This window comes from Ochlerotatus camptorhynchus, unplaced genomic scaffold, assembly GCF_037179485.1.
Source record: "Ochlerotatus camptorhynchus isolate MF236.1 unplaced genomic scaffold, CSIRO-AGI_Acam_v1.1 ptg000171l, whole genome shotgun sequence".
Classification (NCBI taxonomy): domain Eukaryota; kingdom Metazoa; phylum Arthropoda; class Insecta; order Diptera; family Culicidae; genus Ochlerotatus; species Ochlerotatus camptorhynchus.
The window spans coordinates 168145-290040 of record NW_027040661.1 but is presented as its reverse complement, the minus strand read 5'-3'; the positions used below and the strand labels follow the sequence as shown (position 1 = coordinate 290040).

Here is a 121896-nt window from a genome sequence, read left to right as displayed (position 1 = left end):
AATGGGCCTTATTTGGGAATTGATCTCGGACTGTTGAGATGTGCTGCTGCAGTTGTCTTCGTTCGATCTCACTGGGCCACGGTTGCTCTCATATATGAGGGTGGTTGATAAGAGTGAAGTCACAACTCATGTTTTCGGTGTTTACCTTCAAAACAAGCAATTCACCATTGAAATGCAAAATACTCCAAATCCAACTGATTTGAACAGAAGTGTGATTCAATGTGCAATACACTTGAATTGGTAGAGAAAGTTATCAACATTTCAAAGTTTGAAACACTAGTAATCATCGTGTATAACACATTGAAACATAATGAAATACATTTAAATTAAATGTGATTGTGCATATGAAAAATCCGGTGTTTTAAACACTTCGATCAGACGTGTGGATTTTTTCAGTGTGTATTATTCGTGTTCGGTAGAGAAAATCTCAATGCAATAAAACGATTGTGTAGGTTGCAAAAACAATTTTGATTTTTGATAAGTTATATTTGTATAAAGGTTAAATTGATATTCTTTGCTCTGTGAATATAACTCCAAGACACCGATTATAGAACCATAATTAAATATCGGAATGCATGTGCTCAAAAAGTTTACTCTGAAAACTGACTAAGAATCATACATATCGAATACAAAGTTTTATGAATCTGGAAAAAAAAGGATGTGCGCTTAAAACTGATATTAAACCATCGTTTCCAAACTTACAGTCAGATAAGCGGACATGTTCAGTGGTATGAAGATTGCCGTTAAAGTAGCTGGAGCTTGAGCAGCATTTAGAAACAGAAGATATGATTTCTGATTTTTCACGGACAGTTTATACCAATCGAAAAACCATACTTCAATCAATAGCTCATCATTCTAGAAGAACAGATGATAAAATGAGATTTGAAAAATGGATGTCTTATATCATACCTTAATCTGCCAGAAGGTGCCGAGAAAACATACGTAAAACAGTTGAATTGTTGAAAACAGTACGACTACTACTCCCATGAACCAGTTGATCTGTAATGAAAGGAACATTATTACTGGTATTGAATTCATATAAACTTTGGTTCACCAAAATGACAGCGGTTGCAGAAATGATCATATTAAGAGAAAGACATCCCAGTGTTACTAAGAAATATCCTTTGAAAGTCTTTTCAACACTTGCCATGTACCACTTCAAATGCTGGTTAAGTTTTATGATTTTTGTAAGCTGTTCTGTAGTTCCATGTTCGCTCACATTTCTTTCAATCATGACATTCAGATCTTGAAACATAGCGATGAGTGTGTCTACTTTACCACAACCTGTCAATAAGTAGAGAATGAATGTTGCGTCCGTCGAAACTGTAGCTAGCGCAACATAGGATGTAGTGATACACTGAAAAGGATAGTTAATAAAGTAGGCAGTCCATGTATTGGAGTGGACCCATTCAAAACCATAGGGCAATAGCTTATCTGAGGTAATTATGCTATATAAAACTGGAGCAAATGCCAATATAACGCACAACATGACTGTACTCATTGCAGTCAACTTCAGTACTACATTGGTGAGCATGGCATTCTTGACCAAAGCATTCTTGACGTTGCTAGAGTTGGAACAGTTATCTTCAAAAAATATTAGGTTTAACTCATGTATTTCTGTAATCCTCTTTTGACATATAACGAACAAGTAAATTTTTGCAGACATCTAAAATAGTTGGAAATAGAAATAAAATATGTCATATATTCACAAAATCAAAATAATACTGAAGCTACCTGTATCGAGAATCCGAAAGTAGTGATATTATGCAAAATTTTCTCAATATCATGACGATAATAATATGTTGATGTGGTGAAAAGATAGAAATAGATGACTAAGATCATCATAGTTACCAAGAAAAATAGATTTATTAAATACATGTTCCTGCTAAAACTGTTAAATCCTAAAATTTTGTACATTTTTGCACAGCGTTCTATCATTTCCTGATAGAACTGACCTGCTGATCGAATCTCACGCTGAAAAATGCGATGATTGCCAAGTTTTCTAATAAAATCCATGTTTAAAACTGACTAAATATATGATTGCACTGTAAGTATTTATAACAAAGAATAGTTATGTTATTCCACTGAAGATGTTACATTTTCTAGAATTGAGTTTAAATTATTAAAGTAACGGAACAATTATTTCCGCAGATGCAACAATCTCACACCGTTAGAAGCAGATAATCAATTATCAACCACGAGTAGATAATTGCATAGAACTTCGTGCACATGTCTTATTCACACGATCAAACCACCTACGTAAAGGCATCTAAATCTTAATAATTAAATTCGACCTTTGGCAGTGTCAGAGTTAATAGCGATTACGAGCAGGATTCCCAACTAAAGCATCCCTACACTGCATTAAGAATCGATGATAATTGACCAAGGGAGCGTTGGTAACGGATGATTGATCTGATTAATTCAAAGTCAAAAGGCATCGTTGCATGTGAATGATAGATCTGGTGAGGAGGATGACAATAATTCTCTTGGCAAAAAAAAAATCATAATAAAATTGAACACACCTTTTGTAAGTATTCTGGCACAACCAATCCTGATAAGTAGATATTGTATTTAACGTAGCATTCGTAACTAAATAGCTTCAATGGTCTCCCTTAATGCCGACCCTTCCAAATCCATTTACTTTAAAATATTGCTTAAGAGTTTGAAAGAAAATGTGGTTTGAATTTAATTCTTTGATTCAAATCTTTAAAAGCCTCATATAGGGAGCCTTAAAACTTTGTCAGGCAGAACAGTTGGCCTTATACGATGATTAAGTTGGGTCAACATCCAACAACTGTGCCAAATTTTAACGAATTTGTTTATTAATTTATTATTATTATTATAGTCCATCTGACTTGATAGTCTCAATGAAACACTTAAATCTAAATGTAGGCACTCATAAAAAATTAAAAATCGGCCGACAGCAAACGATGACGAAACCTGGGAGGCATTGATGTCAAAGTCAAATAGGCTTCGTTGAATTGATGAATCATGGCGACAAAGGAACTGTTTGCAACATAGTTGATTGCATGTACTACTTCATGTAGCAAGGTTCTCAGACAGAGTGTTCGGGCAGGAGCATACAGATTAATTTTGACCAGTAACTCAGAAACATCATATTCTGCGAGCAAAACTTTAGCAACGAAGACGACCCTGCGATATGTTTCTTCGCTTAGCAAGAGTATCTAAACCCAGTAAACGACAGCGGTCAGCATACGGTGGTAAATTCAGTGGGTCACTCCATGGAAGATAGTGCAGTGCGTATCTGACGAATTTGCGTTGAACAGCTTCGAATCGTTCTCTCCATACTGCTTGGTAGGGATTCCAGACAACAAACGCGAATTCCAGTAGTGAGCGTACCAATGAACAGTAAAGGGCTTTAAAACACAGAGGATCACGAAATTCCTTAGATATCTTGAACATGAATCCAAGCTGACGATTAGCTTTGTCGATCATGGTTGAGAAGAGGCGAGTGTATGTGAGCTTTTCATTCAACATGACACCGAAGTCTTCAACGTGATTGACACGTTGAGCTGCAGTCCCAGCAACGTTATAATCAAACAAAACGCCAGTTCTAGTTCGACGGAAACTAATTACGCAGCACTTTGAGACGCACAGGACCATAAAATTACGTTCACACCAATCGTTACAGATTTCAAGAAGGTTTTGTAGTTCTAAACAGTCGGCATAGCCTCGAACGACTAGATAAATCTTCAAGTCATCAGCAAAAAACAATTTACCTCCACGTAGTACAATAAACGTTACATCGTTCACAAATAAAGAGAAGAGCAGTGGTCCCAAAGTGCTACCCTGTGGAATTTATGATCTGTTCGAGAAACAGTACGATGAGTAGTTTCCAATGCATACAGTAACTTCACGTTGCACGAGGTACGATTTAAGCCAGCTGCAGTAGGAAACAGAACATCCAATTTTTTCTAGCTTTGATAGCAGAGCGTCGTGCACAACTCTATCAATCGCAGCTTTAAGATCAGTGTAGATGGCATCCACTTGAAGTTTCTTTCATACATTTTCCATACAGAACGACGTAAAGCTGACGAGATTAGTTTCCACGGAGCGGCCAGGAAAGAAACCATGTTGACATGTACTTATGTATTGCTTGTAGGAAGCAAACAATCTGTCACTTATCAGCGACTCAAACAACTTAGATTCAACCCCAAGCTAGGTAATCCCACAGAAGTTTTCCACATTGCATTTGTCTTCTTTCTTGAAAACAGGTAACATAGTAGAGAGTTTCCATAGTGCGGGAAATGTCTGTTGACAGGTTGAAGAGCAAGGACAACGGAGCAGCTAAGATATCGGAGCATTTTTTTTAGGACAGCAGATGGAATAACACTCGGACCTGGTGAAAATGATGATTTAGTTTTACTCATCACAGAGAGAACCATTTGTACATCTACGGCAAAAACATCCATGTTTACGTCGTCGGTTGGCACATCACGGACGGCTCGCTCAATTTCTGCTTGCGATGGGGAGTCATTCGACAAGACGCTTAAGAAGTGCCTAGCAAATAGGCTGCATTTGTCCTCAGTTGTCAAGGCTACGTCATTACCGAGAAACATTTTTGACGGCAGCCCAGCTTTCTTCCTCTTCGTATTCACAAACGACCAGAATCCCTTGGGGTGGCATTGCAGATTATGTTGAGTACGAATTACATATCTCTTGTAAAGAAGCTTGTTGTAGTGACGATAATCATTGCTGGCAATTGAAAAAATTCGCTTGGTAAGAGTACATCGTCGATGAGTGAGAGCACGGAGTGCTCTAGATCGCACGCGTTTCAGGTTGCGGAGAGTAGCGTTAGACCAAGGCAGTTTTCTTGGAGGTATGCACTTCGGTACTGAAGCACAAACACAGTCGCGCAAAAGGCTATTATAGCGACCGGCTGCTGTATCGATATCAAAGTCATTCAACACGTTCCAGTTGATCCGGGACAAGGAACGCCTCAGCAAACGGAAATCGGTCTTCCGGAAATTGAGCCGAGTGGCAGTCATGGTTTCATCAAAACGAATTTGAGATCCATTCGCGATAGATCTATCCAAAGCAGGGAGGAAATTGTCAAGAAGAACGATTACGTCAGGCGCTTCAGCGACGACACAGTCCAGAAGTGCACTTTCGCTAACAAAAACCAAGTCAAGAAAACGAGACTGGAAATTGGGAATAAGGTTTATCTGGCTCAGTTCAACAAGAAAGCGGCTGGCAGGAGTAGTTGAAGATGCAATCGGATCTGGAAACTCATAACCCTGGGCTGACGGTGACCAGCTAAGCTCAGGCTGATTAAAATCACCAAGCAGAAGAAGCACATCCGTTATATCAGCCATGGACGATGCAAATTCTGTAGTATCCAGATGAAGCTGCATTGTGCTGCAGTCATGTCGACGTTCAGGGGGAATATAAACCGCTCCAATGAGGATGTTCCGCGAAATGAGGCTGACCTTAACCCAAACCGCTTCAATTGTAGTAAATAGTTCGTTGGAGATTACGCAGGAGGCGAATGCGTTAGAAACAGCGATGAGGACACCACCACCGCGAGTACGAATGCTGTTGGATGAATTACGGTCTAATCTGTAGACAGTAAAAGAGTCACCAAACAGTTGCACTGAATTGATCCTCCCATCTAGCCAAGTTTCCGTGTATTCATATTCCCCTATGATCTGGATTTGCGGTAAGATCTAAAGAGCAGTGTGGAGCAAAAGGTTGTGATCTGCCATTCAAACTTGAACCACCCTAATTCTCATGCTGGTGACCACATGATGAATATGAACGACGTTAGAAAAAAGCGATAGGGTAAGTGGTGGGTACGGCAAAATCTATGTTCTCACCTTGCATCGAAATAAATTTGATAAGAATGAATATAATGTAAAATAAAGGAGGGCCCATTAGAAGACCAATAGGACAAAAAAACTGGCTCACTTACCCTAGTTCACATTGCCAGATCTGTTTTCCATGATATATGTATAAAATGAATTCACGATTTGATAAAAAAAATGGGTTTACATTTCTTCGTATCCACAGGACACTACCCATTCCGCCGAAACCTGGAAAATATAGGATCAAAATATGGGTTTGTTTGTCAATTCAAGGATATATACTAAACTTGCAAGTATATAGGGCAAGGTGAATTAAATACCCGAAAAAATCAAGCTATGCGGGTGGTTACTGATCTCGTCTCTCCATATTTGCATGAATGGAGAGAGGTATCAGCAGATAATTTTTTCTCATCCATAGACCTCGTAAACTACCTGTGGCATAACAGCACTTTTTATACAGAAAAAGGTGAGATCAAACAAACCCTTCATTCCACCAGAATTTCATATATCAAAAGGACGACAAGCTAATTCAACCATCCAAAGATTTAGCGGATTTATTACCTTGACGTCATATTTTGAACGCAAGTGCAAGAAGCCCATCGTATTCTTTACTTCAAAGAGGATCCAGGAAACAGATCCTCGAATTGCAAAACCGGATGTTGTGCAATATTACAACCATACCAAGGGTGGTGTCGATGCAAGAGATCAAAGAACGAGAAATAAAACCGTTGCAAGGAGAAGTCCATTGTGGAGAAAACAAATTTTCATTGAAATTATGAACGCATATACCTATATGATTTTTATTGAGCTGAATCCAAATTGGGAAAACTCGAATCTTAGCCGACATTCCGAATTTTTGCGAATTCTTTCAGAAAAACTGTCGATGGAACAAATGGAGAACCGATTGGCAGCTGGTCACCTTCCACAAGACGTTAGTGATGGAATTCGGAATCTTCTATTGAAATTCACACATTGCATAGCATGTGGAATAACAGCAATGATAAAATACCAATGAGGACAAAATCAATGTGCTGTTCTTGCCTGTCCTTTGTTTGTCAAAACTGCTCAGTTGAAAAAACCTTTACAGTGTGCATTTCTTGCATGAAAAATTGATTTATTGGAATAATATTTTGTAGTTTAATGAATAATAAAATAGTTAAATAGTTAAAGTAGTGAACAATAAAGATAATGTGTACGAGCCTGCGTGCTGATTCCCGGTACAAACGTGTCTCAAGTGCCTGAAAAGAGAAGAATGAACAAAAAAAGAACTTACCTGCGATAAGCGTTTCCGTTGTGATCTTTAGTGCTCTTAAAAGAAGAAATTTGAGCACAGAAAAGCTGTTCTCTGAAGATCTATCGAACATTTGGTCCATCGAGCCGGATTAGTCGTCGAAACTCCAACCGTTCTGGAAACTTCCCGTGGTGGAACGAATCGCCATTGCAGCTGCAGCTGCAGATCAAATTCTTCAATGTCGACCGAGCACCGCATCAAGTCGCTGAAACTGCGACTTAAAAGTTTGGTGACGTCGCTTAACTTAATCAAGGCGTTCGTAGACGCCTATGATGATGAGATACAGGCTGACGAAGTGCCTGTCCGCCTCGAAAGTCTGATCAGACTGTGGACGGACTACAATACCGTCCAGAGCGAGCTGGAGACGCTCGATGAAGCTGCCATCGAGACCCACCTGAAGGAGCGGACGTCGCATGAGTCTGCCTACTATTATGTAAAGGGCTTTCTACTGGCCTGAAATAAAAACCCAATTACGCCAACCCACACTAATAGAATTGCACACATTTTCAGTCATGAATTTTCATGTGAAACTCCACATGATTGTCATGTGACCGCTCATAAACAGAATCTACCCAGAAGCACACATGAAATTTATGAGTTAAATTAATAGTATGTGTGGTTACAAATGACTTTTATGTGTACACATAAAAACAATATTTGAAATTTTATTAGTGCACTATTCTTCCAATCAATCAGAGATGCAATTCCCTCTGTCGACATCGCAGGTGCGGTTGCCCGACGTTAAACTCCCCGTCTTCGATGGAAAACTAGATAATTGATTAAAGTTCCACGTTTTTTTTTGTGGTCCACTCGTCGATTGGTCTCGAATTTTTCGAAGCTTTTGGTGGAAGAAAAGGAGAAGGAAGTCTGTCGTCATCAACTTTGCCGGAAGTGCCTGCGAAAAGGCCATCTCTCGAGGGATTGTTCGTCGTCCACTAATTGCCGCAAGTGTCGTGGACGTCATCATACCCTGCCCTGCTCGAACCATTCTTCTTCGTCGTGGAATTTGAAACCTATTAGCTCCCAGCAACCGAAATCTGTTACACCTGCTCCAGCAACCGATCCTCCGACCACGTCAGCATCTGCTACGGTCGTCGAGTCGATCAGTTGTGTTTCCGCTGGCCACAAGCGGAAGGCAATCCTTCTAGCAACTGCGGTCATCATCTTGATCGACGACGAAGGAGTCCAACACGTCGCTCGCGCTCTCCTGGACTCAGGTAGCGAATGCTGCTTTATAACATAACGCTTTTCACAACGCATCAAGGCTCAAAGGAAGAAGATTTACCTGTCGATCACCGGAATCGGTCAAGCATTCACTCAAGCTAAGCTGAAGTTTACGTCCACTATCCGTTCTCGAGTTGGTGAGTACTCCACCAACGTCGAATTCCTCGTTCTGCCGAAGGTGACCGTCGATCTACCAGCTACATCCGTCGAAACTTTGACATGGGACATGCCACCTAGCATTCAGCTTGCAGATCCGTCGTTTGACAGCACCAATCCGATCGACATCATTATTGGAGCCGAAAATTTTTTTGTTCTGGTCAACGAATTCCTCTCGGCGACTATCTTCCAGTGCTGGTCAACTCCGTCTTTGGTTGGGTAGTAGCTGGGAAGTCCACGATCAATCCGTCTACCGCTCTCGTCGTTGCTAACGTCGCTACAGTTTCAGATATTCATCAGCTAATGGAAAAGTTCTGGACGATCGAGAAAGACAGCACATCGACAGCGTACTCCGTCGAAGAAACCACTTGCGAAGAACACTTTCGACGCGCGGTCAGGCGCAATTCTGAAGGAAGGTACATCGTTCGCTTGCCACTGAAGGATGACGTCATAAAGCAACTTGGCGACAACCGTCGCACTACTGGTCGTCGTTTTCGAATGCTGGAAGGTCGTCTTGGTCGTAGCGCAGACCTTGCCAAGCAATATCGTGATTTCATGGATAAGTATCTGACTTTGAGCCACATGAAGCAAGTGTTTGACTACCAAGCGTCTCCATCTCCATGTTATCACATGCCCAGGCTTCCAAAAAGTACAGCCTCCTCGCGACAGTTGGTTTATACCTGAATTGACTGTTGCTTTGTGTGCTTTACTACCGCTTGCTACCGTACGTTCAGATCTGAATTCGAAGTGTATTGGCAACAGCGCACGCACCAACGAATGAAAGCTGTATTAGAACAGTCGCATCTATACCCGCTTTGCTAAAATCATCGTGCTTGGAACGTAGTGAACCGAATGGGCTGTATTTATACATTTCTTTATTACCAGGTTCTCAATGTTTCTGTCGTCATAACAGCCTTCACAAACCGACGACATCCCTCAGCTTACCCAAGTGGCTGTCACGAAAAGGCTGTCACGAGACATTATATACAATTAATATACGGCAGTAGAGTATGGAAGAAACCCAGAAGAATGATCCCGAACAGATATGTCGGCCCGATGTCGGATCAATGTAAGGTCAATTTACGGTCGACGTCGGCCAAATGTCGGGTCGATGTCGGGTCAATTATGTGTTTATGTCGGGTCAATGTCGGGCCAACATCGGGTTGGGGTTTGATAGAAGTCAGGTTGGTGTCGGGTAGGCTTATATTTTTCGTCGGAGACCGTGCGTTTTTAAAAAAAAATCGGATGAAAATTTTGCAATGGGCAGCACGAACGTGATATCAACCGAACGAGCTCCGGCGCCACACTGGTAGTGTAGTAGCAGTCTTACGACACACAAACAAAATTTCAAAGCCAGCAGCAACGAATCGGCAGTTTGACGGACTGCTTGTTGTATGTACGAGGAACGTAACGAATGACCATCCGAGGCTGTCATAGCCGAACGAACAAAATACATGACTAAGAACGAGCTGTCGTGTACTGCACAAGACGGCAACGTTGCATGTCGTATAACAGCCTCACTGTGGGCTGTCGCTTATAGCTCAATCTCAAGGCTGTCGTAGGAAAAAGAAAGCGACAGCCGTTGGAATACTGTCATGAGGCGGTACTTTTTGTATGCCTGCACATGCCTCACCGCGCCACGCCTGTGGTTCGAGAAGAGAGCACTACCACGAAGCTGCGAGTGGTATTCGATGCGTCATGCAAGACTTCGGAAGGACCATCACTCAACGACGCACTCATGGTAGGTACAACCGTTCAGCAAGACATCCCTTCAATTATCATGCGCTCCAGATTCCGTCGAGTCATGATAATCGCTGACGCAAAGCAAATGTATCGGCAACTTCTCGTAGATGAGCGCCCGCGCTTCTACGAATCGTTTGGACGCCATCGCCGGACCTACCATTAGGTCCCTACGAGCTCCTAACAGTCACATACGGCACTGCAAGCGCACCTCGCTACTCAAGTTCTCCTGCAACTGGCAGATGACGAGCAAGAGAGTTTCCCTGAAGCAGTTGAGATTCTACGTAAGGACTTCTACGTAAACGACCTTTTCTCGGGAGCAAAAAGCGTCGAAGAAGCAATCGAACTCCGTCAGCAACTGGAAGCACTCCTTGCTAAGGGCAGATTCCAACTTCGTAAGTGGGCATCCAACCAAGAAACTGTTCTGGATGGCCTCGCACCAGAAAATCGAGCACTCAAAGCCTGCATTGACCTGGATCGTGACTGCATCAAGTCTTTGGGTCTTCATTGGAAACCCGCATCAGATCTGCTAAAATACCGCATCGAGCTTCTGGCAGACTCGTCTGATTCTCCTCTCACCAAGCGAATCACGTTGTCGCAAATTTCTCGTCTCTTCGACCACTTGAGATCTACTGGGTCCGGTTGTAATCTCTGCCAAACTCTTCATGCAAGCACTCTGGACGTTGAAGGACGATGACGGCAAGGTTTGGAACTGGGACCAAGAACTTTCGATGCCACTAAGGGAACGTTGGAATATCTACCGTTCTCAGCTACCTCTTCTCAACAGCCTTCGTAACGAGCGGTACATTCTTTCTTCGACTCCCTCAAGCGTTCAGTACCACTTCTTCTTAGACGCTTCTCAGCACGAATACGGCGCGTGCTGCTACATTCGATCGGCAGACTCTTTTGGAGCAGTAAAAGTAGCCCTGCTGACCGCTAGATCCAAGGTAGCATCCTTAAAACAGCAGAGCATTCCTCGTCTAGAACTTCTCGCCACCGAACTCTACCAAAAGGTGAATCTGAACAACTCCCATCGCAAATTTGAAAGCAATGGTGATTAAATTTCGCCCATCACCATGAAGATGTATTCTAAACACACCTGGGATCCCTGCTTACAGGTAACAAATCCTGATAAGGAGCCAAAGGAACAGGGTGATACTTTTTAGTACTTTCCTCGAGCTAGGGACACTTACACCCAGGGGGCCTCATGGAACACAAATATGGTCTTTTCTCTCTCGTGGAATCTTGTGTAGCAACAAAATTATCTGTCTTAGAGACTTGTGTTTGCACTCCAGTGTAATTAGCATATAAAGTTGAACAGATTTGTGAACTAATTGATTGGATTTCGGATCTTTACGTTAGCTACTTATCATTTTCATTTTCGTGAGTAATCAAAATATGTACCGGAAAAGTTTGTAAGCCATTCTAACTTTTCGTGATCTTTTCCATTACTGTGTTGCATTTTTGATTAGGTATCTTTGTTTTCACTCATCTCGAACAGTGAGCAGCATGGTAAAGATGCTGTAAATGGTTTTGTAGACTTGAAGAAATGTAGGCATGTTTAAAGGGGCGAAAATAAGGGTTAAACAAACAGGTTCCTGAGCGGCTTTTAATAGAAACCGAAGCGATTTTTGGTTCACTATCGACAGTCTGTACCATGGGATGTTGTAAATTTCACGCTGAAACTGTTCGTTCTGAGGGACGAAAATAATGGGTTTATGATTATAAATTCATTATTTCTAATAAGCCACTATTACCTTAATTGCAAGAAATGTACCAAGAAAGCATCCGAAAAACAGTTGATAGCTTACGAATAAAATAAACACAATTCCTTGATACCATGAAAGCTGTGAAATATTTGTTTTAAGTATGGTTCGAATTCTTTCAATAACAAATATGTTACCGTAACTACTGCAAATAGAGAAAGCACCAAAACCGATGACAAACTGACAAAAGTCACGAGAAAATTAACACGGAAAACTGTTTCAACCTGTCGTAAATAGCTGCAAAAGTATTCAAAATTATTATTTCCTACATAAATATAGATAAAATTCTGCTCACTGTAAATGCTCCTGATGTCGTTTAATAATGTGTTCAAAACAGGTATCTACTTCAATGTCATTGGCTTCAATGCGCCGGCTCAGTTCCTTTAGAGATTCCATAATCAAATCGATTTGTGTGAAAGAATTCATCGAAAGTAGCATATAAATACAGTCAGGACCCATGTCGCATGACGAGACGAAGACAGTCAAAACGATCTGCACCAAATAGTTGATCGTGTATCCAGACAATGAAAAGCGATCAATAAATGGGACGTGGAATCCAAATGGTAGCATTTTTTCACCCGTAAAAGCGAGTATCAACAAAGGAGCAAAATCTAATGAAAAACTCGTGAAAGCATAACAGACCAGCATAGCCTTTAAAATAACACTCAGTAGAAATACGTTTTTTGATAACAGAACTCTTGTACGTGAATTGCATTCCTCCCTGTAGAGCATCTCGGTGTACTGATGGAGCCAAACAAGCTTCTTCCGGAATATCGCAAAGGTGATGATTTTTGAGGCGCCTTGAATTGCGATACCAATAGTTATCCAACAATTGATTAGATCTTCCGTACTATGACGCAATTCGTATGCCGATGTTGTATTGATACAAAAATAAACTGTCATGTAGATTATTGACATGATAACACACACATTGGGTATCTTGTAGTTTGCACTAAATACATCCATTCCAGAAAATTTCGAAACTAGATTCGGAACTTTGATTTGGTGGGAATAGAATTCAGCTGGTTCTTTGTAGGAATACTGAAAGAACCTAAATCTTTTCAATGTTTCTATGAAATTCATTGCACGAGGTTGATTCGCTAAATGGCACAAAAGCTAATGTTAATCCAAACACCGCAAGCGCCAATATATATGAAATGATTTATCCGTGGGGAAAAAAACACCATGCAGTTGGAGTTATTGATGCAAGCCTACAATTTTCAAAATGTAGAAAATTACGCCCACAAAATCACCGTACGTTACTGTAAACAACCATTTATTTTCTCTGTTATAAGTGCTGGGTAAAATATTTCATTTGAAGCTTGTAAAAGATGATTCATTCTGACCGACACTCACTTATTTTTGCATGGAATTTTCAAGCTCTTCGACTCAAGGCCAGGTCGAAAGGGGCATTGATGGGTAAGGAAGGGGTGTCCACCAGGATGGTCAGTTTTGCAAGTGTCTTCGTCGGATAAATCCGTTTTAGTATCGGTCACTGACGGGTGGCGAGGCAAAGTGATTAGCAAGGACATCTGTTATGGTTGAGGGATCGCGCGTGAATCACTTGTAAGGCGAGTTTCATCATCAAGTGGTTCCTTACCAAGAGCTCCAGGTCCCCGAGGATATTTTAGAAACCATTAATGTTCCACTGGATGTCGAAGGTTATTGTGTGAATAATTCATTTAAATTTCTACGATATACATATAGCACACGCTAGATTTGGCGTAATTTTACAGTTTGCTTCATGTAAATTTAAGCGCAATACCGCACAAATATGTAATTTTGTATACAAGCTTGTAAGTAATTTCGATGTTTAGGCTCAAAATTAAATACGAGGAAATTTTAAGCTACAGTTAAAAATCAGATTTATTTTTCTATATGGAGACATTCCGCTTACCGGATTAAGGTTTCGGGGAGGGATCTACCGACACACAGTGGGGCAGCGAAGCCATTCGCGTGGCCAACACCTCTAGCGCTGTTGGTTTACTCACTACAGTTTTACAATGTTCTACAAAGTTGCTCAGTATTAAAAGTGACATCTTTTGACAGTTTCTGATTAGTTCATGTTTACCATTTCATGTACGCTAATCCAATATATACCCATTATTTATATCATGATTTATTTAAACATAAATGTCTCAAAAATGTTATGTATAAATAGGTCAATTAAAAATATTGCCAAAAGTAGCAGCCAACTTTTTACAGTGATTAGTGTAGAACTTGTTGGGTAAATAACGACCACAGTTCAACAGGCAACTGCAGGCATTTTCATATAACACCATTTAAATATTGCATACGGTAGATTCTTTTACATTTGTTGATAAATTTATGTGTGTGTAAAACATGACAAGATGTTATTGATCTGAATAGATTACAAACAATCAGAAACACAAATTATAATCCAACTCACTGAGCATTTTGACTACTTTAAAATTGCTAAGTTGTATGATTTTTGATCTAATTTCCGTCTTACTAAGCACACCCCGCGCTTTATCTCTCTTTTTTGAACGGGTTTCAACAAAAAAAATAATATTTCTATCAAAGATGACTTCTAAATTTATTCACCTTTCCATACGTACCGTTGGATTTGATCAAGATTCACAAACTGTTGAGATATTGTTCAAAATCTAATACTGCTGCTTGATTCTAAATTCGTCCTACGAGTTTCAATTCCGTCCTAACACATTGAAACGCAATTAGATTTTCTTCGTCCTACGGATAAACGTAGAAAAAGAGGATTCGCTAGGAGCGCTTCGTTTGTTTTTTTCGCGTACATATTCATACAATGCGCTCTAATATGATTTATGTTGTAGCTAATGAACTAATCGCCCATTTCCGTTCTATCGAGCAGAAATCATCAATAATATCAATGATTTCACCATGCACAAAACATTCATACGTTTGATCCGACCCGTTAGTTTATAAGCCACAACACAAAGCATATTACAACGCATTGTATGAATACCTATTTACACTCATTGTTCTCAAAACAAAAGAAGCGCTCCTAGCGAATCCACTTTTTCTACCATCATCCTTAGGACGAAGAAAATCTAATGGCGTTTCAATGCTTTAGGATGGAATCGAAACTCGTAGGACGAATTTAGAATGAAGAAGCAGTGTTAGATTTTTAATAATATCTTAACATTGATTGACTCTTTATCAAATCCAACGGTTCGTATGGAAAGGTGAATAAATTTAGAAGTTATCTTTGATGAAAACATTCCATGTTTTGGTCAAACCCTTTCAAAAAAGAGAGGTAAAGTGCGAGATGTGCTTAGTAGGACGGAAATTAGATCAAAACCCTCACTTCGCCAGTTGCCAACTGTACTAGCAATGCCAACAGTCTTCTCTGACGTTTGTAAATTGCACAAGTTTAGTGCAGAACTTTGGGAAAATTCAAAGGTTTTCTTGTACTAACACTAATTTATTTATTTATTTATTTATTTCGTCAACCAACGTAGACTAATCCATATTCGAATACAGTTTTGTTTTTTTGAATTTATTTATTTATTTCTTCAACTTTGGACAAAAGGTTAAAATTATAATTTTGTCTTTAATAAAAATTAAGCAGTGTCAGATTTCCTATTTTTTATGAGTTATATTGCCTTATGGAGTAAAAATATTGTTTTAGTTTATGCCGAGACATTGTAAAGTCAATGGTTTCGCAGTATTGATTGTAAGAGGTCATCATGCGGTTTAATGGCCCATATTTTGCATAATTTGTGCGATGATGTTTTATGGCAAATAAATTTCGATTTCGGAGTTGCCGAGTAGGTGCATGGAAATTGAATTTTGATAAAAGTTCTGTGGAGTCAATGCGCTGCGAAACGATATCGTTTACAAATGAAACCATTGCATATTCACGACGCTCTTTAAATTTTTGTATGTTTATAAGCATGCAGCGTGCTTCATATGATGGAAGAGGAAATGATGTCCAACCTTATTTACGAAGAGCGTATAATAGAAATTGTTTTTGTACGGATTCTAATCTTTCTTCGTGCGTGATTGAAAAAGGAGACCATACAATGCTGCAATATTCCAGTATTGACCTCACATAGGCAATATATACCTAGTGTTTTAATTGTGTATGGGTCCTGAAAGTTATAGCAAAAGCGCTTGATAAAGCCTAGCATGTTATTTGCTCTGTGAATAATTGTGTTGTAATGATCTATGAAAGTTAGTTTAGAGTCTAAGATAATTTCTAAATCCCTCACTCTTTCACATTTTTCTACATTTTGATTTCCTAGTGCAATTGAAATATTTGAAGTTGTTCTTTTCCTGCTAAATGATATTAAGTTGTATTTATTTACATTCAATTCTAGTAAACTTTTTTTGCACCATATGTAGAATATGCGTATTTCATTCCGGGATATATTGATGTCTTTTTCATTTCTTATTTCCAAAAAGAGCTTCATGTCGTCGGCATAAATAAGCAATTTAAGTTTTTTGAGAATGAAAGAAATGTCGTTTACGTATAGAATAAAAAGAAGAGGTCCCAAATGAGAGCCTTGGGGGACGCCTGAAGTGACTTGAATTGGACTCGATTTCTTTCCGTTGAATTTAATTATTTGTTGGCGGTTAGTTAAATATGATTCACCCCGAGTTCTGCACTAATATTCGTGCATATCACAAACGTCAGAAAGGTCTATATAACGAAAAAAAAAACAGAAGTTTTAAATGTCAATAATGCAGATTTTTTAGTTACTTAACCAAAACAAAAATTTGCCCGTGGGACGTTCGTCACAATCACGTTTTTAAAAATAGTGCTGGTGTGCTTCGTAGTGTGAGAATATACGTAAAAAAACGCTGTGCTCTGATACGAAAACGTTGGAATGCATGTAATCGTATTGAAAAAAGATTTAAGACCGTAAATGAACGATGGGTTACAGAAGAAGTTCCATTTGGAGAAAACATTCCAACACTTGCAGGTATGTAAATTAAAACAACCAACTAAGGGACCATCCACAAATGACGCAGCATTTTAGGAGGGAGGGGATATGACGCTAACAATGATTGATGGCAAGGTGTGTAATGCACTTACTAAAACTAAGTCTGCACAGAGGTGTTATGTCTCTGGTGCTCTGCCGAAAGACATGAATGATTTGGATAACGTTATGCACAGACAAGTCGATGAACGTTGCTTAGAATTTGAAATGGACTCTGCATGCTTATATAAGATTATTTAAGTGGTAGTTTCATCAGCAGGGCAAACTTTTAAACGCACAGTTTCATGGATTGCCACATGCTAACATTTATTTGATTGCCACATGCATTTAGTTTATTTGACATTATTGTTTATAACGAAATACAATTTTACTTACAGCTTCGATGTTTTCTGGTTATGGAAAAGCAATCGTTCCATTTAAAATTCAAGCATTTTCAGTCTACCTGTGCTGTCTATTGTTTTCACTGTTCCTATGTGATAAGCCAGTTGACAGTACTAGTAAACAACAGAAAACACCGAAACATACATTTAAACTCCGAAACGTAGTCAAGGGGTACATCGATTGGCTTCTTACGCAACACTCCCCCAGGTGCGCAATTTTTGAATTGATAAAGCGAAAAACCATCCTCACTGCGTCCTAGCAAGAAGTACGGTCGACTTGTTTCGCGCTCCGTTGTTTTGGAAGTTTTCTCGGTATTCGCTTGATATAAATTATCAGTTTTTTCTCACTAAGTGACTCCTGGCATAGTTCCCGGTAAATTGATCGAAAAGTGAGTTTTTTTGTAGTAGAAAGTGTCATTTTCGGAACGATTAATCCGTGCTATTGGTAATTCGCAAACCAATTTGGGCATCATCGTTGCGTGGTCACGCATACGCGCTCACGCATACCCGCTTACGTATCATCATCATCGAGTGTGAGCACCCGTTTCTACATCTACATCGTTCATCAATCATCGTGCGCCTGTGTGTGCTGAGTACCGAGCCTCGATCAAGTGCACCACAACGAAGGTCATCCACGCAGCGCGTCTCTTCCAGCCATCTGTGTAAACGCCTACACATATAACGCTCGGTGGTAGAAGTATAGAATTATCAGATAAGTTTTTGTTTTTTTTTTGTTTCTTTTCCTCCTCCATTAGTTAAATTTTCATTTTGTATTTCTGTGTTTGTAGTGTTTTCTATGTATTGTGTCTGTGCGTTCAGTGGGAGAGCGTTTTGCGCTCCCACTAGTTGAACAAAATGGATGTTTTGTCAGAAGACGACATGGATGACCATTCATCTCAGAATAATGATGATGTCATCCCTGGTTCGTCGTCTCAGTCTGTCAATGGGCAGGATGAGAAAAGCACCAGATTGCGGGCCTACCCGAATGACTCGACGAAACAAACCCTTGAATGTTGTTCAGATATCTGATGATTCTCTGCCGTGACCGAAATAACGAAGGTTAGGCACAACAAACTTCGTGTGACCGTCGCTAACCTGAAACAGGCCAATGAAATTGCTGTTTCCCAGTTTTTCACACTGGAATATAGGGTGTACATTCCAGCTTCTGATGTGGAGATCGAAGGCGTGGTCACTGAGGCGAGCCTGAACCCCGAGATACTGGAGAAGCAAGCGGTTGGCCGATTCAAGAACCCCTTGCTTCCTCCGGTAAAGATACTGGCCGTTCATAGAATGAAGTCAGTATCGCTCAGCGAGGGTAAAAAGAGTTTTACCCCCACAGACTCGTTTCGGGTGACCTTTTCTGGATCTGCCCTTCCTCAATACATCGAGCTGGGAAAACTTCGTCTTCCTGTGCGGTTGTTTGTACCTCGGGTCATGAACTGCCAGAATTGTAAGCGGTTGGGACATACGGCCTCCCACTGCGGCAACAAGGCACGCTGCTCCACATGCGGGGAGAAGCATGAGGATGGCGCCTGCGCAGCTACTGCACCAAAATGCGTGTACTGCAATGGAACTCCTCCTCATGCTCTCTCGTCGTGCCCGGCGTACAAACAGCTCGGGGACAAAATGAAACGCTCCCTTAAGGAACGTTTAAGGCGGTCTTTTGCAGAAATGCTTAAGACAGCCAAGCCATCGACCAACGAAACAAATCCCTTCGCTCTTTTGTCAGATGACGAGACTGACTCTGATTTGGCTGAGGAGGGAACTTCTTTCAGTTTTCCGGAAGGTTCTGCACGGAAACGAAAGCGCATCCGTTCGCGGATTGTTGCAAATAAAGGACCCCAAATCAGCTTGCCCAAATCAAGGAGTGGTGGAAAAAAGGAGACTTCTACTCCTCCTTGATTCCGCAGAACTGATTATACCCAGGATTTTCCACCTCTTCCGGGGACATCCAAAACCCCTGATGCCCCAATTTTAAGAACAGAAACCCCTTCTTCATCTGGGCTGTTCTCATTTGATGACATTGTGGACGGTATTCTCAAATACCTCAACGTTTCTGATCCTCTGAAAAGCATTGTCCTCACATTGCTTCCGACTGTGAAATCCTTCTTGAAGCAATTGACTTCAAAATGGCCCCTTCTTGCAGCTATCATCTCCTTCGATGGATAATTTTCCAAACGAGGTCGGGGATTTGATCACTGTTCTACAGTGGAATTGTCGAAGTCTTATTCCGAAATTAGATTCGTTCAAGTATTTAGTCCATAACAATAATTGCGATGCATTTGCCCTCTGTGAAACATGGCTCTCTTCAGAAATTGATCTCCCTTTTTTTGATTTTAACATTATTCGATTGGATCGTGAGGATTCACGTGGAGGAGGGGTACTTTTGGGGATCAAAAAGTGCCATTCCTTCTATAGAGTGAATCTTCCCGAATTCCCCGGTATTGAAGTTGTCGCATGTCAGGCTACCATTAAAGGTAAGAGCCTTTGTATTGCTTCTGTATATATTGCTCCTAGAGTCTCTGTTAATCGCAAAATACTTTTCGACATATGTGCGGTACTTCCCGCTCCATGGTTGATCATGGGAGATTTTAACTCCCACGGTACAAGCTGGGGGGAGCTGTACGATGATAACCGTTCTACTTTGATTTATGATCTCTGCGACAACTTCAACATGACAATCCTTAACAATGGAGAAGTAACACGTTTGGCTGGTCCATCCTCGAATGGTAGCAGATTAGACCTCACCTGTTGCTCCAATTCACTATCGTTGGATTGCACTTGGCATGTAATCCAGGATCCGCACGGTAGTGATCATCTGCCGATCAAAATTTCGATTGACAGTGGGTTCAACTCGTCAGAATCCGTTAACGTCGCGTATGATCTAACCCGTAACATCGATTGGACTAAGTTCCAATCCGCGATAGACGATACAGCATCGTCAGTGGAAGAGCTTCCGCCGTTGGAGGAATATAATTTCCTCTCTAATCTCATCGTCGACAGCGCACTTCAAGCTCAAACACGACCGGTGCCGCGATCGTCTATTCGTAAGAAAACACCATCGCTCTGGTGGGATCAACAATGCACGGAGGTTTACCGTAAAAAGTCCGACGCGTTTAAACTTTTTCGGAAACGCGGAACACGCGAGCATTTCGACGCATACACATCTCTTGAACGCGAACTCAAGAGCCTCATCAAGGCCAAAAAACGGGGTTACTGGCGGCAGTTTGTAGACGGATTGTCGCGCGAAACGTCTATAAATACGCTTTGGAGTACGGCGCGAAGAATGCGTAACCGGTCTACTAACAACGAAAGCGAGGAATGCTCGGATCAATGGATTCTTAAATTCGCGCGAAAAGTGTGTCCGGATTCCGTGCCGTCGCAGTTGATTCCTCGCGAAACCGCAAATTCGGTAGACGAAATCAGTCAGCCTTTTTCAATGGTGGAACTTTCACTCGCTCTCCTTTCGTGTGGCAATTCTGCCCCGGGATCTGATAGAATCAAGTTCAACTTGCTGAAAAACCTCCCAGACGTCGCTAAGAGGCGCATGTTGAACTTGTACAATCAGTTCTTGGAGCTCAATATTGTTCCCGACGATTGGAGACGAGTAAGAGTGATAGTCATTAAAAAGCCTGATAAACCCGCGTCGGATCACAATTCGTATCGGCCCATCGCGATGCTGTCGTGTATTCGGAAATTGATGGAGAAAATGATCCTTTTTCGCCTCGACAAATGGGTTGAGACGAACCACCTTCTTTCAGATACTCAATTTGGTTTCCGTAGGGGTAAGGGAACGAACGACTGTCTCGCGTTGCTTTCCTCGGAAATTCAGTTGGCTTTTGTTAAGAAAGAGCAAATGGCTTCTGTGTTCTTGGATATCAAGGGGGCTTTTGATTCAGTATCCGTTGAAGTTCTTTCAGAGAAACTCCACGCTTGTGGATTGTCTCCATTAATGAATAATTTTTTGTACAATTTGCTGTCAGAAAAACATATGAGCTTTTCTCATGGAAACTCTACAGCTTTTCGATTTAGCTACATGGGTCTCCCCCAAGGCTCATGTTTAAGCCCCCTTTTGTACAATTTCTACGTTAGAGAAATTGATGTCTGTCTTAGTGACAATTGCACGTTGAGACAACTTGCAGATGACGGCGTAGTGTCTATCACAGGGCCAAAAGAGGTTGACCTGCAAGGACCCTTACAGGATACCTTGGACAATTTGTCTACTTGGGCTATTCAGCTAGGTATCGAATTCTCCACGGAGAAAACTGAGTTGGTCGTTTTTTCTAGGAAGCATAGCCCAGCACAACCAAAGCTTCAACTTTTGGGTAAACCGATCACTCATTCCATGTCTTTTAAATATCTCGGGGTCTGGTTCGATTCCAAATGCACCTGGAGATCCCACATTGAGTATCTGAGACGAAAATGCCAACTAAGGATCAATTTCCTTCGATCAATTACCGGAACGTGGTGGGAGCCCATCCACAAGATCTTCTGACGTTGTACCGGACAACGATTTTATCGGTTTTAGAGTACGGTAGTTTTTGCTTCCAGTCGGCAGCTAAAACGCACATCATCAAGCTGGAACGGATCCAGTATCGTTGTCTTCGTATCGCGTTAGGATGCATGCACTCGACTCATACTATGAGTCTCGAAGTGCTGGCGGGCATGTTGCCACTATCCGTCCGTTTTTCAGAGTTATCTCTGAGGCTCCTCACCCGTTGCGAAGTAATGAACCCACTGGTGATTGCAAATTTTGAGAAGCTTCTGGAGCTAAATCCTCAAACATGTTTTATGACTTTGTACTACCTATATTTAACACAGGATGTCAGCCCTTCAAGAAATATTCCCAATCGTGTAATCTTCTCCGATTTCGGCAATTCAGTGAATTTTGATTTATCTATGACGCAGGAAATCCGCGGAATTCCAGAGCATCATCGTCCTATGATTGCTCCGTCATTATACGCTGCAAAGTTTGGCCATGTTGATTCTGCAAGAACGTTTTTCACAGATGGATCTCTAATAGAGGAGTCCGCTGGTTTTGGTGTATTTAATGAATTTCATAGCGCCTCTCGAAAACTTGAAGCTCCTTGTTCTGTGTATGTGGCTGAACTGGCAGCAATTCACTACACTTTGGAAACTATTGCTTCACTTCTTCCAGACCACTACTTTATTTTTACGGATAGTATCAGTTCTGTCGAGGCTATCCGTTCCATTAGGCCGGTAAAGCACTTCTCGTATTTTCTCTTGAAAATACGAGAACTGCTTAGTGCTTTATCCGTGCGCTCTTTCATCATCACCTTCGCGTGGGTCCCTTCGCATTGCTCAATTTTGGGCAATGAGAAGGCGGATTCACTTGCGAAGGTGGGCGCTATGGAAGGCGACATTTATGATCGACAGATCGCCTATAGTGAATTTTTCTCTATTTATCGTCAGCAGTCGCTCGTTAGCTGGCAACATCAATGGAGTGAAGGGAGCTTGGGACGATGGCTACATTCAATTATCCCTAAGGTGTCGAAGTTTGCATGGTTCAAAGGGTTGGACTTGAGTCGAGACTTCATACGCGTGATGTCTCGTCTCATGTCCAATCACTATTGTCTAAACGCTCACTTGTTCCGTGTGGGGTTGGGAGACAGCAATCTCTGTGAATGTGGACAAGGTTACCAGGACGCTGATCACATCCTTTGGTCTTGTGCGGAGTATCGTGGAGTCAGATCACATTTTTATGATTCCCTCCGGGCTCGAGGTAGACAACCTAATGTTCCAGTTCGAGATATTTTGGCTAGACGCGATCTGGAGTTTATGAAACTCATATATGTTTACTTTAAGGATATTAACCTTAGATTGTAAGTTTGATTAACCTTGTGCTTAGTTTGTATTTTGTACGTGTGGGTTTTTTTTTTCAATGTTTGTTTTCAAGATGAATAGAAATAATTTCATGCTTTAGGATTAATTAAATAGTTGTATCGTAAACCACATTTCAAACCTCCTTCTTCCCTTTTCCCATCCAAAAAATTGTAAATCTCCACTAACCTCGAGACAACCGCGAGTACTCGGTCCAGTTCCTTTAACTTTAAATTTAAGACAGTAATAATGTATAACGCAAAGGATAACTCGGCTCTGTAAAGTTTATTCGATTGAGCCTGTACAAATAAAGTAATTATGAAAGAAAAAAAAGCGAAAAACATATTAAAAATGATCCATAAAACGATAAACAATGAACTTTATGCTAACGAAATTGTTCTTTAGAAAATTACGTAAAAAATAAAAGAATAGTCCTCAAATTAGACACATACTTTTCGTGTTTTGGACACTAAATTATCAATTTTGATCCATAAATATATAACAATGCCCCAGTGCTGACCAATGGAATTAATCATTAACCCGACTTTGTTACATGCGGCATATAATATGTGACATGACAAGTGACAATTGAACAAAAATCACGATGAGTTTTCAGGTTCAAAAGTTCATTGATTTCTATTGTGATGTAATTCATTGTTGTTAGTGTTGTTTTTGTATCAGTGGATAGGAAACTAAGAAAACCTGCATAAGCATGATATCAGTTGACGTTTGAGCGGTTTTCATAAGTTTTAAACTGGAATGAATTAATGGCGTTGTGAGTGTGAATTCATGAAAATGCATAAGAATCTCAAGCGTGAGATTTGCTTGCCAGATTTGCATGCGAGTTTATTTTTTTCGGGGGAGGAAAATAAATTAGATTGAAGCAAGATTTACCGAAAACTGCATATAACATGTGACATGTAACATCTCAAGTAACATTGTATATTTTTATTTTTAAGCATTCTACAAGTCTAAAATCATGATCTACAGAACCCTCATGAAACGATTTTTACTCTTGGAATGTGAGATGGGGGCTGTGTCATTTCGCCTGCGTGCAGAATTGCCATCATTTGTCGAGCCAGTATTTCCATGGTGCACGTCAATAATTAATCCAGTATCCTAATAGTAAGTAAATCCACGCTTTATTTCAGCTTCTCTCATTTCAATGTGTGCCTTCACAGCTTTTGTTTTATGCCAGCATTTGGCTTCCAAGCAAAAGCTTACATGTACTGCAGAATGATCAGTGCTCTTTGTTGTTGTTGTTGTTGTTGTTGTTTTCAACATTTATGTTCATGAGTAAGGAATAATGAACATAAAATGTTCGTTTTGATTCAACCAGGCCCTGTCGAATTTTCGCCTGTGCCTGAACTCAAATTCCTCGGTGCACTCGTCCATAGGTCTTGTCCATCTGAACAAGTTTATTGAAAATAGAAATCATTTATGCAACATTGCATTCCAACAGTTTCTGTTTTCAGAAGTCTTTAAAAGCTCATACACGTGGTTTTAACCAGCACGTGTTTTTATAAGTCACACGTGTCGTGGTCAAAAACAATCGCCAACTATCGCTTTCTTCAATTTTATGCCGCAAAGATCAAAGGAATACAATCTCGACTTTTGCTATGTTTTTCAAGCCACCATTGAAGCCAAGAGGTGGTCAGCAGGGGTTCACTGTATAGAGGCTGCAGTTCTTTATAAGTGTGCTAAACAACACGAATCGAACTTAATAATTTAATATTTTCGTAATTTAGATTGCACGACACGTGCATTCCAACTTACCTTAGAAAGATTCTATATAAAAAAAAGGTCTTCATGGATCAACTTGTTTGAACGAGTATATAACTTGTAGCACTTGTAATTCAGATCATCAGTTAACGTTTTGAAACGTAATCTAAAACAATCAAAATGAATTTTATTGAAAAACTACAAAAGTATCGTGGTTTTCGACTTGACTACCCGGGCGCAGATATTGCCTATCGAAATACGGTCGAACGCATTGATTATCTCAGTGATTTTATGGGAATTAATTTATCTCGACGAAACTATCATGTTTTCAATTCAATATTTCTCTGGGGTGTTTGCTCGCTATTCATTTATGTTTATCTGGTGTTTGAATCTACTTATTATTACCGAAATGATATCGAACAGGCATTGTCGTGTATAACTACGTTTGGATTCTCGACTCAGGTAAATTAAAAATTATTTAATGTATTTCGAAATAATAAAACACTTTTAATCAGATGGCATCCAAAGTTTACTCATTTATCGGAAAACGAGCAAGGATAATTGAAATCCATGAAATGAATGTGAAATTTTTCAGTATGGATATAATACAAGACAACACCGTGAAGCAAGCGTTCAAACCAAGTGTCATGTTGAATAATGTGCTTCTCACACTCACCATTTACGGATACTGCGTGCTCGTTGGTATCATTGGACTCGCACCCATGGTTTATGGATTGATAACATCCAAGCAAGTTCTCTCGTTCGGTTTTGAGGCAATTCATTCCGATGCATGGTCAGCGTACATGGTCAATGGTTTATTCCAAGCCAACTGTGCTTATTATGTGGCAATACTTACAACCGTCACCGATGGGACATTTATCTCATACATTCTCACTGCCACTGGACAGATCGATGCTATCATAGGACTTCTGAATGAACTGGACGGTATGATGATGCTGAAGCCTGACGAGCAAGAAATCGACAATCAATTGCAGAAAATAATCAAGTTTCATCAACACCATCAACTCTTCATGAGACAAGTGGAAAATGAACTAAATTTATACTTTTTGATCTCAATAGCATCACTTTGTTTCAACATGTCGATTTCGTTGGCTGCTTTCGTATTGGTAAGTTATCAAAATGCCAATTTTGATGATGTTTTAAAGTGTGAATTACCATGAATATTTCAAGCGTAACTATTTAAATCAACGTATCTGCTTTTGTAATCAGTCACTTCAATCGACAATTTGTCTTTAACTGATAACTCACCTACGCAAACAAACACCATCATCAGGTAGGGGAGTTTTTCTACTACTAGTTGGTTTTGTTAGTTTCTGTGAGTGAGCTAGCAGTTGCCAAAACCATCGATTGAAGTGTTTGTTTACAAAACAGATACGTCGATTTGAATAGTTGCGCTTGATTTGTTTCATTGTTCACCATGGGCAATCATTAGAATTTGTGCTGAATGCGATAATTTTGATTCACAACTAATGGCTTATGCATTTCTCAGTATTTTCTTAATCTCAGTATTTGCGTGACTGCCCTGCTGACAGCATTCCAGGTGCCCTATTCTCGATATATTTCATCGACGGCATCTACCGCGTTAACGGTAGTCATCTCCCTTCGCATTGCTTCTAATCTAGTACATTCAAAGACCACGTGCTCCGATGATTCCTCCAAATTTCCATATTTCGGACAGAGGGGTGACCTTGCGTTTCCGAACCGATGTAGATACTGCCTTAAGGAACCGTGACCAGATATGAATTGCTTTAGGTGGAAGTTTACCTCTCCATGCTTTCTGTTTGACCAGCTCGAGATATTCGGTATCAGCATGTGAGTCCATCTACCGTTCTCCTCCGTGTCCCATTCATGATGCCACCTGGTCATCGACTCTACCATTTTCCGTATTCCTCTGATTTGCTTCAGCTTGTAGCACTCATTGTCGCAAGCGAAGCTAATAGGGATCATTTCGACGGTAACACATACGGCTTCCGACGAGATGCATCTGTACACGCTCACGACTTGCTTGGCTTTGAGCTTGGACGTACTGTTCAACTTCGCTGATGCCACGTCCAAGCCCAGATGAAGCGCCCATATTGATTTTGGCCAGTCGAAATTTTGGCCTTCCAACACTTGAAAATAGTGGTTTAGTTTCCGCTGTCACCAGATGAAGCGCCCAAAGTAGAGCTACTTTGTTGAAGATGCTAATTTCAAAAAAACAGACTAAAGTGGTAATTTTTATACGATAGATGGAGGAGATGGTAGGGGTAAAAATAGCTGCAATTTCCAAACCTACGACTGGATGCCTTCCTTCAAATAACAACTGAAGTGCGGTAAAAATTGGTACTTGAGCGGTCGGCGTTCATCTCTTTTTGCCAGTTGTGGCGGGGGGACACCCCTCACCATCCCTCTTCAAAGGGGGAGTTTGGTAAAGAGAGATGAAAAAACCGATTTGTACCTTGCTTAAAAGTTGTCCTAGCTCGCTATCTACTTATCTATATGCAATTTTCCCACTGCCATACTCTAACAAACTATCAACTCTATACTTTCATCTCCTCCATCTATCGTATAAAAATTACCACTTCAGTCTGTTATTTGAAATTAGCATCTTCAGCTACTTTGTTTTACTCGCGTGGTCTTTCTTTTTTCGTAAAATAATAGAAAGTAGTTCCGATGATTATTTATCCTGAGGTTGGAACTGCGCTCGTCCGCACCGAGCAAACCTCGAATAAAGTAACTCATCAGAACAACTGCCCGATTCTTTATTCTTCGAAACCTTTTATACATGAATTTTCTACTTAAACAATAGTTATTCTCCAGTATTTACATATAAAGCGAGACAGATAGATTTTCTCATGGAAAGTCGGTGTCTGCTTGTTTACAAGAATTGATGCTCCCGCGGTAGTAACGGTTATGTAAGATGTTTAATGTTTAATGTTTACTTTGAGCTTTCGCGAAGCACCGAGTTAAGCCAGCGCGCATCGCGAAAGACGCGGTAGCAACTGTTTATAAAACACTGACCCTGAAATGTGTGGTTTGTCACTGCTGCTGTTAAGTTGTGTATTTCCTCCGACCGTTGCGTTATTTTTGAAAGCATCCATCCAAAACTCACTCTTTTACAAAGGCTTTAAGCTGAACAACTCTTTACCTAGAGACTTAAGAGAAAAAATAGTGTAACCGTCTTTATAAGAAAATGTTTGTCATTTATGAAGGATAATATCATGTAGTGGAGCGTTGTAATAAGTGTAAATGTGACATTTTTAAGTCACTGGTGATGATGAAACCAAATGAAACAAACGTCTCGGGTCACATATGACATTGTATTACAGAAGCAACCGCGATCTGGGGCGCGGTAAAACCTTATATTTGACTTATATTTTTGGGGATAGGATCTATTCCAAAAGTAGTCCCAGTACCCAGATGGATCCTTGTTTTCAAAACTGGCAGCTGTAATTACATAGAGAATAAATAGACGATGCTTGGGACTAGCAGTCTTGTTTTTGATTAGACAAGTCGTTATTGTGCTATAATTTATTAAAAAAAATGTCTTAAACGCCATTTCAAAAAAGAGCCTTGGGTCAAAATTTTCAATTTCCAGCCCTAATTTGAATGATTTTGCACACCGAAAAATCATGCAGAATGTAATCAAAATCGGTGAGGGTTAAGTCTGATCGATTCGCCAGGTATTGTTTTTGAGAAGCTAACTAAAAATTCAACGTTCACAGTATAATTATGTAAGCATGATTATTCTTCGTCCTCAGATTGATTGGTACCTCGGCATCGTGGTTTTCTGCTTTGCGTCATCCCAGATATTCTACATGTGTTTCCTTGGGACTTACTATGATACAAAGGTAGGTACAATGTTTATTTTTATTGTAAAAATATAAATCATAAAAAGTCTGAAAATTGCAGAGTGAGATTCTCATAACGGAAATCGGACAACTCGATTGGTACAAGCTGTCACTGAAGAATCAAAAATCAATTAAATTCCTTCTTACTGTAACTCAAACCCCGATCACCTTGACGGCCATTTTGGAAGATCTGAATGTAGCTGCGTATTTGAAGGTAGGTAGCAGGAGTGCCCAGCTTAACGTGGACAAATATAAAAGTTTCTTTATATAGCGTCTACCTCATTATTTCGACATGACGTATGAATTATATGATGGCAATGCATTTTTTTTTTTTTCATTATGTTGAGATAGAGGGTGTTAACTGGTTAAGATGTACCAAATATGTACGCAAAATATTGTTTCAAAAAGCTTTGTCCAACTCACCAAAATTGTTTAATATCTTAAAATTAATAAAGCTTCGTTTGGGAAAAGGATTAAACCGTTGAAATCCCAATATGAAACATATTTTCAATTAGGTAACTGAATAAAGGAAATATTTCCGCACACTTCATTGGGCGCATGCTATGGTAGCACTTGTTTTGGGCCTATTCTACCCTATTGTTGTGAGCCTATAAATAAAACAGTCAGTTAATAGCAGTTGGGTTCTCACCCAATTACATTAGATGAACTTAGCGTTATTTGCTTTTCATAAGGAAAACTGGCTGAAGTAGACAATGTCAATGCTAGAGTTATTCAAGATTGCTTTCATGTCATTGACCACATCTTCCTGGACCTTATTAATGTATCATTGCGGACTGGACATGTCCCACACATTTGGAAGGAATCCTTAGTGATTGTAATAGTTTGTTGATACCAGAACAATCGAAATATGGGGAAAGTCATTCTTGTGAAACCACGTTGAATTTGGTATTAGTGAAGTGGAAAGATAACCTGTTGTTGTTGTGTTGAAATTGGCGTAATAAAAATAGGCTTTTTGACAATTTACATAGCAACATTTTTTTTTCAACATTTAGACAAGTAGAAGCAAAGTTAGAGTGATATAAGAGAATATTTAAATTCTTCCAAAATTTTAAATCATTGATGCGACCTCTGTTCATCAATTTTTTCACAGTTTAATATTTTGGCGTTATGAATCGAACTCAAGGGTTGCTTATCAGCAATTCATCATTTTTTTTTTCAAAATGCTGCACCCTAATGGGACAACCTAGTTTTGGCACTTTTCACAATATTTTCTAACCAAAACAAGTAACTTTTAGTGCACAGTGTAAAATGTCAATAGTTAACAATCTATTCTTATGGATATAAGTCATTTCTGACAAACATCCATTCGGGACTATTATGCGCATATGGGCAGTTCCTGCAAAGTTGCTTGAAATATAAAATGTAACTAACATCTTCAAAGTTTCTAAACTCTAAACATAAACTCTAAGCATAATCGCTTGCTGGGGAGTTGTACTCATAACAAATATCCATGTTTTTACTCTATTTCACGAATCAATCAATAAAAAATCTATTTAACCGTATTTATGATCAATGACATATATAGTTTTCATGAGCAAAAAATTTATTTATAATTATGTTTTGTGTAATTCTTTTGAAAATATTTTAATATACCGAAAACATTTATTTTAAATAACTATTGTTGCGCGACGAAAAAGCAGCCAAATAATGATTTTTTTTTGTTTTAGATACACAAAACTGTCTATTCAGGATTGATGTTGTTGTTGCGCGTTAAGGATTGAGATGGCTCATCATTTTGTAAACCCTTTCACAAGTGAAGCGTTCAACGATTAGATTTTTAGCAGTAAAGGTATATGGAATACCGTTTTAAGTGCCCTTAGAGTGGGTTGTGTCATTTCCCTTTAATTCGGTAATAATAGTTTATCTTTTGACAGTTACGCGTATTTCGTCAGTGGTTAAGTACACAAGTGTTGCCTGTGGCACTGATGCAGTGTAGGTTTTAATATTTTGCCCTAAAGTAGACTCCTAAGCTAAAAATAATCCCTCAGAATTGTTTACGCTTAAGCCGGTAAAAATAAAATTTTGTGTAATATTGGCATACTAGTGGTGATTGAATTTTGAAAAATATATTTTTATTTTTGTTTCTAGCCTGAGCTAAATAAAAATTAAGGTATTATTTCTACCACAAGCTTTGTGAGAAATGCGCAAAAATAATGTAAGCATTAATTTAAGTGAAATCAAATATACTATTTTAACAATATAGCCAACAAGCAAGCCTTTGTATCAGAAAAGACAACAAATATATTCTGTAAAGATTACGAGGGATGCTTCAAAGCTTCAACAGAGATTTAAATCAAAACTTGATCAAACAAATATTTTTGAGTTCCCATAAGTACCTACATGCACAAGCAATGTGCACAATTTTTTTCTTGATTGTATTCATTGTAATTAAATTATATTTCTCATGCGTAATTATTGCAACTCACCCTGACTGTAATCAAATGCATATTGGTTGTATTTTTTGATGTTAGGTGGTGTGTCGACAAAGAAGTTTCTGTCCCCTGTGTGATGTATGGAATATCGAAAAGTGAACCATATTGTTAATATTGTCGGTCAAGCCGGAAAACCCCACACACGACTTTCGTTTTACTCTCGTTCTGTACGTTAAACTTAACGTCGAACATAGTGCTAATTAAAGCGCATCATTGTACGAATACAGCGCACTATGTCCAACACTATGTTTAACGTATCTACAGAACAAGAGTAAAATCGATTATCGCATGTGGGGTTTTCCGGTTTCCGATAATAATATTATATTTGGTGAAATAATGATGGGCAATCCAAGTAATTAGTGAAAGCATTCTACTATGCATGATTGACAGCTGCCATATGTCTAGAATCAATAATAAAAATACAATTCTAAAAAGCTTCCTTACACATTTATTTTTTTCTACCGAGCTCGACCAAAGTGACATTTGTTTGCCGAGTCTCGGATAATGCTGAAATGTGCTGAAATGAAATGTTTGCTGAGATCTCAGTAAAACTGTTTTTTGCCGAGATTTGCACAGCGGTAGACAAAAACTAATGTCGTTTTTGGTTTTTAACCTGGGTCAGAGGCAATCCTGACTCTCAATAAACGAACGAAAATGGATCCGAGTTGGATCTGAAGTCGGGTCAGTATGAACACCGTCAGTGCAATCGTTCGAACTGTCAAAGTCAGACTAAAAAAATAGACGAAATCATAACAGCCCAGTTTTGTGCAGCACTTCAGAAGTTCAGTGTTTTTTTTTTTAATTATAAAATGATAGAAGCGGAAATCAATTTTCAGTGTTCACTCGGCTGTCGACAGAAGCAGACCACTCTCAATGTGTGTCACGCGATCGTCTGTTTACTCGGTAGCAACCTTTGTGTGGTCCTTCTCATTGTTCTTCATCAGCGGTTCTTTCAGCCGATGCGTCGTCGACTTTGCAAAGCAACCGTTTCGTGATGAATGTGTGAGTGCTGACCACGTTTTGCGTCCATTGCTACAATGGAAGCGCTCTGACCCTCGTTGGTGAATCTGCCATACAAGTAAACCACTGGAAGCGGCTCCCGTTTTGGTAGAGAAGACTTATTGGATAGCGGAAGAAAAATTGTTTATTGTTTTGTACCTTTTCACTATAGTTTTAAGATGTATAGTATAGTGCACAAGAACCCTCGGTTCTGTAAAGTTAATTCGGTTGAGCCTTATCAAATAAACTAATAATAGTAATAATAAGAAATCGATTTGGTGAACTATCCGCTTGTTCTGAATGAGGAAGGGAATGTGATACAACAAGATGGACTTGTATCTCTCAGATACATTGCAGGGAAATATTTGTTTCATATCGTTCTAATTGAAAAACACTGAAGCAGAAAATCCCCGATGTGAACGGTGGCGTGATTTTTTCAATGCTTTTCAAACAATAAAGCTGGTTTATTAACTGTGCGTAGTTTCAATCAATTATTACTATATAAAAACATGAAATTAATCCGAACGATTAGTCAGCGGGTCAATTGCGTTAGGCCCGATGCATACAAGCGGCAAATCATTGCATTTGAATACGAGTATTTCTAAACCGCAGCGGGACCGCTGCATGATTTTCCGCACGTGTGCATAGGGTCTTAGATGGACACCTTACTATTCGAGAGTTCTGCAATCTTATCTTTTCCAAAACAAAATTCATCCCGCTTTTTAAAAATAAGAAAAGCCTTTCCCCGTGTCTCGAAAGAATTATCCTAGAATTTATAATTAGTTTTTTTTTCAGATGGTAGTATCGTCGGAGTAAACTACACTGATGCTTCCGAATATGAAACTAAACAACAACTTGCAACTCCAAGAACAGAGGGTGACCTGGACAGATGAGCAAACTAAGTTTATGCTCGCTATGTACAAGAAGAACATGGACAAGGGTGGACCATTAAAGAAATTCAAAAATAAAAAACAACTGTGGTGCAAAATTAGCCAGAAGATTGAAGAGGCGCTGGGTGTCGAGTTCACTCCATTAAAGGTGGAGAACCGATGGAAAAATGTTCTGAAGCGGACGAGAATTTGCAGCCAAGAATAATAAGACGTCCGGGAGCACCATTATGCGGACAGCATTTGATGCTGAGATGGCGCAAATCACTGCGTTGGATAACTCGATTGAACCAGAAGGTCTAATGGCCCCAACAACTATCAAACGTAAAGCTCCAGTTCCAACCTGCTCTTCATCACACCCCAGCATACTTGCTAAACGCAGATTGGTTGTCCGGGAAAACACCAGTGATGAACATCAGCCTTCAACATCCTCAACATCAACAAGCTCCGAGCAAAACACCGACAATCCAGATTATCCTTCCGGACCAGACCGGAAAGTCGCCGTAATGTTCAGACAAAGTTTTTGGACGTATACCTTATGGAGTGCGAAAACCGTCAAACTCGCGCGGAAAAGCAGAAACGACATGCTGAGAAAATTGACAAGCTTGAGAAACTAACTGACATTTTCACAATCATCGCTAACAACTTGACCACCCGCTGATGATTAATGTCATTTTAATTTGTTACCTGTTCTGAATAAACATGTTTTAAAAAACCTAATGAAATAATAAGGGGAATTATCTTACACTTTGAGATAATGTTAACGCTTCAATAGTGGTCGTACCGTACATCCGAGGCTGTCATAGCCGAACGAACAAAATACATGAGTAAGAAAGAGCTGTCGTGTACTGCACAAGACGGCAACGTTGCATGTCGTATAACAACCTCACTGTGGGCTGTCGCTTATAGCTCAATCTCAAGGCTGTCGTAGGAAAAAGAAAGTGACAGCCGTTGGAATACTGTCATGAGGCGGTATTTTTGGTATGCCTGGTCGTTAGACTGATGCAAAATTTCGCTCCACAGTGCTTAAACGGTTCCAAATTGGGTCCTGATTAGCCTCCCTATATTTGAACTACCGTGCCGATTCAAATTTCGGACACTTAAACTCGAATTTCGGACACTTTTAAAAGTTGATTATCTCGGTCGAATATGATCCACATGTCTTGTAAATTTTAATTTTTTTTGACTAGTGCCCTCCACGATCATCTAACATTATTACTTTGTTTCTAACTGGATGTAATATTTAATTAAAAATGAAAGTGTCCGAAATTTGAATCGTCCGAAATTTGAATCGGAACGGTACTTTAGTAAGAAACTGACTTGGCACAAACCATTTCAAGTTTATATGGAAATTACTATGAGAAAACTTATGTTTTTGTTCATATCTATCTAACAATTCATTACTTCAGTTTACTTTTAAAAACGATAGCAGTGATTGTAGCTAATTTTCTCAGCTACAACTTTGTTGAAAACCACTTTTCAATCAAATGTAAGGAACAAAAGTTATTAATGATACAAGTCACTGATGTCTTATGATTATGCTCATTCAACTGTTCAGCAGGCAACATTGGTGTTTCTTGTGCGAAGAATAGATCACAAATATCATGGCTACTATGTCACATTGCAGAATACAGTGTTGCCCACAGAACAGCTGCTTGATCATGCCATAAGAATAGTTTGTGCCAAGTCAATTTCTTACCAAATGAGTTTAAATTTTGGGAGGCTAATCAGAACCTGATTTGAAACCGTTCGAGCACTGTGGAGCGAAAATGTCAAATTTTGCATCAGTCTACTGGTCGTACGTTAGAGCCGTTTGTTGCTTTAGAGGACTATGGTAGTCTCCGTAGGCTTCCCACCAAAGCCAAACTAATTTTACACATACCAATTAGTTTTTTCTACCGAGCTCGGCTGTGCAAATCTCGGCAAAAAAAGTTTAACTGAGATTTCAGCAAACGTTTCATTTGTTTGCTAAGATTAAGCTAAGCATTATCAAATGTAAATTTTGCTGAGATCTCAGTGAAACTTATTTTTGCCGAGATTTGCAGAGCAGAGCTCGGTATAAAAAACTAAGTGTGTATAATGTAAAGCTAATCCCCTGCTAATCGCTGTAATTATTCACAAAATCTTCAACGAAATTGTGAATCCTTATTTTCTTCATTTGTGGGTCATTTGACGAATCAAGATTGCTCAACAAAATTTTGGTGTCGGAGTCATCATCAGACAAATTAGAAGAAGATGATAACAGCATTTCAATAAATTTCATGTACTGTAACAAAAACGTACGAATTAAGTATAGCTATACAATCTTATCACAGCACTTACCTCAATTTTTCTATGTACTATTTCGATTTTCAATCCGATTAATATTCGATTACATTCGCGAATGGTGAACAATGCAAACAACATTTGATTTTGACAGCCACAGTTTGTGTGTATTGGTGAACCCAGGTTGGATCTCAAAAAATCGACAGAGCGAACCTCTTCGAGTTTAGTCAGACGCAGGGCGGATCTGGATCCAACCCACTCAGCCCAGTGGCAGGCGCGTAGGCAACATGTTACACTGTGACAGCGGGCCCAGAACAGCAAAATAAACGATTTGAGCCCGGGACATGCTGCTTACTGTCAAACGCTGCTGTTAGTATAGGTCTTGTCACTGGCCTGAACCCACTCGAATAAGAAACGTTTTGACAGCTGTTAAGGCAGATCTAGGGCGGAACTAGTTTCGCACTAGAAATAACCGAAAACGACATAAGTGTGTACGATGTCATTTTTTGGCTCATTACGGGGATGCATAATAACGGTGATAGAACTAGCCTGACTCGGTAGATCTAATCTGATGCATTAATTGGGAGTTTACATATACGCAGCACCGGCGGAGGCGTACGTGGAATTTACATGGACGTAAAAAAAGAGATTCCCAACAGTGCATTTCCTCAATCGGAAGGGAAACATATTCTGCCAAGGGAACATACACACTTAGAAATTATTAATTTTTCACGTGCCGGAATCGATCTTAGACATAAAAGATGAGACGTAAACAAACATGTCGACACGAAAGAGAGAAAAGTAGAAGGGCACCGAGCACATAAGCCCATGAGAGACAAAAACGAGAGCCTAGGGGCACGAACGGAAGCTTGACGTAGGACAGCTAGTGGACGGAACAAATGTGAACATTTAGTTCTTTTACTTGATCAATCATCAATTATCTTAACTCTTACCGGTTTTTATTTGTAAGCGTATCAAATTTGTAGTATTTATTTCAAAGAGAAAGTTGATTAAGAGAATCCAAGGGACTGTCAACTTGAGTATTTTCGATTCATCTACCCGACTTTAAAAGGTGTATTTTGAATTTTTTGTTATGTATGAACTTTTAAGTTTTGTGCGGGGGAGAGGTAGCTCATCGATTCTTCCGGTTCGCCTCCTAGCATCGTGCTATAAGGTACCAGGTGATAACCAGGGTAGTTGATCGATAGCTCGATGACGTCATTTCGTTGGCGTCTGCAATGGGAAATTATCATAGCAGGCGTTGACGATGGGACGTTGTCGAGTTGTTGAATAGCAACTATCGTGGTAACTCACCGATTACCTGTCGATCTGCCAAATTTGGAAAGACGTCTGCATTGAATTGTCCCATATAATAATATTCCGCCCACTATATCACAAGAAATTGCGAGTAGCTGAGTGGAATGGAGATATGTTAAGGATTGAGTACAGGACAAAGTCTCCCCTGGGTGGTGCCAAAAGATGAGCGCAATAGAATCATCAAGTTGCCATAAGCCACGGAATGAGACTATTGCATGGCTGGGTAGTCAAAGTCTTCCATTCGTTAGTCATTTCAGGTGGATTAGAACAGGTTTAGGTGGGCGTTGGCCAGATTTGGATTTTTCAGATGTAATCCTGGATAGGACCCTGTCAGTGAACGTCGCGTGAAAGTGGAACTTAATGAAGGCCTAAGTACTTTTTCGTAGTTTTTAGTTTTCGGATTTGAAAGATCGTCGGTTACAGTGGCCTGCTTACTGAGCAGAAAAACGCGGTCCCAGGTCCTTACATATCAAAGAGATTTATGGTAAAATCGCTTGTGTATCGTGTATTTTGCGAAACTCGTTGTTGTCGTTGGTTCCGGGTTTGAATGGATACACAAATTTGAGTAACGGTATTATGTGATATGAGGGGCTCGGTGGCCTCAGATCAACCGTTTTTTGCTTACTGAGCAGAACATCATGAGTCTAATCTCAGGCCCCTCCACATTCAAGATTCGTCAATCGTTTTATTTGTTAATATGACTACATGGTAATAACAGCAACTCGGTGATTAAAAAGGCGCTCGTCTGCCTAGTGGCAAACGTTTTTGCTTACTGAGCAGAAGACCGTGGGTTTAGTCCCAAGCTCCTTCGCGTTATATGATCGTTAGGACATCAATTCAGCTTATCGTTTACCAAAACGAACCCTGCTGCAAACCCAACCCTCTTATCCAACATCCCAGTGATTCCTCGTGGAAGTGCAGAGGTGTTCTCGGCTTCCATCAGAGCGAGTGTCATGTCAACACAATCCTTCCCATTCCTTTCTTGACCTGTGTTCGGGCGCGGCCGGCGCTGGTAATGCCTAATTTAAGATCACCAGTTTTTACACATTGAGGATGATTGCTAGTCCCAAGCATCGTCTATTGGTTCTCTGTGTAATTACAGCTGATCTGGCAGTAACAGAGTAGCAACCGTGGGCGGTCAATCAAGCTCAAGCTCAAGCTGAATGAATTTTTAAGTTTTGTGCATTTTGGTATTAAAGTGTATTCAATTCACCCCTCACAGGATTTCCTTCCAAATTATATAAATGGGACGGGGCATAAAGTATCGTTTGTACAGAATATGTAAAAAAGGAGGGACTTCGAGAGATTGAACTCGTGAGAGCTAATTTTCTCACAAATTTGATTTTATTGGTTTTCGGGGGACTGAATATACACCCAAAGCGAATTATTCCCACTTCTCTCAAATTCTATATGGATTTTTAACACTTCCTACCAGCGTGTTCTGGAAAATGGTCATACGATGATTAATCTCACCAATACAATTGTGCCTACAATTCCACACCTTCTATAGACAGGTTGAGCCTTGATAGCTAGCTGCTTGCAGGAACTGATGACCTTGACAAATGCCCAAATAATACTCTTAACGAATGTATGGTGGTCCTGAAAAGGACCGTTTTGTAGTGATGGTTGAGTAATGCTGAGCTGAGCACGACGAGCTACTGATTCCGATCCTAGCCTAGCGGTGGGACTTCTTCCTTCTTCACCATGGTTCCTCATATGAGCTCTGCAGCTCGCTGATTTCAGGCAGCCTTTCATTGTTGTTGTTGTTGAAAGCACTCCTGCTACTGCTGCTGCTGCTGCTACTGTTGCTGCTGGACTGGACACCACCACTTACGGTGATTGAATGAGCACCGTTCAGTGGGACCGCATCGAATTCGATTTTTAAGTCTGTGTTAGGGAATGCGCTGTTTTCAGACATTCGGTGATAATTTTGATCACTATTGAAAATTAACTAAGTGTTCATTTTAGCAGATTGGTAGATAAATTTCCAATCGTTTGGCTTGTTTAGAATTAAAATCTATCTGCTATTGGTCGAAACCTGACCTCTTTTTGTAATGCTGTGCATTTTGGTTTTTTGAAATTGCGTGGATTCTGTAGATCCTGTGGAGATCTATCTAGCTCTGATGTATGTGTTGGTAGAGGGAAAAATGTAAACTTTGCGTGAGACGATGTCTTAACACTCGAAAGCAATTTTGTGAAATATGAAGTAAAGCTAATCCTAGCTAGTTCTGCATGATGTTTTGTTTGATTTTATTTAATTTTAAAGTCGCCGGGAAATACCAGCTGGCGATTTGTTTTTTATGATAACTCCTTACTTGAAAACAGGCAAAACCTCACAAACAGGCTGCCTTTTCATGGTATACAGCGTGATAATTCAGGAATCAATAAATTATCTCAACATTTAGTGGCAAACCATTCATAAATTTTGGTAACATACAAAAAATGGTATAATCCACATTAAATTTCATATGTAAGCGCCGATTGAAACAATCTTTTCAACGTCACTACAAGGGTGATTGATTAAACGAAAGAAACGAATCGTGCGGAATGAAAACCGAGGAAAAACTAATTGCACCAATATATTCAGGCCTACAATTCCACAACTTCTATAAACAGGTTGAGCCTTGATAGCTAGCTGCTTGCGGGAACTGATGACCTTGACCTATGTCCAAATAATACTCTTTGACAAATTTTTGGTGGCCCTGAAAAGGACCGTTTTGTAGTGATGGTTGAGTAATTCTTATCTGGGTGTTCAACACCGATGAGGCTGTCGAGCTGTATGTCGTTTGGAGCGAGGTTGACACGCTTGGCATAGATGACCGACCCGCAGCGACTCACGAAGAGCTACTGATTCCGATCCATAGCATAGCGGTGCAGCTTCTTCCTCCTTTGATGGTTGCTTATGTGGGCTCTGCAGCTCGCTGCTTGCAGGCAGCCTTTCATTGTTACTGCAGAACAATTTTCAACGCCACACGCCTAAAGCACTGCTACTGCTGCTACTGCTGCTACTAATTTCGACGACCGAACACCACCACACAGTGCACACTGGGGACAAAATCGAAACAATGTGTTAAAATTCAATAACTTCGGTGCTCGCTGGAACAAGAGGCTAAAAAATAGTCATTCTTATAGAAAAAAGTCTCAGGAACCGATTGGTGTGGATTTCATCTTGGGCACGATAGGGTAAGTTGGGGTTTTTCACAGTTTTGCCCTAAAATCTCCTATTTTGCATGATTTGAATGCTGTATCTCAAGATACCGATGATATAGACGGATGATTTCTTCGGCAAAGTTGATCAGGAGGTCAAGGACTGTTGGATGATAGACAGAACAATTCGGAATTCTTCCGCTAGGCGGCGTTTGTGAGCATTCGAAGTGTATATGTTTGTGCTGCTGTATCTCAAGATCCTGACTATTTAGACGGATGATTTCTTGGGCAAAGTTGATCAGGAGGTCAAGGACTGTTGGATGATGGACAGAACAATTCGGAATTCCTCCGCTAGGTGGTGCCAGTTAGCATTCGAAGTAAATATGTATCTCAAGATCCTGACTATTTAGACGGATGATTTCTTCGGCAAAGTTGAACAGGGGGTCAAGGATTGTTGGATGATGGACAGAACAATTCGGAATTCCTCCGCTAGGTAGCGCTAGTGATTATTGAAAGTGAATATATTTGTGCTGCTGTATCTCAAGATCCTGACTATTTAGACGGATGATTTCTTCGGCAAAGTTGATCAGGAGGTCAAGGACTGTTGGATTATGGACAGAACAATTCGGAATTCTTCCGCTAGGCGACACTAGTGTGCATTCGAAGTGAATATGTTTGCGCTGCTGTATCTCAAGATCCTGACTATTTAGACGGATGATTTCTTCGGCAAAGTTGATCAGGGGGTCAAGGATTGTTGGATGATGGACAGAACAATTCGGAATTCCTCCGCTAGGTGGCGCTAGTGATTATTGAAAGTGAATATATTTGTGCTGCTGTATCTCAAGATCCTGACTATTTACACGAATGATTTCTTCGGCAAAGCTGATCAGCGGTCAAGGAATGTTGGATGATGGACAGAAAAATTCGGAATTCCTCCGCTAGTTAGAGCTATCTATGATCTTCTCTGGCTATTACGTCCCAACTGTAACTTAACGCCTGCTCTCAACTTAGTGCTCTAGATGCACTTCCACAGTTGTTAATTGAAAGCTTTCCAAGCCTGTTCGATTTTAACATGTGTATATTGTGTGGCAAGTACAATAATATACTATGCCCTGGGAAGTCGAGAAATTTTCCAATCTGAAATACTAGACCAACCGGGATTCGAACCCAGCCACCTACAGCATGGTTTGCTTTATAATAGCAGACTCTACCGACCGAGCTTATGGAGGCCCCCTGATCTATGAATTTAATCAAACTAAAATGCAAGATGGTAGCCTAATTAACAAGTTTTGAGGACAATTTGGTGAACCTAGAACGTCTTAAACATATCGAATTCAAACGTAAATAATGTGCATGATATGTTTAACCCTGTTTGGAGATGCTTTAATACAAAGGGCTTTGAATCTGTGAACCTGGATGAGAATTTGATCTGAACTCAAGGACAATTTAGAGAACCGTTTACTTGACTTTGTGTCTAGGGCACTGTCGAAAGCACCTGCGGCTGTTGCGCAAGGTGTTAAAAACTGGATTGGTCAATTTAATCGGTGATGGTCACAAACCCACAGTAAGGATCGATTCTTTAAGAAGAATGCAGAGTGGCTTGAAAGCATATTCGAGGTAAGAATCCCTGGGCGTGCTTAATTTTAGAGAGTAGCATAAATTAACGAGTAAACGTTTTTAATACGATACCGTCGAACATTAAAAAAATTAACAGGTCGGAAAAAAATTGTACCTGTTGAGCGAAGTAAAAACGTGGAAATGTGTTAATGTAAAGCAAGACATACTACTGATGAAATCTGTTTTTGTTCATGTTACTAAATAATCAATAGCATCAACCGCGATTAAAAGAAGATTTGATATTTGTATGAATATTTTATAAAAAATCCTAAACAAAAACTACCGACTCCAAATTTTACGAAAAAATGCTTGAATATAATTCATCATCAATTATTTTATCAGGTCGAAGACCAACCCTCAGGATCCAGGCCTTCGAAAAATACGCGGGTTCATTCAAGGAAACCCAAAGATCCCTCGTCATAATCATCTCCTATTTCACCTCCTTTTGCCACTCCGGATTTGGATACCAGTTCCAACAGTCAGCGAAGACCGTCAACCCTAAAGCCTCGAGGTCGAAAGCGCAAGGAGAAGTTGACAAGATTTTCGAAATAAAGACGCAGTATCCGACTTTTCAAAGAACAAGTTCTTGATAACTTGCAGTATTCAGCCAAAATTGCTGCCATAAAGGCTGCTAATCCAGCAACTGCTCAAATCTTACAGCACTTGTTGAGCGGCGGTGAGGTTTGGGCAAAAGAGACCATCGAATCCGTTGACTCTGTTCGTGGAACATCTCTGTGTTCGGAGGAGTCATCTTTGGTGATAAAATCAAAACTTGGGTTAAGTAAAACCAAATATGGAGAGCTGGCTCGATTCACTAAGAAGCATCTAGGAATGACAGTTTAATTAACGTATATATAAAAAAAAAACTTAGTAGAACAATTTTTTGTTGAAAATAGGTCAAGTTTCTAAATCTTTGATCAATTTTAGAGATGTGCATTGTTATAAGTCCCTTCATATTGTCCCATTTAGGTATTGCAATTTTGCAGCCCTGGAAAAAAGTAGCTGAATTTAGAAACGCCATAATTCCACCGTTCTCAACTCCAAACCGAGAAAAAGAATACTTATCATCAAGCGTTTCAATCCGTGATATGGTTATATGCGATTTGCAACGGATTCTACAACTGGATGATGTAGCAGACAGGATTTCAAAGTTAAACCAGAAAGTGTTGACTTGTAAATTGCATGTCACGGCTGGTCCGGACTCTGCTACAGATTTTACGCACTACAACCAGACTAGCTTTTTAAAAGAGGATGATTCTCTTCTCTCCGAGCATTTTATGAGAGGATATTTGGCGGAACCCGAAACCCCAGTCAGATTCGTTCTGCAGAATACGCTCATTAATTGGACTAAAGAGACCAACTCGCCAAGTCCATGTTTGAGCAGTTTTTTGCAGAGGTTGATTCCTTGAATCTGGATCACAAACATATTCATTTCAAATGCTCACTAGCGCCAGCTAGCGAGAGAATTCCGGATTGTTCCGTGACCTCCTTATCAACTTTGCCGAAGAAATCATCCGTCTAAAAAGTAAGGATCTTGAGAAACAGCAGTACCAACATATTCACTTCAAATGCTCACTAGCGTCACCTAGCGGGGGAATTCCGAATTGTTCGGTCCATCATCCAATAGTCATGGACCTCCTGATCAACTTTGCCGAAGAAATCATCCGTCTAAATAGTCAGGATCTTAAGATACAGCAGCGCAAACATATTCACTTCCAATGCTCACTAGTGTCGCCTAGCGGAAGAATTCTGAATTGTTCTGTCCATCATCCAACAGTCCTTGACCTCCTGATCAACTTTGCCGAAGAAATCATCCGTCTAAATAGTCAGGATCTTGAGATACAGCAGCACAAATATATTCACTTTCAATAATCACTAGCGCCACCTAGCGGAGGAATTCCGAATTGTTCTGTCCATCATCCAACAATCCTTGACCCCCTGTTCAACTTTGCCGAAGAAATCATCCGTCTAAATAGTCAGGATCTTGAGATACAGCAGCACAAATATATTCACTTTCAATAATCACTAGCGCCGCCTAGCGGAAGAATTCCGAATTGTTCTGTCCATCATTCAACAGTCCTTGATCTCCTGATCAACTTTGCCCAAGAAATCATCCGTCTATATCATCGGTATCTTGAGATACAGCATTCAAATCATGTAAAATAGGAGATTTTAGGGCAAAACTGTGAAAAACCCCAACTTACCCTATCGTGCCCAAGATGAAACCCACTCCAATCGATTTCTGAGACTTTTTTCTATAAGAATGACTATTTTTTAGTCTCTTGTTCCAGCGAGCACCGAAGTTATTGAATTTTAACACATTGTTTCGATTTTGTCCCCAGTGTGCAGTGGTGTGGTCGTTGGGAGCGTGTGGTTCTGAGTATGGCGATGAGTGTGCAAAATATTACGCAATTCCATCCTCCCTATTCGCACGCGCCCGAGGATCGGAGGCGAATGCCACTTCGACTTGTTTCGTCTACTTACTAGTCTCTGATGACTGTGCTGGGAAAGCAGCATATGCATGTAGGTAATTGGTGGATTTGTTAGTTAATTCGACGCTTTTGGACAATAGGACAATTCAATAGTTTCTTGTTGAAAATCAACATTCGGAAGCATTGTTATCGATGCGTAGCCATATTTCTGATCGATTGGTGATAAAATTAATGAAATTGGACCAAGGGTAGCTGAGTTATTGACTTTCAAAACCTTTCTTAGCTTGTTACATGTTCCATTTTCGGTTTTCACAAAGTGTACCCCCATGTAGAAATCAAAGACGTAGTCAAAGGTAAAACAATACAAGTTCTCTCTATCATGCCAACGTATATTTTGCCCGCTCCGCTAATGTACGGTCGGGTATCCAACTATTCTGATAATAATAGGAGAGCTGTATTAATCTACGCGGATCCTCTAAAAGCTCGTTCTCGATAAAAAATGATTCACATGGCGTCTTGTTAAACTTGTGCTTATAGAAACTGACACAACCCATATTTGTATCGAAATTAATAATTAATTATTCTCATAACTTACAAAGCACTAACAGAACTTGAAACGATATTAATGTGAAATTTGCAAGGTAATTCTTGTGAAATTGTTCTTTGATGTGTTTTGCTCAGGCAATATGGTAAAGCCATCGCAGAATTGTGAAATCATGTTCATCATAGTCACCTCCTTTGAACGAGTATAAAAATTGTTGCACTTGTAATTCAAACCATCAGTTCATATTTTGAAACGGAACCTAAATCAATGAAAATGGATTTCATTCAAAAACTTCAGAATTATAACGTTTTTCAACTTGACTACTCAGGTGCAGATATTGCCTATCGCAATACGGTCGAACGCATAGATTATTTCAGTGATTTTATGGGAATCAATTTGTTTCGTCGCAAGTTACAAATTTGTAATTTCAAGTTTCTCTGGGGCGTTAGCACGCTGTTCATTAATGTTTATCTGGTAGTTACTTCCACTTATTATTACCGAAATGATATCGGAAAATCTTTGTCATGTATAACTACGTTTGGATTCTCTACTCAGGTAAAAGACAGCTTAATTAGCGTGACGAAAATAATGTTTTTTTTTTTTTTTTTATTTAGGCTGCGTCCAAAATTTACTCATTTATCTTAAGACGAGCCAAGATAATTGAAATCCATGAAATGAATGTGAAATTTTTCAGTTTGGATATAATACAAGATAAAACAGTGAAGAAAGCGTTGAAACCAAGCGCCATGTTGAATAATGTTCTACTCACGCTCACCATTTACGGATACTGCGTGCTCGTTGGTATCATTGGGCTAGCGCCAATGGTTTATGGATTGATAACATCCAAGCAAGTTCTCTCATTTGGTTTCGAGGCAATTCATTCCGATGCATGGTCAGCGTACGCGGTGAACAGTTTATTCCAAGCCAATTGTGCTTACTATGTGGCATTCCTTACAATTGTTACCGATGGGACATTTATTTTATATCTTCTCACTGCCACTGGACAAATCGATGCTATCATAGGACTTCTGAAACAGTTGGATGCTATGATGATGCTAGAGCTTGAAGGACAAATAATCGACAATCAATTGCAGAAAATAATCAAGTTTCATCAACACCATCAACTCTTCATGAGACAAGTGGAAAATGAACTAAATTTATACTTTTTGATCTCAATAGCTTCACTTTGTTTCAACATGTCAATCTCGTTGGCTGCTTTCGTATTGGTGAGTTATGAAAATGCATAATATGTAGCAGGTTTCTAGAGTGGGCTCAACTCCATACAAACTGATTCTTAGGAGAGTCAATAAACACGAGTCGTGGATAGAACCATTCCTAAAATTTTATATTGAAATATAACTCGAAGTAAAGATTAACGTTTATAGTGCAATTATGTAAAAATCATTCTTCTTTGTCCTCAGATTGATTGGTACCTCGGCATAGTGGTTTTCTGCTTTGCCTCATCCCAGATATTTTACATGTGTTTTCTTGGATCTTATTATGAAACGAAGGTAGGTCGAGTGAAAATTTTGATGATTTGTATTTCATAACAATACTGACAATTGCAGAGTGATATTCTTATAACAGAAATTGGCTCGTTCGATTGGTATAAGTTGTCGTTGAAGAATAAAAAATCAGTCAAATTCCTGCTAGCTGCAACCCAAGCCCCCATCATCTTGACTGCCATTTTGGAAAATCTGAATGTGGCTGCATATTTGAAGGTAGGTAGTCCAGGCACCCAAAAATAAAAGTTACCAGATCCCCGCTTATGTGAAAAAGTTCATATTTGAATAGCTTAGTATACGAGCTTACGGAACTATGTCCTAGTTTCAAAGAAGGTCTCCCTATGAACTGCAAAATTTACCACATTTAAAATGTCTGATCGCAGTGCTGCTCAACCATCCTGTACCATCTGTATCATAATCCGAATAATGAGGCGTTGCAATTTGTAACTTTTAGCATGCCTAGTCCAAATTGGATGAGTACACAGTTTTTTAAGAAAATTTAATCCAATAAAGGATATGCATTTAATTTCGATACAACTGCAACGAACACTGGATGACTGACGTTGAAAATCCAGTATTTTTTATACCATATCTAATAAATACTATCTATTGTTTCAGATACATAAAACTGTTTATTCCGCATTGATGCTGTTGCTACGCGTCAAAGATTAAAATGGATCAACGCTTTATGTAAACGAGGATCATATCAAAACTTGGATTCACAATGAAGCATTCCTCGAGTAAATTAATTAAAAAATATCACATATCAATTCATCATTCCACCAAAGGAACAATAGTTACATTCAGTCGCAACTAGGCCAAAGAAGAGGAAAATTATGAGTTTTTAGTGCGTCTTTATTAAACTGGTTAAAAATTCAATTTGGTCCCAACAAACTTTGAATACTGAATATGAGCTTAAACAAGCCAAAATATGCTTCTTCAGCTAAAACTTCATTTTTTCAGCTTTTAAACAGCTGTTTAAAATCGTTTGTTGGGGTATTATCACTCAATCGTCGCTAATTTTCGACGAATATCTTAATCCGTTTCGGTTGCCTATTAACTGTACAAAGGTTCATTGGCTGCTCTTCTAGAATCTAACTATGGTAGTTCAGAACCTTACCAAGGTAGTAGAGAACACCCACACTGTACTTTTAGTATTTAGAAATTAAGGATATGTACTTCATAATTCACTTTTAGAACAAAATTATCAACAGTAATATGCTAAACAACGAATCGTGACTATTAATTTCTCGTTTGCTTATCTTTCCCCTTTGATTAGCCTTTGCCTATAACTGATAGATAGTCTATAGTCCCAATCGGATTTCTTATAGACTTCTTTGACATTTGCCATATAAATGTATGCCATACAATGTACAAACCTGAAAACTGCAACTATATTAGATAATCTTAGCTTAGCTTAGACGGACTGCACATATCAATGGTTGCTACTCCGTGTTTGACCAGAATCCAGAAGAAATCCGCGACTTCAAATACTAACCCGCGACAAAAAAAAAATGTTTTCATTACCTAAAAATACCATTTGTATACTTCTACATGTTATTTCAAGCTTAGTGCTTATAACATATTAGATTTTTGCCTACTCTCATCTAAGTGTTCTTTGAAGTACTTTCACATTTAAATTGAGAACTTTCTATGCCTGTACCAACCTATTATTTAGTTATCAGTTTTAATCAATTTTGTTATCAGTTGTTATCATATATTCACTATATATTTATTAACGATGCAACGTTAGTTCAAAACTTTAAATATTATTCACATTGAAAAAATAAAACATAATTAAACACATTTACATTATGAGACTCTATTGAATAATACCGCCCTTGATTTAATGAAACATTATTTAAAAAAAAAATTAATGCATTTTCATTTGAAATGCACATTTTCTTGAAAATTAACCTTTGCGTCTGTGACGTATTTTGCCGTCCTAAATGTTGTAGTCAATTTGGCTCTAGTTTTCTCATTTTTTTACCGATTCAAACCAAACACCCCCACATAATCGAGAAATTACCAGAGTTTCATAAGTCACACTTGTTGGTCACGTCGCGTTTCTGTATTTACACAGATATTCCATGGGGGTTTGTTAAATGGTGAGACATTTTCATGATATTTTTTTATTCTAATATGAACCTAGCACTTTTTCGTTGCCAAATCATAACCGAATCGTATATATGTGACTTTGTGTATCATTAGCATGAGCATGAGCATTAATGACCACCCACGGTTGCTACTCTGTTATTGCCAGGTCAGCCGTAATTACACAGAGAACCAATAGACGATGCTTGGGACTAGCAATCATCCTCAATGTGTAAAAACTGGTGATCTCAAACTAGGCCATACCAGCGTCGGCCGCGCTCGAACGCAAGTCAAAAAAGGAATGGGTAGGAATGTGTTGACGTGACACTCGCTTTGATGGAATCCGAGAAATCAGGGGCTACTGTATAAATAAATAAAAAGGAATGATCTCACCCAAATAACCAAGTGGAGCTGCACCAACAGCAACAAGCCTCCTCGTAGACTTTCTTCAATCCATCGCAGGTTTCTCCTTCCTCCTTACGTGATAATTGTATAATTGTAGACGGTCTGCTTGACATCAATACGAACCTGTCAGAGCTTTGGTAGAAGCTGCATGAAATATGGGCATGAGCATGATTGACCGCCCGCGTCTGCTACTCCGTTACTGTCAGATTTGCTGTAATTGCACAGGGAACCAACAGATGATGGTTGGGACTAGCATTCACCTTCAATGTGTAAAAACGGGTGACCCCATACCTTTAAAAGGCAATACCAGCGCCGGCCGCGTCACAATGCAGGTCAATTGAGGAATGGGTAGGTATATGTTGACGTGAAAACTCGTGTTGTACTAAGCATAGAAATCCTCTACTCTTCCACGAGAAATCACTGGGATGTTGGATATAAGGGTTGGGTTCGTTTTGGTAGACGATACTCTGCAATAAAGAGAATTTGTTCATGTTAAGTATATGTGGCTTTGTGTATCATGCACGACTTATTACTATGTATACCGGAAATTAAAGGTTTTTCAAACCGTCCAGGACATCAGTTGATTCGTTCTACTAGATCAACTAAGACTGCAATAATGTCTGTAGTATCGAAAAATGTCCAAACAGATTCATAGTGTCTATATGGATTATGTTTAATTATTTCTACGTATACCAGACGGTCTAGGTTCTCCAAATCGTCCTGCAGTTTAGATGATCTGTTTAACTAGATCAAAAAAGACTTGGATAATAACCTTCCATTCATTTTGCCTAATAAAATGTTTTATGAAATTATGGAATAATAAGATATTATGATGATATTTTGAATGTGTAAGTAACAAGAAAAGATTGTAAAGTTTGTGTTTGGCACATAAAACCTGAAATTTAGCTTTGACAGAGTCACAATGAGCGATTTTCTGATCACCTCTTCGAGAAAAGTGAAAAGCGAATAGTGGATGAGATAAATGACAAAATCGCTTATTGCGATTCTCATGTAGCAAGATTGGCTGGTATTATGTGTCAAACACAAACTTCACAATATTTTTTTGATGTTTACACAAACAAAATATTATCATAATATCTCATTGTTCCACAATTTCATTAAACATTTTTTAGCCAGAACTAATGGAATTTAGATCATTTCTCGATTATTTGCAAGGTGTTTGGTTTGAACGGGTAAAAATTGAGAGCCAAATGAACAACAAAATTGATGACAGCAAAATAATCCGGAATGGAAAGGTTACAATGAATTCCACAATGTTTGTGACAGCACATCAGTCCCTTCGCGATTTTCGCGACATCATTTAATGTTTCCGCGATTTTCGCGACTTAAAGTTCAAATCCGCGACAAATCCGTGAAAATCGTGAAATCCGCGCCTGTTGTAACAGCCCTGAGAATCAGTGAAACTGTACAATGAATCAACTGAACGGAGCTGGGAGTGACCGTTCAATATCAATTGTCAGTGTTCGGAAAATCATTTTCAAATCTCATTCATTGAGCTCTCCCGAGAGAATAAACTCGCATGCGAATCTGCAAAGCCATTCTCACGCTTGAGATTCTCATGCATTTTTACGCACTCACGCTCACAACGCCAAAAACTCATTACAGCTTAAATCTCATAAAAACCGCTCAAACGTTAATTGATGACATGCTTATGCAAGTTTTGTATGTTTTCCATCCATTGATACAAAATCAACACTAAAACAATGAATAACGCAAAAATATATAGCAATTGATGTTTTAATTTGAAAAATCATTGATGATTTTTGTTTGGCAAAACTCGATGGTGAATAATCTGAGATTTGAGATTTTCCAAACTCCTTGTACAAGTTTCAGTGACTTCATATTTTCGTTGTTGAATAAATTCAAGCGTTAACGAATATTAGACTGAACTTTGTTGTTTTGGGGACCTTGTGTGATGCGATCATAATTTAGATATAATGTATTGTTTTCCGAAATTGACGCGAATAATACTTTTGATCTTTTGATAGCTGCACACTTAGAAATACCTAATTTTAAACGTGACAGAATCCATCTTTGATATAAAGAATGCGACGTAAACAAACAAGTCATGTAAAATTAAGTGCACCGAGACTGAAAAGTTCGTTACTCGACGAAAAGCATGTTTGATTGAGCTATTTGACGCTCGTATAAGTCAGTCTCAGAGCACCTAAATTTACATGAATTTTTCTAAGAGTGTGGTAGGCAAATGATGCGATCTGAGTTGAAATAATGTAAAAGGGACCTGTGATAAAAAACAAAGGTCTTCTATTTAGTAAGTAAAAATGACTGCCACAAAATGAATGACATCATCGCAATTATGATATTAAGAAAACCACAGCAGCGAAGGCATACACAAAAAAATGATTTTAGATTTCCTTTACAATTCGTAGGAGTGGCGTGACTATGTGCTACTATTCAGCATCACAACCATCGATGCATCTGTATCACGCAACATCATGTAGGTCTAAAACCTTTGCACATATCTGCACCAGACGGCACAAAAGCGTGCCCCTTTCTCAATCGACTCTTACCGTAATATTTCACGAACACTTAAGCGAGCTGCTGGTCGAAAACCAACGAACACGACCCACCCTAACAACGGGCAGTTTTCCACCAAGGCCCTTATGATCGTTTTAGGGAGGACGCGTACGCACAGGACAACACTTCAAAATTTAATCGTGTATGTGGCGAGCCTGCACGCTCAATCGCGATCACGTCATTGAGTTCCCCCTTAAATTAATCATGTTTGAACACGAACAAAATCATAACTCATCACGCGTACCTTCGTGATCGAGGTCATCCCACAGGGTAACAAACGTGAATCAATAATAATGAAAACAAATACATAAGACAATGTTCCTATTGGAATCAAAATGGATCCAGATTTACTCTATAAATATTTGATCTACAAATGAACTTTGCAGAAGATGCTTTCGGGAATCCCGAATTATGTTTCGAAATGAGCAAAAACTAAACTCACCGAACAATAAATCACGTGCGATCGAGGCCATCTCTTTGGGAACAAATGCAAACTAAGAACAATGATGAAACATTTAAAAGAATGTTTTTTCAACTGAAACAAACTCAACATGATCGATGCGCGGACCCACACATTTGAAACCTAAACTGCACCACCTTTGCACTCATTTGATTCAGAAATGGCAGAGGAACGACTCGGAGCCTGTCCAACATATACAAATTGTATACATCCTGCATAAGGCAAACAAAAGTCATGGAGAACAGATCTGGCAATGCAAACCCGACGCGTCTTCGACTCCCCCGTTGCAACGACGAGTTTAACGTATAGTCGCTGTATTCATAGTCTGGCGGATAGAATCTCGGGAACCAATTGAACTGTCAAATAGCGGAACCAATTACGAACAAAACTTAGGAAACCCTTTTCTCGTGACTCAAGGCTCGTCTACGCAAACTAACACCAGCTTTGGGTTAGGGATAGTTTCCCTTTCCGATGATGCTGGTAATTTGCGTTCGATTGGCGACGAAATAAAAATCAACGTTTTGTTTATTAAAGTTGATAGTACCTTTTCAATTTTTGATCTAAAATGTATTGAATTTGTTCCGCTTTTTGATAGATCGAAATTCTATCCGCCAGACTATGAATATAGCGACTATAGTTTAACGTAACAAGAACAGTATGAGAACGAAAGAGACGACAACCTACCGGTGGACCTACTCTCCACGACTCTGAAGGCAAACAGGTCTCGAATCATCCTCCACGATAACCACCACCAATCCGACATGAATAATAATCATTCCGCGCACATGTTCTTCCATTCGATTCCAACCGCACAATGATTAACTTTTCTTTCATACACGCAAACCAACAAAATATTACAGTGAATGTTATTTCCGTTTCCTGTCATCCTCTGTTTATGAACATCGCAGCGAATGTTAGAAGTTGACGTTGCAGACGATGCAATGATTTTTAATCTTAATTTTATTCCGTTTTCTGTCTATGCTTTTACCTACACAAGAAAGAATTTGCACAGCAAAAAATGAATGTTGATATCACATCAAAGTGGATGCACTTCAATCGTGTTGAAAATATGGTGTAATATTACTTGCCAAAAAGGACAAAATTATCATTAATACAGTGAATGAACTGACATTACGCTGCTTTTACTGTATGTTTATTTGTGTGTCCATAACAATTACTTGAGATTTTCGACACGATTGAAGTGCATACTCTTGGATGTAATATTAAAATCAATTTTTTGCTGTGTGCCTTGATTTTCATGAATAACATGGTAGAACGACGCACACACTCAACCTGGTCTATACAATGGGTTGGTAGAGGGAAAAATGTTTATTTTATGCGGGAAACGATGGTGACGACGTCATAACACTCGAAGGCAAATTTGCGAAATAAGAAATAAAACAAATCCTAGTTATTTTTGCCTTAAACAGAAAAAAATGTCATATCGATCAACGTAATTTAAGCTGATGTTTGAAATAATGATGTAATAGCAAAAAGCAGATACAATATTACATCTATGGATGTAATTTTGTTCGCAAAATCGATGTACATTACACAACCGATGGATTGACCTGGTTGCAGCAGTTTCGATGTAATATTCAACAACTATTTTTGCTGTGTATGATTATGCATGACTGTATTCTTTTGTAAAGTCGCCGGGAAATTCAGCTGGCGATTTTTTTAAATATAACTCCTTACTTGAAGACAGGCAAAAACTCACAAACAGGCTGCTTCTTAATGGTATACAGTGTGATAATTCAATAATCAATAAATTATCTTAACATTTAGTGGCAGACCATTCTTAAATTTTGGTAACATACATACATTTTATAATCCATATTAAATTTCCTATGCAAGCACCAATCGAAACAAACGTTATGACGTCACTACAAGGGAGATTGAGCGAACGAAAGAAACGAATCATGCGAGGCGAAATGAAAACCGAGTGAAAAACGAAGTCGAGTATGCGAGGGAATGAGCGCTTCTTGTTAGCTTTTAGCCTATCCATATCCCGAAGTATGGAGAGAGCAGTGGAGAAAGCACAGGTCGGACAATCGCAACGTTCTCGTGGTTCGAGTCCCCCCCCCCCCAGTTGGCTACCTTTTTTTTTGTTATTTATTTCACTCTCTAATACACTCCACATTTGTCTTTCTCCATTTTTTTTGCATTGGACCGCAGCTCGGAATATCGCATCCTCGGTTCATGCGGTCTACACCTAGGTACTGCGGACTTACTCGATGTGCTTGTATCTTGGGAGCCAGTCAGAACTGTCAATGGGAGCCAAACATTTAGAAGCAATAAACTCAGTTACTGTTCTTACCTCTCGTCAAGCATTGCAATCTCATAAAAATGATTCAAACTTTTTCATAGCACATTCTTAATTGTAAGCTCAAAGACAAAAACCAACAGGCTCAATGATGAAAGCATAAAAACCAGCAGCGACGATGTTTTACAGTGAGAAATATTCAATGAGTTATGTCTGTTTGTCTGTGATTATACGCTAGCGAAACATAAGAGGCATTTAAAAACCTGTAACATATACAATTCGTGAAAATTAGCATTAAATCATAATTATCGTCAAGCCTGCGTGAAATCTTTCCAATATAACAGTCGAATTGAAGAAGAAAATGTTTTCACGATCAGACTGATGTGCATCTTGGACTTTTCCAGATGAACTTTCATAAGATATATTCATTTCATTCCACAGCTCCATCAATGCTGCATCGTACATATGTTTTAAACAAAAGTAAATTGCTCAATTACTCAAAATAAAGATGAAATGAACCATCGAGCACCATTTTATAGTATGGTGCGTGTTTAGTAAATCAAGTTTCGTTGCGTTTTCCGTCGAAAATTGTGAATATCAATATGTTTACCTTAAAAAGGCTAAAATGAACATTTATCGAATATTAGCGTCCTATACAACCATTTCTCTATTATCACAAGAATAATACAATCTTTCCTGAGTAAATTCGCTTAATTTTCACTTTCATCCTAGTGGAAATCGCACATATTCACCATTTTCCGAAAAATGCAGCTGCGCGAGGTAGCCTCTAGCTGTGGGTGCAAACTTGTTATGCATAATTTTCCATGAAAACATCTCCGATCCATACCGAAATAAATAGTTTACAAACACGTTTTCTTACACGATTCAAGCAAAAGTATTCCTCGGAAATTATTAGTTTTTCTTTATGTACCGATTTGCCCCAAAAATCGTCTGTTTTACTTGGAGAATTTGAAAACTTTCCTGCTTCTAGTAGTTCTCACTTCGAAATGTAGGTTGCATAAACTTGGAAAAGTTTCACTGCAAGATGCCAATTAATCATGTTTTGTTGTTTTTGACATCATCCACAACCAGAGGGCCAGTCACTTCGAATGTATGGGAATGGTAGAAAACTTTTTGGAAATGCATGAACATTTTCAGTGTTTATTCTTTATCGTCTTTATGGGTAGTTTAAGATGCACAAAAATTGCACGAGTACATTACTATGGTGATAAAGTAAACACTTGCTTATTTGTTTCCTTCTGTGAAAGCATGTTTAGTCACTGCTATCCACAGCAAAACATCATCGAAGGTATTGTGCGTTTCACACCAAATTAGACTAATAAGCGCGTTTTCACGATGGAGATGATGAAACCCAGGGCGATGTCAAAGAGCATGGTGATGCTGAAGTTGAGGAGGAGGGGCGAGTTGAGGAAGCCAAGAATACTGAGAACCATGGTATTGTCAACCTTTTCGACAAGGACAAGGTAGCGTCTGGAGAGTATTGCGAAAATGTATTCCATTGTGTAACTGAGGACGCAATCGTCGAGGACGATGGAGATGCTAAAAACCATGAGGACGCCATCGGCGAAGACGATGGAGATGATGAAACCCAGGACGATGTCAAAGAGCATGGTGATGCTGAAGTTGAGGAGGAGGGCCGAGTTGAGGAAACCGAGAAGGCCAAGAATACTGAGAACCATGGTATTGCCAACCTTTTCAACAAGGACAAGGTAGCGTCTGGAGAGTATTGCGAAAAGGTATTCCATTTCTCCTTGGAGACATCCAATGCTATGCTAAATATGGCATGGGATCAAGTGGAGGATACTTTAATGGCCGAAGCAAAGCTCGAGCATCTCTAAAAATTTGGACCAATATCAGACGTTTCCCGATTACGATTTGATGACTTTCCGATGCGACCAGAAAGAGTTTAAGATCCTTGGTAAAGATTTCAAATCACTCTTTGGCCGACATTTGTTGAATGCGGAAGCTGTTATCAGTATGAAGGTCGTGTTGTCCAAATTTGATGATATCAACTTTGTAGCACTCACTGTATACGAAACCAAAGTGCTATTGAGAGAACTTTTAGCTGTAGATGTGAAATCGATGGTGTCAAGCATGCTGGAGCATGATATCATCATTTGCCCAATCCCATGCCGAATCATTATGCTCTGTTTGTTTCTGACGCAAGTCAAGCTGTGGTACATTGTCTGGATTCAAATAATTTAAACGGCTCCGCATTAAAGAAATTGAGGAAGGAATACTTCTTGAAGTTTCTACAAACACTTGAGCATTTTGCTAGCATTGGGGTGCACAAAGCTATAGAGTTGAATAAAAAACAATGGTCTATGAGCAGTCTTCTTAGCGAAGAACAACGCGATGGATATAATTGCGGCATATTTACCATATTCAACGCTCATCATTTTCTGAAATTGCAGAACTATGGCGATGAGGAAAAAAAATATTAGAGCTGATGCATGGAGACGTTGCTCATATGCACTCTGCAGCTCGCTGCTTGCAGACAGCCTTTCGTTGTTGTTGTTGAAAGCACTCCGGCTGCTGCTGCTGCTACTACTGCTGCTGCTGGACTGGACACCACCACTTACGGTGATTGAATGAGCACCGTTCAGTGGGACCGCATCGAATTCGATTTTTAAGTCTGTGTTAGGGAATGCGCTGTTTTCAGACATTCGGTGATAATTTTGATCACCATTGCAACAGTTGGACATTTGGTATTTTTCAATAGTTCTATTCACGAAAAAGTTTTGGAACATATGATTCCTGACGATCATATCAGCCAAAACTGTATTGTTTGTTCGAAAACGGTATCAGTTTTGAATGTTCATGGAGCTGAGTGCGCAAATTTAATGTGCGATGAATGTTCGAATGTTTTCAAAGCAAACATTCAAGATATACAAGCCGAGTACAAAGAATTTGTTAATGAGCTTCCAACTGATATCGCTGAGAAGACAATTTCTAAAACTTATATGTCTGGAGTGAGTTAGGGCTTAGAACCAATAACTGGACCCACTTTACGACCATTCATTTTACGCAAGAAGAGCTGGATATATGGATACGCATAGTATCAAAAAAGGCAAGCCCGAAAGAGGGGATATTTTTGATAAAATGTAGTATCCTGTTTTGTTGAGGGACAAGATGAATGCATATGAGAAGAATTGCATTTATTGTGTACAGAATCAGTCCCTCTGTAAAAGTTCTATTTCCATTTTTGGGTACTGCAAACATTATTCTGCAGTAAAGCCATGCAGGTTGTTTTAATACGTGGCGTCATTGCCACAAAAAAATTGCCTACCATTTAAAATTCTGCTAAACCAGACATTGATAAATCATGAAAAAAAAGTAGAAGGGTTTGTGCCTAGGGCACTAACGGAAGCTTGACGTAGGATCGCTAGTGGACGGAACAAATGTGAACATTTAGTTCTTTTAATTGATCAATCATCAATAATCTTAACTCTTTCCGTTTTTTATTTGTAAGCATATCAAATTTGTAGTATTTATTTCAAACAGAAATTTGATGAAGAGAATCCACTGTCAACTTGAGTATTTTCGATTCACTGTAAAAGGTGTATTTTGAAATTTTTGTTATTTATGAATTTTTAAGTTTTGTGGTATTACAGTGTATCCAATTCACCCCTCACTGGATTTCCTTCCGAATTATATGAATGGGCGGAGCGGAAAGTATCGTTTGTGCAGAATATGTAAAAAAGAAGGGACTTCGAGATTGACTTTCTGGGCGAAGAAAGCCAATAAAATCAAGCGAATTATTCCCACTTCTCTCAAATTTTATATGCGTGTTCTGGAAAATGGTCGGACGATGATTAATCTCACCAATACATTCGGGCTTACAATTCCACATCTTCTATAGATACCAGGTTGAGTCTTGATAGCTAGCTGCTTGCGGGAACTGATGACCTTGACAAATGTCCAAATAAGACTCTTAACAAATTTATGGTGGTCCTGAAAAGGACCGTTTTGTAGTGATGGTTGAGTAATGCTGAGCTGAGCACGACGAGCTACTGGTTCCGATCCTAGCCTAGCGGTGGGACTTCTTCCTTCTTCTCTATGGTTGCTCATTTGAGCTCTGCAGCTCGCTGCTTGCACACTTAATCTAGCTCGGTAAAATCTCCAACAGCCGATTACCTCGGCATTTACTTTTGCTGATATCTCTGCAAAATATCTGTTTGTTAGCTGATATCTCAGCAAAATATTATTTGTTAGCTGAGTGTCGGCAATTGTTTTACTGAATCTCAGCAAAATAAATTGCAGAATTTCTCGGCTGTTGGAATCTCGGCGAAATTTTTTAAGTTTGTGCAGACAGCCTTTCGTTGTTTGTTGTTGAAAGTAGTCCTGCTGCTGCTGCTGCTGCTATTACTGCTGCTGCTGGACTGGACACCACCACTTACGGTGATTGAATGAGCACCGTTCAGTGGGACCGCATCGAATTCGATTTTTAAGCTTGTGTTAGGGAATGCGCTGTTTTCAGACATTCGGGGATAATTTTGATCACCATTGCAACAGTTGGACATTTGGTATTTTTCAATAGTGACCTATTGAAAATTAACTAAGTGTTCATTTTAGCAGATTGGTAGATAAATATTTCCAATCGTTTGGCTTGTTTATAATTAAAATCTATCTGCTATTGGTCGAAACCTGACCTCTTTTCGTAATGCTGTGCATTTTGGTTTTATGAAATTGCGTGGATTCTATAGATCCTGTGGAGATCTATCTAGCCCTGATGTAGGGGAAATGTATGTAATGTCGGCCTAAGTGTCCCTAATTTGGGCCCATACATAAATACAGCAATCGACTAAATTTTCAATAGCAACCAAAAATATCCATTAGTACCGTCCCAATGACGCGTTCATCTAGATACAATTGATAAATAGCAGATTTTTAGCGATGGGCCCAATCTTAGATCCATAGGCTAACATTAGAGCTATTTGTCCTATGTGTTGGAAGAGGGAAAAATGTAAACTTTGCGGGAGACGATGTCTTAACACTCGAAAGCAATTTTGTGAAATATGAAGTAAAACAAATCCTAGCTAGTTCTGCATGATGATTTTTTTTTATTTTATTTATTTGTAAAGTCTCCGGGAAATACCAGCTGGCGATTTGTTTTTTATGATAACTCCTTACTTGAATACAGGCAAAAACTCACAAACAGGATGCTTTTTTATAGTATACAGTGTGATAATTCAATAACCAATAAATTATCTCAACAATTAGTGGCAAACCATTCATAAATTTTGGTAACATACAAAAAATTCTATGATCCACATTAAATTTCATACGTAAGCGCCGATTGAAACAATCTTTTCGACGTCACTACAAGGGTGATTGATTAAACGAAAGAAACGAATCGTGCGGAATGAAAGCCGAGGAAAAACTAATTGCACCAATATATTCAGGCCTACAATTCCACACCTTCTATAGACAGGTTGCGCCTTGATAGCTAGCTGCTTGCGGGAACTGATGACCTTGACCAATGTCCAAATAATACTCTTCAACAAATTTTTGGTGGCCCTGAAAATGACCGTTTTGTAGTGATGGTTGAGTAATTCTGAGCTGGGTGTTCAACACGGATAAGGCTGTCGAGCTGTATGTCGTTTGGAGCGAGGGTGACACGCTTGGCATAGATGACCGACCCGCAGCGACTCACGAAGAGCTACTGATTCCGATCCATAGCATAGCGGTGCAGCTTCTTCCTCCTTTGATGGTTGCTTATGTGGGCTCTGCAGCTCGCTACTTGCAGGCAGCCTTTCGTTGTGACTGGAGAACAATTTTCAACGCCACACGCCGAAAGCACTGCTACAGCTGCTACTAATTTCGACGACCGAACACCACCACACAGTTGTGTGGTCGTTGGAAGCGTGTGGTTCTGAGTATGGCGATGAGTGTGCAAAATATTTCGCAATTCCATCCTCTCTATTCGCACGCGCCCGAGGATCGGAGGCGAATGCCACTTCGACTTGTTTCGTCTATTTACCACTCTCTGATCACTGTGCTGGGGAAGCAGCATATGCATGTAGGCAATTGATGGATTTGTTAGTTAATTCGACGCTTTTGGGCAATGCTGGACATTTACCAGTTTTTCAATAGTTTCTTGTTGAAAATCAACATTTGGAAGCATTGCCATATTTCTGATCGATTGGTGATAAAATTATTGAAATTGGACCAGGGGTAGCTGAGTTAACGTTCAAAATCCTTCTTAATTTGTTACATGTTCCATTTTCGGTTTTCACAAAGTGTACCCCCACATAGAAATCAAAGACGTAGTCCTATGTCAAAAATGACACAACCCTGCAAAGGATTGGCAATGGACCGTTTGAAACAACAGACATTGGTAGAACTACCAAAACAAATTCATCAACAGCAGGTTGTTAGAGCCGATGGGTCGTCGGAAGTTACGAAAAATTGTACCGAAGTGCAAACTGCCAATATGATCCGATGGGCCAGGCATAAAGCACTTGCCGCAAACGATGGTGATTAGGATCAAATTATTGCAATTTGTGATAAATACGACGATCCTAACAACAAATTTATTAAAGGGGTAGATATTCACCCCTTCGCAGTATTCTGATGCAGGACATGATGTAGTACACCGAGAAATAGTACGAAACAAAACAAAACCTATTGCGCATATGGACGAAACAGCATCAATTTTCAAGTTTCTCAGTCATGCACCAAAGGTTGACATTAAACTTCTTTTGCTGGTAATAAGAGTTAAAAATTGCTCACAGGATTCCATGAAAAGTACTGTTACTTTTCCTGTACATTACCACAATACTTCCGATAACCACGCTATTACCCTGCAAGCAGGATTAGGGTATTATTTGACATCTTACATGAAGCGTTATAAGAACGATGGTTGACCGTTCAGCGGAGTTGTTAGCGATAACTGCAAAGCAAACATTCATGCATTGTGTGTAACATTTAATAAAATGAATTTATCGGAATACTTAAAATAAATCCATGAATGGGTAGCTCTTAGCATACCCGAACAGCAAAGCGTCTTTGAAAGTGTTTGCTTAATTTATCTTTGTGTTGCACATCTAACCAAGAAACAGTACCAATTGGTAGATGAATCGTTTCTAAACTTAGAAATTAAGATGAGAGCACCGGTTAAAATTATCATATCGAACATGTATGATATTGTTGACTTTGAAACATTAAAGAAATATTGGTTCAACGTGTGCCTATTTCTCTTGAGCAGTTATTTGGAAGCGTATTCATGTCTCAAACTCAACACAAACATTATAAATGAGTTTGTTCTGTCTAATCATGATTCGCAAAATTATGAAAAAAATGACGCACGTAGCGATAGCCAGTATAAACAGAGCCCATTTTATCATGAAGCAAATGCTTTATTGCAGCAAGCAATTCGAAAAGTTGAGAATAAAACGATTAACTTTGAAGTGCGCCTTAAATTTTTGGAGATATTTATGAAAAGATACATGTATCTACTTCCAATTTGGATTCCTATTTTCAGTGATTCTGTTGGTATCAACCCTGAGTTTGAAAAAACAATCAGGAAAAGTAATGCTGCAATCGAAGGAAAATTTTCAGAAATAAAACAGATCTTGAGACAAAGAGTTTTTCAATTGACCACGGTTGTAGGAAGAATGTCGTTCGAGTGATTAATTTTCTTGAAAACGACCACTTTCTCAGTGCAGCAGTACATTCCAAGGAAGTACCATCAACTGCATTACAAAGCAGGCGCGTTTCGCCTAAAACAAGTCCTGCTACCAATAAGGTTTCAACTCCGATTAAGAGAATGGTAATTAAAAGAAAGCCAGATCTCTCAACTTTAAAGGAGTGTAGTGAAGAAGAATTTGACAGTGTTCATGACTTCTTATTCACACCAAGCACATTCAAGCACAGACGGCAAAATGCACTTTCATTCATACAAAACAAGAAATTGGGGACGGCTCTTACTCTCTTAGATGTCAATCTTCCAGATAGTCCCCTAAAGATGAGGCTAGCTCATACTCTCTTTGATGTAAATCTACCCAATAGTCCACCCAAAAGTCCACCATCAGTACCTCGACAGGATAAGACATCCTCATACAACGAGGATGCATCTTCACTTCGAGATATTTCAATTGATGGCGTTACACTTAAACGTGAAGCTATGTTTTATGAGAATAAGGCAATTCAATATCCCGACTATTACATGCATTTTGATGATACTGTAAACATACATGTAATGGTTCAAAACACGAAAACGAAACATTGTTATGCATTGACAGTTAAAGAATTTAGATGTTTGCGATACAACAATTGGTTGACTGATAACATTATAGAAATCGGTCTCAAACTATTGTTGGCATCGCAACAGCAAACTAATGTTATTGCATTATCTGTAAACGATTCTTGTAAATTATTCATGGAAACTATCGCCTGATGGAACATTGATAAAATGTATGCGAGAGTGGAGAGCATTTTGAGTGATGTGATCGTAGCCCCTGAATCTCAGCAAAATAAATTGCAGAATTACTCGGCTGTTGGAATCTCGGCGAATTTTTTTAAGTTTGTGCAGGCAGCCTTTCGTTGTTTGTTGTTGAAAGCAGTCCTGCTGCTGCTGCTGCTGCTACTACTGCTGCTGCTGGACTGGACACCACCACTTACGGTGATTGAGTGGGACCGCATAGAATTCGATTTTTAAGTCTGTGTTAGGGAATGCGCTGTTTTCAGACATTCGGTGATAATTTTGATCACCATTGCAGTTGGACATTTGGTATTTTTCAATAGTGACCTATTGAAAATTAACTAAATGTTCATTTTAGCAGATTGGTAGATAAATATTTCCAATCGTTTGGCTTGTTTAGAATTAAAATCTATCTGCTATTGGTCGAAACCTGACCTCTTTTCGTAATGCTGTGCATTTTGGTTTTATGAAATTGCGTGGATTCTATAGATCCTGTGGAGATCTATCTAGCCCTGATGTAGGGGAAATGTATGTAATGTCGGCCTAAGTGTCCCTAATTTGGGCCCATACATAAATACAGCAATCGACTAAATTTTCAATAGCAACCAAAAATATCCATTAGTACCGTCCCAATGACGCGTTCATCTAGATACAATTGATAAATAGCAGATTTTTAGCGATGGGCCCAATCTTAGATCCATAGGCTAACATTAGAGCTATTTGTCCTATGTGTTGGAAGAGGGAAAAATGTAAACTTTGCGGGAGACGATGTCTTAACACTCGAAAGCAATTTTGTGAAATATGAAGTAAAACAAATCCTAGCTAGTTCTGCATGATGATTTTTTTTTATTTTATTTATTTGTAAAGTCTCCGGGAAATACCAGCTGGCGATTTGTTTTTTATGATAACTCCTTGCTTGAAAACAGGTAAAAACTCACAAACAGGCTGCTTTTTCATGGTATACAGTGTGATAATTCAATAATCAATAAATTATCTCAACATTTAGTGGCAAACCATTCATAAATTTTGGTAACATACAAAAAATTCAATAATCCACATTAAATTTCATACGTAAGCGCCGATTGAAACAATCTTTTCGACGTCACTACAAGGGTGATTGATTAAACGAAAGAAACGAATCGTGCGGAATGAAAACCGAGGAAAAACTAATCGCACCAATATATTCAGGCCTACAATTCCACAACTTCTATAGACAGGTTGAGCCTTGATAGCTAGCTGCTTGCGGGAACTGATGACCTTGACCAATGTCCAAATAATACTCTCCAGCAAATTGTTGGTGGCCCTGAAAATGACCGTTTTGTAGTGATGGTTGAGTAATTCTGAGTAATTCAACACGGATGAGGCTGTCGAGCTGTATGTCGTTTGGAGCGAGGGTGACACGCTTGACATAGATGACCGACTCGCAGCGACTCACGAAGAGCTACTGATTCCGATCCATAGCATAGTGGTGCAGCTTCTTCTTCCTTTGATGGTTGCTTATGTGGGCTCTGCAGCTCGCTGCTTGCAGGCAGCCTTTCGTTGTTACTGGAGAACAATTTTAAACGCCACACGCCGAAAGCACTGCTACTGTTACTACTGCTGCTACTAATTTCGAAGACCGAACACCACCACACAGTGGTGTGGTCGATGGGAGCATGTGGTTCTGAATACGGCGATGAGTGTGCAAAATATTTCGCAATTCCATCCTCCCTATTCGCACGCGCCCGAGGATCGGAGGCGAATGCCATTTCGACTTGTTTCGTCTACTTACTACTCTCTGATCACTGTGCTGGGAAAGCAGCATATACATGTAGGTAATTGGTGGATTTGTTAGTTAATTCGACGCTTTTGGACTATGCTGGACATTTACCAGTTTTCCATTGGTTTTTGTTGAAAATCAACATACGGAAGCATTATCGATGCGTAACCATATTTCTGATCGATTGGTGATAAAATTATTGAAATTGGACCAGGGGCAGCTGAGTTATCAACGTTCAAAATCTTTCTTAATTTGTTACATGTTCCATTTTCGGTTTTCACAAAGTGTACCCCCATATAGAAATCAAAGACGTAGTCATACGTCAGAAGATGGTAGCAATTGTGGTGTTTTTGTAATACATATTGCAGAATGCCACTTGAAAGGTAAATTTACACATTTAAATCCATCGAAAAAGAGACAAGATATTCAACAATTATTTGTACAACACTTCAACATTGATCGCAACATATGTCCAATGTGTAATGAAACATACGAAAACGGTGCAGCCATGCACTACTGTGAACTTTGATATAGATGGCTTCATTTTACTTGCGATTATCGCGAAGGAATAACGGAAATTGTGCCCAATACCGTGGATTACATTTGTTTAAACTATGTTAAATGTTTTAAGGGTAAAGCATTTGGAAAAAAAAAATAAACAATGTTCTGAAACTTGTGCAAGTTTAAGCACAGAGCGAAAAATGTATACAAAATACATACGTTAAACAACATTTCAATTGTAAATCATTTTTTGATAGGCTAGCATTCGGAAAACAAAAAAAAAATATATAACAAATGTTGATAAACTTATAGTTAAAATTTGAAATGCTGAAAATAATACACACGGCTAAAAGCTTGTGTCATACAATTCACATCAATAAAATTTGATGATGAAGAACCCAGCACACATTTTGTGTACTGATGATGTTTTGGCCCAGTAATAGTACTGCTTATTCAATAAAATAGCAAAATCTCTGATCAGTGATAATAACAACCATCAAGCATGAACACAAGTCATAGTACATACATTACGATAAACTATGTATTTAAATGCAAGTACACTACAATGTACTTTAGTGAACACTGACCAATAATTTTTGCGTTGAGATTTTAAAGCGATAAACAAATAAAGAAATCAAAAAGTAGAGGCCAATTCATAAAGCACTTCTGTATTTTTGCAGAAGTGCACAACGTGTGTATTAATTTTCAGATGACATATATAACTATGAGAAAAAAAATCATACATTAACTTTAATCCAATTCTAGAAATTAAACGAAGTGGGAATTCCGCCGATGACTTTTATGAAACATGTGACACGAAATAGGTCAAAATAAACCAAATAGATATTTCAGTTTTCACTCGTTTTTGGAAGCAACAAGCATAAGAATCTTATTACTTGCCAAAAACGATTGAATAATTTATAAATAAACGGTCACTTGTTTTATAATAAAGTCGCGCCGGTCACAAGCCCGGAAAAAGGAAGAGTGACACTATTAAAACAAAATCATAAGTTTTGTATTGCAAAATTTTTCTTCATTTAGACTAGAGTGATTTCAATTTCGTCGTTCTAAAATTTCGCTTTCGATTTCCCTCTCATCAATACCTGGGTACTGCGGACTCACTCAATGTGCTTGTCACTTGGGAGCCAGTCAGAACTGTCAAACGGGAGCCAAACATTCAGAAGCAATAAACTCAGTTACTGTTTTTACCTCTCGTCAAGCATTGCAATCTCATAAAAATTTTTTTTTTTTTTTTCTTTATTTTTGTGATTTTTAGCCGTAGGCTAGTTCATCACATTTGATAATCGAGGGTTAGGCTTAGGGCCTCTCATAAAAATGATTCAAACTTTTTCATAGCACATTCTTAATTGTAAGCTCAAAGACAAAAACCAACAGGCTCAATGATGAAAGTATAAAAACCAGCCTATTTTTTATGACTCAGCTGCGTTTTCAATATCAGTAAAACATACTTTGGCGAAACATGTATGTAAACAAACTTTGATAGAGTCAGAGCTTTTGGCGGGAATCAACTGAGAAAGAACAAAACAATTTTAAATTTGAACAAATTTTCAAGCAGTTTTCCATTGGCTTGCAAAATAAAATCAATTTACTCCGCAGTACTCAGATCAATCAACCGGTGAACACTCGTGTTTATTTCAGTTACCATGGAGACGTAATTTGTGATTAGCCCCGGTCCCTTTCAAATTGTATCATTATTTATGAACGGTTCTTATATTTGAAATGACGTTTCACATTCATCTAGTGATGTCCGATTTTCATTCGAATAATCGTTTAATCGATTAACGAACCGAAAAGTAAACTATTTATAATCTGTTACATCATGCCGATATAAGCATTAACATCACCACAGGATCATCACCGATCGTTTCAAACATGTGCTGCACTCTCATTGGTATAAAAATGGCAGCACAGCGAACAAAAAATAATCGAGTAATTAAAAAATGGGACATCTCTGATTTTGGTGTGATTGTTTTGATAAAAATGAGCGCAAAATTTCATCTCTTCCGAGGGGGCAGCACAACCACAAAATTACCTTGAATACGGGGGGTTCTCATTGGATGAAAGGGACCGTGAAAGAAGACACTAAAATAGAAAGTTTTTCTTCGGACAGTTTCATCTTATTATTCATCTTTGGATCAATACCACCTTGGAACATATATAACGCTTGGTTTCCGTAACATTCCTTCTGATATTTACTTTTTATCTGCATACTATTTCAAAACTACCTAAATTTGGGTAGAATCCACCCAGATCTGTCAAAACTGAACCTACCCAAAAATGGGTAAACTGTGTTGGGAGTGAAAAGTTGACAAATGAACAACATCGACATGAATCCGATGGACGTTGTTAATTTGTCATCTTGTCACTTCCAACATAGTTTACCCATTTTTGGGTAGGTTCAGTTTTGACAGATCTGGGTGGATTCTACCCAAATTTGGGTAGTTTTAAAATAGCGTGTATTTAATCCTCTTCCATATGTTTACTTTTGACCCCTTTGTTCTCAAGCTTACAGCTGGTCATGTTTACATAACAAATCCAGCTGTTTGCGCGCAAAAACGACAAGGAAAAGTTGAAATGGTAAGAGTTTCAAAAGCCACAGAAGATTTTGGCAACTTCCACATTTCGTCGAGAAAGTCTAAATACCGTAAAACCATAGAGGTAAGTCTAATACCAGAAGGTCCCGAATAAACGTGCTCAACTTTATGGCTCAGCTCTGGTACTCTCTTTGGTCCCAAGCTAATCGATGCACCCTTCGAAACATAGGAAAATTCACGAACCCCTCATTTTATCTGTCAAATTTTCATACCGAATCAAAACAAACATAGTTTAGTGCAAGAATTTCGACTAGAATGGGGTACGTTAATCGATTTGTCAAGCAGTGAGCCTATTTAAAATAGTTAAAATGGCCTCGTTTAGTTTATTTAGAATTTGTTGAACTGGTACCCCTAAACAGGTGTCCAATGGCATTACGCACCTGTGTAGGGATTCCAGGCTATTAAGTTGTTTTTAAGTGAACTTAAAAATTCTTAGAACTTTTCAATGGCATATGGCATTCGTTAGTAATGTAGTAATGCGAGAAAGCCACCGCTATCACATCAAAGTTCACCACAGTAAATCCGGGAGTGGTGGAGGAGTGCCCCTTTCAGCACAATCGTGTGCAGATATTCAATGAGAGTTTGCTGAAGATTTGGCTTTCCTGTCCGACAGGTCCAATAAGTGTTTGTTTTGCATACACTTCCACTTCAGCTTGCGTACGACAGTCGAACCTCGAAAACATTGAAATGTATCAAGAAAGTACAACCAGCAACACGGAATTGGCGGAAACATCAAACTATGATTATGTAAGCAATTCCGAAATTTTCTGAGAGATTGGGTTCTAACTTCTTTTGTTTTGGTCTTTTTCAGCAAACTCATCCAACTTCAACGCAGGAAGACGAAACGGTGTCTTATTTGGCTGATAAATCAGTTAACTGATAGAGTAACAGCGGTCCCTACAACCCCCAACACTGCCAGAAAAAAAATGTTGGTCCACCATGTTGCGTTGGCCAACATCGATCGCATGCTGCAGCAGCTGCCACCTTCGGATGCAGAAGATGCCTGTTTCGAAATTACAGCTCTGATGTATGGCAAAATAAAGCCGCTCCGAGAGCAAGAGTGATTAAATGTAGTAATGTAGCCATTTAATAAATTCATTTTAAGGGAGAACAGCCTATAATGCACCCCTGGGGTAAAATGCCCACTTTTAGAAAAACAGCGATAACTTTTCCTCAGATGCATTTTCCGGGTAACGGTTTGTGATTGTTTTCAACTGGAGGTTTCACAAATAATTCTTGATCATAAAATCATGTATTGACCTACTGATTCCTTAAAAAAATTACATTTTGTGCAAAACAGGACACAGTTGTTAAAATCATCGACTGTAAATTAAGCTTTTAACATCATATATCACAAAAAAAAATAACAAATTTACGTTTCGTATATTTTTAGATATTTTACTTGATGAATCACAGTTTAACATTCTATTGAGATTTTGAGACCTTATTTCTGATGTTACATAAAGAAATAATCATTTGAAATACCGCATCCCTTTGCATTATCTACTTGCAGGGGTTATGGTTTGTTTACCATGGGGTGCATTTTACCCCAATGTTGTGGTGCGTTTTGGCCATTGTTGTCGTGCGTCTTGTCCCAATGTTGTGGTGCATATTGCATCATGAATCAGGCGTTTTGCCCCGCTATCATTTTGGAAGCAAATTAGAAAATACCTTGAAAGTCATGGAAAATCATCCTTTTGTAGTTCTAAATCACTCGATCTTTGTAGAAAACATGGTAATGAACCAAGCGCCATTACTTTCTTCTTGATTTTAGCTTCCATTCGCCAGCCATTGACGATTTTGCTTAAAGGGTGCGTTTTGCACCATTCTACCCTACTGCAGTCAATCGTCGTGAAAGATAGTTTAAATGTTGTTCCACTAACGCTGCCCACCGTTGTTACCTCCATCAGATATGATTACATGCACTACCCATCATAAGTATGGAATGGCTTAGAAAGTATTGCACCACTCATTTGAATATTGCATACCCTTAAAAAGTTAAGTTTTCACTTCAAATTATTTTGGAAAAGCTCGAAATCTCATCGGAATGTACTGAATCGATTCAGAAAACTTGCAATCACTTAGTAAAGTAATAAGTCACTTCAGTTTAGCTCGAAATCACCTTAGAAAGTATTGAATCGGTACGTAAAACTTTATTTAGAAAAGTACTAATTCGCTTAATTAAAGTTCGGAATCACTTCAGAACTGGAACCAAGATAGGAATCACTTCACTGGAACCAAGATCGTATCTGCAGAATGGAAGTTTATAAATACAATTTTCCTGAGCTATGCTGTCGTAAACGGAAGAAGATCAAACGGCAACTAATTTTTTGGCAAAATTTTACATATTTGTTGCAAGTTTAATATAAAATATTTATAAATCATACCTTTTAATTACGGGAGAAAAAACAAGTCGGCTTTCCGCAGTGATAACAACTTTTAATGACACGGCAGTTTTCATTTTGTTTTGAATTATGGATTACTGTGAAACATAATCAAATGTCGAAATTCCGTTAGGTAATAATAGCCAAAATTCCTTAACCCCTTCTCAGCTGCGTACCACGCTTTAGCGATAAAATCTTGAAAATTACTAATAATAATACGTGTTGTTTCTTTGATAAGAATGTTTCTTCGACGTATTCAATACACGACTCTTTCTGTTTTCGGCATATGCGGTTTCTGCAGTACTGCATCTTAGATTGAAGAATTGCGATACCTTTGGTTCCATCCACGTAAATCGGGAGAACTTTGAGATTTGAGCGTAATTGATTTTGTAAACAAGCACGACAATCACCGATTTCGTGCGAATAAAAGAACAATCTCGCGAACAAACTATACCAAATGATAGAGGAACCATTATTCTACCTGGTTGTGTTGTTAGTTTTTTAGAGTGAGCTTTAATTCGCGAGAAATCGTCAAATGACGTGTTTTTTTTTAAAGTAATTACGCCCTAAACTCGAAGTTCTCCGGAAATATCTTTAGTTGAGTACGTCTAGTTTCTGTTATTCAAAAATTAAATCTTGTTCAACAAGACTGTTTATGATCATTAATGAAGATTTATTGATTAATTAATCACAAAAAATCATTGGTTGATCAGCGATGATTAATTAGATGATACATACATTTAGGCGTTTTCCGAGTTAGAATGTGTCTTGAGATGTTCAAACAAATTAATACGAAGATGACCTGTGTTTATTTAGTTACACTAAAACTGATATCTAGTAAAAGTGAGGGGGTGACGGGCCTACGCGCTCTTCCCATCTTCCTATTAATTTGTTTGAACATTTCAAGACAAATTCTAACTCGGAAAACGCCTAAATGTATGTAGCTCCTAATTGATCATCGCTGATCAACCAATGATTTTTCTGATTTTCGAGAACTTCTAGCGATTGGATCTGCTTAGAGTGTTTCAGAAATTAAGTTTAATTATTATTTTAACTAACTCTTTGGTTATTTTGGTGCTACAAGAATTGTTGACATGCTTAGTAATGTTTCGAAAATGACCAATTTCCCATACATTTTTGTATGGCGTCCTTATATTTATTTCCGAAGGAGAAAATCACATTTCCATTTATTTCCCCTGCGTACATGATGCAATTGGTTATTTCTATGGGTGATATTGTAGCATGATAATGTGGCTTCATACATGGTTATACATGGTTTAGAATTCCTCTGATTCTTATATTTGGTAGGCGCCATGCTTTTTTATGTGTCTTTATATTTATTTCCGGGAGTGTAGAAGGAGGAAGAAGCCGCTGGATCGAAATCAGTTTCCTTGTGAGTAGCTGTGGGTCATCTATGCCAAGCGTGTCAACCTTGCTCCAAACAATTAACAGCTCGCAAGGCTCACCCTAATAGCTCAGCATTAATCAACCATCACGACTAAACGGTCCTTTTCAGGACCACCACAATACTCAAACAATACTTTCTGCCCCGCCCCATTCATACAATTCGGAAGGAAATCCTGTGAACTATTTTGAGTGCAGAATGTGTAAAGAAAGAGGGACTTCGGTTGTTAATCTAAATGCATATATAGAGGTATCAGACATGTTTTGTACTGCACTGTCCGCTGTGAACAGTTATTGGAAAACAAATTATGTGTCGTTTCCGATCGATGCCACCGTCAACAACAGCAGTGACATCTGATGGAACATGAAAGCAGAAGCTTGACAAAACGTTTTTCCCTCGGCTTTCATTCCGCTTCGCACGATTCGTTGTTTTGCTCAATCACCCTTGTAGCAACAATCAATACGAAACAAACGATTTTAAATTGGCTCACCACTTTAGTAGCCTATTGGTCCCAAGCAAACGATTAACGTACCCTATTCTAGTTGAAATTCTATTACTACACTATGTTTGTTTTGATTCGCTATGAAAGTTTGACAGATAACATCAGGGGTGTGTGGATTCATGCAGAACATGCAGGGGTGAGTGAAATAGCTTGGGACTGCTTGGGACCGTTGTTCTGGTACTGAGTGAGCCAAAAATAATAATGATTTTCTTCGGAACCCAGTGGTCTTAGAGTTACCTCTATGCTTGTAGTGAGGTCAAAATGTTTGTTTCGATCGGCGCTTACATAGGAAATTTAATATGGGTTATACAATTTTTTGTATATGTCTATGGATCTAAGATTGGGCCCATCGCTAAAAATCTGCTATTTATCAATGTTATCTAAATGAAAGCGTCATTGGGACGGTACTAGGATATTTTTGGTTGCTTTTGAAAATTTAGTCGATTGCTGAATTTATGTATGAGCCAAAATTAGGGGCATAATGTTGAGGTAATTAATTGATTATTAAATTAAAACTCTATTTACCATGAAAAAGCAGCCTGTTTGGGAGTTTTTGCCTGTTTTCAAGTAAGGAGTTATCATAAAAAAACAATTTGCCTGCTGGTATTTCCCGGCGACTTTACAAATAAATACAATCAAACAAAATCATCATGCAGAACTAGGATTTGTTTCACTTCATATTTCACAAAATTGCTTTCGAGTGTTATGAAATCGTCTCCCGCAAAGTTTACATTTTGACATATGATTACGTCTCTCGGCAACATATTGGGGATGCGATTTAAAAAAACAAAATCGACTGTGTTACCAAAAGTGGTCAGGTTTTGACCACTTATAACTCTGTCAATAACGGATGGATTTTAATTCTAAACAAGCCAATCGATTGGTAATTTTTCTTCAAAGCTGCTAAATTGAATACTTTATCAATTTTCAATAGGTCACTATTTAAAATTACACAAATGTCCAACTGTTGAAATGGTTATCAAAATTATCACCGATTGCCTGGAAAAAGTGGTTTCCCTAACATAGTCTCAAATATTTATACCGAGCACGTAATCCTACGTCAAATCTACGGTCGAGTCGTGGATACAACCTCTTACTTTTTTTTCAATATTCATATTCCACATCAGGTCACATGGGCACCTAAAAACCCACTTTTTTACAAATATATAGAACAGTTAAACTGAAAACCTGCACAGCAAAAAAATTATTTTGATATCACATCAAAGTGGATGCACTACAATCATGTCGAAAATTTCATGTAGTTTTTATGACCACATAAACAAACAAATGCAGTAAAAGCAGCGTAATGTCAGTTCATGCATTGTATTAATGATAATTTTGTCCTTTTTAGCAAGTAATATTACACCATATTTTCGACATGATTGTAGTGCATCCACTTTGACGTGATATCAAAATTATTTTTTTGCTGTGTGTAGAGGAATAAATGTGAAATTTCACTATCCGGATATCCGGATAGTTATTATCCGCCTGATAATGATCTCAACGTTTTCTCAATTTATTTTATTTCAATATTGGGCACTAGAAAGCATGATATTCTGTAAACTGAGTATTAATTTAACGATATTTCATTTGTCTGAAAGTAATCTGAATGACACATTGTTTTCTACCGCATTCAAGCACAGGCGGATACATGAATCAGCATCATCATCTTTATTGAGCATAAAACGGTTTACCTTGGAGCTTTTCACCTGTATCATCTTTACGTTTTTTATATGTATATCTTTTGTAGCATGCAGTTTCAAGTCTTTGAGACCGCCTTGTTCAAACTTCAATTTTGTTTCACAATTTATACAATAACCAATTTATCTTTCTTCCGCAGCCAAGATAGTTCCTTTTCCCATTAAATCTTGTACTTCTGAGTGTATCGCTTTGACTCTAGGTTTGTGAAATGAAGACTAGTGTTAAATAATACACAACAAGCATGGGCAATACACTAAAGAAAAAAAAAACTCGGGCCAGTTGCACAACTGCTCTCAACAAGAATAATATTGAAATCAAAAATACTAATAAAAACAATACAATAAAAAAGAAAATAAGAAATTTTTCTGCAAATTTATCAACTACCAATGCAGAACCTTTGCGTCTCTGAAGAGCAAGGTTGCAAAGACTCATTTCAGCTAAAACAATGTTTTTCTAAATTATGAAATAATTAGATGCCATGATCAAATTTTGAATTGGTAGGATACAAGAAGAGGTTGCAAAGAATGTGTTTGACATATTAAACCTGTTTATTTCACTTCATGAGAGTCACAATCAGCGATTTTTCACAAACTCACTCACTCACTCACTCACTCACTCAGCGATCAGCAAATCGCTGATTGTGACTCATAGAAAGCAAAATTTACAGGTTTTATGTTTCCAACGCATACTTTGTTACCTCTTCTTGTAAGTTACAAGTAAAACATGCCATCATACCATCTTTTGGTTTTATTATTCCGAAAAACATTATTTTAGCTGAAATGAGTCTTTGCAACCTTGCTGAAGAGTTTTGCTGTCATAAATTGTGATGTTCATTTGGCTTTAGTTTCTCATTTTTAAACCAATTCATACCAAACTTCATGAAAAAAATCGAGAAATTATGAGCGTTTCACTTGTTGGTCCAGATGTTCACGGAAATTCCTTGAGGTCAGCCCAATAGTCATGTATGACATTTTCTGTTTTGTGACAAACTTTCAGCTCAATTGATCATAACATAACAATGTTATAACTGGTCAAAGTTTGTTAGTTTGTATAAACATTGGCTTTAAGTGTTGTATTGCATAGTCTCCCAATCTGTGGGTTGCGATCAACCGGGAATATTTAGGCATTCTGAAATTTCAGTTTCATTTTTGTATGTTTGTGACAGCTGATATTTGTGCTCTTGAAATTTCGAGGTGATAGTGAGATAAATCAGAAGGTTTCCATAGCGATTCACCATAACCACTGCAAAAGTTTAAATCTTTTATGGGACTGACATGGAATGCAAGTCAAATTACAACATGGAAAAGTCTTTTCATGCCAGCTGCATGCAATGCTTCGCCTACATTGTAGGGTATATTTCTGTAGATTAAAAATCTTAAACTATACCACTTCATGGAAACAGCTTTCAACTTTTGATCAAAGAAGGTATCCACACATCAATGAGTTTATTGCCATTTTCCAAGAGTACGCGTTGAAAATTCTTTGATGGTTCATTCTCGCTAAGGGAGCAAAATGAAAGAAGACACCTTGAATCTACATAGCTTATGGTGCTTCTTGTAGCATGCTGATTTTGTTTGCAAAGGCAGCAATTTATTGAAGGAAACAGCTGTGCACCCCTGTAATTTTTTGAATAACATTTAAACTTGTTAACCCTTTATGAGACCCAAAAGGCTGGGACTCATAAAGGGTTAACAAGTTTAAATGTTATTCCAAAAATATATTATGCTTTCTAGGATATTATGCTTTCTCTAAAAAAAAAAACTTCAACGTGGTGTCATTTTTGTGTGTATACATACAAATTCCTGGAACTGTTCACTGATCAAATATTCAAAGTTCATCGGTATAGTTTTGGGCTTGATTGTGTTAGTCTGTTGGATGATTTGGAGCGTATCATTGGAAGGAGATTCTCATTGTCCCGTGGAATTCGCGTAAATGTCTCTACTTACGGGTTCACCCCTCCATTTTGGCCTTTCATACAGTATTCTTGTGAATTCAGATCGGTAACTTAAATTGATCCTGCTGTTGAGTGGATCCGCATTCAAGGCATACATACATCATGAATGACATCATTTAGATGGGATTTGATTTCCGTTTTAACAATAGTTAGTCCTGACAGTTATTTATCACACTTTTTTCATTAATGTTAGAAGAAAATATCAAGAACCATTCTAGCTAACAATATGTATTTGCGTATATAACTATAACATTGACATTTCAGTGCTCAGAACATCCCGGCGGCGCCGACTGGGATTGAACCCAGGCCTACTGGGGTGAGAGGTAATCACGCTTACCACTACACCACCGGCGCCGATGGAGAGCTGCATGTTATCATATATACAATATTTATAATTTTCATTGCAGGATATAAACTTTTTTTTATCCATATAATTGTATTTTCATTATTTCATATGTGAATGTTCTGATATATTTCATTTCTCTATTACATATATTTACTTTACAAAAATAAATACTAGGTTGGGAGAGAGCATCAGGGTATCATTCAAACTGGAACTGGATTATGGAGTAGAATGACACCCGAAGTCTAGGAGGGAATCAAACACTATCATTTTCTTTATCCTACCGATTCGATTGTGGTGGTGTGAATTCTATTTACTCCAACAGTTTCAGTGAGATTGACACACCCATTTTAACAAATCATCCTGTAGGAAGCTTAATATATATTGCGAATTGTGTTATTCCATTTGTTGGATTGTACCGTTTTAAGGAGATTCTTAAATTCCCGTGGATTTCGTGTAAGTGTCTCTGCTAACGGGACCGCTCTTCCGTTTTTGGCCCTTTATACAGTGATATTGTGAATTCAGATCGGAGGCTCAAAATTATCTTGCTATTCTGTGGAAGTTCAAAGAGGATGGTTGCTACCTTAGATACATACATACATACATACATACATACATACTTACATACATACCTACACAGATGAAAATTCTGAATTTTAATTGTAATGTAAACATTCACTCACGTAAACTTGTATTTCATCTCACGCAACCGAGCAACTTGTAAACAATGTTGTTTACAAAGATGGGGTTTTTATACAATATTTGCTACATTGCATGAAATGTGTTAGAACTTTACATGATATATAATGTAAACGTATATGATATGTGACGCTCCATTTATGTGCATTATATTGAACAGAAATTTACACTACTTTTTCGAACTGTGTATGTTTTTATCTGATTACAATGACGTAACTATTTGCGTTTCCAATATTTACGAATACAACACCATTTGAAGGTTTGCCCAGTTGCCCTACCTTCCTCCTGTGCTCATTACTTCTTGCCGTTACATTTTGCCTACACTGTACCAAACCACCCTCCTCTGTTCGAATGAAACCTCAGACCATTCAAATCGAAACATCGAAATTGCCCCTTAAAACAAATCATTCAAAACGATGATGTACATAATTCTATCGAACGTCATTTTTGATACTCTGAGCAGACAAACGAGGTTGAAGTATAGTCATCGCTATCAGAGGTGGTACGAACATTAGTAAAGGGTGGAAACCGTAGAGTGTAAATTTCATGGTGGAGAAAGTTTCTTCTACCAACAAATGATTTTTGTATCCATGACGAATGGCTACTTATGGCTATTCAATATGGAAATATAAACAATCGAATTAATAATCTCATCTAAAACAGTTACAAGTCATCCTATCCTTAAATTGTTGTCCTTGAGCCCTGTATGTTTTACAGTCAATTTTCAAATAAATAGCATCCTTTATTCGGAGGACAGTCATATGGATGCTAATCAGTTGATGACGAATTCAACCATGAGGAAATCATCCGAAATTCGACAGCATATTGTTAAAGAGCTCGAGCAATACAATAATCAGTCGAGGTATTGCGGATGTTTTCTATCAGTGTACGCGGAGAAACAGAATGATACATTTTGATTGATTAATCATTAATGATTCAAAACTACACAAAAATGATAAAAATTTATTCTTCATTATCAGTTGTCCCGTTTTTTTTCGAAAATGATTAAACTTAAATCATTAATGTATCATTCTGTTTCGCCGTGTACTTTGTTGGGAACTGAACTGAATTGACACATACATTGACAGTGAGCAAGTGTGGCGTTCATTTCTTCATTGTTTTCGTTTGCTCGTTACCTTGCGCGCATTTTATTCAAAGAAAAATTTCTGGCCGGTGATTTAATTGAATATTATAAAGGAAAGATTTTATTGGGGTGCCAACGTAAACAAGCGTATTTTAAAAAAATAAAAGATCGATCATACAAAGATCGATTCTTTGGTACCGATTTAATTGGCGTTGACGGCACTGTCGAAAAATTTGCTCTTCCAGTTTCTTATGGGAATTTTCGGTGGAGTGAAAGGATAGTACAAAGTCCGCCATGTTTCACGCACAGTCTGACGTTTGCTTAAGGATTTTCTCATAGGAGTAAAGAGCTACAGAGTCGCCGTCAACGCCAATCAGCGGATCGATTCTAGAACCAAATATAAGATCGATCCGTCAAGATCGATCTTTCTCTGAAGATCGCCCAATCCTAATATGGATGATGTTGATATGAAACTATCCCTCACTGTAGCAAGAAAACTGTCGGTAGATTGTTGACTATCCTCGCTGTGCATCTTGATCAAGTTTATTAACCTGTCATTGTACTCAACCTGCCATTGTATGAAGGGCCAAAAACGGTTTGGGTGAATCCGTGGGCAACATTGCCTACGTGCATCCACGGGATAAATGAGAATCTCCTTCCAACGAAATGTTAAAGATAGGGAGTTGGCATTTCCACTCTCCCCATCCATTTCGCTTCAATTGCGTGCCCTGGTGGACCGAACCCAGCATATAATCACAAACGAAGTGACAGCCGACTAACTGGCGAAGAAATCAATTAAAATAATGTGGTTCGCAATAATAGAATTTTCTAAGAAGCTTGTGCCATCAGCCACTAGATATGCTAGTATTTTTGTTTTGATTTGAACAAAGTTGATTTTGTGTGCAATATGATCTTTGACAGTGTGCAAAAAGTGTATCATTTTGTCATTTTTTTATGCATTTCAGTTTAGAGTAGAGTGAAAGAGATAGAACCAAAACATTCTAGTACATTTGGTGAAAATGCTAGTTCAATCCAATAGTAGTGTTGCCATGTGGTACAATCCAGTAGTAGTGGTGTTGCCATTTGGTACACTGAAAAATTACAATAGCAGGTTAGTCACCAAAGTTTTCGAGCCGCTCCGTCTGTCACTTCGTTTGTGATATAATGTTTCATATAGTAATGGAATGAAAATTAAGAGAAAAATAAAGGAATGATCTCTCCCGAGATCCTTGACATCATGATGCTTTCGAAGAGCTCCCATAGATATGCTGCCGCTACTTGTTCAACCGGTGTTACAAACAGCACTCTCGCCGTTCCTTCTCCACACGGAAAGAAAAATTTACCTTATTTTGAGTTCTTTTCACCCAGGTTTGCAGTTCCGTGCGCCAACTCAATTTAGAGTTCTAGCGCCTGCTCAATTTTGAGTTATTGTCATTCACTAGCATGTTAACAGGATTACTTACTTTTAAGCTATTTTCACTCAACGTTAAATTCAAACAACTCAAAATTGAGTTTAACACAACTTACTAAATTTTAACTTGGCGCACGGAACTGTCGAGTTGGGTGTATAGAACTCAATTTTGGGTTGTTTGCTCTTTTCGTTTTTGAAAACAACAAGAGAGCAAGTGAGAGGCATCAACATCAACTCAAAAGTAAGTTTAAAGAACTCAACCGTTGGGTAGTTTTGGTTTTCCGTGCACACAGCAGCATAAACCCCCATCAACCACGAAGCACACTTCAGCTGCAGAATTCTCTATCTGTATCGTTTGCTGCAACTTTTATTCTCATTTCGGTCGCGATTTTTGGGTAGCAAGTTCTTCAGCGAAATGATTCTCTGAAGAACAGCGAGAGAACATTTTGTGAAAATGAAGTTTCCCACACTTAGCATCACATATTCATCATATATTCTGTTAAAAACGAAGATGAAAGGTTTCAATTTTTTTGCGGAAACACACAAGTAAATTTAACAATTGGGCTGATTTTGGGATTTTACAAAATTCTATACAAGTTGTACAAATATAAAACAACATTGCTGATTTATACGATATTGTGCTAAAACTTGCATGAAATATTATGTAAATTTCGACCAAATCTAGCGTTAACTACGTGTACGCTGTAAGTCGTAGATATTCACTTGAATTTTTTAACCTATTTACTTATGGATAACTTAAAAAAAAAATCTATTTCGGTGAATCGATTTCTCAAATTCCAAAAAAATATTTCAGTGCCAATCGTTCCAGTCCGTATTTCCATTGTAAGCTTCCTGTTCTTGTTTGTTACGACATAGGGTTTTTCGCAACAGCAACTCGGTAATTAATAAACGAGCTTATAGCTTCAGTACCTAACATGACCAGTCAAATTTTTTAAACGTTATCAAAGAAAAATATCGTCGAACCATAAATAACGCAGATTGCAACCTCCATATCATCCATATTTCATCATTAATCTAATAAATTTCACTGCGAGGAAACCCCCTGTCAAAGCTCGTACACCATGTGCATGTAATTCAAACCGTTTTTCGGTAATCTCGGTTCACTCCGTTAGATTGGTTGGCCGAAGCCGTGGGACAGGCCGTGCTGCTTTGAGTTTAACCTTTTCCTCTGGATCAGACCGAATTCGGCAACGGTCACTGCAAATGGAATCCCTCAGAGCGTTACCAGCCAGTGGTAGATTAGATGAAACATACAATACAGAACACAGACCGGAAGGCGATTGCTTTTATGTTACCTCTGAAAATTGGCGAACCACACGCCCAGTTTACATCAGGGTAGGATAGCGTGCCGAAAGGTCATAAATCATATGTGTCTCTTGCTGGAAACGCGGGAATTGTTGAAGCTGATTCTGGAACTAAGTATTCAGATATGATTAAGGTATGTAGAAAAGGTAATGGAACAATGATGTACTTTATGGTCAAAGGTAATGTAATGTTTTCTACACCAAATTCAAAATTAAGTTGTCATGTTCTAATAGCTAGTTGTGGTTATGAGTAGAGCTAAAAAATATATACTTAACGTTACGCTACAATGGACAACCTTATTAGAGGACCACAAGAAGAACATTGAATGAGGAAAACCAAAAATCTCACGTTAGAAGCAATGAACAGAGCTTCGGCTGAAATCGGGTTTCCAATACTAACACACACGCGTATATTCAAGGAGTCTGCGCAAAATCATTCTCGGCCATCGAACATTCTTAAAATTCTTATGGCATATCGCGCGTTCCACAATCAGTTTACGCTCGGATTGCTTCGAGAGAACAACTTCTTTAAGAATTATAGGAACATTAAATTTTTTACTTCCTGCATATGGGATGTGAACCGACATAATCATTTGTAAAGCGTCGTCATTGCGGCGGCATAGACAACACATCGAAGTATCATCATGGGACCTGCTCCCACTCCATCTTAAAAAAAGTAAAGAACGGTAGCACGACGGAATACACGTTCCTTTACTTAGCAGTGTTTTGTCTGGTTACCCAGTTCTTACCTTACGAGAGAATGTTGACTTTGGTATAAATTTATAATTTCTTTATCGATTAACGCTGTTCTAGAAGTAACGTTGATTGTAACAGTTTTTCCGTTTCTATGGTTCAGACTTCTCTCATAGATGTATGCACTGACTAGAGGTTTCCACATTACTGATTCAATCAGGACACAGAGCTCAATTTTTAATTAGTTTTTGGATTGTGTGAATAATTGAGGAAGTGTATCCATATCATACAACGTCTGCAGCCTTACATATTAATTCGCAAGCAGGTTAACTATAAGTGAATCAGATTGATTATATGCTTTCTTTAAAAACTTCATTCGCTTTTCTATCGGTACAATCAATTTTAATCTATAAGCATAATATTTGTTCAGCTCAATAGAAACCCTTACTAGTTCAACATGACCAATCTCTTATATTTAGAAACTCGTGACAATGGCGTAACCATAAGATGGCTCTAACTCAGCACCATTTTTTTAATGTGATTTCAAAATGCTTGAAAAATGGTCCATGTTAAAATTTTCAAAGTCTCATAATTAATTTGTATGAGTAGCAAAAACATGAAGTTTCTCGATAGCCATAACATCGAACGTTTTCCAAATATTGGATAATGATGATTGATCAAAGATTTTTTATGAATCATTGAGCTTATAAAAATGAATTCCAGGAAAAACATTTTGACTTATTTAGATTATCAAGATTACAAAACATGGATTTTATACAGACTTGGAGAAATTTTTGTGACAATGTCCTTAGATTTTTTGAATTGGCCTTTGATTTTTTGGAAGAATTACAAATGAATATTTACGTGAATTTAAAAACAATTAGAGGAATAATTCCAAGAGATTATGAAAAAAAAAAAAACAGACTCAACTTAGTGTTCTTTGGGGCCGTGCAAATTGCTAATTGATAGCTTTCTCTACCAACCAATGTATGACCTTTTTTTTACCCCTCCTCCTCTGGAGCGTATTTTTCTATGCCTAATATATCCCCGGGTCACAACTTCCGAAGCCCGTCTCCCCTTAAATGCAACGCCATTTATGCATGTTCCCTAAGTTTTATGTAAACCTTCGCAATCGCAGCCAGAGTTTCGTGTTATGATAGCAGTAGGATTCTTGGTACTGTAATTTTCCACTAAGTACAGAGCTCTGTTCGTGTAATATTGAGTTGGTGTTGCCCTAGATAAACTGGAGCTGGGAAATGTAAATCATTTCCACCGATGGCATTAGTTGAAAATGTACATAGAAATGCAAATGTAACAATAGAACAGGCAAATGCAAAACTAATACCTAAATCACAATACAGTGCACTATACAATAAGAAAAAAGTTTTCCTTGAAAATATCGATTCTCAATGTTACACTTGGCATTAAGAACTGAACTTGTAAAAATTGTTACGTCATAAATAAAATCAATTCATCAGCGGTACAAAAATGTTATGGTCGATAAACTCATAGCAAAACCATCATGATCGTTATAAACCAACCCTGAATCAACACGGAAGTCCGAGCAAATGACGGATGGACAAATTAACGTTTGCGTGACTTTCCAATATCTTACATCTGTTTCCATCGGCTTTTGGGAATGAGCAGCATAGCGGAGCAAAAGGGTTGCTGTTAGTAAAGTTAAAATTGCTTCCCATCATGTTGCCGAACGGGGAAGCAAGCTGACCTAGATGTGGGAGACTTTGGTCTTATGCTAAAATGAGAATGATATCTCTTTCTTAAAAATGTATTCCAACCAAATAACTGATAACTTTGGCGATTGTCACCTTTGAATTACAAACTAATACTTGTCCTCCGTCAAAAGAATATCAATTCATCGTGTTCTTTAACAGATCCGGTGGAGTCAAACAACAACCTTTGGCGTATATTATTACATTTTTCGATGAAAACGGTACATGTCCCTATCCTGGGTGATCGCGATGGACCAATAATTTTATTTATGCAGGTATCTCAAAGGTGTTTCTTCAGCCAACTTGAGCCAGCAGCGAGCCAGAAAGGGGACACTTTGGCGGTAAATCGCAATGAATTGTGCCGTTTTTAGACGGCAACTTCGCGGGGTTTCTGCGGTTTAATGGATGGGTTTTTATGGCAAAACATTTAGCGGACATACACTTTAGAGTGACTACACGCAACGGAATGTTCGTAGAACTTGCGGGTCTCGGATCTCGCAGGGAAAATTCGGTATTTAGCGGAAGGAATACTGCGGCGATGTTTCGATGTTGCGTTTCGAACTATTTATTTTTCGACGTAGGACTACGTCTTTGATTTCTATATGGGGGTACACTTTGTGAAAACCAAAAATGGAACATGTAACAAATTAAGAAAGATTTTGAACGTTAATAACTCAGCTGCCCCTGGTCCAATTTCAATAATGTTATCAGCAATCGATTAGAAATATGACTACGCATCGATAACAATGCTTTCGAATGTTGATTTTCAATTTTCAGCATTGTCCAAAAGCGTCGAAATAACCAAAAAATCCACCAATTACCTACATGCATATGCTGCTTCCCCAGCACAGTCGTCAGAGAGTAGTAAGTAGACGAAACAAGTCGAAGTGGCATTCGCCTTCGATCCTCGGGCGCGTGCGAATAGGGAGGATGGAATTGCGTAATATTTTGCACACTCATCGCCATATTCAGAACCAAACGCAAATTCTTCAAGATAACCACCATCCGTCGTCTGGCTCGCCGTGGCGGTGTCTGACGTATATCCGGTCTGATTTAAGAGGTGTGCTGAAGGTGTTCCTAAAAAATGAGATCCGTGATGCTGTTACCTACACTTAACACGCCAAACGTAAGTGGCCATGGATGTCCTCTTCAATAAAACGGGCCTTTTCAGGGCCATCAAGCTTACATCAGTAGAGTTGGAATAGAATTTATCTGTGCTTGATTGTCCATATTCAGAACCACAAGCCCCCAACGACCACACAAAATGCGAGTTGTAATCTTATAACTAAATTTGGAAGCAGGGGTGCAAGTGATTTTGATTGTTTCTCTCAATCAACTTTCTCTTTGAAAAAAAAAATTACTACAAATTTGGTACACCTACAATTCAAAAACGGAAAGAGTTGAGATAATAGATAATTGATCAATTAAAAGAACTAAATGCTCTTCACATTTATTCCGTCCACTAGCGGTCCTACGTCAAGCTTCCGTTCGTGCCCCTAGGCACAGACCCTTCTACTTTTTTTCAACTTGCAGGTACATCACAAGAAAGGTGTGTGTTATGTTTATGGAATTTTGATTTTTTTTTCAAATGTGTATGAAACAATAGGAAGGCCTTAACAGTAAATGTCTAGTATGATGAGCCTCAGGAGGGCGCATGTGGTATGAAACACAAATCATTGGGGGGGGGGGGGGGATTATACCCCCTGCCCTCCTTGCGAACGCCACTCTCCGTCAGCCCCCGGTGGGGCCCTCATTCATTCGGTACCGCTCATCGACTACGAAATCAGCTTTAACAGCAATTCTCTACTAGATATCTCCGACAAATCCTTCAACGAGAACTCCAACAACTCGCACCCAACACCTGCTTTGCCCAAACCAACTGATACAGAGGATTATCGACAGCTTTTTAAACCACCTCGGAGACTTGAAACTGCTCTGTCAGGCCAACCCTCCTTGGGTCATTGCGTTACAGGAGTTAAATAAGGTAGTGGCAGACCTGGTAAACCATTCTTTAGGCGGTTTATACAGGTGGAATCAGCTCCGTTGCTATTGGCGTATTGGCGTGAGATTGCCTTCCACCTGGGGAAGACTGTCTACCTATTATGTGGGAGAATACCAAACCTGGTGATCAAGGTTGAAACGCCTTGGGTACACAGCAAAAAAATAATTTTGATATCACGTCAAAGTGGATGCACTACAATCATGTCGAAAATATGGTGTAATATTACTTGCTAAAAAGGACAAAATTATCATTAATACAATGCATGAACTGACATTACGCTGCTTTTACTGCATTTGTTTATTTATGTGGTCATAAAAATTACATGAAATTTTCGACATGATTGTAGTGCATCAAAATTATTTTTTTGCTGTGTAACGGGCATCACCCTAGTTGGGGAAGCCCCCAACCAGATCCTAGTAAAGCCCTACAGTAAAAGTATGGACGACTGTCACCACAAAACTGAAAAAAGCTGTTCCAATCGAGCAAAGCGGTGCATTTTGACGGTTGAATTGGAACAACTTTTGACAGACGTCCATACTTTTACTGTACGGCTTTAGATCCTAGAGGTTCCACGTTAGCTGCTATTTTCGAGAGAGAGGACATGGTCGTTCTCAACAACGGAGCACCCACGATCTTCAACGGGTGCCATACCACTGTTATCGACGTTGCTAACGTCACTGTTGCTGAGATCTCAGTGAAACTTTTTTTGCCGAGATTTGCACAGCCGAGCTCGGTAGAAAAAACTAAGTGTGTATGTCATACACAAACTTTACCACCTCTTCTTGCTTCTTACCAATAAAAATGATCATTTTAGTATCCCATATTTTTAAAATTACGAAAACTAGCATTTTAGCTGTAATGAGCAATTGCAAACAGCGGTGCCGGTGGTGTAGTGGTAAGCGTGATTACCTCTCACCCCAGCAGGCCTGGGTTCAATCCCAGTCGGCACCGCTGGGATGTTCTGAGGTATAAGATCTCTGATCACGCCTTCCTTCGGAAGGGAAGTAAAGCCGTTGGTCCCCGGTTCATGAGTTGATGGGTCAATAGGTAGGGTCCAGGTGTGGGAGCTGCTTCCCTGACGTCGGTAGCATTGGTGCTCAGCACGGAAAACAAGATCGACGGAAAACAAATCAAGGAAAAAAAAAAAGCAATTGCAAGCCTGCATACGAACATACGATGATACGAACATATCATCGAACAATGGAATCCCGGTAGCTTTCAGGAGATGCAGTGACGGCATCCATTCCCACGACCATCAATGTTCCGGGGCGTAAAGCCCTCCACTGGTGGAACGAGGAAACCAAAAGGCCGTTAAGGCCCGACACAAGGCTCTCCGAATGGTTAAACTGGTCCCCGTCGCACATTCCGACCGAGAGGACGCTGTTCCTATGTTACTGCGAGTTGCATAATCAGTACCGGCAAGAAATCCGGGATGTGAAACAGAACAGCTGGACGGGTTTCCTAGATAGTATGAACTCGTCAAAGTCTTCAGCTGATCTATGAAAACGGGTCAACGCCTTTAGCGGCAAAATTACGTTCGAGCCCTTTACACGTCCAAGCGCGAGACTCAACGATCTCAGACCTGTAGCAGTTGCAGACGAACTCGGAGAACACTTCGGCAACCTTTCAGCCAGTGCAAAATATGAGAACAGCTTTCAGCGCAAAATCAGGCCTTCAGCATTCTCTATTCACGACTACAGGGTTCTTTGGACAGAAAATATCTGGACATTCATCTGACCAGGCTACATGCACTCAGCTGCTGCAATGGAAAATCCGCTGGCCCGGATGAAATTGGACATCCTCTAATAAAAAACCTGTCTGATCCTACTGACACTGCTGGAGATCTTTAACCAGCGCTGGTAAACCGATACGTACCCAGCATTTTGGACGGTGAGCTTGGTGGTTTCCATCCCCACGACACGGTGTGTATCATGCGATCGTCTGTTTATTCGGCAGTAACGATTGTGTGGTCCTCTTTATTGTTCTTCATCAGCAGTTCTTTCGGTCGATGCGTTGTCGACTTTGGAAAGCAACCGTTTAGTGATGAGTGTGTGAGTGCTGACCATGATTTGCATCCATTGCTGCAATGAAAGCGCTCTGCCCAACGTTGGCGATACTGCCATACAATGAAAACACTGAAATCGGTTCCCGTTCTGATGGAGGACACTTTTTGAATAGCGGAAGATAAAGTTTTCATTGTGTTGTACCTTTTTACTATAGTTTTAAGATGCTTTGTATAGTGAACAAGAACCGGCGCCGGTGGTGTATTGGTAAGCGTGATTGCCTCTCACCCCAGCAGGCCTGGGTTCAATCCCAGTCGGCGCCGCCGGGATGTTCTGAGGCATAACATCTCTGATCACGCTTTCCTTTGGAAGGGAAGTAAAGCCATTGGTCCCCGGTTCATGAGTTGATGGGTCGATAGGTAGGGTCCAGGTGTGGGAACTGCATTCCTGGCGTTGGTAGCATTGATGCTCAGGACGAAAAACAAGATCGATGGAAAACAAATCAACCGGTAAATACTCAAAACCTTATGTTCTTTTCAATTCACTGCACAACGATGCTTCTAACGATGCTTGGTTCATGAGTTAGGGATTTTTAAGATGATGTCAAAAAAATTCAAATATAATTTTCTTGTAAAATTAACCATCAATTGCTTTTTTTGTATCAATAATCATTCATCAGCCCAAACCTGTCTGAAAATAAAAAAAAAATCCCCTGCTGATTCTAGCTATCGTCATTTTGTGTAAAATAGCAAGAGGAATGTAATGACTGTTGATCAAAAATACGTTTTTATTTTTCAAAAAATATATCGAAGACCCACTACAATAAGTTTTTTTACAGTTGTAGGGAAAATTTACCGTTTAAAAACACATTTTACTGCGCTTTTTCTAGCCTAACCTTTTGCCATGATGACAGAGTTCTCATCACGGCAAAAAGTTAGGTTAAACCAATCGTAAAAATCGACATTTCGGGTTTGATTTGAGTCCAGCTTGTTTTTCATGATGGGAGAGGACAAATATGCCTACATTTAAATTTTATCATAAAGCTATGAAACATTCGATTTTTCATACAATTTTCCAATATTTGAAGAAAAATCAAAACATGCCAGATAATTACTTTTGTGCTGTGAGCTTCTTGCTAAATTTACGTGATGGATTCCACAGTACCTTTCCTGTAGCATAGCATAAATGTGACGGCGTAGCAAAAAAATTCATGAATGGTACATATCAACTTTTCGGAGTTTGACGCATGCTGAAAACGTGAAACATTATTATAAAGAGCTAGAAAATGCCTCCCCGTCCTCCAATCCTGGTCTCTGTACTACAAATCCCACGTCAAACCTTTTTCGTTGTATGGTGCTGTAGTTTACAATCGCAATTTCCACGAAAGGAAGCTAAGGCAAATAAAGACATGCCGTCATCGACGGTGTTGTCACATCAGGTAGCATTACCCCACCATAATACCTTCGCTGCGAAAAATAAAAAATTGCGCGTATCGCAATCGGGAAAATTGAAGCAATCCCATTTCAGAAACGTGCCGCAGCAATGCTGACCTTGCGGGCCAAACAACAAGAACTGGGAGGAATTTTCCATCCCTTCCACGTCTAGATGGTGCTCTGCATGAGGAGGGTTTAAATTGAATTTTAGGTATTATCAATTAGGGTAACTGTTCCAGTACGTTCCTATTGTGATATCCCAATAACAATTGTTTGGGCATAATGTTTCTTAAGGGCGAGCCATAACTAGAACATTTACCCTAAACAATAATGAACGAATATAGGAATAGGCGTTAAATGTAGCGCTGTTTGGTATAAAATGCGTATCGTGGGAGTTTTCGATGGATGTAAAGTGGAATAACAACGTGTTGAATTATGACGCAGCTGTCGGCAGTTTACGTACTTAATTCAAATGAGACAGAAAACGGATATTAAAGGAGAAGTGATCGAAGAAGATTTTTTAGTATAATATACTCAATGTTCGCTATCAGAAACAAATTTAGTTTTCACTTAGCGAACCTGAAAATTGCGGACTTTCAGTTTGTTACCTGCTAGCTCAGAGACAGAGATCTACAGGGTCGTCTAACTGTTTGATACCTTTCACACATCACAAACACGAGGTTACTTTTTTTTTAGTGACATTCGGCTAAGGAGGCTTTTTTTTTTTGTTTTTTTTTTTTTTTTTCTATGGTTTGTTTTTTCCGTCGATCTTGTTTTCCGTGCTGAGCACCAATGCTACCGACGTGCCAGGAAGGCAGCTCCCACACCTGGACCCTACCTATCGACCCATCAACTCATGAACCGGGGACCAACGGCTTTACTTCCCATCCGAAGGAAGGCGTGATCAGAGATGTTATGCCTTAGAACATCCCGGCGGCGCCGACTGGGATTGAACCCAGGCCTGCTGGGGTGAGAGGTAATCACGCTTACCAGTACACCACCGGCGCCGTTTTTTTTTTTTTTTTTTTTTTTGTTAATTACTTTATTTCATTTATTATTCATTATCATTTTCTTTGTACATTATAACTGGCGCCGGTGGTGTAGTGGTAAGCGTGACTGCTTTCTAACACCCCGATGGGTCTGGGTTCAATCCCAGCCGAGGTCGGTGGGATTTTTCTGAGACATAAAAATCTCTGGTCACGTCTTCCTTCGGAAGGGAAGTAAAGCCGTTGATCCCAGCCCATGTGTGTTGTGAATGGGTGCGATATCCTATGCAGGTGTGGAAGCTGCCTTCCTGCACATTCGATTGGCGTCAATGGATGGCAATCGATGTCCGTCGGTGATTGGCACTAGATTGCGGAACAGATACCGACGTTAAATAAAGGAAAGAAAAAATAAATGTCTTAAATCTAAAATTAAAGGATTTGACCGATTACTCGCGGTCTTCTCGAGGTTAGTGGATAACAATTGTTTGGATCGGGAGAGGGAAAAGGAGATTTGGAATATGATTTATGATTCCGAAATTTCACTATTTCTAAAACATATACTTAATCCTATCGACGTTATATCAACTCTGTAATTATACAATTATTACAGAAACAAATATACAAAAAAAAAAACACACACACACGCACACAATACAAACTAAACACAAGGTTAATCATACTTACAGTCTATGGATAATATTTTTCAAGAAAACAAAAATGAGTTGCATAAACTCCAGCTCGCGTCTAGCCAAAATATCCCGAACTGGAACATTAGGTTGTCTACCTAGAGCCCGAAGGGAATCGTACAACTCGGATCTGACTCCACGGTGCTCAGCACATGACCAAATAATGTGATCTGTGTCCTGCCCTAGTAGCACGCTTGTCACAAATCAATTGTAGAAACTTATATACGACTTATTTCAGTCATAAACAAGTCGCTGTAACTTATTGTGATGAAAGTGTGCTACTCGGGTGGTAACCTTGTCCACATTCACAGAGATTACTGTCCCCCAGCTCAACACGGAACAAGTGAGCGTTTAACGAGTAGTGATTGGACATGAGGCGAGACATCACACGAATGAAGTCTCGACCCGCCTCCAAACCTTTGAACCAAGGACACTTTGACACCTTAGGGATGAATGAATATAACCATCGTCCCAAACTCCCTTCACTCCATTTATTTTTCCAGCTGGCGAGTGACTGTTGACGATAAATGAAGAAAAATTCGTCGCAGGCGATTTGTCGATCGATCGCCTTCCATAGCGCCCACCTTTGACAGCGAGTCCGCCTTCTCATTGCCCGCAATCGAGCAATGAGATGGGACCCATGCAAAGGTGATGACAAAAGATCTTAAAGCGACCATGGAGCGAATAGCCTCGACATCCGTAAAAATAAAATAATGATCTTGTGCAAGTGAGGCGATCGTTTCTAGTGTATAATGTATTGCCAACAGTTCAGTAACAAATACGAAACAAGAGCATGAAGCATTCGAGAGGCGCTATGACATTCGTTATAAATACCAAAACCAGCGGACGCCTCTATTAGTGATCCATCTGTGAAGAACGATCTTGCGGAATTAACTTGGCCAAACTTTGCAGCGATGCTGCTCTGGGATTCCGCGAATCTCTTGCGTCATGGATAAATCAAAATGAACAGAACTGCCGAAGTCGGAGAAGCAACAAGCAAACACGATAGGGATAGATATTTGAAGGACATATAATGAGTGATCGGTTTACCCAAAAGTTGAAGCTTTGGTTGTGCTGGGCTATGCTTCCTAGAAAAAACGACCAACTCAGTTTTCTCCGTGGAGAATTCGATACCTAGCTGAATAGCCCAAGTAGACAAATTGTCTAAGGTATCCTGTAAGGGTCCTTGCAGGTCGACCCCTTTGGGCCCTGTCATAGACACTACTCCGTCATCTGCAAGTTGTCTCAACGTGCAGTTGTCACTTAGACAATTGTCAATTTCGCTGACGTAGAAATTATACAAAAGGGGGCTTAAACATGAGCCCTGGGGGAGACCCATGTAGCTAAATCGTGGAGCTGTAGAGTTTCCACGAGAAAAGCTCATATGTTTCTCTGACAGCAAATTGTACAAAAAGTTATTAATTAATGGAGAAAGGCCACATGCGTGGAGTTTGTCTGAAAGGACTTCAACCGATACTGAATCAAAAGCCCCCTTAATAACCAAGAAGACTGAAGCCATTTGCTCTTCTTTTAGCAAAAGCCAACTGAATTTCAGTGGAAAGCAACCCGAGACAGTCGTGCGTTTCCTTGCCCCTACGGAAACCAAATTGAGCATCTGAGAGTAGGTGGTTCAACTCAATCCATTGGACAAGGCCAAAAAGCATTTTTTTTCTCCAACAATTTTTGAATGCACGATAACATCGCAATGGGATACGAGTTGTGATCTGACGCGGGTTTTCCAGGCTTTTTAATGGCTATAACTCTCACCCGCCTCCAATCATCCGGAACAATATTAAGCTCCAGGAACTGACCAAACAAGTTCAACATGCGCCTCTTAGCGACGTCTGGGAGGTTTTTCAACAAGTTGAACTTGATTCTATCAGCCCCCGGAGCCGAATTGCCACACGAAAGGAGCGCGAGTGAGAGCTCCAGCATTGAAAAAGGCTGGCTAATCTCGTCTACCGAATTCGTCGTTTCGCGAGGAATCATCTGTGCCGGCACAGATCAGGACAGGACATACTTTTCGCGCGAACTTGAGAATCCAACTTTCCGAGTACTGCTCGCTCTCGTTGTTTGAAGACCGGTTACGCATCCTTCGCGCCGCATTCCAAAGCGTATTCATCGACGTTTCACGCGATAATCCGTCCACGAATTGCCGCCAGTATCTGCGTTTCTTGGCTTTGATGAGGCTCTTGAGTTCGCGTTCAAGAGCCGAGTACGCTTCGAAATGTACGGGTGTTCCACGTTTCCGGAAAAGCTTAAACGCGTCGGACTTTTTACGATAAACCTCAGTGCATTGCTGGTCCCACCAAGGGAAAGGAGGTTTCCTACGGAAAGACTACCTGGAACCGGCCGAGTTTGAGCTTGAAGCGCGCTGTCCAAGATCAGATTGGAGAGGAAGTTATATTCCTCCAACGGTGGAAGCCCTTCTACCGACGTTAGGGCATCTTCTATCACATTCTTGAACTTTGTCCAATCGATATTACGGGTAAGATCGTACGCGACGTTAGCGGGTTCCGACGGATTGAACCCACTGTCAACTGAAACTTTAATCGGCAAGTGATCACTACCGTGGGGATCTTGGATCACATTCCACGTGAAATCCAACGATAATGAGTTAGAGCAAAGTGTGAGGTCTAATTTACTTCCATTCGAGGATGGGCCAGCCAAACGTGTTACTTCTCCATTGTTAAGAACAGTTGTCACAGAGGTCATATATCATAGTAGAACGGTCGTCATCATACAGTTCCCCCCAGCCAGTACCTTGGGAATTAAAATCTCCTATAATCAACCGTGGAGCAGGAAGTACCGAACAGATATCTGAAAGTTGTTTTCGATTAACAACGGCTCTAGGAGGAATATAAACAGAAGCAATACAAAGGCTCTTACCTTTAATAATAGCTTGACATGCGACAACTTCAATATCTGGAAATTGTGGAAGATTCACTCTATAGAAGGAATGGCACTTTTTGATCCTCAAAAGTACCCCTCCTTCACGCGAATCCTCACGATCCAGTCGAATAATGTTAAAATCATAAAAAGGAAGATCTATATCTGAAGAGAGCCAAGTTTCACAAAGAGCAAATGCATCACAATCATTATTGTGAATGAGTCTAATTTAGGAATAAGACTTTGACAATTCTACTGTAGAACAGTGATCAAATCCCCGACCTCGTTTGGAAAATTATCCATCGAAGGAAATGATTGCTGCAATGAGGGGCTACATAGCCTAGTCAGTAAAGGCACGGTTTTACACGGCACGGGTTCGATTCCCGGTCCGGTCGAGGAAACCTTTCGGGTAGGAAATTTTCTCGACTTCCCTGGGCATAGTGTATCATTGTGCTTGCCATATTCATGCATTGGTAATTGGCATCGAAAGCTCTCAATTAATAACTGAGGAAGTGCATTTAGAACACTAAGTTGAGAGCACGCAATAAGCTAATATGCACTTAGCAATAAGCTTGAAATGCGAATAATAAGAAGAAGAATGAGGGGCCACTTCAATGTCAATTGCTTCAAGAGGGTCTTCACATGAGGAAGCATTGCCAGAACAATGCTTTTGAGAGGATCATAAATATTGAGGTACTTGAGAATATCGTCCACAATTTTATCAAATGAGAACAACCCAGATGAAGAAGGGGCTTTTGATCTTAAAAATGGGCCATCAGGGGTTTTTGATGTCCCTGGGAGACATGTCTGGCAATAGTCAGTTGTGCGGAAACCAGGAGGAGTTGAAACTTCCTTTTTTCCATCACTCCTTGATTTGGGCAAGCTGATTTGGGGTTCCTTATCTGCAACTTTCCGCGAACGGATGCGATTTCGTTTCCTTGCAGAACCTTCCGGAAAACTGAAAGAAACTCCCTCCTCAGCCAAGTCAGAGTCAGACTCGTCATCAGACAAAACAGCAAAGGGATTTTTGTCGTTGGGTGATGGTGTGGCTGTTTTTAGCATTGCGTTCTAGTCTCTCCCCGCGTTGTTTGTACGCCGGGCACGACGAGAGACCATGAGGAGTTCCCTTACAGTACACGTATTTTGGTGCAGTGACTGTGCAGGCGCCATCCTTGTGCTTCTCCACGCATTTGGAACAGCGTGCCTTGCTGCCACAGTGAGAGGCCGTATGTCCCAACTGTTTACAGTTTTGGCAGTTCATGACCCGAGGAACAAACAAGCACACAGGTAGCCGAAGTTTTCCCAACTCGATGTAGTGAGAAAGGGCTGAACCAGAAAAGGTCACCCGAAACGAGTCTGTGGGGGTAAAGCTCTTCTTACCCTCGCTGAAAGGTACTGAGTTCAGCTTCTGGACCGTGGGAAGCCAGGGGTTCTTGAAACGGCCAACCGCTTGCTTCGCCAAGATCTCGGGGGTCAGGCACGCTTCGGTGACCACACTTTCAATCTCCACATTACGAGCTGGGATGTACACTCCATACTCGAGTGTAAAGAGCTGGGAGGCAGCAATCCCGTTAGCTTGTTTCATGTTAAAGACAACAACGCGAAGTTTATTGTACCTCACCTTCAAGATTTCGGTCACGGCCGAGAACCGCTTCATCAGATCATTAGTGATTTGCATTACATTCAAAGGTTTCTTCTTGGTCTGAAAGTAAACAACCCATGGGCCAGTCGAGTCTTCTGGGTAGGCTCGCGATCGAGGGCTTATCTGTCCCTCTCCATTACCAGAGTGGGATGACGAACCAGGGATGGCATCATCTGATTTCTGGGATGACAAACGTTTTCGACCCTTTTTGCTATCGCGTGGCAAAGTGGTGTCATCTTCCGACAAGACGTCCATTTGGTCTTCCGACAAAATGTCCATTGTGAAACAGTGCTTACAGCGATCAATCGGCAACCTCTGTCTTCAAGCAAAGAAAGCAGCTCGCAATTTTCGGTAACAGGTTTAGCTTCCCAATCACCACTGTCTGATTTCACACTGCTACCCGATATTCCTGCACCGCCGCTGTCTGTGTACAGGAATCCCCCGAAAAGCATGAAGGGTGGTACCGTCCACCCAAGGCAATTTAGCAGCTGTCCTCCACCCAATATAGCCGATTTTTTGCATGTGATTAGGATTAACCATAAACTTATCACTTACAAAAAAAAAATCAGGTTAGTTGGTTGGAAGGCAGCTGGGAAATTGCGGTGGGTAGATGGTACCACCCACCACGTTATACGGGGCCCAACTAACAATTTTAGCTGCAGATAAGGTTATACAGCCAAAAAAAGGCTTATACAGCTGATTTTTGCCTGTATAAGCTAGTCTACAGCTGAAATTGTTTGTTGGGGGGTTTCCTATACTACCAAAACTTGGGTGGTATGCGTACGGAGACCAACGACTTTTTCTTGGCTGCAGCATTGAGTGATTATTGACTTCGAATTACAACATTTATCGCTGTGATCGTCATCGCGTAACATGTCGATTTCAACGAGATGGAGGAGTTCGTATTGCAAATAAATCCTCTTTACTAAGAGTTTCCGTTCGATTTGATGGATGCGAGTCACTTGATCACGTTGCTGTGAAAGTGTGTCTTGTAGATCAATCAGTCTCTGTTAGTGGTACACTAAGACCTCCATTTACGAAGTGTTCGCAGTGTTCAGTTAACGTTTAGTTCAGTTCAGTTTTTTACGAAGCAATTCCTAAATAACGAGGTTTGTTTTACGAAGCAAATTCCAAATAAGGAGTTTTTTTTTGCGATTATGGGAAACTGGAAAATACTTTCAATATGGGTACAGTGACCCCTCCATATATTCGGTGGAAGATACCGCCTTCCTACGGCTATTTATCGGATATCCTTCAACCAGTTGAGCTGATTTTTTGTAGATAACTTGTTTACGGTTGACACTAATCACATTCAATAGTTTTCACCATCAATTTTTGCCAATGCTACCGCCTTAATCAGACCTTGATTTTGCCTTTCGACGATCCCGTTTGTTTGAGGTCAAAGTGGGATTGATTTTCGGATCTTAATAGCTTTGTCCTTCCAAAACTCACTGAACATAGAACTCTACAACGGCGGGCCGTTATCGCTTTGAATAATCGCTGGAAAACCCCATGTCCTAAAAATCTGGCATAAGATTCTGTTGGTGCTAATTGCATCAGTGCGGTGCATTTCTATCACTGACAAATATCTAGAATATGTGTCAACGACCACAAGAAATTTGCCGGCTCCGGTTCCAGGAATGGATAGGATATCTATTTGGATGATTTCCCAGGGTCCGGGAAGTTCTCTACTGGATAGCGGTAGGGGGCATTTATTTACATTAGATATAAAAATTATACTATGGTAAATAATCCCAACAGTAACAATCTGGGAGTACACATCAAACTATATTATTCGGACTAGAGATTTATTTTCAATGAATTTCAATAAGTAAGAAAGGTCAGATATCACAATAGGTGAATAAATCCAGGTTTTACAACATCTACCGATCCTCGCTTACCTCCAGATCATTAGTCCTGAATTGTACCTAGTTCTTGTATTGTATCCAATTATGGAGAGAGCCATCTGAAGCACTTCATTGAGTAAAGCACCGGTGACTGACTTTTATACAAAATAATGGCCATAAAATAGGATAACACACAAAACGAACTCTTGAAAACAAAATTAATATGTGCTCAAATTTATCATTTAAAATTAATGGTTCTCATATTGAAAATTAATCTTCTATTCAACAAAATTTACATGAGTGCATACTTTAAGTTTTAACAGTATATTATGACTTCATAACCTAAATTTTGTACCGATCAATAGATTTCAACTACATTAACGATTCAATATGAAGTTCTTCAAAATTGGATCTTTTTCCATCAATTTAATCCTATCAATTGTCCCACCGCTTTTGAGAATGATTCTGAATATATTAGATTTCTTCATATATGGACCGCATAGTTCCTTTCTTTACCCTCACATTCGATAGAATGTTGTGTCTTTACATCGGGTTTTGCTCATATCCAGTTGAACGTCAAGCACGAAGCAGGTCAATATTGGATTTTGCTTCGGCATCCTTTCTGTGAGGGGAAACTGGGGCACTCATACGAAAAATGCAAATAATCTTTCAGATGTCTTATCCTTCCCATGAGACTCATCCAATCTCCAATCATTCGATCACTTGAGCCTATGAAATTATTTTATTCATGCTTCTTCTTCTTTTAGATATTTCGTTCCAACTGAAACTTTGCGGCTGCTCTGAACTTTTCTTTTAGTACTTCAAATGTGATTATTTAAGCACCTCCTATGTCTGTACGATTTTTGCATTCGTACATTGTATGGCCGAAAAATTCCTTGAACGGACCAGAAATCGAACCCAACCACCTCCAGCATGGTGTTTTATTTCTGAGCCTTTACTGGCTGAGCTAAAGAAGGCCTTTGCAATTCACTGCAATGATCCTAAATCTGTCTGTTTCATGTTTGCAATCTGTGCGATATTGATTTACCGGATAAGGGAATACATTTTCTAATAAAATACTGATCTGTTTTCGTGCATTTGGATTTAATCCTCCATTACTTTTCAGGTCTAGTAGCAGTCATTGAACTCATTTGTGTATTCATTGGACCATGGTTTTCACATTTGTTTACAAACCCGTTTAGTCATCTATGCCTTTCAAACATTTTTAAAATGCATGCAATGCAGAAACTGCACAATTCATAAGCTGCATTTACCATACATCGTTATAGTGCCATGCTGTTGGGAGGATGATTAGGAGCCATTCAACGTTCCTCATTCAAGAGCATAGCTGCTGCTGGTTTCTACAAACATCCCAGAGTTATTTTTCATGTAACATTTCCGCCAAGCACGTTTCGCTAGTTTGTCGTGACGAGTTCATCTTGTATTGTTTGTCAAGCGCTTTCCCCCTGGATGATAGAAGCTCATAGCAGGACCCGTGTTGCCCCTGGTGCCGTGTCAAGTTGATGTTACGTGTGTTAGTTTTTCTCTCCAGTAGGTAGCGCAGCCCTTGAGGAAATTTGAAACAAGCCATTCTTTTTAATGCGACAAGGGTTCGAGCAGATGATTTCTCTCTTCGTTGTTCCAGAAATATGATGTTTAGCTGGTGGGAGAAAACCAGGCGTAAAAGAAGAAAATTGAACCTGAAGTGAATGCATGGTTCGACAAGTTAATTATGAAATTTATCAAAGAAATTTACAGCATAAATATAATTATAAAGGTGCTTCCATCTATTAACGTCCTTTTAAACAAACCACCTTGAGAAGTGGATATAGTTCATTCAGGACGGCATTATAAAGGTGGAAGAAGATGAAGTCGTAATACATTCGACTTGAGCATTTCATGGTGGGAAAATTTCTTCAAGGAATAAATAGAAAGGAAATCTGCCAACAAACGGGTTATACAGAAGAATTACACTGAGATGTTTGATTTGCATTAAAGTCTCTTTAACACAAGTTTTATTTTATTTTCAGGACGATCTTTCTACTGCTTTCAAATAAGCCGATTTTTTTTTGGCTTTGATCTTTTGGAAAATCTTTGGATTATGCGTATTTTCAGCAGACATTCCTTGATAGTTGCGCCTAAATGTAAGCAAACCAAGCCTGAGAGTGCAGCCTCTTCCCTAACACAGACTTCAAAATCTAATTCGATGCGGTCAGTCCAGTCTAGCAGCAGCAATAGAAGAAGAAAGAAGAAGAAGAAGAAGAAGAAGAAGAAGAAGAAGAAGAAGAAGAAGAAGAAGAAGAAGAAGAAGAAGAAGAAGAAGAAGAAGAAGAAGAAAGAAGAAGAAGAAGAAGAAGAAGAAGAAGAAGAAGAAAAGAAGAAGAAGAAGAAGAAGAAGAAGAAGAAGAAGAAGAAGAAGAAGAAGAAGAAGAAGAAGAAGAAGAAGAAGAAGAAGAAGAAGAAGAAGAAGAAGAAGAAGAAGAAGAAGAAGAAGAAGAAGAAGAGAAAGAAGAAGAAGAAGAAGAAGAAGAAGAAGAAGAAGAAGAAGAAGAAGAAGAAGAAGAAGAAGAAGAAGAAGAAGAAGAAGAAGAAAAGAAGAAGAAGAAGAAGAAGAAGAAGAAGAAGAAGAAGAAGAAGAAGAAGAAGAAGAAGAAGAAGAAGAAGAAGAAGAAGAAGAAGAAGAAGAAGAAGAAAAAGAAGAAGAAGAAGAAGAGAAAGGAAGAAGAAGAAGAAGAAGAAGAAAAGAAGAAGAAGAAGAAGAAGAAGAAGAAGAAGAAGAAGAAGAAGAAGAAGAAGAAGAAGAAGAAGAAGAAGAAGAAGAAGAAGAAGAAGAAGAAGAAGAAGAAGAAGAAGAAGAAGAAGAAGAAGAAGAAGAAGAAGAAGAGAAGAAGAAGAAGAAGAAGAAGAAGAAGAAGAAGAAGAAGAAGAAGAAGAAGAAGAAGAAGAAGAAGAAGAAGAAGAAGAAGAAGAAGAAGAAGAAGAAGAAGAAGAAGAAGAAGAAGAAGAAGAAGAAGAAGAAGAAGAAGAAGAAGAAGAGAAGAAGAAGAAGAAGAAGAAGAAGAAGAAGAAGAAGAAGAAGAAGAAGAAGAAGAAGAAGAAGAAGAAGAAGAAGAAGAAGAAGAAGAGAAGAAGAAGAAGAAGAAGAAGAAGAAGAAGAAGAAGAAGAAGAAGAAGAAGAAGAAGAAGAAGAAGAAGAAGAAGAAGAAGAAGAAGAAGAAGAAGAAGAAGAAGAAGAAGAAGAAGAAGAAGAAGAAGAAGAAGAAGAAGAAGAAGAAGAAGAAGAAGAAGAAGAAGAAGAAGAAGAAGAAGAAGAAGAAGAAGAAGAAGAAGAAGAAGAAGAAGAAGAAGAAAGAAGAAGAAGAAGAAGAAGAAGAAGAAGAAGAAGAAGAAGAAGAAGAAGAAGAAGAAGAAGAAGAAGAAGAAGAAGAAGAAGAAGAAGAAGAAGAAGAGAAGAAGAACTCCTCTATTAGAGATCCATCAGTGAAAAACGTTCTTGCAGAATAAACATGGCCAAACTTTGCAGCGTATAATGACGGAGTAATCATAGGACGATGATGCTCTGGAATTCCGCGGATTTCCTGCGTCATAGATAAATCAAAATTCACTGAATTGCCGAAATCGGAGAAGATTACACGATTGGGAATATTTCTTGAAGGGCTGACATCCTGTGTTAAATATTGGTAGTACTAAGTCATAAAACATGTTTGAGGATTTAGCTGCAGAAGCTTCTCAAAATTTGCAATCACCAGTGGGTTCATTACTTCGCAACGGGTGAGGAGCCTCAGAGATAACTCTGAAAAAACGGACGGATAGTGGCAACATGCCCGCCAGCACTTCGAGACTCATAGTATGAGTCGAGTGCATGCATCCTAACGCGATACGAAGACAACGATCCGTTCCAGCTTAATGATGTGCGTTTTAGCTGCCGACTGGAAGCAAAAACTGCCGTACTCTAAAACCGATAAAATCGTTGTCCGGTACAACGTCAGAAGATCTTGTGGATGGGCTCCCCACCACGTTCCGGTAATTGATCGAAGGAAATTGATCCTTAGACAATCCACAAGCGTGGAGTTTCTCTGAAAGAACTTCAACGGATACTGAATCAAAAGCCCCCTTGATATCCAAGAACACAGAAGCCATTTGCTCTTTCTTAGCAAAAGCTAACTGAATTTCCCAGGAAAGCAACGCAGTCGTTCGTTCCCTTACCCCTACGGAAACCAAATTGAGTATCTGAAAGAAGGTGGTTCGTCTCAACCCATTTGTCGAGGCGAAGAAGGATCATTTTCTCCATCAATTTCCGAATACACGACAGCATCGCGATGGGCCGATACGAATTGTGATCCGACGCGGGTTTATCAGGCTTTTTAATGGCTATCACCCTCACTCGTCTCCAATCGTCGGGAACAATATTGAGCTCCAAGAACTGATTGTACAAGTTCAACATGCGCCTCTTAGCGACGTCTGGGAGGTTTTTCAGCAAGTTGAACTTGATTCTATCAGATCCCGGGGCAGAATTGCCACACGAAAGGAGAGCGAGTGAAAGTTCGACCATTGAAAAAGGCTGACTGATTTCGTCTACCGAATTCGCGGTTTCGCGAGGAATCAACTGCGACGGCACGGAATCCGGACACACTTTTCGCGCGAATTTAAGAATCCATTGATCCGAGCATTCCTCGCTTTCGTTGTTAGTAGACCGGTTACGCATTATTCGCGCCGTACTCCAAAGCGTATTCATAGACGTTTCGCGCGACAATCCGTCTACAAACTGCCGCCAGTAACCCCGTTTTTTGGCCTTGATGAGGCTCTTGAGTTCGCGTTCAAGAGATGTGTATGCGTCGAAATGCTCGCGTGTTCCGCGTTTCCGAAAAAGTTTAAACGCGTCGGACTTTTTACGGTAAACCTCCGTGCATTGTTGATCCCACCAGAGCGATGGTGTTTTCTTACGAATAGACGATCGCGGCACCGGTCGTGTTTGAGCTTGAAGTGCGCTGTCGATGATGAGATTAGAGAGGAAATTATATTCCTCCAACGGCGGAAGCTCTTCCACTGACGATACTGTATCGTCTATCGCGGATTGGAACTTAGTCCAATCGATGTTACGGGTTAGATCATACGCGACGTTAACGGATTCTGACGAGTTGAACCCACTGGCAATCGAAATTTTGATCGGCAAATGATCACTACCGTGCGGATCCTAGATTACATGCCAAGTGCAATCCAACGATAGTGAATTGAAGCAAAAGGTGAGGTCTAATCTGCTACCATTCGAGGATGGACCAGCCAAACGTGTTACTTCCCCATTGTTAAGGATTGTCATGTTGAAGTTGTCGCAGAGATCATAAATCAAAGTAGAACGGTTATCATCGTACAGCTCCCCCCAGCCTGTACCGTGGGAGTTAAAATCTCCCATGATCAACCATGGAGCGGGAAGTACCGCACATATGTCGAAAAGTTGTTTGCGATTAACAGAGACTCTAGGAGCAATATATACAGAAGCAATACAAAGGCTCTTACCTTTAATGGTAGCCTGACATGCGACAACTTCAATACCGGGGAATTCGGGAAGATTCACTCTATAGAAGGAATGGCACTTTTTGATCCCCAAAAGTACCCCTCCTCACGATCCAATCGAATAATGTTAAAATCGTAAAAAGGGAGATCAATTTCTGAAGAGAGCCATGTTTCACAGAGGGCAAATGCATCGCAATTATTGTTATGGACTAAATACTTGAACGAATCTAATTTCGGAATAAGACTTCGACAATTCCACTGTAGAACAGTGATCAAATCCCCGACCTCGTTTAGAAAATTATCCATCGAAGGAGATGATAGCTGCAAGAAGGGGCCATTTTGAAGTCAATTGCTTCAAGAAGGATTTCACAGTGGGAAGCAATGTGAGGACAATGCTTTTCAGAGGATCAGAAATGTTGAGGTATTTGAGAATACCGTCCACAATGTCATCAAATGAGAACAACCCAGATGAAGAAGGGGTTTCTGTTCTTAAAATTGGGGCATCAGGGGTTTTGGATGTCCCCGGAAGTGGTGGAAAATCCTGGGTATAGTCAGTTCTGCGGAATCCAGGAGGAGTAGAAGTCTCCTTTTTTCCACCACTCCTTGATTTAGGCAAGCTGATTTGGGGTTCTTTATTTGCAACAATCCGCGAACGGATGCGCTTTCGTTTCCGTGCAGAACCTTCCGGAAAACTGAAAGAAGTTCCCTCCTCAGCCAAGTCAGAGTCAGTCTCGTCATCTGACAAAAGAGAAAAGGGATTTTTGTCATTGGTCAATGGCGTGGCTGTCTTAAGCATTTCTGCAAAAGACCGCCTGGAACGTTCCTTAAGGGAGCGTTTCATTTTGTCCCCGAGCTGTTTGTACGCCGGGCACGACGAGAGAGCATGAGGAGGAGTTCCGTTGCAGTACACGCATTTTGGTGCAGTAGCTGCGCAGGTGCCATCCTCATGCTTCTCCCCGCATGTGGAGCAGCGTGCCTTGTTGCCGCAGTGGGAGGCCGTATGTCCCAACCGCTTACAATTCTGGCAGTTCATGACCCGAGGTACAAACAACCGCACAGGAAGACGAAGTTTTCCCAGCTCGATGTATTGAGGAAGGGCAGATCCAGAAAAGGTCACCCGAAACGAGTCTGTGGGGGTAAAACTCGCTGAGCGATACTGACTTCATTCTATGAACGGCCAGTATCTTTACCGGAGGAAGCAAGGGGTTCTTGAATCGGCCAACCGCTTGCTTCTCCAGTATCTCGGGGTTCAGACTCGCCTCAGTGACCACGCCTTCGATCTCCACATCAGAGGCTGGAATGTACACCCTATATTCCAGTGTGAAAAATTGGGAAACAGCAATTTCATTGGCCTGTTTCAGGTTAGCGACGGTCACACGAAGTTTGTTGTGCCTAACCTTCGTTATTTCGGTCACGGTAGAGAATCGCTTTGTCAGATCATCAGATATCTGAACAACATTCAAGGGTTTGTTTTTGGGCTGAAAATAGACAACCCATGGGCCAGTCGAGTCATTCGGGTAGGCCCGCAATCTGGTGCTTTTCTCAGCCTGCCCATCGACAGACTGAGACGACGAACCAGGGATGACATCATCATTCTTCTGAGATGAACGGTCATCCATGTCGTCTTCTGACAAAACATCCATTTTGTTCAACTAGTGGGAGCGCAAAACGCTCTCCCACTGAGCGCACAGACACAATACACAGAAAACACTACAAACACAGAAATACAAAATGAAAATTTAACTAATGGGGGAGTAAAAGAAACAAGAAAAAAAACAAAAACTTATCTGATAATCCTATACTACTACCACCGAGCGTTATATGTGTAGGCGTTTACACAGATGGCTGGGAAGCGACGCGCAGCGTGGATGACCTTCGCTGTGGTACACTTGATCGAGGCGCGGCACTCAGCGCACACAGGCGCACGATGAATGATGAACGATATAGATGTAGAAACCTGTGCTCACACTCGATGATGATGATACGTGAGCGGGTATGCGTAAGCGCGTATGCGTGACCACGCAACGATGATGCCCAAATTTGTTTGCGAATTTCCAATAGCACGGATTAATCTTTCCGAAAATGACACTTTCTACTAAAAAAAAACTCACTTTTCGATCAATTTACCGGGAACTATGCCAGGAGTCACTTAGTGAGAAAAAAACTGATAAATTATATCAAGCGAATACCGAAAAAACTTCCAAAACAACGGAGCGCGAAACAAGTCGACCGTACTTCTTGCTAGGACGCAGTGGGATGATTCAGTATAATAATTGAGTATTAATTGCTGAGGAAATAAGAAAGATAGTTTCAACTAAATCCTAATGACAGTTAACAACAGTTACGTCAACAATGCGGTCGTGTCAACTTTTCTTTTCATTGATTTGTTTTCCGTTGATCTTGTTTTCCGTGCTGAGCACCAATGCTACCGACGCCAGGGAGGCAGCTCCCACACCTTCCCTATCGACCCATCAATTTATGAACCGTTGACCAACGGCTTTACTTACCTTCCGAAGGATGGGGTGATCAGAGATGTTATGCCTCAGAACATCCCGGCGGCGCCGATTGGGATTGAACCCAGGCCTGCTGTGGTAAGAGGCAATCACGCTTACCAATACCCCACCAGAGCCGCTTGAGAGTTATTATCTATATATATAAAAATGAATTTCTGTCTGTCTGTCTGTCTGACCCTTATAGACTCGGAAACTACTGAACCGATTGGCGTGAAAATTTGTATACAGGGGTTTTTGGGGCCGTGGAAGGTTCTTATGATGGTTCGAGACCCCTCCCCCTTCTGTAAGGGGGGGCTCCCATACAAATGAAACAGAAATTTCTGCATAACTCTAGAACTAATCAAGCAAATGGAACCAAATTAGGCATGTGGGGGCGAGTGTGGGGGTATAAGGAGATAATCATAGGGGGTAGCCCCTTAGATAATAGGGGGGGGGCTACGTACAATATAGCATGCTTTTTTTTAAATCGGCGCATAAACTTAAGCTAATATTGAATCCCGAGCAAGACCGGGCACACTCAGCTAGTAATAAATAAATCAAATAAACACCTAGGTAGTATAACACTGCTTTATTGAAAAAATATATTTATAAAACAATAATGAAATACTATATGCGAACGATATTACAAACGTTCTCGTCTCATTTCAACCACATAGAATATGATTTAACCACATTCTATGTGGTTGAAATGAGACGATAACACAAAAACGTTATGATGCACTTCTTATGCTTCTTTTTAGTCCAGCGTGGTTTTCATTTTGATTTTAGCACTATAATTTAGCAATTATCTTGCTTATTTTTCGCTGTATGAAGAATTACCCAAATAAAGTCGGGAATTGAATTAGTATGAAATATCAGATCTCACCATAGATGAAACATTCAGATATTTTATTTAGCCTAGCAGATAACGTTGCTAAGAATATGTGACGTGCAATTTGTCCATGGTTTTAATGAATGACGGTGATGGGAGTGACAACGACGACCATGACGACGACGACGACGACGACGATGATTATGCCTTAATTGGAATACATCACCATGCATCATCATCAGGGAAGCACCTGTGAATGTGTTCCAGGTACTTGAGACCAAGTCCGAGAAGGACGATGATGCCAAACCCATTCCGAACACCACCACCATGAAGCCATGATGCAAATGAGCAGAACATTGTTTAAATTAAGTGTAAACACCTTTCAATTCGCGCTTGCAAACAGCAACGGCTGCAATGACTTTTCCATCGACCAGAACCAAGCTGGAGCGGTATGTTTTTGGGTTAAAAAATAGATATGCTAATGAGACTTCAGGGGCTTTCCCTTAACCTAATCAGTAAAGGTGCAGCTACAAAGCCTAGGCGGCAGGATCGATTCCTGATTTCGGTCGAGCAAATTTTTGGGATCGAAATTTTCGGGATTTTACAAGCAATATTGTGTTAAGTTTTATTTTGTGACATACCAGGCCAAGTACTTCAGGCATCGCAGACAGGTGTTTCAAGAATATGTTCATATAGAGACACAATATGATCGGATGGGTGCAGCGCTTACGATTAATCTCACAAAGGATCAGCGATGAAATGCGTTAGAAATAACTATGATTAATATTTGCATATTCACCAGCTTCATGCAAATTAAGTTACTACATAATGTACACTAGGATGGGTCAAGTTTAGATGAAAGCTCTTTCGATTCGTATTGAGGTCCTCCGCAACTTTGCCAAATTTGAATGATTTGCGGGAAAGCTTTAAAGTTGTTTTTTAAGAAAATTTATGGGAAACGGAACAAAACTATTAATTTGCTTTTAAAAATTAAAAAAAAAATCGCTGCATTTTTACTAAAATGGGACTCATTTGCATACTAATAGGTAGGTATGTGCGGAGCACATGGACATCCATAAAAAATAATAACTTTTTACACCGAAGTCGAATCGTTTCGTGGTCTTGAACCAAGTTTTTTTTCGATTTGTTTTTCGTCGGTCTTGTTTTCCATACTGAGTACCGTTCGCCACCGAACCTGACGGTATTCCGTCATCAGTTCTAAAACGTTGTGTAGCCAATCTCTGCCTTCCACTTGCAAGGCTATTCAATCTCTCGGCACAGCAATGTGAAGTCCCCTGCCGATGGAAACATTCTTATCTGTTCCCAGTCTACAAAAAAGGAGATAAACGGAATGTCACAAATTATCGTGGAATCACCTCCCTGTGTGCCTGCTCAAAACTGTTTTAGATTATCATTAATGATGCTCTGTTCGCGTGCTGCAAAAATTATATCGATACAGAACAACACGGCTTTTACCCGAAGCGCGTATATGGATCTAAAAGCTGCATTTGACACGGTGGACCATAATATCTTGTCTCATCAACGGCTGTGGATTGGTTCAGATCTTACTTGGTGAATCACTATGTACGGGTTAAGATTGGCGCGTCGGAATCGGATGTTTTCTCATACAATTCGAGAGTTCCGCAAGGCAGGTTACGCTACTGTTTTAGATCTTTTTAAACGACGTCACCTTTCTGGTACCATCAGGATGCCGCGTTTTCTATGCAGACGATACGAAAATCTACAAAATTATTAAAAGTCTCTCGGACTGTTTGGATCTCCAGAATATGTAAGGTATTTTTACTGACTGGTGCTCAAGGAATTTGATGAGTCTAAGCATCGAAAAATGTAACATTATTTCCTATCACTGAAAAATCGAACCAAACATGTTTGACTATGTTCTATACGGACGTTGTCTTGCTCGTGTAGAGCAAATAAAGGATCGGCGTTACCTTGGACTGCAGGCTCACTTTCAGAATCCACTACAATGACATCATCTCCAGAGCTAATCAACAATTGGGCTTTATTTTCAAAATTGCTGACGAGTTCTGTGACCCGCTATGTCTCAGGTCACTCTACTGCTCGCTTGTGCGATCCTTATTGGAGTCAAGTTTAGTTGTTTGATGCCCTTTCCATGCTAGCTGGATCACTAGAATTGAATTCGTTCAACGAAAGTTTGTGAGATATGCTCTTCGTTTCCTCAACTGGCGTGACCCAACGAACTTGCCACCGTACCAGGTGCGTTGCCGTCTCCTGGGAATCGAACCATTGGAGGTGAGACGGACGGTTGCTTAAGCTATGTTCGCTGAAAAGCTGCTTACGGGTCCTTGACTGTCCAACACTGCTGTCTCAGCTAAATATGTATGCCCCTGAGAGGCCTCTTCTTCAACGCGGCTTTCTGTTTTTAGAACCACGGTGCCGAAATTATACACAACACGAGCCAATTCGAGCAATCAGTCGGCAATTCAACAACTTCTTTTATACCTCGATAATTATTTCAAATGGTCCTATCTGCTTTGATCGATTCTCTTCATCGATTTTCTCACAGCAGGGAATGCTTTTGAAGTTGACTTATTAATGGAAGAGAAAGTCGATGAAGAGAATTGTTGAATGCAGATAGGACCTTTTGAAATGTTTATCTAGATATGTTCGACTTCAATGCTGATAAGCTGACGTGTTTCATCATCGGCTACTTGGCCTTATTCCTTACCGTTGACCGTAACTATTTAGTTCAAGTTTTAAGCCTTTAGACAATAATACTTGAATGTTTCAATAAACAAATAAACAAATGCTACCGACGCCAGGGAGACAGCTCCGACACTTGAACCCTACCTATCGACCCATCAATTCATGAACCGGGGACCAATGGTTTTACTTCCCTTCCGAAGGAAGGCGTGATCAGAGATTGTATGCCTCAGAAAATCCCGGCGGCACCGACTGGAATTGAACCCCTTTGGCAGAGGCAATCACGCTTACCACTACACCACCGGCGGGGCCTCCCTTAGCTCAGTCGGTAAAGGTCAAGCAAGTTCGTGCTTGATGTGCCTGGGTTCGATTCCCGGTCCCGGGATTCGGGTAGGAAAATTTCTCGACTTCCCTGGGCATATAGGCACAATTATACTAATGCAATGGTACAGACATCGAAAGCTCTCAATTAATAATTGTGAACAGCAAATGACAGCACGCAATGAGCTAATATGCGATAAGCAATAAGCTTGACATTCAAAGACGAAGAATAACTACACCACCGGCGCCGCTATCTTTGACAAATGTTATGAATAGTTTCCTCAATCTCAGTCCCTCCTTCAGTAAAAATAAAATTGAGAATCAATTGAACAGTTTAGATCCGTTTCCCATACCATCATTTTGATATTGTGATGAGATAGCTTATTTGTAACTACATTACGTAGTTAGGACTTGTTAAACGTTTTACTTAGTTAACGGTAGGTCCTATAACTCTAAATGTACAACTTTGGGAAAGTGACAAAATATACAACTTTTTTCTTCTTTTTCTTCTACTTCTTCTTCGCATTTCAAAATTAATGCTTATCGCATATTAACTTATTGTGTTGTCTCAACTTAGTGTTCTTGATGCACTTTCACAGTTATTAATTGAGAGCTTTCGCTGCCTGTACCATTTCTGCATTAGTATAATTATTATGTTATTGTGTGGCAAGTACAACATACTCTATGCTCAAGGGAAGTCGACAAATTTCGCAACCCGAAAAATTCCTAGACCGAACCGGAATTCGAGCCCAGCCACCTCCAGCATAATCTTGCTATGCACTGACTGAGCTAAAGGAGGGTACTTAAGTTTAGATCGCTGAATCCGAATGTGTAATCAGATTTCGTTGAAATTAAGTATGATTGTGGAAAACATGTGGAAAACATATGTTAATTGCATATATCTAGGCGTATTTTCAACTATTTCGCAACAAAATATGCAGTTATTTTTTCGCAAACCACAACTTATGATGACATTTAAACATCAGATTCTTCTTGAGGAAATACAAATCAAGTATACATTCAATTCTGTGTTTACGGGATTTTTATTTAGTCGATTTTTCCCTCATGCAGGATGAGTAGCGCTTTTTTAATACCACCTGATTTTACTTTGATATTTTGAAGCAAGTTGTACTAAATTGGGTTGAAAATTTAGATCACATGAAAATGCTCTCGGAATGAAATGTAACCCTTAATTACAGCAAACATTGTACTACGGCAGTGTTACGCTTCAAATTTACCCACTCTCCGTACACGGCCGATGTGAGTAACTCAGTAACTGAGTCGAATTCAACTCATAATTGAAAAAAAGGAGGGTTCCTCAGTAAATCAGTACAATTTATTAATTTATTTGTCTTAAATCAAGAGTAGACCGTTTTGTTACAATGTTGATTACACACTACGAAAAGGACACGTAAATTTCAGTGCCCTGAGACCGACACATGCAAGCGGCTCTTTTGACATAATAATCAGTTAAAAAGGACGAGAAAATCAATTCAATCAAACGCACGTTTCGTCGAGTTGCATATGTTTCAGTTTCAGCACACTTAATTTTACATGCCATGTTTGTTTACGTTCCATGATTGACGTCAAAGATGAATTACGTCTCGTGTAAAAATAGTAATTTCTAAGTGTGTACATTTTATGTCTCACTTCTAAAAAAAAAATTTCTCGCCTTTCTGGAAAAAAAACTGATTGAATGCGGGGAAAATCGACCAACTTTTCAGTCAGTCCAGGACTATACTAAAAGACTGTGTGAAATATTTCTTATGTTCAAATTTTACTCATTCTCTTAGCCTTAGGCTTTTAGGATTTTTTCAACATTTCCTGTAAGGAAGAGGTCCTCCATCGTCCTAAGGCGAAGCGCGTCTGTAATCCGCTGTGTGACGCTTGCCCATACGACCGGGTTGTGTTCGTCATCCCGGACCCGGTGACAATATACAGCAATTGCACAGCACAGTGCGTTTCGCTGTGGCTGAAATATATTGTCCAGCCAGATGGAGGTGTACAGGTTCGGGTAGAAGCTAACTATTAGTTTCCTGAGGAATGTTGGGAGCATTCCGGGCCACCCACAGACACCCAGGACCTTCTCCCAATGCGTCCGCCACACGGGAGGCATCCAGGATTCGTTCGTGATAGCCCATGAAACAGACGGTCTCGTCCAGCGCTGAAAAGAAAGGAAAAAACACATTAGTTTCAGAAAAAAAAAATTGCTTTAAGTTCTAGAGAATAAAGACTTCACTTTATTGTTGGCCATCAGTCGGAACAGTCGCGTTTCATTTCTTTGGTACAGACACTACAGTGTCCGAACATGTCCTAAAAAATACATGAATTTTACTCATCAGTGACTTTTCTCTTATTTCCGTGTTTGTTGTGGTTTTTATGTTACACGGCAAAACAAAATCATGCATTTATGATTATGTTTCATGCATTTCAGAGAAAACCCGCACTTAGTCATTTTATGACTAAACGCTGTTTAGTCTTTTTATGAGTAAACCAGGGGAAACGACACTTCAGGATTATCCTATTTTTACCCAAATCACTCCTAAAATTTTCAACGTGCGCAAAATTCCAATCCATCCTATCTATTCTTTCTATTCCCAACTTATCCCTTCAGCATGCACACAAATCATCAAGCAAGCCGTGCAGTTTTCATGTCGATCACGAAGCACTGTCAGTTTTCAACTATCTCCATAATAACATGATGTTAAAAAAATTTGATAGGGTTTTTGATCTAATTTCCGTCCTACTAATCACAACCTGCGCTTTACCTCTCTTTTCTGAACGAGTTTAAACAAAAAATGGAATATTTCTATCAAAAGTGACTTGCAAATTTATTCACCTTTCCATACGTACCGTTGGATTTGATAAAGAGTCACAAATTGTTGAGATATTGTCTAAAATCTAACACTGCTTCTTGATTCTAAATTCGTTCTACGAGTTTCAATTCCGTCCTAACGCATTGAAACGCCATTAGATTTTCTTCGTCCTACGGAAAACGTAAAAAAGGGGATTCGCTAGGAGCGCTTCTTTTGTTTTGAGAACAATGAGCGTAAATATTCATACAATGCGCTCTAACAGGATTTATGTTGTAGCTAATGAACTAACGCATCGAAACAAACCTATTATTGATTTGTGCATGGTGAAATCATTGACATTATTGATCTTTTCTGATCGATAGAACGGAAATGGGTGATTACAACGAAATAGCGCTCTACCCTATGCGTTGAGTCGTTCAAGGTGGCGATTGTCCTGGCGAAGCTGGTGGAAATGATCAATGTTGAAACGTAAAGGAATGAATACACTAATAAAATTCCACACATTTTTATTGACGAATTTCCATGTGATCACATGATTTTCATGTGACCACACATTAACAAAAGCCACCCAGAAGCAAACATGAAATTTATGAGTCAAATGAATAGTATGTGTGGTTACACATGGCTTTTATGTGTATGCATATTAAGTACGTGTCCGACACATAGATATCATTATCAGATCACATTGCAAAAATTCATGTGTGGGACACATAAAAACAATCTTTGAAATTTTATCAGTGTAGTAAGTTAACCGCCACGTACATCTATGCTGAAGGCCAAGGATGAAGTGATTTTTCGATTGGATTCCCGGGGGAGCTTAAATTAAAATATATGACGGACCACTCGTCTAAAATCGGTCGCGGGCGCAAATACATCAAGCGCGTCATAGAGGAGAAAAAAAAATGACAAATGAGGACATCTGAATAAGAAGCAGTAAAAATCGTTAAACTGTTTATTTTTTTATCTGAATTTGAAAGAATTAATGAAACACAGTCCAAAGGAAATGAAAAGAATCATAAAATTCAAACTAAACCCCAAATTTTCAAACGTTGAATATGAAAATTCACAGATTTTGAGTGGTGCCAGTATTGCACGAATCTAACGATATATCTCGTGGGATGAGCAGGATAACCAGTGAACCGGAAAATGGGGAAAAAGCCGGGAATTTCAATGAAAAATCGGGGAGAAAATTACTTAATCTATTTTTCGGAAAAAAATATTTTTGGGGCTTTGAAAAGTTTTAAGATTCTTGGACCAGACTAAACTTTTTTAATGTCAGGGATAACAAGTTATTTCAGATGATATTAAAGGTAGTTTTAGAAAGCGCTCTAAGAGATTTTAGACTTTCACTCCAAGTCACTTTTGTGAGTTCAAATTCAGGGTAGAATTTTTAAGTTAATCTGTGGAGAATTGCAAATCGGTTGTGAAGATCACAGTGTCGTGACCGGACCGAGGTTTCCAGCCTCGGTAACGGCTACACGAATCCGCGATGCTGCTATTCCTGCAGCTGCTGCCGCTTCTGCTGGCTTTCACAAATTTATATTTGTGTGTTTAGAATTAAAGGTGTTAGCAGTTTCGTTGTGGAATTGATACAGAGGGCAGAGGGCTTTTGTAGTCCAGCTGTCACCATCCAAACATTATTTTTCACTGAAAATTGATTAAAATGGCTACTTCGATGTTTTTCATTCGTATTGCTTCATTTCAGTTGCACGCATCCCCATGACAATTTAAAGCACCCTCGCATCCAATGCAATCCCATTAGGAATCCAATATATTTGGTTTTATCCTTACTCTATTTTCATCAAGACGACAAACTTAATAAAACTCTCTTCAATTACATTATTTTTACAGGGAAGCACGGTAAAATAAAAATCATCTTAATGAGTGTCGTTCCCCCTGGAGTAAACGCGTTTTTCTCGAAAATGCTTGAATTTCATGCATTTTTCCCGGAAATCGTTTTTCTCAAAAATGCATGAATTTTAATCATTTTTGAGGATTTCTTGGAAATGGATTTCTTTAATTTTATTGTTTAAAATTAAATAAAAATACATAGAAGACAACAATGGCATGTTGCATCAAGCGATGATCAGACCGGTGGGAGGATAGAACAAAAAAAAATCCCATTTGGCTGCAGAGGCAAAATTTTCACTGTTGTTTGCCGCTAACAATGATAATAATAATATAGCTGGCTTCTTTGTCTTTTGATTTTCACAGTAAGCAATAAGTTTTCGATTCCCTGCTAATATTCTGATAAATAAACACGGGATATCAAGGTGAACCTTCAAGACACAACCTACCTGAATTGATTCGAATTTACAAATGGCGGCTTAATTGTTTCATGCGAAGACAGTTTTTTTTTCACTCATTTATGCATGAAAATCAAGCACTTTCCTTCCGGAACGGTTTTCTCCGAACGTGTTTAAATTTCAGGCATTTTAGACGTGTTCGAACAGTTCATAAAAAATGCATGAATTTTATTCATAAGTGAGTTTTCTCGTATTTCCGTGTATGACTTTTCTATGTGTCAATTTGACAATTTCTGTTGTCACGACCAACATGTGTGTGACGGAACATATTCTGCGTTGCTAGCAATGTGCTGACATTCTGCGAACACGATCCGATTCTTAATTCGATTATCGTAGTAAAATAGACTAGCTGCTGAAATCACCAAGAATTACATTGGGCCATCCAACCATTGGCAACGAGCATAGAATATGGAATCTGTATTGCGCAAGTAGGTAATGCCAAGCCTTGGTACAAAATTTTTTAACCAAATGTGTCGATGTTTTTTTTTCCCCTTGATTTGTTTTCCGTCGATCTTGTTTTCCGTGCTGAGCACCAATGCTACCGACGCCAGGAAGGCAGCTCCCACACCTGGATTCTACCTATCGACCCATCAACGCATGAACCGGGGACCAACGGCTTTACTTCCCTTCCGAAGAAAGGCGTGATCAGAGATGTTATGCCTATCATGCCTATCTTGTTTCCAGATAAGGGCGAGTTTGAAAGTACTTGTTGTGTTGTGGGTAAAGCACAAAGCACGCCAGGGGCAACTTTGTGGCTCAGTAATAAATTGTACTAAACGCAATCTCGACCGTAAAGCCAAACGGATGTTTTTGAGGGTATGGAGATTGAAAACACCGTCATTTCTTATTTGTTTCGTAATTGTAATTCAGTAACAACATAATTTTTCATAATTTTATTTTTTGCTAAGTTTAAGAATTTTGTAAATCCTTCTGCTCCAAGATCATTTAAAGTTTTCCATTTTCCAGAACCAAGTCAATTTTTTTTATGTCGGACATGTCGAAAGCTTTCAAAGTCCTCGAATTTGAAAAAAAATCAGACATACAGAATCATTGGATGCCTTCAAAGGCCACTATTGCTATTGGCTAAATGGGTCGAATTGCGAACATGTATCTCCTAATTTACAAAAATTCGAGATCTCGAAACATTTTCAATTTTACGACCTAACAAGCAGTTTTAAGATTTTGGGACCTTTTTGAGTACTATCTGGGAGACCTTGGTAACCAGAATAACTTTCGCGAATACACCAACTTGTGTGTTTCTTAAAGAAGTTGCTGAATGTATCAGATTTTCATAAATACTTTTATATTACATGAGAATGTTAAGCGAATATTGGCAGTACAGTGAAGCTATTCAAGCTGAATTTAACAAAAAAGTATTTTCTTTTCCTATGCAAATGTCACCACACGATAGCGGTGTAAATAAATCATGATGATGGATATCTTTTCTTATGAAGATGGAAATTTGATACACAAGTTAGTGGTAGAAAGAAATTTTGTTTTCGGGCATTCATTGAGGTGCGTTACGTGACGTGTACTCTGTAATCTTCATGACTCTTTCCAGAGTTAGCCAAGAGTTGGTCAACACAACGTGCTAATTAGACTGCTCTACCTCCTAATGATGCCAGCATTCGAAATGAAGCCCAATTTTGAATTCCGTTGAGTATGCATAATTAACGGCAATTTCACAGCCATATGGCATGGCATGCAATAGGAAAACTGCTTTGGTTGCTTGAGTGGGCGAACTGGTTGCAGCATTCTCATTCATAATAAGGGGGACTAAGGGTAAACTAACAAAAACGGGGGAAAAAATATGCTCTCTATATAGATGTTGGATATGTTGCTATCGCGGAGAAAATTTGCCAGCATACAGAGAGTTAAAATTAGGAAAAATAAAGATATTAATCTTTAAGTGCCCGGTATCCAAAAATAAAATTGCTGTCATATAATAACTTCACAACAAAATTTCTTGATATGACTACAAATGTGGTGGAAATGAAATAACAAATAACATTTGGGATAACAATTATTGGGCTTCCACCGTGGCCGGATGAGGAAAAAATGTTTAGGAAAAAATGTATTAGGTTACTTATCTACAACTGAATTAGTATGTATTGATCTTTCGGATTCTGGCCTGGCAGTCTTCTTAAACTAGCAGTCCATACATCCGCTGCACCTAAAATAAATATAGCATTCAACCTAATTATGAGAATTAACACCTTATCACCAACCAAGATATATGAGCAGAAAAATACAAACTATCACCTATATCCAGACGGTAGAGCGATAAACAACAACAGACACCACAGATAACAGAACATGCAGGTGAATACCATACATAGGGTAATTAGTCAATTGTTGCACTGCTAAGCACAGTTATTTGGCTTTTTTGAGAGATTGAAATCAGATTTGAAGTGGAAATTCTCCAAGAAACCACCGGCGCCGGTGGTGTAGTGGCAAGCGTGACTGCCATCAATGGCTGGCAATCGATATCCATCGGTGATTGGCACTGGATTGCGGAACAGAGACCGACGCTAAATAAAGGAATGAAGATACTTTGTATCTAATTATTGCACACCAATAAAACATGGCTAATTGTATCTTGAAATGCATAATAATTGAGTGTTAGATGATTAAACGTATGTTTTCTGTATGTTTACTTACGATATCAGCTATTTTATTGATTTAATTGATGCGGTCAATAATCGAAGCAAAATATACGAAGCAGCTGTTTTATATGACACGTTGCATACCTTCGGGCGTTATCGCCATAGACAATAAACCAGGACCAAGACGCAAGATCGTGCGTTTTGCACCATCCTACCCTAGCATCGTAACGAAATATGATAGAGACCTAAAATTTCCTGACTTTTCCTAACATTCCGAAACAAAAAAATTGCAGTCAAAAAATCGTTTCAGTGACCTCTAGAGTGGCGCTACAAAAAAGTGACACACTGTGCATAATGGTCTAAAACACCCAAAATGCAACACCCTCTCAAAAATAAATTTTTGAACCGATTCTCGATCTATTCGCCTCAACAGAAAGATAAATGTTCCTTTAATGGTACTCTGCCCAGGGTTTCTCCAATTTGACCATTTAGGTTACCTGTCACCGGATTCCATAGGGCACAAAACGTCACTCATGTACTGGTACCGTCCGACGGCTCAAAAGTAAATAGACATTATGCCATGGACCAAAATGTGGATCAGGCCCCATCTGGATTCCTGAAACCGGTACCGGTAAAGGCCCAAAAAAGATACTTCCAAAACCTCAGTCTGATGGCTCAAAATTTATGATTTTTCATCAATAAGTAAATAGACATCATGACATAGACCGAAATGAGGATCTTAGCACATCTAGATACTCGGAGACTTGAAGTGAACTAAATTAAAAATCATTAGACATCCCGTTGTGCGAATCGCCATTTTTATTTTGATTACATGGACTGGCTCAACTCCAAGTAATTTTGTCAATCCTCAATTATCCTCATGACCTCCAACCTCATGATCAATCTTTGATCTGATCCACGAATTCACCGCTGGGCAGACCTTTCAAGACAACTTTGAACAGACGTTCAGTTTTGATGTCGTAAGTGAAAAATTTGTATTGCTTCTCAGTAAGATACTTGAGAAGACGTTTAAATCCGTTCAAGGTTTCAGCCAATACACGTCGTTCGCCCCGCCGGCCAATTTGAAGTGAAAATTTGAATTTAACGAAGTTCAAAAGTAGAAATCGTAAGTGGTAATCACAATAGGGGTAAATTTTCCATCCTAATATTTAGCCGGTAATGCTTTGAAAATTTTTGCCTAGATGATGGATCTCTCACAAGTTTTGCAATCCATGCTCTTGTACCCAAATTCTCCACTTTTGAAACATCTTAGCATTTGAAACATCTTAGCTACATTTATTTACTTTTTCGCACATAACAAACATTTATACGTGTCAAAATCGATAATTACAACACTAAAGGGTGTCCACGATGAAATTGCCACACACAAAATTGATTCGCAAAATTCGAGTTTTCATCCGATTGCCATCAAATTTTCAGGGATTGAGAAATAACTATTAAACTTGATTTTACCATTTAACTCGTATTTTATTTACAGTCCATACGCAAATGCCCGCACCTTGGCCTTAACCCCGGCCATAAGATTCTGCACAACCTGTGAATCAACCGTTTTTTGCATGTAAACCCATACTTTCTTCAGTTCCTCGACTGTCTTCACTACCTTAGGTCGTTTAAGAAGGTGCTGCTTCATAATCGCCCAGTACTTCTCGATGGGGCGGAGCTCCGGAGTGTTGGGAGGGTTGAACATTTTCGGCACGAAATTGACCTTATTGTCCGCATACCACTTCAGCACGTCCTTGGAGTAGTGGCATGAGGCCAAATCCGGCCAGAAGATTGTTGGGACGTTGTGGGCCTTCAGGAGAGGAAGCAGCCGCTTCTGGAGGCACTCTTTTATGTACACCTGTCCGTTCATCGTGTCCTGGGTCACGAAAGGTGCACTCCGCTTCCCGCACGTGCAGATGGCTTGCCAAACCAGGAATTTCTTCGCAAATTTGGACATCTTCTGAGTGCGGACATGCTCCGGAACGCTGAACTTATCCTTGGCCGTGAAAAACAGGTTGCCGGGGATCTGTTTGAAGTCGGCCTTCACATATGTTTCGTCGTCCATGATGCAGCATTCAACTTTCGTCAGCATGTTGAGGTACAACTTCCTGGCACGGATTTTGGCGGACTTGTTCTGCTTCTCGTCGCGATTAGGGGCCTTTTGTACCTTGAACGTTCGAAGCCCAGCCTTAGTTTTGGCCTTCTGGACAAAACTTCGGCTTAGGTGCAGCTTCTTAGCCACATCCCTAACGGAGGCGTTCGGATTTCGGTTGAAGGCCCCAACTACGCGGTTGTGATTTTTGGTTTTGTACAGAATACTTTTTCCTTCACTTCTGGGCTTCCGATCGGTGGTCAACCGTTCTTCGAACCGCTTAATCACTCGCGACACCGTGGAATGCGCGATTCCCAACGTTTTAGCGATGGAACGATGCGAGAGATCCTTGTTCTCGTGATGAATGCGCAAGATTTTATCACGCACGAGCTGTTCTTTCGACTCCATTTCCGCGAGTTTTGATCACAGGACTTTAAAACTTGCAGGATGTAAATAATGCACTATGAACTAAATCCACCCAAATTTTCATTAAATTCTACCCAACGGTTAAAAAGTTAGAGCAATTTCATAGTGTGGCAATTTCATCGTGGACACCCTTTAAACTTGTGGTAAGTGATGCGTGGGCTTTCAAACATATTGACAACTGTTACATTTTTTATTGCGATGCCTTTATTTTGACTTTTTAAGAATTAATGAAGACATCGGAGGAAAACTGATCGCTCATGCCAACTATTTTCAATCTTGGCACCGAAGTGGGAACAACAGCACTATCGTTTTCACCCATATTGCTTTAAATACCATTTTTCACATCATTTAGATTAGCTCCTGTTGCATACTCAACAATAATAGAGTCATCTTTACCATTCCTAACATTACTGATTTGGTGTGTTTTTGGATCCAAATGTATTTTCAAAAACTTACGAGTTTCTTCGCAAACTTGTTTGGACACTTTCGGTTTAATCATAATGACCGGACGAGACTTACAACTATCCGGCTTGTTACTGTTACTAATATGTTTACTTGTACTTATACTAGCATGACTAGGTCTTTTCACAACATCTGCAAAGAAGATTTTTCGTAGATTGATCGCCAGTGTGAGATTTTTCGAGCATCTAGAATAGCGATTTAGATGTGACGTCCCCTCGCCTTCTTCTTCTACTTCTTCGCATTTCAAGCTTATTGCATATCGCATATTAGCTTATTGCGTGCTCTCAACTTAGAGTTCTAGATGCACTTCCACAGTTATTAATTGAGAGCTTTCGATGCCTGTACCATTTTTGCATGGGTATAATTGTGTGGCAAGTCCAATCATACTTCTATGCCCAGGGAAGTCGAGAAATTTTCCAACCCGAAAAATTCCTAGACCGGACCGGGAATTGAACCCAGCCACCTGCAGCATGGTCTTGCTTTGTAGCTGCGCCTTTGCCGACTGAGCTAAGGGAGTTCCTCTCGCCTACCTATACAAATAAACGGTGACTTTGCATGCAACACTACAGATAAACAAATAAAAATGAACAAAATCAGAAATATACAATGCCACAGCTTACTAAAGAATCTCAATAGTGTGCCGGGCGAATAAAAAAAAGAAATTTAAACAAGAACCAGCTACAGTGGCAACTGTTCCTCTACTTATTTACTTATAGGAGTCCTGAGCGCACCACTCGCATCCATATTTAACCTCTCGTTAAATTCAGGAATCTTCCCTGATGGCTAGAAGAATTTGAAAGACTTTTGCAGTCGGTAATCAACTATTGAGGTCGGAGATGAACCAGCCTACGGCTGAAAATCTCCTAAAAAAAGAAAAAAAAACTATTGAGGCATTGCGGCTTTGTGCGCAGTTTCAAAACTGTCTGAGCTGAGCGCATTGTATTAATTTATACACAATAGTTCCAGTTAAGTTATCTAAAAAAAAACATGGATTTTAAGCAGAAGACATCCACTGTATCAAATCTCGTGCAATACACGTTTCTTATAACTAGCAAGCTTGAAAAAGACAAACAAGTAGATGCTATCAACACGGATCTCTTGAGGGGCGTAGGAGGTGTAGTGATAAGCGTGATTACCTCTCACCCCAGCAGGCCTGGGTTCAATCCCAGTCGGCGCCGCCGGGATTTTCTGAGGCATAACATCTCTGATCACGCCTTCCTTCGGGAGGGAAGTAATGCCGTTGGTCCCCGGTTCATGAGTTGATGGGTCGATAGGTAGGGTCCAGGTGTGGGATCTGCCTTCCTGACGTCGGTAGCATTGGTGCTCAGCACGGAAAACAAGATCGACGGAAAACAAATTAAAGGAAAAACACGGATCTCTCTGCGGCGTTTGATAAAATCAACCACAAGATTGCTGTTGCCAAATTAGAGCGACTTGGCGTTCATGATTCATTAATTGGCTTCGTTGTTACCTCACCGGTCGTCAAATCTCAGTGAAAATAGGTGACCATATTTTTCAGTCGTTTCCGGATTCTTCTGGTGAACCCCATGGTAGTCATCTTTTCACTTTTCCATCCAGTGTCTGAAGCCATTTTATGCGGATGATTAAAAACTGTATTGAGTATTAGTAATTTGGTATGATAGGTGAAATCAAGAGCAAATTTTCATTATGTCGAAAGTAACATTCGCACCGATCCGAGAAAAATAAAGTTTTGTTTTGATGACCAAAAAGTTATTCCTATTTCCAATTCAACACATATAATCTCATAGTGATAGCAATGTTTAACATATTAAGCAGGGTTCATGCTTTCATGCTAAAAAATACTGGTTTTTGAATCAACACTTATTATACGTCGTTTGGTGGCCCCCTAATGTTACTTAATTCAAAGTATATTTACCAGGATATTCGAAAGAATTATCAATTACATTTAATTGCGGATAGGACCACCGAAATCATCTTATTAACAAACAGTTCGATTTATTCACTTTAATAATGAGAAACCGAAACGACGAACGTACACTTTACACGGGTTTCTCTGCGCTGTTACTTAAGACAAATGGCATCTTCATAGAAATCGGGTGACTTAAGCAACATCGGAAAATATTTTGATCGGAAGGTGATTGCTTCAAAAAGCAATTTGGCTGGTAAATAAAGTTGAAAATGGGATGTAATCCTATATTCGGACAGTATATAGTGTAATAGCAGGAGCATCGATTGACACTGATAGCTCGACTTTGTTTACCTTTGTTATTTTCGACGTATGAAAATTTGCTCTTGAAATGTTGGTTGCGGCAATACCTTAACCTATTATCGTCAGAGAGGTAAACAAAGGCCTAGAGCTCTCAAATTTGGCCAAAATATGCTCTGAAACACAATGTATCCACATGGCAAACTTGAACTCTCAAGGACGTTGTTTACCCCCTGACGATAATAGAATAAGGTATTACCGAAGCCGTCATTTACCCTACCTTATTTTGGTATGATGTATTAAACTTTGTTTTGCAATAAGTCAATTTTCGAAATATTTTGTAAAATACCAAATAAATACGAAAATAACAAAACTATTTCGTTCAGTTTTGAGACAATAGCACCTAAAATAGTAATTGGATTAGTATTAAAAGATCTGTAATAACAAATTATGGTATTATGGCATCAACAAATGGGTTTGTTATCCGTCCCGAGCAGGAACCGATAGCAAAAAAATATCTTAATGTGGTAGATACCAGATTTCGGTATGCTTGTGGTATAAAACCTTGTTTTAATATTATTTAGTTATCGAAACATTTTGTAAAATATCAAATGAATACCAAAATAACAAAATGTTATCTTTCAGTTTTTCCAAAAGCGTTATTGAATTCGTATAAGAAGACCTTCAAAATAACAAGCTATGGTATTCTGGTATCTAAAAAAGCGTTTTTTATCCGTCAGTTATTACAATAACTACATTATTTATTAGTTCGTTGTTCGTAGAATAACAGCACAATAATACCTGAAATTTTTAGTATTTTACCTATTGTGTCAAGCTCGTCAATACCATATTCAGGTTGTCGTTGTCAGTAATGCAATTACGTATCATACATGGTATTTGGTATTCATTTGTTATTTTCTCCTGCTCGGGTAGTAATGCAGTTTTCCTTCAACAACAACTGAACGATTTTGCTGCTTGGTGTCACGAGAATTGGATTGTATTGAACGCTTCCAAATGTTCCATCCAGAAAAAAATATGCTTTATACACACCCTTCATGGTCAGACACTGAATCGGGAGTCGCCTCTAGAACGATTGACAGTATGTTGCAATAACATAGGCGTTGCTAGTGAAGGGTTCCACCACAATGTGCACAATTGATGACTTTGTGCACTTGGTTGGAAATGCTATCTAAGCTTTAGTGTGATAATTTATTAGCTAGAGAAAGTTCTGAAGAGAGTGGGTTGATAGTTCCGCTAGAAAACGGCAGTGTGAAAATTGAACAGAAGTTGAAATAGAGCGAATTAATGCGACAATACTAATCCAACGCACACTCCTTCACATAGCTCATACATTGATGGATGAGGGGATTTGAGCTATGTCCTAAAAATTCACAGGCAAAAGAGTGTGTTGATTTGCTCATATA

General features: G+C 39.3%; 4 protein-coding genes and 1 pseudogene across 4 annotated transcripts; 3 read left to right on the top strand and 2 right to left on the bottom strand.

Annotated features, from left to right (window-relative positions):
* Nucleotides 1–590: 590 nt before the first annotated feature.
* On the bottom strand, nt 591–1845 carry LOC135701671 (uncharacterized). Its single transcript, XM_065222528.1, has 5 exons — nt 1735–1845; nt 1055–1666; nt 910–999; nt 703–855; nt 591–644 (listed from the first exon to the last, which is right to left on the bottom strand). Exons 1-5 carry the CDS (start codon nt 1843–1845, stop codon nt 591–593), a joined length of 1020 nt encoding a protein of 339 aa, XP_065078600.1.
* Nucleotides 1846–12293: 10448 nt separating this feature from the next.
* Nucleotides 12294–13085, bottom strand: LOC135701670 (uncharacterized). The gene has a single exon (XM_065222527.1). The coding sequence runs from the start codon at nt 13083–13085 to the stop codon at nt 12294–12296; it is 792 nt and encodes a 263-aa protein (XP_065078599.1).
* A 12381-nt stretch (nt 13086–25466) lies between these two features.
* LOC135701654 (uncharacterized) lies at nt 25467–30484 on the top strand. The gene is made up of 4 exons (XM_065222503.1): nt 25467–26018; nt 28653–28742; nt 28804–28956; nt 30431–30484. Exons 1-4 carry the CDS (start codon nt 25467–25469, stop codon nt 30482–30484), a joined length of 849 nt encoding a protein of 282 aa, XP_065078575.1.
* A 14593-nt stretch (nt 30485–45077) lies between these two features.
* On the top strand, nt 45078–46580 carry LOC135701652 (uncharacterized). The gene is made up of 4 exons (XM_065222502.1): nt 45078–45629; nt 45825–45914; nt 45972–46124; nt 46527–46580. The coding sequence occupies exons 1-4, from the start codon at nt 45078–45080 to the stop codon at nt 46578–46580; spliced, it is 849 nt and encodes a 282-aa protein (XP_065078574.1).
* Nucleotides 46581–67489: 20909 nt separating this feature from the next.
* On the top strand, nt 67490–68077 carry LOC135701657 (uncharacterized; annotated as a pseudogene).
* The last annotated feature ends 53819 nt before the right edge of the window (nt 68078–121896 follow it).

Excerpts from the sequence above, each read along its gene's own strand:
- LOC135701671 (XM_065222528.1), bottom strand. The coding sequence starts at position 1,845 with ATGATGATCTTAGTCATCTATTTCTATCTTTTCACCACATCAACATAT. Across the intron at positions 1,667-1,734 it reads CTTTCGGATTCTCGATACAG|ATGTCTGCAAAAATTTACTT; the intron begins GTAGCTTCAGTA and ends CAACTATTTTAG. Across the intron at positions 1,000-1,054 it reads CTGCAACCGCTGTCATTTTG|ATCAACTGGTTCATGGGAGT; the intron begins GTGAACCAAAGT and ends CTTTCATTACAG.
- LOC135701670 (XM_065222527.1), bottom strand. The coding sequence starts at position 13,085 with ATGAATTTCATAGAAACATTGAAAAGATTTAGGTTCTTTCAGTATTCC.
- LOC135701654 (XM_065222503.1), top strand. The coding sequence starts at position 25,467 with ATGAATGTGAAATTTTTCAGTATGGATATAATACAAGACAACACCGTG. Across the intron at positions 28,743-28,803 it reads GGACTTACTATGATACAAAG|AGTGAGATTCTCATAACGGA; the intron begins GTAGGTACAATG and ends TGAAAATTGCAG. Across the intron at positions 28,957-30,430 it reads ATGTAGCTGCGTATTTGAAG|ATACACAAAACTGTCTATTC; the intron begins GTAGGTAGCAGG and ends TTTTTGTTTTAG.
- LOC135701652 (XM_065222502.1), top strand. The coding sequence starts at position 45,078 with ATGAATGTGAAATTTTTCAGTTTGGATATAATACAAGATAAAACAGTG. Across the intron at positions 45,630-45,824 it reads CGTTGGCTGCTTTCGTATTG|ATTGATTGGTACCTCGGCAT; the intron begins GTGAGTTATGAA and ends CTTTGTCCTCAG. Across the intron at positions 45,915-45,971 it reads GATCTTATTATGAAACGAAG|AGTGATATTCTTATAACAGA; the intron begins GTAGGTCGAGTG and ends TGACAATTGCAG.